At 43.0% G+C, this 141,051-nt stretch overlaps 7 protein-coding genes across 11 annotated transcripts; 5 read left to right on the top strand and 2 right to left on the bottom strand.

The window, feature by feature from the left end:
* The first annotated feature begins 11,052 nt into the window (after nt 1–11,052).
* FAM210B (family with sequence similarity 210 member B) lies at nt 11,053–19,492 on the top strand. Its single transcript, XM_059827249.1, has 3 exons — nt 11,053–11,235; nt 14,476–14,648; nt 17,368–19,492. Exons 1-3 carry the CDS (start codon nt 11,053–11,055, stop codon nt 17,582–17,584), a joined length of 573 nt encoding a protein of 190 aa, XP_059683232.1. The 3' UTR covers nt 17,585–19,492.
* A 606-nt stretch (nt 19,493–20,098) lies between these two features.
* AURKA (aurora kinase A) lies at nt 20,099–26,358 on the bottom strand. Its single transcript, XM_059827075.1, has 8 exons — nt 26,305–26,358; nt 24,906–25,188; nt 24,243–24,321; nt 23,353–23,544; nt 22,525–22,663; nt 21,997–22,145; nt 21,188–21,362; nt 20,099–20,547 (listed from the first exon to the last, which is right to left on the bottom strand). The coding sequence occupies exons 1-8, from the start codon at nt 26,356–26,358 to the stop codon at nt 20,362–20,364; spliced, it is 1,257 nt and encodes a 418-aa protein (XP_059683058.1). The 3' UTR covers nt 20,099–20,361.
* A 3,231-nt stretch (nt 26,359–29,589) lies between these two features.
* On the top strand, nt 29,590–35,499 carry CSTF1 (cleavage stimulation factor subunit 1). Its single transcript, XM_009818538.2, has 5 exons — nt 29,590–29,809; nt 31,231–31,508; nt 32,320–32,517; nt 33,101–33,491; nt 34,988–35,499. Exons 1-5 carry the CDS (start codon nt 29,641–29,643, stop codon nt 35,245–35,247), a joined length of 1,296 nt encoding a protein of 431 aa, XP_009816840.1. The 5' UTR covers nt 29,590–29,640; the 3' UTR covers nt 35,248–35,499.
* A 7,250-nt stretch (nt 35,500–42,749) lies between these two features.
* Nucleotides 42,750–62,003, top strand: CASS4 (Cas scaffold protein family member 4). The gene is made up of 7 exons (XM_059827312.1): nt 42,750–42,761; nt 51,894–52,322; nt 55,544–55,648; nt 56,680–56,829; nt 58,664–59,998; nt 60,813–60,872; nt 61,590–62,003. Exons 1-7 carry the CDS (start codon nt 42,750–42,752, stop codon nt 62,001–62,003), a joined length of 2,505 nt encoding a protein of 834 aa, XP_059683295.1.
* A 1,945-nt stretch (nt 62,004–63,948) lies between these two features.
* RTF2 (replication termination factor 2) lies at nt 63,949–94,334 on the top strand. Of its 2 annotated transcripts, XM_059827159.1 has the most exons (10): nt 63,949–64,037; nt 65,241–65,335; nt 65,439–65,532; nt 65,728–65,867; nt 67,184–67,262; nt 86,357–86,470; nt 89,604–89,658; nt 89,738–89,830; nt 90,822–90,827; nt 92,334–94,334. In XM_059827159.1, the coding sequence occupies exons 1-10, from the start codon at nt 63,969–63,971 to the stop codon at nt 92,513–92,515; spliced, it is 927 nt and encodes a 308-aa protein (XP_059683142.1). In that variant the 5' UTR covers nt 63,949–63,968; the 3' UTR covers nt 92,516–94,334. The 2 variants fall into 2 exon arrangements, with proteins under 2 accessions (XP_059683142.1, XP_059683141.1); XM_059827158.1 differs by lacking the exon at nt 90,822–90,827.
* Nucleotides 72,994–81,305, bottom strand: LOC104252387 (beta-1,3-galactosyl-O-glycosyl-glycoprotein beta-1,6-N-acetylglucosaminyltransferase 7). Of its 3 annotated transcripts, none has more exons than XM_059827166.1 (5): nt 80,925–81,305; nt 78,280–78,416; nt 75,869–76,900; nt 75,300–75,395; nt 72,994–74,522 (listed from the first exon to the last, which is right to left on the bottom strand). In XM_059827166.1, exons 3-5 carry the CDS (start codon nt 76,842–76,844, stop codon nt 74,296–74,298), a joined length of 1,299 nt encoding a protein of 432 aa, XP_059683149.1. In that variant the 5' UTR covers nt 76,845–76,900; nt 78,280–78,416; nt 80,925–81,305; the 3' UTR covers nt 72,994–74,295. The 3 variants fall into 3 exon arrangements, with proteins under 3 accessions (XP_059683149.1, XP_009805293.2, XP_059683150.1); XM_009806991.2 differs by having other exon boundaries at nt 78,289–78,416; XM_059827167.1 differs by lacking the exon at nt 78,280–78,416.
* A 22,678-nt stretch (nt 94,335–117,012) lies between the features above and the next one.
* On the top strand, nt 117,013–129,144 carry TFAP2C (transcription factor AP-2 gamma). Of its 2 annotated transcripts, none has more exons than XM_059827240.1 (7): nt 117,013–117,042; nt 122,079–122,555; nt 122,854–122,905; nt 124,461–124,683; nt 125,363–125,481; nt 126,869–127,010; nt 128,859–129,144. In XM_059827240.1, exons 1-7 carry the CDS (start codon nt 117,013–117,015, stop codon nt 129,142–129,144), a joined length of 1,329 nt encoding a protein of 442 aa, XP_059683223.1. The 2 variants fall into 2 exon arrangements, with proteins under 2 accessions (XP_059683223.1, XP_059683222.1); XM_059827239.1 differs by lacking the exon at nt 117,013–117,042 and adding an exon at nt 120,540–120,587.
* Nucleotides 129,145–141,051: the final 11,907 nt, after the last annotated feature.

The following is a 141,051-nucleotide window of genomic DNA, read 5'->3' as shown; positions in this document are numbered from 1 at the left end:
GGCAGCCCTGGACCTGCACCCTCTGATGCCTGGGGAGAACATCCTATTCCAAGGGAAATAGCTGTAAGAGAATGGGGTATCATAAACTCAAGACTATTTCCTTCCAGTCTCACATGTGTAAAGTTGCTTGTACACGGCTCAGAAAATGTATTAGATAAGTTATTGATATGGGGTCTATCAGCTCCTAAAAATTAGCGTCTGCCAATGGTGTGTGAGAAATTCTATTCAGGTATCACAGCTGGATGATGCTGTCACTAATAGTAAAAGATGGCTGACCTGGCTTATAATTATCATCCCTAGTTTTTATTAGTTTCATCATATCCAGCACTGATGACGATATTGCACTGGAGCAACAGTGACCCAATTCAAAATGACATTGACAGGGCATTTTTCAGATCTTGTTGAATTAATCAGTTACATTTTCTGTTAGCCACTATTCCCTGGCAGCCTGTAACAAGATTCTGCTTCTTGAATCAATTCTGCCCCCTGTTCCCACCCTCTTCTTTCCCTTCCTTGCACCCCACGGTTACTCACTGTAAAATCAGTTACTCAGAAGGACTGCATAGGCTGGTTTTCCCCCTTTTTATTCATCGTCAGTTTACATGCTGATTTATTATTCTAGGGCATCTGTGAGTGCTGAATGCCCTGGTTTGTTACTCCAATGCCATCTCCTCAACCTCAAAAAAGACCAAAGAGTTTATCTTTTCTTTTAATCCAAAATTCCTGACTTTATTCTGATAACAAAAAAGAAGGAAATAATCTGAACTAAGCCCAAGCTCTTTCTGTTCACTGAGAACTAAATACTAATATTAAATACTGGCTTAGGAAAGACTGCAGTGTTCATCAATACAGTTCATCTGCACATAAAGTGAATATAGAACAGAATTATAAATGTTCATATAACTTCTGTCTGCACAGTGTTCGCCTGTCACAAGTACTTATAAATACTTCACCCCTAACAAAAGCAGAATTAAACATCTCTGTGCACTGTTGCGTCAATGTGTGAACTGCTTCACACTAGCTTTTAGGATCAATTATTTTGGCATAAAAATCTACAAAAGATGTGTTCATTTTTCTTTCATTCTTTAAATAGCTTTTAATGCTATTCCCATGGAAACTGCTTACAACCACATGCCTAATGTTTGTGGGTTCAAGCATTATCGAGGAACAACTCCAACTCCCAAAGGCTGCATCAAAAAGCTGAATTCATATGGACCGTTACCAGCAATTGATAAACACTGATGTTTATTTACTTCATGAGTCAGTACAAAACAGAACTGCTTAACCTAGTGAAGTTTTTAGCAGACAATATGTATTGTTAGATCTTTTTCTCCAGTAGAGTTACTTTGCCTGCAGTCCTGTCAGAGGCAACTGAAGGCTTTTCTAATACGCAAAAATAGGTTTTGTAACCCCAAAGATGAGACATATACCTTATTTTCAGGCCAGCAAAATTCAGTTTCACTTTGGCAGCACAGCAGCTTCCCCAAAACCATAGTCTCTGTGGTGCATGTGGCATCCATTAAAAATCTGACACTTCACAAACAACTAAGAACAAAGCAGGTAGCACCATAGAATGCTGTTTCTGATTATTAGCAAAACCTTCAGATTTTCAAGGGTTCAATACATCTGACCCCCTATTAGAAGCAAAATGGTCTAGCAATTTATTATTTTTCTTAATTATCTTGAAAGTATTTCTAGAAGGCGAGTGACCTATTAGTATGTGGAGGATGATGTACCATGGAAACCACTCGGGGTTTCCATAGGACTGAATCTGCTGTTATGGCAGACTGGTAATTAAGGCACAGATCACTCTTTGATTTATGTCAGTTTTATACTATTGCAACACTATTCACTTCACTGAACCGCATCCAGCTAAACAAAGAGTGTTATCAGGTTGAGTTTCTTTAGGAGCTTTTGGAATCGGGTTATTTTTTAAAACTCACCCAGGTTTCTGGTATAAGAGGATCTGTTCATAGACAGCTCTTCTTCTAACCTTGCCCTTTCATTTTTTTCTATTTCTTCTTTTCTTTGAATGCTTAATAACCTTTGTACAACATCCAAGATCCTTATTGTATTCAATTTTTCAGCTCTCCTTTCTGATTCCCCATTTAAATCCACATTGCTATATCTCCTTGTTCTTCTCTCCCATTTTACAAACTCTGGGTTTACAACAGTGTAATTAAGAATTTGCCTCTGTGAGCTCAAGCAAGAAGTAGTCTATAATAAACAGATAAACTTGCTAAATCCATGAATAGTAAGTGAATTCTCATGTACTATCCCATAGGATAACAAATAATGAAGAATGTCTTATTCATTAGTAAGAAATAATGAATAATGGGAAGTAATACAGCAGAATGGCTTTCTTCCCTCTTTCCCTAGTGCTGAGGATACCTTCTGAGCCCTCCTTCCATCAGAGTTGATACTGTAGCAGATTTTATACAGTGGTTCTTGAAAGCATATTTTGGCAACTAGATGCACATCTGAAGAACAAGAACGTTCTGCAGCATTAAAATACATTCAGCAGTTTAGTCGATATCTGCCCATATTCCCAGCAGATGTGCTCGTACTTGGCCGCAGTTCCAAGTTTTATTAGAACTCAGGCAAACGCATTAGTATGGCATCGGGCCTGAAACAATACAGCTTTTTCTCAGCAGAGCTCATTAGCTCAGCACAGCACAAAACAGTTACATGACTTCTGCTTATCTCAGAGCCCAAGCAAGTTGAGCTCCTATCAGTAAAATGTGCTGTAGGCCTTCTCAATTAAAAAAATCCCACTCTGTTTTCTGGACCCACACAGGATGAGGCACACCAAGCTTTTTTCCTAATGAGAACTAGGAAGTGATCAATGAGGACTGCCTGGGGATTCAGTTACTTTTCCCTAACAGAGCTCCTTGACAGCCCGCAACATCTACTCTGTCTTTGTTCCAGGGCAGTTAGCTGCATGACTACTATTGAAGTAACCACTTTGCAATAGCATGTTTTCAGACATGGTTTAAACTGAGCAATGAGTCATAAATGCATTGCACAAGCCAGCTCCCAAAACTAGCCCAGCTGTGAAAAGTCAGCAGTGCCATCCATTGACTAAACTTTGTAAGGCATGTGCTTGGCAGGGGAGAAGTATCTATCAGTGAACAAGCAACATGCCTCCATTCTGCCTTCTTGCTATTGCAGATAATTTGCCAAAGAAAGTCTTTATACGTTGGACTCTGGTCGCACACAAGTTCCTACAATGCCTGCTCTCAAGCAACAGCTGCCAGACATGTTAAAATACTTCACTCATACAGAGTATCTGCGTTCACACTTGTTGACTTGTGATGGGTGGGTGCTTGTGCCAGCTAACTAGTGTCACAAGAAGAACATGACAAGCCGCAGGGTGATCACATGCCCAGAGCCAAAGAGCGGGGTCTTGTCTTTTCTCCTACTGAGATCACACAACAAGCACCACCATAATGCAAGATCAGAACCACGTACAGTAACGTGACAGTAACAATGCGGCTAACAACAGGGTGATCATATGCCCAGAGCCCAAGAAAAGGCTCTTTATTTTGTAAGATCTCAAAGCTGACAACCCAATACAGAATTACTCTATTTATAGTGGTCCTACTTTACCAAATCACACTTGAAAATATGGCATGAATCTTTTATAAGTAATAGGTTAGATGCTTTAAAAGAATATTCCCCGTTGTTAGGGATTGTCAGAAAGGTCAGCAGACCAAAAGGTTGTTTGTAACTGTGGTTTGTAATCTACAATGCTCTCTAGCTATGGGGTCATATTATAAGCTACTCACATCCATTAAATGCCTGTATCAATGCAAGTAATCTTATTATTATTTAAGGTTTGGTCATCCAAAGTAGTTACAATTTTGGGTGTATCTCAAATGCTGGCTGAAAAAAAGAGCAGAAGACACCAAATGAAGGCATGCTCTCCTCCTGCACCTGCTCCTCTTCTGGCCTCAGGAAACTTACTGATGCAATTCTTCTGATGCAAGAAAGGAGATCAGGTACAAGCATGGGAACTTGCCCTTCTGCAAAAGGCTCTCTTGTTGTGCTGGCTCTGTAGAGCAGGCAGGAGCTAAGGACCACCTTGGCCCCTTTAACCATGCTTCTAAGGAAGTTGACGGAAGAGTTTTTTCCTTATGGCCAGTCACATCAGAACCTCTTTGGCAAACTAAAGGTGTATATTCAAAAGCTGCAAGGTAAACTCACTTGCAAGTGTTAGTGTACAGAGCAGGTGCATCACTCACTTTGAAAGGATGTGTCCCAGTGCAGCAGTATAACCAGCTGAGAGATGTGGGAACAATTTCCGGTAACCTCATACAAATAGGAGCTAATGACTATGTTTAGTAATTCATATCAGCCTTCTCTGAGTACACTGCAGATTGAATACTGCATTGCACTGAGTTGTTTGACGAGAATCTCATTACAGCATTATGCAGTGAGAGGTAGAAAAGAGGGAATCTGGCCTTGACTGTTACTTGTTTCGTCTAAATAGGCTGACAATTTGCTTTATAGCAATATTGGTAAGGAGCAAAGGGCAGGCAAATCTGCACTTGAGAATCTGAGTCATGAGCCGCTACAACAGAATGTTATCAACTATTTACATACCTTTTAAGCCCGAAGGGGAAGAAGACAACTAGCTTTTTTATTTGTGAAAACAATTTGAAATTGCTGAACATTTAGAAAAACAAACACAAAATACATCTCTTGCCTAATTTTTCCTAAGTTCTCATGAAGCTAAGTTATGACCAGTACAGTAGTGAGACTAATCAAAAAATAAATCTAAAGGAGTCTGTGCAGATTTGAATGTCAATGGGAATCAGAGGAGGCGTAAAACAGATTAAGGAGGCAAAGCAGTTTAAACATTCAGCTTCCAAATTTGTCCCCATAATATTTCACTTCACAAAATACCACTTTACACATTTTTATAGCAGCAGACATTAAAAAGAATTCACTAAACAGCATCATTTTGCATCCCTCTCTGTGTCATATTCGTCAGCACAAGACAGTGCACTTTCACTGGGCTAGCTGACTTCATCTGTTTTTAAAGTTTGATAGCTCTTTTCCCGAGACACGGGTCTAAAGCAGACACCTTTCCTCAGAGTGGGTTACACTAATGGTAAATTAAATAGCCAGCTGAAATCTTATCCAAATGCCAAACCCCAGGTACTCAAATGAATTATTTGCACTTCACTGCAAAATAAGTATCAATCTAAGGGTAGAAGATGGTAACTTCTTCACAGACATGAGGAATGAAAACTTTGCTGGATACCAAAAAAGGTGACTTGAGTTAAATGTTAAAGCCTGCCTTCCAAACTGTGAATGGGTACGTGATAACATGTCTCAAGGAACTAGCAGTGGGTACAGCAATTATTGCTGCTTCAAATGTAAGCCAGGTTAATAGCTACCGAAAGGTGAGAACAGCCAGTGACTTCTAAGTCATTGTGTGTGTCTTCAGTGGCAGCATTATTACGCAGAGATAGGGCAAAAAGGCCAAGAGCTCTTTGGACATGGAGACTGAGTTACCCTCCACGTTAGGGTGAAACACATTAGTGGGTGCCAAGGAAGCCACTTCTGCTGACCTCCCTGTAGCTTATCTGTTCTGTGAACAAATAACCTTCTTGCTTTGCTGGGGCTATCAATCCCACACCTAGCAAGAGACATTGGATGTGATTTTCACTCACACATCCAAATGGCTCTACATCACACCATCCAAATGAAAAAACATCTCATCAGATTACCGAGAGGACTCCTGTGGAGAGTAGAATTAATGCTTCTGACTTGTTGTATCAACTACAGCACAAATACCCTGAAAGGACTATGCTTTCTCCATGAGAAAGAGAGGGACCTTCACTGCTCAACAGCAACACTCTGCTCACTCACATGCATGCCAAGGATGGGCACATGAAATCAGCAGCAGGGCACATAAATACAAGCAATATGGGTGTTTTCACTTCTATTTTCTTCTATTTCTACTTTACACCCCTTTTTGTTCAACAAGACTATGGGATCAAAGAGCAAGATCTGCTTAGTAGGTGAAATTCGCCTTTGTGCAGAGGGTCCCACAAGTCATCACATAAATTGACAGATTAGGTTTTAGAAGGATTTGGGTTGAAGCCATAGTTCCCCTTGCTTGGACAACCAGAGCTCTGCAATGGAAGGTCTGACACATCTCCAGGGCACTGGAATGAAACAGGATCACACAGCTCCATTCTTCAAGGATTTGCAGGTAAATAAAGCAAATCATTCCTTCTTTGCTGTCCTGTTTGGAGATTTTTCTCACCTTAAATTCCTCTCACAGACAAAAATACCTGGACTGGCTCCCTTTGGATTTAGCTATCCTAGCAGTGCAGTGTTCTCCCCTTGAATAGAAGATACCAAGTTTTAATGATTTTCCACTGGTTTTGCTAGAGAAGGAAGATGTCCCTGAAAGCTAACTGTATGTACTCAAGCACTCATGACACAGAAATTTCCTACTAAATATGTTTATAAACTGCATACAGATTCCTCAGATAATAAACAGGAACTGTGTTATTCTTTGCACAAATACAAATTTTAATTTCAAGGAAATAAAATTTCCTGATATTCCTTTCCTAATATCATTTTAATTCATGTTCATCTTATCAACTACCCACATTATCTCATCTTCGTAATTTAAGCAACCTTGGAACATGATGTGAAAAAGCCAATGTACGAAATAACTGGGCCACTTAAAACTCTAGTTCAGATGCCATGCCCTTAATTTACTATAATATAAAAAAATTTACCATAGCTTGTTTTCTGAATGAGGTTCATGATCAGTTCCCAACTTCTCTCATTATATTTATGTACATGACATTACTACATTCGTAATAATACTAAATGATACAGCTTCCATCACGCATAAGCAATTGCCTCCCACTCTCATACAGGAACCAGTTCCTACTTGTTCATTAGAAGGCATTATATTTTGGAACTATCACATTCACGATCCCCGAATTATTGTAGATTAAATTATTTGAAAAACGTGTAATGAATTTGCTTTCGTGCAATTTATAAAACTTAGAATACGTCTAAGATTTCTTCATCATCAAAACATCATTGTAGTTTGACTAAGACATGATTAAAAGTAAGCTGTTACTGAATTACTAATCACATTTATCCTTACAAATGAACTTAACTCCTGAACTAGCTCATTGCAGGGTCCCCCAGGCTTCAAGGGCAGTATTTAGCTTGCACTGTTGGCAAACCAGATTGAACAATTCTGCAACATGGATTTCTAGTTACAGAAATTGCATGTTATAGCATACTTCAGTTCTGTCACTGTTCCTACAGCACTATAAAACCAAGAGAGATTTTGACTTCAAAAAGTCAAATTATGGAAGGGAAATTGTTATGTAACGGGTTTATAATAGATTCCTTGATAAAGGGTATCCCCTATGCTACTTCATTATAAATGTTCTGATAAAAGCATGACAAGTATTTCTGACAAATTATACAAGTACGGTCATTATGGAAAAGTCTTTGCCTCACTGGAATCCAAATGCACCTTCTGGTGACATTTTACTTACTGTCTATTTGGCAATCTCTCATCTTAATTCCCAGCTTTACTCTTACTAATGATAAATGGTAACAATGCAATAATAACATGAATAACACAAAACAAGAGCAGCACTATGTGGCTGTTGGAAAATTACAAAAGGAAAATAATAGTAAATCTGCATACCAACAGGCTGAGAGATGAAGCAGTGGTTCAGATAGGACACAAATGCAGCAGATCAAGTGCATCATCAATCTAAGTCTATTTTTAAATAACAGATCTCTAAGCCATCTTGATTTGGGGTTCACATCTCTACACATCATGGCCTTGTTTCAGGACTGCTGAACACATTTTGGAGATCTGTGAATATTTTAGCATTTTGTAGCATCCATTTTTTTCAGTTTATCTTATTTATTATAGATACCAAAACATTTTGATACAAGAGTGCTTGTGGGAAAATGAATAACAGAGAAAGAAGTACATTTATATAAGATAAATTTTTAAGGTATTGCTTGAAAAAGCGACATATTATAAAGACTGATATTCTAATTATCAAACAGCAATAGGACAATTTGAGTTAATTTTAGAAAAATGAAAATTACTAGTCAGTCCTGCTCACTAACAATAGCAATCACCTCTATTTAAATGAAAGGTAACTGCACTGTATGAATGTAATAGAGAAATTCAGTAACCAAAAAGTGAATCTGTCCTTCACATTCCACTGATATTGCTCCCACTCTGGTGGATACAATGTCACGTCCTCCCATAGGATCTAGCATGTTAGCAGCTAGTAAATACAAGTTCAAGGCAGTTCTTTGTTAGGCCTAAAGTCTTGTTCTCCCAATGGTCACACAAATTGCAAGTGAATTCTCAGGCTTATCAGTGTTTTCTTTAACTTCTTACTTGTCAAGTTGCCTTTCGGCTGCACCGTCAGGATTACTTGTAGTTCCAGGTTTATAGATAGGATTCTAGGTGTCCTGGCAATGCCTGGAGATTTCACGCAGTAAATAACAACTTGGTGCAACTTGCAAATGGAAGATGGCCCCAAGTCCTACTACTGCAGGCAAAGAGAGGTAAATATAGTGACGTGCAAGGAGTAAATGTTTTTGTACATATTACAGAGGGACATGTACATCCAGGATAACACAAATGTGTGTCTGTGCAGAAGCATTTTCTTGAGCTGGCTTTGAAAGTTGTACCTTCTCCCCTTTGTCTTAGTTAGTTACAGTGGGCGGGATGGAGCTAATGTCTTTTTCCCTGCACTTGTAAACTATTTTCACATTAAGGTATCTTAAGCCCGGGTGTTTGCTTGTTTTTCAATAAGCATATATCATTTGATGTTTATGGTATTGTTCCTTGCTACTTCTAAGCGAAATCTCCCACTGAGATTGTGGAGACAGCAGACAGCCAGACTGTACATCTACAACTGCCAACCCTAATGCTTTTATGCCTCATTGACTGACCTCCTGCTCTTTTCTTCACTTGCCCAGGATTTCTACACATCTAGCAGCAGCATAACACATATGCCACAGGAGAGCACCTCTGTGCTCTCTACCATGCAATGGCTCTAATGGGTCTGCCAGACAAACGCAGGGAAGTGTCCAGCCTATAGGTGCAGAGCCCAGTGGTGGTCCATGCCAGTGGAATTTGACTGACATCTCCTTTAACAGAGTGAGACCAGAATTAACTCCTGGGATTTTTTTGTAATTCAGAAAAAAATGACAAAATTGTAGCATGCTGTGATTAGAGCATTGCCATGTTAACATCATCTGCCTACTCAGGCAGTGCTGGTGTATAAATAGTCGCAGAAAACACATTAGCAAATTGCTTTGGAACCATAATAAACATAATAAATACGTGAACATAATAAATATGTGAAATTGTGTTCCAAGAAACTATTCTTCTACAAAGCATTCAGAGAGAGACTAGATTTATGAAGCAAGAACTAAAGGAAATACAAAACCCTAGAACTGGTTGTGCTGTTTGTTATGCCCAGAACAGACTTTATTTTAGTGCATGCAAAGCTCTCTCTCTCTCTTCCTCTAAGATACTGCTTGAAATCCATCTGTTCTGTGGTACATTGCACTTAACAAGAGCCACCCACCATGCCGTTCCAGCATTGTACCATTCAGTGTTGTCCTGTGCAGTTCCAGCTTGTGCTTTTAAACTGCAAGCTCTTCCGGAGGGAAAACCTCCTATTTATCTGACACAGTTCTCCTATTGTACTCAGTCCTGTATGCTTACATCACTGTAAGAACAACTTGCCTGAAGAGGAAAGGCTTAGCAACTAGGAAAAGAGAAGTATTTTATTGCTGGAGCTTAGCATTCAGATGCATTGTTTCAGTACATTAATATAGTTAGGCAGTATTTACCCTCCCGCCCCAGTGACCAGCCTTGTCTGTGACGGCAAGGAGCCACCATTTCAGAAAACTGCAGCGACTGCTGTCATGAAAAGCCTTGGCATAGTGCAGGGTAGCGGTCAACTTGCAGATATCAAACCGTGTTCAGTAGCATTAACATTGAATGGTTGAAAGACCAGAAAAGGTCTGGAAATCACCACGGTTATGCATTGATCCTGAAAATTACCCTATGTGGACAGATCTTTCCCATCAACCAAAGCCCAACTGGTTGAAGTAGAGCTCCCCAGGGCACTGGGATTCACCTGCCAGGAATATCCACCCACCCACCCCAACATCTGCAATTCTCCCACTGTGATGTTATACTTCAATGGTATTTTTATTTCCTACTTTTCCTGTTGTGGTTTTAATATAGAAACAAGGCCAAAAATGCGAGACCTTCTCAGTGTTTGGTGGAAGGCTTCTTCTGGTCTCAGAGGTGCTATGAACCCTTTGGGACTGGAAAAGCTGTGTGTTTGCACTCTGCCCTGGACCCTGACGTCTTGGCAAATTACTAGAGCTCTTCAAGATAAAGTCAGTAACTAATTGAACTGCCTGCACTGTGAGCTCATGGGCCAGAACTGCAGCAGCGATGACACTTCAACCATCTCTCCACCTTAACGTATGCACTTAGGGAGCACTCTGAAAAGTGTCAGGCATCACCTCCCCTCCACGCTTACAGGCCTAGATACCGCCGAGGGGGCTGATAAGGCCATTCTCCCCCCTTAGGGAGCTACCTGGAAGGCCACACCGAAAAGCTGCTGTGGTCACGCTCCTACAGCTCCCTCCAGAGAGGCGGAGGGGGTTTAGCCAGCCAAGACAAGGCAGGGGACTGCTTCACACCGTCCCAAGAGGTAACACACGGCCCTTAAAGACTTTTTTCCCCTCAGACTAAAAGAGCGCAACGCTCGCTCCCCCTCAGCAGGCAGCGACACCCGTAACCGCCCTCCCTCAAATAACCGCCAGCCCGCCCGAGGGCGGGAGCCCTCCTCCTTAAAGGCGCAGCGCCCCCTAAGGGGGCGCTGCGCCTTTAAGGAGGAGGGCTCCCGCCGCCGGGCGGGGCGGGTGTTCGGCTTGTCAGGTCTGGTCGCCCGCCCCGCTCGGCGCGCAGAGTTGGGGCTGCGCTGTTGCGCCGTTGCTATGTACCGCCTGGTGCGCCTGGGCCCGCTGTGGCCGCCGGCGGTGCTGCGCAGCCCCCCGCGCCGCCTCCCGCTCGTCCCCGTCCCCCGCGTCTTGGGCTGCGGCCCCCGCCTCGCCTGGACTGGTCTGAGCCCGCCGCTGCCCCTTGTAACGTTGCGATCCGCCGCCGGCACCTCCGCTAAGGTAGGGGGCGGGGGGCGCGGTCTGGGAGCCCCCCGTGAGGTACTGCGCTGTGTGAGGGGGCAGCCCGGCCTCAGGGCCCGCCTCTGGAGGGAGATGCCTTGGTGGGGAGCGGATCGTAGCTTTGATTAAAGCACAAGTTGTCCTGGTCTGGAAGTGTTTTACAGCTTTTGGGGGTGTTCTCAAGATTAAGGGTTCAGCTGGCCTGCACCGCCTCGGGGGGGGGGGGGGGCGGTTTTCCCTGGGGGCTGCAGCCTTTGAGCGTCTCAGGTGAGTCATGAAGAAAGGGGATTTCAGTAATGCAGGCAGACACAGAGAAGCCCGGGTGTTCCTGGTGGCGGTGGCTGAAACGGTTTTCTAAAAGCACCGTGGGGTTCAGCCCCTGAAGATGACAGCGGGCGGCAGGCTGGCGGGATGCCTGCGGAGAGGGGTCCCCACCCTGGCTGCGCCTCTTCGTTAGCTGAGAGAGAAAACACGAACGTGCACCCGCTTAGCTACGTGTTTCACTGTGTTTCAACATCTGCTTCATTTTTTTGGAGATGGGAAGGAAAAATGTTTATAAATTTGTACCATTCATTGTTTTGGTTTTAAAGTTGAATTGTCTCAGGGAGAAAGGCAAATAAAGGACTTAGATGTAACTGTTTTCTACCCTGCAGTAGATGATTAAATCATGATTTGTGCTGGGTTTCTGTAAGAGACAGGGACCTGCTTGTGCCAAGATTGTGAATGTGAGCTTTCCATACAAAGCCTCATTTACAGTTTAATTTCTACAGCTTAATTTTCAGGTTAACTTCTGTAGCCTTGTTACAGAGCATAACATGATGTTTCAAATTTGTTTTCGTGCCTTAGTTTGTCCAGAACCTGTATCTTTGTCTAAATGTTGGAAATAAAGTTGACTTTCTAGCAGAAATATCGTACCAGAATTATATGGAAAATAGGTAGCTTTCTTTGCTAAGTTGTACATTATTCAGGGCATGATCGTACTGGGTAGTCCAAATAATATCTGCTGAAGTGGTACTTTTTTAACATCTTGCTTCGATACCATTCAGAAATTACCTGGCATGTGAGCCTGAGAGCATGAGTGAATTGAAATGTACTTGGGTGATGAGAACAAGCTATTTTTCAGTCCTTATGATCCACCTTGCAAGCGTGGCTGTAAGACCCAGAGTTCCTCTGAGGCTTATGTATCTCTGGAGATTGTCAACTCCTGTTTGCATGGCAGCTATCTGAAGAAAATCTTAATGTTTGGCTCCTTAAATAGATAATTATCATCTTTGTTTGGATGAAAAATTCACTATAAGCTATTAAATCTTAAAATACCATTCAAACCATGCTTGGCTTTTAAGAAAATCACACTGTTGAATAAATGTGTATTCTTGACTAAGCATGTGAAGTTGATTGAATTGTTAGGAGAGATTTTTGGCAGAAGGTATTATGAGATTATTTTGTTCAGTTTATTCAACCAGCTCTATTCAGTAACTCAGTATTTAAATTTTAGAGACTGGGAGTTAAAACAGCATTCTTCCCTCCTGTTCCCCCACCCCCCCTTTCCTCTAATAAAACTGAAGAGTGAGAGAATGAGTTCTGAAACATGCTGAAGTAGCAGCCATGTAGTACAGCCATGTATGGAATCTACTTACTTCCAGTGGCTGAAAGGAATTAGATTATCTAACTATGCATCCATTCTTTTGCTTAATGAGCTTGCTTAAAAACATATATATTTGAGCATTTTTTTCCTCATTTACCTTCTAGTGTTAAAACTGCTTGGTTTAAGCAATAAAGGTTTTCTTTTTCTACTGGACATTTTTGTTTCTTAGTCAAGTTTCAGTTTCTATTAAAATACTGTTTTATGTTTGAAAATTTTAAAAATACAAGAATCAGAATAAGTTGAGCTACACAATTCCCTAAATACATATTTATGGATCAGCGTGATCTTCTGTCAAAATGAAATACAAAGTAACAAAATTACAATTAAAAAGAGAAAACCAGCAGTAAACGTAAGTTTTCCTGGGGGGTGGTGTGGTTGCTATGGTTAAAATCACTGATTAAAGCGAGTTCATCCTACCGTGAGTATTGTAAGAGGAGCCTGTGTTGTATCCTAATTTACAATCTCGCTAAGTCCAAGAATTAATCAAAAGTATTTTTCTTCTAATTTGTGTGCCTTGAAACCAATCCACAGTAGGACAAAGTGGTGCCCAGCACTCGGTAGTTGTATCTGTCCTGTGGGCAGCAGTGGCCTTTAGTCTGGCTGTCATATAGTCATGACCGCTGCTGAATTCAGATGAAAAGAAAGGACTCCTGTAATCTTTCCTGACAACTGCTCACTAATTAGAGAGAAATCGGGAGGTCTTTGTGGAAATGTTTTCTTTTTTCACTTAGTATTTCATCTATGGCAAGTATGAGGAGATATCCAAGGGCTGTCTTAGTGCTAGCAGCCTATATGTCCTTCTTTGCCTGCATTGCACTATCAGATTGCTTTGGGGTGTATTTTAGTATGAAGTTCTGCACTTTAAATTTACCCAGATAAAAAGCTGTCAATAAATTTTACTATGACAAACATTTTCAGTGAAGTTAGGCTATTTACACCAGCACTGGCGTGTCTGTGTAGCTGTTGTCTACATCATGGCAACAGTATTGCTGCTTGTTGTCAACAGTAGCAGTTCCCTAGTTCTTCGTTTTTTCAGCTGATGTACAGAGGGTGATTTATAGGAACTTAAATGTTGGACCTCTTCTATCAGTAATTTGTTAGTAAGCCAGCATTAGCGTGGTATCATGTAGGCTTCCAGTGCCATCAGCTGCTCAGCCCTTGAACAAAAAGCTATGTTACAAGAATTCACTGTATAAAGCTGAGCAGTGGGTGTAAGCGAAGATCTCTTTGGCAACCTCAGTCTTATCTCTCAAGCAACTGTGTGGGGTGTGCCGTGGCACACATTTGGATCAAATGGAAGACTGGGACTATAATAACTCTTTTCAGTTATGAAACTTGCATTGTGTAAGAATTTGCACCAAGCTCACTGCATCCCTTTGATACGAATAGTTGCGAAAAGGGAGCTTGCATGGGCTCTGCCACAGGCATCTGCTACCCTGATGTGAAAGAGCGAAAGTGTGTTACTATCTTTCCCAAAGTATTCTGAACAGCACTATATACAAGCCACTTCTTTCATTATTTCAGATTGGTTCAACTGACTGGAATATCATATTGTGCTTAACGCTGATAAATACTTTTAATTGTTTTCTTTTTAGGATGCAAGTGTATCCCCCGAAAAGGCAGCCACGGATCCCAGTGGTGAAAACAAGAAACTCAACAAATCCCAGCAACTGAAACAAGTTTTTAAAGAATATGGTGCTGTAGGGGTTTCATTCCATGTTGGAATTTCATTAGTATCTCTAGGAATCTTCTACCTGGCTGTGTCAAGGTGAGGTTTGTACAGTTGTTTGTAGCCTCTAGGTGATGGTTTAGCCAAGAAAAATATCTTACCGTTGCATTTGTTCTGGAAGGAGACATGTACTCTATGCCTGTTTGATCTATACACAGTAATCTTCTGAATTTTGGGTACAGATGGATCCATAAATGGATCTAATCTCCCATTGGGCATGAGAGAAGATAGACGTAAATGGTCTTTTTGCTTAGGTTCATGGTACATGGTGGGCAGGTGAAAACAGCAGAGTAGAGTCTGAACCAGAGTAACTAGCCAGATGAGAGAATTTATTTTTGTTCTGAAGAGATATCTGTTGTTCTCAAACAGTAGTATGGTCTGTACAGATAGAGCCATACAAAAGTGCTGGAGCTTAGAGATAAATTTATTTTTCTGGGTGTTGAACTCAATTTCTGCAGTTGAAACTGCAGAAGGTAACAGCCACTAAAACAGGATTAGATTAAAAAAGAAAATACTAGATAACTGTGTAAGAGTCAGGTGGGAAATTGTGTATGTGGCTTCTGGTGGGAATGCATCAGTTATAGATATATCTGTTGAGCATGAGGTATTTCAACTGAGGAGATAGGGAAACACGTCGTTTCTCAAGGCATTCCCTGCCGCTTACTCTTGACGTCAGTGGGAACATGTGAATGCCTGATTTCTCTCGTTTACTATATCATCGTGGCACAGGGTGACAATGAAAGTTTTTTTTCTTAGGGTATGATTTAACTCCCGGTTACAAGATACTATACTGGCAAGTGAAGGGGGAAAAGTTACAGTAACAACTTCTTTTGGAAAATTACTCCAGACATAGGAACCTTGATGAAAGCTGCTATGTCTATAGAGAATTAAAATATTAATAGATTTGGTGGATAACGCTTATTTGAGATCCATAATAGTTCCTTCACTTGCTAGATTTTAGATAAGATACTTGTCATTTTAAGAGCTTTGTACTCTTCTGTTAGAACACTCTAAGCCTAACAACAGGTACCTTATTTGGTTTGAGTTGATCTATACTTATGTGATCAATTTCATCAAGACTGTCGCATTAAAGGGCAAGGCAATTTGGCAGAAAATAAACCCCCTTGCGTTCCAGCTTGTCCTCAGATATCAGAGGGGCTGGGGGCGGCTAGGCTTAGATTCTGAGTGATGCCCAATTTTTCTGTGTTACAAGTCCGGTCGCGTTCAATGTATTGAACTCTCACGATTACGGATACACTCGTAACACCATCAGGATGTTACAAGTCTGGTCGCGTTCAGTGTATTGAACTCTCACAATTACGGATACACTCGTAACACTGCACACTTTCAGTCTAGTCGCGTTCCATGAACTAGCACGGCCACACTTAAGGGATTTGGTGGCGTTCAATGAGAACTCTCACGGCTAGGTTAGTGAATAGTGCAGTTTATTGAAGCAACAGATACACAAGTTCTTTTGGATTGCCGGTGATAAAATTACTGCTTGCAAAGCATGTGCAGATACCAAGAATGTGAGTAATATAGCCTGGCTACAAACGCGTTAAGTTATAAAGCAACTCTATAGAGATTTCTAAGTTTCCCGGGGAAGCACTTGGTATAACCAAGTGTTCGAATCTTACCCAAAGGCGTCCCTGTGGGGGGGAAGAGAGGCTCAGCCTGTCGACTGATCCCAGGTGTCAAAGGTGGTCTGCGATGGTATCTTCCCTGGCATCCTTCCTCTCCTAAGCCATTTTTATATTATTTGTCCTTACAGGTGGAGCTTGAGTGACTCTAGTCATACATACCTCTATTGTAATTGGTGTAAAAGTTTCTCGTCTACTTTTAAAGGTATAGACTAAGAAAAATTCAGAGCGCAAGCTCAGTGAGGGGTGGTCGCACCTTGGAGGTGGGTAGCTTTGGGATGGAGGTGTGTTTTCTGGTATTATAATGAGATTATAATGAGCAAAGTTCACCCAAAGGATAGTATTTTGTCAAAAAATGACAGACTGTTGGCTCAGGGTGGTAAATATGCAGCTCAGGGTAGTAAATATGCAGCTTGTCAGTTCCATAGTACCTTCCAGTTCCCGTCTTATCACAGAGCCTGGCCGCAGTGTCTTCACTCCGCTCCACCCTCCGTGTAGTTTCTCTTAGAGTCAGCGCACCAAGCTCCCCTGGTGTTGCCAACATCTAAGGTTGCCTAGGGAACTTCTGTGGGATGGATTCCTTGCATATTCGCCACACTCCACCCCGAAGACCTCTTCAACGCTGCACCTCCGTTACAAATTTAATTCCTAAATTACCTCCAGCAATTATTCCACAAGACACAGAATAGACTTTATTGTAAATTTTGGGAAGATGAATTTCCAACACAAATTCACAAATTTCTAATGTTTTTAAAATTCAAAAGTAGAGGACTGGATTATGTTATCAGAAGGTTGAGCATGGGGCTGAGTATTCTCCATGCACATGCTGCAGCTATACAGTTGTAAAACTAAGAGCATATTTGACTTCATAGGGAACTTGTCAATTTAAGAAAAAAAGTGCGTCTGAAAATATTACGTGTGTTATTGCCACAGAACTTGAGCTGTTACTGCTGAAATAATTCATTGCTTTTATTTAACAACATCTAGATTTAAACATAAATTCTAGAGCTGGAAGTATGCCATGTTAAATTCCCTGGGAGAAATAGCACTTTTAATTTGTATTCTTTAGCGTGCAACCTTAAAATAAACTAAAAAAATCTTGTTTTCTTTTTCCCCAGTGGTGTGGATATGACTGCAGTCCTCTTCAAACTTGGTTTCAATGAATCATCGTTGCAATCTAAAATGGCTGCTGGTACAAGTACATTTGTGTTGGCATATGCTATTCACAAATTGTTTGCTCCAGTACGAATCAGCATTACTATAGTTTCTGTGCCATTTATTGTCCGATACTGCCGGAAGATTGGTTTCTTCAAACCTCCTACCCCAAATCCATGATGATTTCTTATTGGTTTTTACTCTGTTTTTTAAATGCTCTATATCCGTGTAGCTTTTCAGATTGCTAAATGTCTTTAAAAGACTTATTTGGATTCATGTTAATGCTGACCTCCTCTTGCATTTCCTACTTGTTCTTTCAGGTAAATGTTACACTGTGAAAAGTGCTGTCTTTATCTTCTTTCCCTTTTGCCGCCTCTTCTTGGGAAAAACACATTGAAATGGTATCTGGTTTCCACTGTAAGTGGTAATATAAATGCTTGACAATGAGCAGTCTCTTTAGAACACACAGCTCTGGGTCTTTATAATCTAGCTTTTTGAGCCTTAATTTTTTTTGTGTCAAAATAGAGTGGCAGCATTTGTTTATTACTGTGTAGTTGGGAAACAAAGTAAGATTCTCTTCCTAATAGTCTGTGGAATAAACAATATCCTACTATATGAATAGTTCTTTTGGTAAGTGTATGTATAGGAATCTAAGGTTGTAAGCAGGTGTTTCTTTTGTTATAAAAGGCATATATTTTGACCCCAGTCTTGCAATACAACACACATGCTTAATTATTACACGGTGATAATTGTTTTAGCCAGAATAGGTGATGCACTGTTCTGAAACTACAGCTCCTTTGTGGTGCTTCCATGTTTCAAGATTTTATTGTTTGAAGATGTGCTTTATTTATAGGCTAAGAACTGGCCTTACTGAAAGTCCTTTTTTATAATTTTTATGCCTATAGACTCAGACTGAATCCTGAGTCTACTGAAATCAGTATAACCAGAATTACCTCCTTTGTGAACATATTCCAAAGATCAAGTCAGAGGCAAGGTATCTGTGGGTGTGTAACATATTGACATCTGGCTTTGTACTGGAGACACATTTTTATCTGAAAACTAACCCTAGCAGCTTTCTGCTCCTGTGGGTGAAACTGAAGTCTGCACCTGAAGTCCAGACATCCCAGGAATTGCTCCTGAGAAGCTATGAACTGTACTTTTGTCTGACAGACTGTTGAATGTACCAGTGAGAGGTGCTTTTCCTTTCCTTATGTGGACACTGTTCTTATTAGAATGTAGTTGCACATACATATATTCACATACCACTTTTCAGTTAACCTAAAAGACTGGATCCCAAAACCATGTAGTCAATCTAATGTTCTGTGGTAAACCTGGGTTTCAGATTTAGGACAGTGCTTCTGTGAGAGAGCTGGTGGTCTTTTGGACCTGTTCCTCCTTCCAGGTCTGTTCTTTTTACATTGTCTTTCTCTGTCCTTGTGCTTACTAACTCCTTTCCCATTCAGAAAGTCCAACCCATAGGTTGGTTGAAAGGTCTGAGGATCCTCAGCCTCACAAGTGAGCAAGCAGCTTGTGCTCTGGGAGGATGAGTTGCAGCCACATATGTCTTTGTACCTCTGATTTACTCTTACAGTAAGTCTTACTTGGCTTGTCTTTTCTCCTGTTCAGAGAAGCTTTTCTGTGTTGTTTTTTTTTCCCCTACATGCCCTCTCTTTGTATCAGTTTAGGGCAATGTTCTGTTACTAAGGATAACAAAAGAATTCCAGATAATCACAAGGCATCCTTGTTTCCTTCATTTAATCAGTCATTTCTGATAAGTATGTTTGTCCTACAGTTGATAGAGGAATATTCAAGCTTTTTCTTTTTCAAAAAAAAAAGGTTTCTGTAAAGCAAGAATCATTTAAAGCAAATGCACCTAGAAGTTAAAGTCACCAGCACTAGAGATTTTCTTGCAGTAAAGAAACACAGCTTCATTTAAATTATGACCAGAATTCAGATTACCTATGAAGATAAATATGGTTGTATAAACTACTGGTAATTTGTTTGTTTAGATGAAGTTTTTTTGCAAAGTATATTTTAAATTAATATTTTGAATTCTAGAATCCTTGCTTGTAAAAGGATCATTTTTTAAAATGGCTTGTAAAATAGTGAATATGACCTTAAAGTCTTATAACAAAAATAAATTGCTTTCTGTTTGCTTGAAGTGTTTTACTGGAAAATAGTAAAATGTACCCTTGCTACATTTTAGGGAATAACACCATAAACACTAGATGTTAACTTTAGTTCCTGTTACGTATCCTGTTTGGTAACAATAGTTTCCAGGCCTATTAGAAGTGCTTCCAGAGCCTGTTGTCTTTGAATAACTGCATTAAAAAAAAGGAAGAAGCAGGTCTAGGTTTCAATGGTAGAGACAAGTGGTTATGAGACAGCCAGTCAAAGTGATAAATGCTATAAGGAACCTTGCCATGCTGGCAGCAGTATATAACAAATCTTTATTTAAAAATTTGAGTGCTCACATTTAAGACAAAAGAGACAAAAATAATGCACACATCATTTTTAGGACACTTTGAGAAATGCATTCACCTCACTCAGTTTCAGATTACACCACAGTTAGGATACCCTTAGCAGCCCAATAAGTTAGGAGGCAGGTATCTCTGGGATATTGCACTGTTCAATAAGCTAGAACCACAACTTCCTCTTGTTAAAACAATGAACCATTACCAGGACAGACCACATCATAAGAGCCTTGAACAGCTTAATACTTACATCAACAAACCTGGCCCACATGTAACTGGATTTCAAGTATATTAAGTATTCTGCAACCTCCAGCTAAAAGTCAAATAGTTTTACATTGCAATTAGAGTTTAAGATGGCCAACCCAAAGATCTGCATTCCAGTTGCCACTGGATTCCAAGACCTGCTTTTCCTATTGTAAGCATTACAGTAGTCACAGTACAAAGACTCCTCTTGTTGATCCCATGAGGTCACCTCTGCTAAGACTATGTTCTGGATGGGGCAGCAACATCACTCTTTCTGCTGTTGGGCACCTTTGTAGAGTTTGCAGTAATCCAGGGATGAAGAAGTACATCCTTCAGGGGCAGTCGATGGAATGGGTTATGCTTCAGAAGCTTTGAAATTAAATCCCTTGCACCTTCTGTTACAAATGGAGGAAACTTGAATTCCACCTAAGGAAAAGGAACAACACTAAAGATGATGCAAAAGTTCTTTAGCAATAACCAAACTAGAGAGACAAAGGGCTCTACCCTCCAAGGTAGATCTAGAAAGGAAAGTTGTGTCAGCCTTGTGGGCTATGCACCTTATGCCTATTGAGATAAGGTTAAGTAATTTCATCACAATCCTGAAGAAAACAAGGTTCTCTCTGCTTGTAGAAGTTAAGCTAGTGTATTTTTCAATGTATTTCAAAGATGACAAGTTTGCTGGAACCTTTCTAGGGTATGCAACAGGGAAAGTTAAGCTTATGCATTTTTAGTAACACCTTGAGTGTTAATTATTCATTTTATAAATCAGAAAAAGGGAAGATGTACAGAAAATTAGTTGCTTTATGAAAGAGGTAGAAGTTCAGATGCAGGCAGAAACAGGGTAGAACCAAGGAAGTAAGGCAAGGTATCTTAAGGTCTCTTATAGTCATTCAGTAGAATGACTGAAGACAGCTTTAGGGATCTAGTTTTATGCATATCATTATGTCTTACTACAGCTCCAGTTATAATAAATGCCCTTCAAGATGACCGTTTGTTAAGCTTCAATAAGACAATAGAACTGAAAGGCAGCACAATTCAGCTAGCACAAATAAGTTTTGGCACATACCCTGGAAATAGCTCTGTAGGTTTCCTGGTATGTTGCTGCTTCAAAAGGTGGTTTCCCTACAAGGAATTCATAGCACAGAACTCCCAGGCTCCATATATCCACCTTTTCATCATGTGTTCTTCCCTCAATCATCTCAGGAGGCAGGTAGTCAAGTGTCCCACAGAGAGTTGTTCGCCTGAAGAAAAGTTTAAGTTAATTATTTACTGATTATGACAATTATAAGATCCATTTCAAGAGCCAAGTAGAAGTTAATGCTGGCAATCATCTGTATCTCAGTGCAGGCTACCCTGCATAGACTCAGCACCACCAGAATACCTGGTAAAGAAGTTCCAGCAGTAAGTTTTCTACTTTTGCTTTAAAGCATCTCAGTCACTGCATTCAGTCTTATCCTTCCTTTTTTCATCCCACTTCCTAGATCAAATATAGTCTTCCTTTGTCAGGTGCAATTCAAACTAATTAAGGAAATGTCTTAAGTATACTGCTAGTGTGATGTTTGTACACAAGTGCTGGTCTGGTATCTCAGGGACCACTATAAACCTACAACAGTACACCAACCTTCTTCAATTGTTTCAGGTTCAGCAAGTTTTGAACTATATAAGTTGAAAAAAAACAGGATTAACACCCTCTCTGCTACTATAGCAGATGACCATAAGACATTTGCTGCAATGGCCCAGTTCTTAAAGGATTTTTTCCACAGTATTTTAAGAAGTTCACATTTACCTCCATTCCACAGCTGTAAGTGTGACAAGAAAGCTAACATTTTCACTAAAGTAGTATTTCACTGCATAAGATATATGTTACATTCTCACCTAGAAGATGGAGCATGCACAGACCATCCAAAGTCAGCAATTTTTAATTCTCCATTTGAGCCAAGCAGCAAGTTTTCTGGCTTGATGTCTCGGTGAATCACACTCTTCGAATGACAGTATGATAGGGCATCTGCTAGTTCTGTGATGTACTGTATTTAGAAAGAGAACAAATCTTTAAAGACATTGTCACTCTAGCTTATCTGGCTACAGTATAGCCTTTTCTAGGCATAATTAGTAGTTTAAGTTAGAGCAGTTATTCCTTAAACCCTTGAAATCTGGCAATACAGGCTCTGCCTGAAGTGACCAAGCACTTGCCATATTAGGTATGCTGAACATTGTTATATTAGTGCTGTGCAGTAATTTGTCTTCCCAACGTATTCCTTATTACAAGTGCACAAGCAAACTAGCATCTAAGGACTCTCGGTTTCACACAACAGAACACAGAACTTTATCTGAAGAGCTGGCTTTATGCTGCAGATATTCCAGATATGAAGACCAAGTAATGTATAAGAAGGTAGAACAACCTACAGTAGCAGTTCTTTGCTCATCAAACTTGGTAAGCTTCTGAAGCTCTTTGTAGACTTCTCCACGAGGTGCATACTCTAGAATAAGGTAGACTCTTGTAACATCATGGAAGTAGCCATATAATCTGAGAATGTTGGGGTGCCTGCAAAAAGATTTAAATATTCTTCTGAACAAGGTGTTTGTCCATATAACTTTAATTTCCCTTTCCTGCCTCCCCCCTTTCAAGGCAAGCATAGGAACTTCAACCTCTTGTAAGTGTTCCTTTAGCTCACAACATGTCCATTAAGAGAGCTTCATAACAGGTGGTATTTATCAAAGCAGCAGCTTAGACTCCCTACTAGCAAGCAGCTAGCCAAGAGTTTGGCTAATTCGTACCTTCTTGAACATATCTTTCTACAGCAGCTGGAAGAGTAGTTCACCATTGAAGGTAAAGAAGCTCATTGGCACTGAAGGTGCCAATTCCTATGGGGTTTCGAATTTAAGCTTGAACACCATGAAACAACTGATTTCTTCAGCAAGTTGGGCTTATTTTCCAGGAAACAATACCAGAAACAAGCTCAGACTTGAGAAATTGCAGTTACCCATGTAAATCCAAGCAGACAAAGGTGGGGTTTTTTATAATAGGAAGATTTGTTACCAGAGGTTACTTCATTGCAAGCTAGACAAAGGTAAATCTTGATGCAGAAAGGCAAGAATCCTAACTAGCAATTTCAAGGTGTCACATGTTTGAAAAGAAACTTCTCTTCAAGATGGTATGTTGTCATAAACAAGGTTACTTTGTTTATTTGAACACAAACGGAGCAAAGAGTGTAACTGGTCACTAAACTTTACCTAAGATGAGACTGTATTTCAACTTCTCTTCGTAGCTGATGTTCTACACCGGCTTCCTCAAGTTGTGTTTTAAAGAGCACTTTCAGTGCAAGAATAAATTTACTCTGCTTTTCACGTGCCAGGTACACATTTCCAAATTTTCCTTTCCCCAGAGGACGACCAATTTCAAAATCATCAAGGGACCATTGCCTTCTGCAAGAGAAAAGATAGTTAGAAAAGCTACATACTTGTGTGGGCTTTGACTCCTAGGTTTACAATCTATAATGTTCCTGTTCAATAGACAGTGATCTGAGCTAGATTTGGTTGTTGAGGGAACAACACCAAGAGGATAAAATACACATTGAGACTTTTCAAAAGAAAGTTCTGAAAGCTGGTCGCTTCCTTCCCAAAAAGCAGAGATACTAACATTGACCACACTACTACAAAGTCAAAACTGTGTGTAGCAAGCCAGGCTCATTTCAATACACATAATACAGACATATTACTAGTGCATGTCAGAACTGTTTAAAGTAGCCATGGTACAAATCTCACTTCATCCTTAGTTAGACTCCAGCCTCTCACACATATGAAGGAGGCTTTGTTTTCAAGTGTACATCTTGTGATTGAAGCAGTGGCTATCAGTGTTCTCCCATGGGAAGACCTATTACTCATTTTGCCAAAATTTTTCTTTAGGTTACAGGAAGTCCTTGTTCCTGAGAATTATCAAGTCAAAGTAAACATTCATAGTTTTCTATGTTATCTCTGAAGTGTAGGGCCACTGGTCTCCACAACCAAGGGGCTCAAGTAGCATTCAGCTTAGCTGCTCTTTAGTTGCAGCATGAAGTCCTAAAAGTTAAAAACAAGCCTAATCCAACAAGTCTCAGCTAGAACAATTTAGGCATGCAACTTACTTTTTAGTCTCTTCGTTTTTCTTTTTAGCAGTCTCTTCATTTTTCTGTTTAGAGGTGCTTTCTGCTTCAGAATTTTTTGCTATGTATAGAGAAGTAGATCAACTTTATGAACCAGACCCGTAAACACAATACAAAAATTTACCTGGGAGCAAATCTAACCTCTCTGCAGTATCTACAACAGTTCTTAGAATACACCCAATGACATTTTAAACAATGTAGCATAACTTACTATTGGCAAAGCAGCATAGCAGTTACTAGTGCTAACAAAATATAATTTTAAAAGCTTTGCTAAATTAAAAAAACATTAAGCTTCCCCCCAAAAAATACAGTATTCTTGTGTATAAGAGATTAACATGAATACTGGAAAAACTGTGATGTATGAGTGCCAGTTACATTAACTCACAGCCGACTAGCAAGCATCTGGAAATTTTTCAACACCCATATTTGCTCTAAACAGGTAATCCTGGCAACAAGGATAGTGCAGTAACATCTAAGCTGCAGTATGTGCTGCTATTCTGTTTCTGGGCACAACGAAGCACTTGTCTACAGGACTGTCTCGCATCATCAATATCAGCTTTAGGTTTTCTGCCCTGCACTTCATAGACTAGAAGCATACCAAGTGTCACAACTGTGTAAATACATGTACATCATCTTCAGAATTACCAGGTACTGGAGCCTGTAGAGGTTTTTCATTGCTCTTGCTTGGCACCTGAGGCCTAGCAGTCGGTTGGACCGGAAACTTCAGTCGGGGCTGCTGCGTTGTCTGGTTATTAGACAGTTTTTGGGTTGACAGTACAGATTTTTGTGATTGTACAGGAAGTCGCTGGGCAAAGTTTGAAGGACACAGAACACGTTGTGCTTGAACTCCACTGTTCAGTAACCGGCTCTGGGCAGAATGTTGAGACACAGGGACACGTTTTGGGCCATCCCCAATGGGATTAGCAATCTTCAAAAAGAAAATACGTTAGTTGTAGAATAGCATACTATAACCTTTATGGCCTAATTCAGTAGGGCAGAAAGAACACAAAGCACATTAACAGAAGATGTTATGGTATTCTGAGCTTATGTTTTAAGAATGAAAACGTTATTAAATTTCTACATTGTAGAAAACTGCTAACTTTCTTGTCAACAGCATGCTTATTTATAGCTAGCAGAACTTTCAACACACATCTGAAGAATTATCAGCTAAAGGTGGTAAGACAGCAGATCCTTACTATAAAAACATACACTGCTTTGAGTCATTGCTCCCTTTAATGCTCTTCATCTTGATATACCTTGCACTGCAACAGGAGTTCAGCAGAACAAAGCAATTTTATTTAGTAAGGTTCAGATATCTGCTTTTAATCTTTTGCTTCCAGTAAGGGAAGGTAGTTTAGGCTTGTATTTAAGAAATTGTTTTAGGATCCTTTGCCTACAATTAAGTTCAAATGCTAGTGATTAGCTTCTCACAGTTTTTTGCCCTCTAATGATACCTATACAACAACTTGTACTTCTTTCTTACCCTAGACATTTAGTCTTCTGGTTCAGTTCACTGAAAATAATGTACTGATCAGAAGGAAGTTTTGCTTATGCTATTCTGAAACCTTACCAAGATCTCTTTGGTTTTAAGTTAAAATAATGAGAAAGTGTCTGCATTTCTATATACAGAAGTATGCAATCAGGGTGATCCTGACTACTCCTGCACATGCATGAGAATAGTGACATTAACACGATGCTTGCTTTTGTAAGCCACATCCAGAATAAGCTGTCTACACACGTTTGCTCTCCCTTTAAATTATCTTAGATTATATACTTGAAATATTAGGAGGATTTTCCAGTTCAGGTATGAAATACCAATCTTAGCAATTAAAAGAAGTAAGCCTTGGGCACTGTTCTCTCCAAGAGAAAGCTACTGAAAGATAAAGTTGTCAGTTGTTTCCTGCACGTAGAAAACATTGTTTCAAGACAATTTTTCCCCTTTTTGTTACTTAGTACAGTTAACAAAATTACCACAGGCAGTTTGAAGCCTGTAGCTATTGTGCTATCAGGAGAAATACACCCCCCAACCTAGTAAGTCACTTACTTTCGTAGCACGACTGGGGTATCCGGAATGGTTCTCTTTTGTATTCTTGTCCATAGTGTCTGAGAAGAGCCGCATATAGCTTAGCCTATGGATAAGACGTAGAGAAGAGGGATCACTTCCACAGAAAACACTACATCTTGGAGCTCGTCAAGACGTGTCCCCCGCTTCGAACGCCGGGAGGCCCCAGGGCAGGGCAGGGCTGGGTCCGGCCTAGCCGGGCCTGCCGTCCCGCCGCAGCGCACCGCCTCACACCCCCGCCCCGCGACCACCAGCCCGCGCCCACAGTCTCCCACCGGCCGAGCCCGTCCCTGCCAGCACCTCCGGCAGGCAGGGTACCCCGTGCCACGGCCCTACCCGCGGGCCCACCACAGAGCCGAGCCGCCCGCTCACCCCCAGCCTCCGCTCCCTCCGGCCGCCGCGGCTGTTTGAATTCAAACCGCCCTCCCTTAAATACCCTTTAAACTACCGCCTCTCGCCATTGGCCCCTCTCCCGCCGTTCGCGCCCGCTGATTGGCTCCTTTTCAATCGGCCCGCCCGCCGATTGGCTCTCCGCACGCTCAGCTCGTTGCGAGGCCGAGCCTCGTCGCCGTGAGCCTCTGGGGCGCATGCGCAACGGCAGCCTGCTGCGTATCCCGAGTAGGTCCAACCCGCCCGCCCCGAGGGCGGTGTTTGCGCTACATGCGTATTTTACGTACCGTCTCTCCGCCGCTGGTTCCTTCCGTACTCCAACTGCGTGGATCGGCGCCCCGCTTACACACTTTTCTCCGCAAAGTCTCTGCCTGGCCGGGTCTTCCGTTACGCAAATCGCGTACGCCCAGACCACCCACCTGTGGCAGCGCTACAACTACCACCCCTTCCTCACAGCCACTGAGGCCTCGGAGCGTGCCGCCGGCGGCGGGGGGAAGGGCGTCAGGTTAGTCCCGCATCCTGCGAGGCACCAGCCTCTTCCCTCTCCTCCTCCACACGCGCACCCGCCGCCCCGGGCCGAGGGAGAGGCGGTGCTGCCACCTCGCGTGGAGCGGAGCGCGAGTGGGGCCAGGAGCCATTGTGTCCAGCCGGCTAGGTAGGTGCCCCGGGTGGCAGCTCGCAGCCCCGAGGAGCGGGAGGACGGGCGGAGGGGTGAAGCAGGCCTCAGCCTCGCGCTCACCCGGAGGTGCGGCCCAGGGCAGCGCTCCACGTGCCGTCAGCTCTTGAGGACAAGTGCGAAGCGGACGCCCGCCTCGGCACAGCGCAGCGCGCCGGGGGACGCCTGGCCTGAGGTCCCTTCGCCAGCCCGCGGACCCCTTGTGTCACACCAGCGGTGACCCGCAGCCTGTGGCAGCTTCCAAAACTGCACAGGTTCTCGAGGAGACGCCGAGCAGCAGTGGGACGACGCTGGCAGTGGACGATCAGTGAGTGTAGTTTGTGAGTAGCAGCGTAAAAGGAGCGTGAGGCTGCTGTGCGCGCTCAGTCGCCAGCTGCCTGAGTGGTCCTGCTCACGCCTGTGAGGGGGGCCTTGGCCGCTGAGTGACAAGCGGCAGCCGAAACTAGGTTCTGTACTTCGGGCCTCTGAAGAACCGTGATTGAAGGCAACTTTTAACTGTCTCTGCGGTGCTGAAAACAAGTGCGAAGGCGACCCTGGTGTGTGTGTTGGTGTTTACAAGTGATACAGGATAGGTAAAAAGAAGATGTCAGGTCGTCGTGTCGCTGCAGCATGTGATAGACGTCAGCTGCCACGGGGCATGGGTAGCATGGCATCCCCCCTCCTTGACCCACGTCCACTTCGACTACCGTTTCTTGAGGCTGACGTGAGTAGGACTTTGGGGAGGGTGGTGGTGTGCTCTCGGGACAGGCTCTTAGCCTGCTGGGAGACCGTGCAGTCGGCAGCGTGAGGTGCTTGCGACTGTGCTGCCTAAGTGGCTGAAATCGTCAGGGAGGCCTGCAGCGCTGAGCAGCAGTGCCAGCAACTTGTTATTTCACAGCCCGTTCACGTCCCCCTGTTTGGGATCCCGGTGTCTCAGCGGAAGCAGCGTTTCGGAGCTTTGCAGCTGGGACACAGAAGAACCCCGGCCCCCCCCCCGCCTCCCGCCATCAGCCACCCTCCTGTCAGGAGCGGGCCCCCCGCAGCTCCCCGGGCCGCTCAGCCAGCGGGGCCTGCCGCCCACATCCCACACCGAGCGCGGCTCTGCCGGCCTCGGCCTCGGCCCCGGCCCCGACCTCCCCGGAAGGGGGAAGGGGGAAGGGGGAGAGGGACCCCCGGTGGCCGCGGCGGTTCGCCGTGCCTCCCCGCGCCGCCCGGCCCGCCGCGCCCCCCCGCCCCTCCCCGCCGCTCGGGGGCTCCCTCGGCGCGTCATCCGTCACGTGACACAGTGGGACCTGCCAGTGCCCGGGCGCGCGCGCGAGGTGTCACGGTCATGTGATGCTGCAATTCTCTCCTTCAAGAGTCGCCTCCAATCGATTTGCGGGCGCTCGATGCAGCAGCCTTCGCGGAGGAGCATTCTTCGGTCCCGGCCGCCGCCGCCGCCTCCTCCCCTGCCGCCGCCGCCAATCGATGCGCTCAGGGCTCCGGTCGCCATTTTAGGGGGAGAGCGAGGGAGGCAGAAGGAAGGGTCGGTAGGTACTGGGGCCGCTCCGGGCTCTCCCTCGCTTGCGGCTCCGCTGCCTGGGCCGGGTCTCGCCCTCCGCAGCTCCCGCCCGAAGCTGCCTGTCCCCCCCTGGCGTTCGAAGCCCGCTTTCTGTGGCCGCCGTGCTCCGGCTAAGCACTCCCCGCCCTCATTCAGTCCCTTTCCCCCACGCCCCCTCCCTGCCCGGTTATTGGTCTTGCAGCCCGGCGCTGGGAGAGGGCGTGCGGCGGGTGGCCGGCATCTGCCGGGCGGGAGGAGGCGCGGGGAGGATGCGGTCTCCCGGGATGAAAGGGAGGGAGCGGGTTGGGGCTGTGTGAGGGTGGCGAGGCGTTTGACTTCCCTGCACGTTTTATGGTAATCGCCTCCCCAGTGCCCAGATCCGCCGGTGCTAGCGAGGCTGAGTGAAAGATACTGACAGAATCGTTTTGCTCACTAATGCCGCATTATTTCTGTCTTCTCTGTTGCTCCTTAATACAGTCCGTGTTCTGTTTATTGGCCAGATTTTCATTTCTACGGCAAACAAGTGCAACAGGTTTTTCCCTTTTCTTTTTTTTTTTTTTGGTCTTTCATTTCTATATCTCTGATTCTTACCTAAAATATGGTAGTATTTGGTATCTGCACTGAAATTCAGCAGGATGTGCTTTATTTAAAGGTTGTGGTTGTTTCATGCAACTCTCTTGTATGTGATTTTTCTTCTTTATTTCAGGCCCCTCCAAGGCATTCCTTGCTCACAATGTATAGAACAAAAGTCAGTTTGAAAGACCGTCAGCAACTTTATAAACTGATAATTAGTCAGCTGCTATATGATGGATACATAAATATTGCCAATGGCTTGATAAATGAGATAAAACCACAATCAGTCTGTGCACCATCTGAACAACTGCTGCACCTAATTAAGCTAGGTAAGCTGGGAAAAAAAGCTAACATAAAAGTCCAGTTTCTAAATCCCTAGCTTAAATCCTTGTGAATTAAGAGGTTTTATGCAAAAGTTATGTCTAGTGATAGCGTAACACTGTGTATTTAGATACAGCTTTTGCCTCGGTGCCTTTTTTTGAAAGGCATTCTAGCTGTGTGTTTCGTGCTTTAGTAGGCATTAAAAGCAAAACAGATCACTGAGCATTGTCAAAATCTGTGTTTGAACTTCTGTAACACATAAGAATACCTGCTCAGGGTCCTGGGTGACTGGCAACCTTCTAAAAATACGCTCCAGTAAATGGGATCACTGAGTCCGCAGACCTAATAGAAAATTGACCCACACAGTACTCTGCCAACTTTAGAAATATTTTCTATATGACTCTTCTTGACAGTGTTGGAAAGAGAGCAAGCCCTTCCATTGGCAGTCTTCACTAGCCTTTATATATCAGTCTCAAGAAAATAAGCTTCACAGTCTAGGGTCTTGGCAAAGGTATCGCCTGTTCTCTCTCTGTGTATCTTTCTCTCTGAAAGTACATCTGTGCTGCAGTATGTAGTCAAAATACCTGAGCTGCTGTTGAAACAAGCTGACTAAGTTACTGGAAGAGGTCTAGCCGTAACATCATGTCTTCTCTGTATTGTAACTGAACTGGTTCTGCTGCCTGAACTAGTTGAGTTCCAAGGGTATAAATATGTGAAGCCTTGTGGCTGTTTCAAATAAGAAGGCTAGACTTGCAATTTGTAGATGAAGCAACAAAAACTTTTCTACTGCATTTGATCGGTTGATGATCACAGTTGGGCACATAGCTGAAAATGCTTGTGTCTGCCCTGTTAACCACTGCTAGTGCTGAACTGTCTTTGTTCTGTAGATGCAACCTGGAAATAAAAAAAAAAAAAAAAAATCTGAAGAGTGGGTGTGAAGAGGAGTAAAAATTTTCATTTGCAATGCTGGGATAGTTGTTTGTGGGGTGGGTTTTTTTTCTTCAATGCAATAAAACAGAAATGAAAAGAATAGGTAAATGCTTCAGTTTTTACTTCAAATCTCATGTAATAACGTTGGGGCTTGGTTCTGTGAAAAGCTGACTAGAGGCCTGTTGATGGCTTCAGTAACTGATTGTCAGTGCATTTGTCAGTACTTGCCATCCTACAATATTTGCTGGTTCTACTTCCACAGTTAATTTTAAGAGCTGTGTTCTGCTGTAGCGTAGCCAAAGTACCTCTCATTTTTCACAGGAAGTACTGCTTTATAATTAAATCTGCTCTGCTAGCTTAGCTTTGTTCAACAGGGGCTGCCTCTCTTAAAACCTGACTCATAGCTGTTACAGAGGTCTGTAGCATAGATCTGGCCACAGCTTATCTGTCTAAGGAGATGGTTAACCTGGTTTAAGTGCATCAACTTCTCTCTTTTCAGGAATGGAGAACGATGACAGTGCTGTTCAATATGCAATTGGACGGTCAGATACAGTAGCTCCAGGCACAGGAATTGACTTGGAATTTGATGCAGATGTACAGACCATGTCTCCTGAGGCTTCTGAATACGAGACTTGTTATGTCACATCTCATAAAGGACCGTGTCGTGTAGCTACGTATAGCAGAGATGGACAGTTAATAGCTACAGGATCTGCTGATGCCTCAATAAAAATTCTTGATACAGAGAGAATGTTGGCCAAAAGTGCTATGCCTATTGAGGTAAAATATGACTTGAATCGTAACCACTTTGTGAATTCTTGAGGTGCTGTCTGTTTCATGCCATGTCTGTGCCTTGTGGCTGGCTCAGTGGGCTGGACTAAATATCTGTCTCGCCGTATTTCCTACTCCAACAGCGGCTCATAAAGTACCCTTGAAGAAAAGGAAGAAGAAATAGGGCAAGTATACCTGTATAAATTCTGGCAGCAGTCTAGAGAATTGAGCCAGAAAGTGTTTCTAATAGTTGCTGATAATTGCTGTATTGTATGAACAGAGTTCATTTTTGAACCCACTTATACTTTTGGCCTCTACAGCCTCCAGTGGTTGTGTGTTTCAGAACTGTTTCACAGAATACATATTTATTTGCCTTAATTTTTCTCTGATACAGTTATTAGGTAGAAATTTAAAAGGGGGGGAGGGGTTGCACAGACTGCACACCAAATTCTCAGCAGTATCCTGCGTGAGTAAAAGTTGCAGTTTTCCCAGTTGGTACAGCTTCCCTTAATTCTTATGGCAATACAGTCTGTTGATGTGGACTGTTTATGAAGGTGATACATTCTTTTGCATCAGTTCTCTGCTACTGAAACTAGTTTGTCCTTGAGCAAGTCAGTTGACCTTTGTAAAGATACAGGGATCTTATCTGATAACAATATATAATGGACCTTCAAATAATTAAGATAATAGTGATTATGTGCTTAGTCATGTGTCAGAAAGGTAGCTGTTGTTTCCCATTTGGCCAAGTATAAAATCTACATTTCCTGTTAAAAGTGTGTTCTGCTTGCTAGCACTCTAACTTGTTGACTGTTCTTTGTAGGTCATGATGAATGAGACAGCACAGCAAAACATGGAAAATCATCCCGTTATTCGGACTCTGTATGATCATGTGGATGAAGTTACGTGTTTAGCTTTTCATCCAACAGAACAGATCCTAGCATCTGGTTCAAGGGACTACACACTTAAATTGTTTGATTATTCAAAACCTTCTGCCAAAAGAGCCTTCAAATATATACAGGTTAGATACAATACCAGTTTAGAGCAACCAAAGCTTGAATGTATAAGTACTGAGGTATCAGTGAGCTGAATTGTGTCTGAGTTTATAAGTGATTAGGTATGTAGGAGTATGCAGCTGCAGAATTTACAGACATTATGGTAATTATATGTTAAGAGATTGTGCATAATGGGTACCTATAGTCTTTAAATCTAGTGCCTGTCTGCTTTTTGTTTATCTATACCAAATCTAGTATGGGTAACTTTGAAGTTGATTACATTATCTTTGTTTTGGAGGAGAGTTTAGGATTATGTGGTGGTGGGCTTTGGGGTGTGTGACTGGCTCACAAAGCCTCCTGTCACTTTTGTGCGATATCCCAAAAATGAGCAGGCACTGCAGGCTGCTGTGGGACAAAAACTACGATACATTTAAAGGTAGCCTGTCATTTCAATCCTGTAGAAAGCATTTTCTATTTTGCAAAAACAGAGCACATTGTGCTAACTGATAATTTAACTAGCTTTTTAGCACTTTAATGCCACCAGAACTGACACTTCCATTTCAGATTTTTTTTCTTTCTTACACCAATTATGTATTTTTGATCAAACAGGAAGCAGAGATGTTGCGCTCAATTTCTTTTCACCCTTCTGGAGATTTCATACTTGTTGGTACCCAGCACCCTACTTTACGACTGTATGATATCAATACTTTCCAGTGTTTTGTGTCTTGCAATCCTCAAGATCAGCACACTGATGCGATATGTTCAGTAAATTACAACGCAAGTGCAAACATGTATGTGACAGGAAGTAAGGATGGATGCATCAAACTGTGGGATGGTGTCTCAAATCGCTGTATCACTACTTTTGAGAAGGCCCATGATGGAGCTGAAGTCTGTTCTGCTATTTTTTCCAAAAATTCAAAGTATATCTTGTCAAGTGGAAAAGACTCTGTAGCTAAACTATGGGAGATATCCACTGGTCGAACTCTGGTCAAATACACAGGTATGTGGCAGGTGACCTTTCAAAGACCTTCTTTTTGGGGTACTGACCCACAGCAGGGGTGGTAATATTGTCAGAATAGTAATTCTCAAAAGCAATGGGAGACTGCTGCTTTGAGGATAAATTTCCCCAAATTTTTGAAAACAGTTAATGTAAACTAATGCCAGAAGAGAAGCTGTGATTCTCATATGTCAGTCAGTGTAAACGTATTTAGTCTGAGTAGATTTTGGAGACTTTTCTGACATCATTACTCCGTTGCTTGGGAGGGAAGTTATCACTAAATTAGGGAAGAGTAAAAAGGAATACTGCCCTAAGGACTAGGTCATTGGGCAGAGGGTTTTGTTCTCTAGTTTTTTCTTTAGTGTGTTTTAGAAACGTTATTAAAACAAAACAGCATCATCAGTTCTTGCTGGTGATCATTTTGATTTTGTAACTTTTCTGTTTACTGCTAGACTAGGGGCACAGTTTAAACTAGAAGGGTCAAAAGTAACACCTAATCTATTTCTGGCTAGAGTAGGCAGCTTCCCTGTGGAGTGCCCACTCGGACAAAGGAAGTTCAACCTACTTTAGGGCAGTTGTTTTAACCATTAGACTCTCGTGCAAAAGATGGCTCTAGTAAGCCGTGGCAATATTCTGAAAAATAGCTACAGCTGGTTTGTTTCTTTTTTTTACTTTCTTTTCAAAGATGCAATTGTGTGCAAGCTAGTCATACGCAGAGCATGCTGACAATACCATGCTTTGATCTCAGCAGGACTTAAGAAATGGTGAAGGCTGTAGAAGCTTTGCATATCATAGCAGCTATGTGACAGGGCAGGCTTTTGGATCAAGCAGTAATGTGCTTAAGCATTCAGAGTCATAGCACAAAATAGCGGCTTTTGGGATGTGTATGGTCCTTTTTTGTGCTCGAGCTCTATTTTGCTCTCAACCAGCAGGGTGCAGCACCGCCTTGATAAACTTTTGCAAAATATCGGGTAGGATGCAGGGGTGTGCACTGCAAAGTAAACGCCTATATGTGAAACACATTTTATTTGGAGGGTGTGGAGGGAAGACATGGCCAGGGTAGGTCATACTGTGTACCATATGACACATACATTAAAAACAAAAGTTGTCATTGATAAGGAGAATCTGTGTATTCTACTGTCTGTGGTCTTGCTCCTTAGTTACAGCTGTAAGCCTCATACAAAAAACGTAAGGCAAAAGTGCTCTTAAAGTTAAGTGATTGCACTCATACTGAGTGGTTGGACTTGATTGACATAGTTGGAGTAGTTAATCTCTGTGTCCTCTAAGACATTTTAGAATATACCATGTATATAACTACAAAAGAATATTCATTATTGAATTATTCCACCTGTTGTATGTGGAAGTGGTAGGCTGACTGAGAAAATAAGGCTCCTTTGTCGACTGCAGAAATTGATACTTATGCAAGGCTTATTCTTAGGTCTTTGGAATCTTCCTAAAAATGATCCTATTTGGGTTAATATTTTGCTGCATATATTTAGGAGCTGGTTTGAGTGGACGACAAGTACACAGGACACAAGCTGTCTTCAACCACACAGAAGATTATGTGCTGCTTCCAGATGAAAGGACCATAAGTCTCTGCTGCTGGGATTCAAGAACTGCTGAACGGAGAAATCTTCTTTCTCTTGGGCACAACAGCATTGTCCGTTGTATTGTCCATTCTCCTACCAATCCTGGCTTCATGACCTGCAGTGATGACTACAGAGCGAGATTTTGGTACAGAAGGTCAACGACAGACTAAGGACAGCTTTATAACAGTGATTATCCAGAGTCATTGTATCACCTTGTATTGATTGTACTGCCAACAGATGCCTAGATGAAAGCCGTGCTGTGTCTGTTTTTTAATTCTGTCAACTGTGGCAGAAAAATATCAAAATACTGAGACTAAGTTTTGCCCCACGCTAATTTTTTTATTAGTGTGTGTGTGGCATTAATTTTTGTAAGTCATCTCTAATTGTACTCAAGGAGTGGGGGGGAGGGAGAATAAAATGATCCTAGCAGGAAGGATTAAATTTGTTCTCCTGTCTCTCTAAATCCCGCAAAAGATAATGTGACTGTATCTTGCTCAAACTGGGCAGTATGAGCCAGTTTTGCTCTGCATTGTATCTGTGCAATCCCACTGAAGTCTGTTTAAAGAATGGATTACACAAGTAGCAGCAGAACGTGGCAGATATTTTAACGAAGCCTTAAGCTGCCTTCAGTTCTGATTCATTCTTTGTAAAGCTCTGTTTTGTATCTTTTAGTCTGAGTTTTTTTTGGTGGATTTTTTTTTTTTTAATTGGCCAAGTGGACCTTCAATTCTGAACCAGTCTTGTGCCATAAGAATTTGAAACAGGATTTTAAATTGTTTAGATGAATTCAAGAAATGGTGTTCTAGTTCTGGTATTAAAGCTCAGACCTGAAATCTCGTCGTCTTTTGAATTTATCTTAACAAGTGCGACTTCAAAGTAAATTCATAGTATTTTCAAGGAATATCCACATTGCAACTGTAAAATGTGACAGTGCTGCAGCATGTGACAATAAAAATAATTTTGCCAGAGACCTTTAGTATCCTCTCAAAGAAAATGTTGTGCATATTAATTTCTGTATATGTACCTCAGAAATGTCACTTTGCTTCATTTTATTGAGGAATTTCATCATGTAAGTCTGTTACACAGCACTTGAATTACATTTTTTTTATTATTATTCAAAAACCCAGGCTCATTGTTTCTTCTCCCTGTTATATCTAATAGTCCAAGTTTCCCAGACCTTATCGTATTCAACAGAAGTACAGGTCATCAAGAAACTCTGTGCTCAAACCTTCTGTAAGTTTGAAAATTCACTACTTACTTTTACAGGTAGTTTCCTGTGCAAAGTTTTCAATGTGTTCGCTCAAGCATCCTTGTACAGTGCTCTTGGGCTTCACATTGGGGAGGCTTCCTTTAGTCAAAAGCTCAGCACTTGCTTTCGTGAGGATTTTTAAATGTAAGATTGTTCTTACTGCTGGATTAACTTTCCATTTCCACTGATGAAGTGTCTTGTCAAGGGCTGATGAGGGTACAGGTTTTGTCTGTATTTAAATAAAGATACCTTTTAAAAAGTTATTTAATATATAAAGAAGAAAATGTATTCGTTTTCTATATAACAAAGGATAAATTAATTGAATATTGGAAGGCTGTGGTTTTGGGGACATGTTAAAGCTTGATGAATTAGTTTGTTGTGTTACATCTGAATTGGGCATAACGATAGATTTAACAGTATAGAATGTGGGGTGTTTTTTTTAAAAGAGGTAGAGAATGAAATTTAATTTTCCTCTTAAAAGCTACTGCTCTGCAAAACATTTCCTAGGCTTAGCAATCCTCTTCGCTCCTCCTCTGCCTCTCTTCAAGTTTTTTAAACTTTAGAAACATGGGAGACATGAGATAGCGGTTCTGGTGGCTTTTTTGATGGAGAAACAAGGAGAACCAGAGCTTGGTGGGAGGGAGAAGGGAAGTCCTGACGCACACTGAGTGAGGCACACTGTATTCACTCGGCCACAGCAGCCCTCTGCTATTACAGCCAGCCTGCTAAATTGATAGCAGCGGCAATTTTTTTCAGAGTGCTACGTTTGTTTCAATTCTGTTAAAGAAACTGTCCATAAGTAACACATTTGCTACTGGTTTTTGGACGCTTCTATTTTTAAAACATATTTTGGCGTTTTATGTATTAAACCACTGCTGTGGTTGATAAGTTAGCAGCATGCTAGCTTTCACCTCAAGCTTCCTTAATTCTGTCATCTTTTCATTTGCAATGCAGAAATAGAGTTTTATTCTGTTCATGCAAAAACATCCTGAAATTGGCACCTTTCTTTTTTTTCTTACTGTATATCATCTTGCTTGAGGCCAGAACTTTGGGGGTTTTATGTTTAAGACATAAGGGCTGGAAAAAACTCATCCTATTTAGGTAGAGAACGCAACCCCGAAGTGAAATCGTTTAGTACAACATCCCAGTGGTACTCTGGTGGTTGATGGGGGACGAGAATGAGAGAGGCCAAGGCTGCTCTACAGCATTCAGAGCGAGCGCACGTGGCACTACAGTGAAGAGGAGCCATAGCTGCATCTGGAAGAACAAGGTTGTGCACACACGTAGTCGTCCTGTTAGATCTGCATTTGATTGACGAGGAATACATCTTTTCACTGTGCAAGTCTGGAAGTATCTAAGTAAATATTATTCATCTGATCATGCTTCCTGCTACAGTCAGGGAGGCTTCACACCTAGAAGCTGTATTTGATCAGTTAAAATTCCAGTGCAGCCACTTAGCCCTTCCCGAGTTTTGCAGTCTGTACCTCTTGGTAGCTACATCCCAGCAAGCTGCTCTGCTCAGAGAAGCACAGTCATACTCAGGATTTATCACCTCCTCCAGAAAGTCTCCATCGCCTGTCTAAAGGTCCGTTGTATCCACCTGGCATGTTACCTCCTCTTGCCTCTCCTCAGAAGAAGCTATCATGGAAACGTGGTGAGGTGGTGCCACAGCTAATGCATTAGGCCAACGAGCCGTGCCAAGATGAAACCAAAGCAACTTTGGAGACAAATCATTATTACGGTTTTGTATCTTTTGGCCTTCAGCATTCCTTGGTGCACCGACGTGGCAGGCAGTAACTGGCACGCAACTCTAGGGAAAGTCTTTCCTAAAAGGCCACTTCTGGAATTAGGCTTGTTTGCCACCCACTGAAACAGATTTCAAACCTTCTACTTAAGAGGGGGTACTGGTCTGGGATCAATATTTCTCATTTCCTGGACACAGAGGCTGTCTTTCCCCCAGCGCTGCCCTGTGAGACTGTGTCCCAGGAAAAACTGAAGTGCAACAAAGGAAAAGTAGTTAAGATAATTGTAGTTTGGGTTAGGGAATTCTCCATCTGGCTGTGAGGGACCCTTCAAACACACTGCAGCAGAACTGCTCTACTCACTGAGCAGGATGTCGCAGGACAGGAGCCGAAGCCCACACATTTGCCTGTGTACGTCTTCAAGCTTCGGTGCAGCCAGGAGGAGTCTTTCACACAGCATTCACCCCCAGGTATGGATGGTAATACACAAGGTTTTCACAAAGCCCCTTTATAACAAAAAATTGTATGGGTGGCTTAAATGTTCAGACAGCTTTGGAAGGTGTGAAAAACGTTGGCTTTGAAATCCTGACTTGATACGACCGTGGCGGTCTCATCTCTGTCAAGCATTGTGCAGGCTCTTGTGGTGCGTATTCTTGTGCTCACTACATTTCTAAAAGAGGAAATACAGGAACATGCAGCAAAACAGAAGAGTGAGCCTTCTGACTGCGGTTAATTGCGACAAGTTGGTGACAGAGAGATCAAGGAAAATTCCACTTGCAGACAGATGTTTTTTCCCGCTGTTAGACGCTGACAGGGTTTTTCTGTTTTGCATTCTGTTCTTTTTAATCTTATCTGTTGTCACAGAAATTATCTTTCATGAGAATCTTCTCTACAAATTCCTAGATGCTTTTAGGGGTAGAGCTGTCAGATGTGCTTTCTTGAGACATAGTTCCTAACACACGGTGACTGTGCAAAGCTGAAGTCTCTTCATCCTGCCATAATTATCTATATTGCTCAAAGTGACGCTGCTGGTGAATAACAGCAATGGATAAAAACATAAGAATCAACAGAACTGCAAAGGTATGTCTGGTTTTTTAAGTACAGCATGTAAACAATTAAGAAAAGAGGGTCCTAGAGTAGGCTTTGGTGGTTGAATTCAGCATGGTGCTTGGTGATGTTGGAAATGTTTGGTATTCTCCTCTGGAGGTGGATGGAGGGCTCTTTGCGATGCCACTGCACCTACTGTCGCCCTGCTCTTTTTGTTGTGACAAAACCATTACCTGGAAGAAATGTCTTCTTGGGGAGGGCTGTGAATAAAGCAGGATTCCCAAATGGCAAATACCTGTGGATAGACACATTTGTGAAATAATAAATATATAACTTCAAGGTTCCACCTGTCTCACTGCTATCCTGTAGTAACATTTGAGACACAGTTACATGGTCAGAGACTTTCAGTGACAGCCCAGGTGACCTGTTGTGTGATAGATAATTTCCCTACGTTACATGCAAAACAGAAAAAATTTTGAAGTACTGTATTTGTTTCCTTTGAGAGACTGGAACTAGTTTATAAGGGTTTTTACATTTATTTGTGTATTCATATTGCATCTAGTATAATTTTATATATATACAGAGATAAAATAACCTGCTGCAGCTATGTATAAGGGTTAGAGAATGCCGAAGCCTTGATTCAAAGTCAGTGCCTTGATCGTCCTACTGACTGCAAGTCTAACAAGCAGCGTAATGGAATTATTACTTTCACCCTGGATTATGATCTCAGTGTTTACTGTAAATAAACTGCCTCCTGGAAATTTGATACAAAATATAGTGGAGGAAAAAAGCCTAGTACTAGCTCAATGAGTCATTCTTTTGCACTCAAAATTTTCCATTGAGGCATGTAAAGATAAGAGGACTATTTTTTACATTAAGTCATCAGAAATTGATGCAGGACATTTTTAATTTCTACACAGAGAAGAGAGTTTCTATTTCTAGGCATGATATTTTTAGTTTTCTTAAATGGATTGCCAATGGCTAAATAAATGTAATGGTAGCAAGCTGATTTCCCCTTCTGCTGTGAGATCTTTAGACACAGCCGTAGCACACCCAGTCAAATTCAGCTGAGTAACAACTGAAAGTCAAATTTATTTCTGCTATATAATTTATGAACTGTTTATAAGGTTCCTACTACCTTAGCAGTACTGTTTATTACACTATTTGAATGTTATACTTCATACAAAAATACTAAGGATGTGTTTCGTCTGCTATCTGGACTTCTTGAAGCAGCATGTGCCAACCATCAGTAGCTTTACTGTGACAGGTCATGCTCTGCATTCCTCACTGTGCCCCAACTATTCCACCTTCACAAGGGAAACTGTTTCTGAAAATGAATTCAGTACAGAAGCGCAGCCAGAGAAATGATGTTACTTCTTTCTTGTTGCACATACACCTGCGACACAGTCTGCACAGGAAACATTGCACCTCTTGGTGCAATTTAAAACACAGTTAGCATGACGGGCTGCGCTTGGGAAATAGTTCTCGTACTGTTTGACAACATTTTCTGTGCTGTTGCCAAAGGCAACACAGGAGTGTTTTTAAACACACATTAAGTTGATCTGAAGTTTGTCTCTCCTTCCAAAATGCCAAGTTCACATATTCCCATCTTGTCCACAAACGAGTGCGTGAAGAATGACATGAGATTTGTTTCTGGGAGCTGCTCTGCACCCGGGGATGTGTGCACCTACAGCCCCGAGGCTCTAGGGTGCTGCTGTCACCCCCCAGGCTCCATCTCAAACACCCGGGAGCAAATACGTGTTTCCAAATAGGATTTGCCAGAGCTAATATATGGAGCAAGGAGTTACTTAAACAGCCAAGAGGAAATACTGGAGAGAACTGGTGAAGTCTCCATTTTCTGGGCCTCAGACAATAAATTTGGGGCTACTCTCAGGGATGCAGGTGGGTGGAAGTGGAGTCAATGCCCAGCTTTCCTGGGGAACTCTTAAGAGGTAAAACTGGAGTTCTGCCATGGGCAAAACGGTCTCGACCCAGGGAATTTTCACCTCCTTTAATTTATTGCCAGTTAGCACAAACTTCCCATCACTGATTCGAGTGATTGAGAAAGAATAAACCATGAATAATTAAACAAGCACTTAAGTGAGCACCTTTCCTCCCCCTTCCGAGCCTCAACTTGCTAATTTCTGTGTGGGGTACGCTCAGTCGCCCCAGTTCCTTCAAGGAGGTGATGGTGGCACAGGAGGTTGGGGCCGGGCGAAGAGCGCTCTGGCTGCTGCTGCTGCTCCGTGACGACTGCCCATTTTCTTCCACTCCTCCGTGCCCCTGTCCCTGCCCCGGCGTGGGTCACCTGCGGCCACAGCCCCTTGGGGGGTCCCTGCCCCGGCGTGGCAGGGATCCTGTCTGGGATTAAATCAAGAGAATGTTTAATTGTATTTTAAAGTAGTTTTGTGGCCACAAGTTGTGGCTTTGTTACTTGTATTTCTGGATCGTTTCAAATACTGGTAACACCTGAAAAATTGCAGGGTAGTAAGTGACCGGCTGTTCCTTAGCTTCTGCGTGGAGTGTTCAAACTAGTAAAACTGCTGGTTGTAACATTAAAAAAAAAAAAAGAAAAGAAAAGAAAACCCCCGAAGGCACTGAATGAGCTGCTTTGTGCCAGGAATTCTTTCCCATTTGGACAACTGCCTGAGCAGCTTGTCTGCTCCTAGCCCCGGCCCAGAGGTGTAGATTTTGTTGAGAAAGCGTTTTCGATTCACCATTTTCTATTCAAGACGCATTGCTCTCCTAGTTAGGTCATTGTGGGTTTGGGAGCAAGTGTCTAATTTCATCTTGAAGCTACCGTGGAAAGAGGAAGGAAAAGACTTTTGCCAGAGAAAAGGCAGCATATACAAAGGCAAAACCAGTAAAAGTTTGCAAACCTCCTGGTACTCAAAAATACAAAGCTGTAAAACCTGTGCGTTTGCATAAGCATAACCTGGGCAGAGCCACTGCTGAGCAAAGAGCAACTACCGATAATTTTAAATAACACTATTATTTAATAATAGTAAAGATTTTTTTTTAATATTCAAAGAAACAAACCCCTCCAGCTGCAGTTAATGTCTAGCTTTTCTCCTCAGGTTTTCTGCCTCTGAAGAGTGAGATTATTTTGCAGGGATTTCTATAACTACAAAGGAGATTTCTAGAGACCTGAACATGAAAATTTCAAAGTATATCAAACCACTTTTAGTGTACAAAAAAAATCAGGCGTAAAAAAGGACGCTGTAAAGGCACAAAAATGTTTCCGTATCCAGTCCTCGCTTTCTGGTTCATCCCCGCTGCCCTGTGTTTTCCTGCTAAGAGGCAGCTGCAGAGCAGAAAAGGCATTTCCCCGGGGGTCTCTGCAGGAGGGACATCTGTGAGTCCTGCACCAGGCCCTCCTTCGCATCAGCAGCTGCGGGCCAATTGCACCCTGGCGATAATTTTGCTACGTAATTAGCTCCCTTCATTCCCCATAGCTGCTCTCCTCTGGGGCTCCCAGCGAAGGCAGCAGGAGGCGGAGGGAGGCTGGGCATTTGCTCCTCAGGCTTCCAGCCAGACCCTCCAGTGCTCCTGCCTGATCCACCGGACTGGGCGTGCGGGGGATCACATCCTCCTCCTCAGGTGATGGAGTAACAGGGAAATAGGAGACAGCAAAATGAAGGTCAATGTAAGTACTAGATTATTTTATTTCTGTTGCAGTTAATGGCTTTGCGTATTTCATTTGTAGTGGAAGTGTATATGGTGTAAAATCCACATCTAGCAGGATTGCTTTTCAAAGCACGCGGTTGATCTTATTTGCACATTACTAACAGAGCACATGGACTTAATTTTTAAAATACAATCCAAGTTAAGCTGAAAAGATGTTTTATCAAGAACAACAATATGGTTAAGAAGGTTAAGGTTTTGTCCCATGCATATTAGGCAATAATATGCCTTGTTAAAAAAGTTACCGTAAATGACCCTGGCTGGCCATTAGGATACCCCTGGCTTTCCATATTTTCTTGGAAATAATGAGCTTAAATGATTAACACTTGAGTTATACATTATCTCAAAAAACCAAAAAGTTTTTTCACACTGATTACTAGAAATTGGGTAATGGAAATGTTTTAACAACTTGAGTCACTCTTTGATGAAGAAAATGTCAAGTAATTTCAATATGAGTTACACGAGCCTGGGAAAGTCTGTGCACTCTAGGATAGTGATTGACCACGTCCTGCAGTTCTCTTTCCAGAGAGAACTGAAGGTCAAAAGAGGAAAGGAGTGGTGGTAGCGTTCATTTTCAGGAAATACTGCTCTGCTCGGGGCGGGGGGGGAATGAGTGCATGGCTCAAATCCATTTTACAGTCATAGGTTAATGGTTTTGCCCCAGCTTCCAGCACAGCGCCCACGCAGACACCTCGCATTAGCTTGCTTTGTGCTAAGCTGAATTTCTTTGGCTGCGAAACTAACTGGATCTTTCAGCCTGACGTTACAGCTGATCTCCGGCAGCTGCGACTCGGGGCAGGCTGTGCGCGGTCACCGCGTGCCCTCTGCTAATGACGGGGAAGGGGCAACATACAGCTGCTGCAGGGGAGCGGTGATGCACGTAGTGATTAGGGCAGGTGAGAAACCATCCACTTCTTTTCCCAGAGAAATATTAACATTTCAGATAAATGCAACTTTGGCCCCAAGGGTGGTCTTAACAAAGAATTAATGTTTTGGGGCAGATAACTGCAATGAGAGAGCTGGAGGAAGCGGCAGCCTTTGGGAGTTGTGGTGTTGCTGCCGATTCATTACGGATCGGAGAACACCCACCCCTGCGCCTCTGCCTCTTCCACCGCTGTCACTTCTGCCACATCCAGGGAATCAGAAGAAACTCCACCGCAGGTCAGATGGGATGCAGGGATGGCATCCTGTCATGCTTGTGCACCCTGGGGGAGAATATACAGCAGTCCCTGCAAATGAAAAATTTGCAATTTGCTCCTGACAACCCATCCTAGGAATTGTTTTGCCTGTTCCCTGGGCAGGCAGAGGAAGGAGAGTAAGGACCCTGCTCTGATGAGTCTCTGTGAAGCATCTATTGCTTAGGAGGCAGAAGGAGAAAACTTGTACTTAGCAGAATGTTCTGTATCTTTAAACCCATGTTTGGAAATAAATGTTGTAGTAAAATGTAATTAAGATACTAAGAGGTTTAGAAAAGTCAAAAAAAGGAGAGTAATTTGGTGCATACAGGCAAAAAACTTTGGATAGGAGGACCCAAAACCCAGAAATACATACGAATTCAGCTTTTTAAGTATCAGGAAATGGCAGTTTATTTTTCCTCGAACTTGGGCATAAGACCACGCATGCAAAACCGCTGTGAATGGGCATGAAATCCTGATCGCACTGAAAACAGTGGTGTTTTTCTGTTGGTTTTAACACAGCTAGGATTTGATTAACTACATTTGCAGAGAAAAGAGAGTTTGGGGAAAATTAACAGAACCAGCTTGTAATTCCCACCCCTGCAGCACTGACTAATGTGAAGCTGCACAGTTTCTGTCTAAGTGGTTCTGCCGGAATTTTTGAACTGGTTGTTCTTTGCTTTATCAAAAACTGATTTGACCATTCAGAATTTAAAACCTGCTGATAAGCACCTGGTCCCACCCTCCAAAAATCAGTTAACCGTTGAATAGGCAATAAAAGCAAGTGCTGACATTCATTCCTTGTTGAAGCTCATATAAAAAGATCTGAAACTTCCGTATGACCAGAACACTTATTTTCCAAAATATGCAAACAAACGAAAAAATACAGTAGAAGGAGCTTCTTCTGCAAGTCAGAAAATGCTGCGCATTAAGTGGGACGTGCAAGCCCCATGGCTAGAAGGAAGGCAGTGCATGTAGAGAAAGCTCTGAGTGTTTAAGGTAAATTCTTCTTTCTTCTGTGAATGTTAACCATGTGAACTCTGTCTACAATTAACTGAGTTGGGCAAAACTTAAATTGACTCAAGTTGGCCTACTATTTAAAAGGGACTTCTCTGGGAAGCGTGTTCCCAGCTAACGGGGCAATGGAGAATGTTTATTTCTTTGGCTTTGTTCAGAGGTGAAGAGATTAACTGGAAACAGTTCTGTAAACATGTCAGGGGCTGTCACTGATGTATGAACATAACTGTTTAGCAAACACAACCTGCTGCCTTTAGTTGTATCTTTTCCTTCTCCTCAAACCTTTAGAGTCCCACTTTTCTGCAGTAAAAGGGCTTACAGATTTTTTTTTTTTGATGTGCAAAATGCAGCTGAAAAATATTTATCTTCATCCACAAAAGAAACTCCTGTGATTAAAGCGATCTCTTTTTTTAGAGTATTTCAACTGTTTTTTTTAAGAAGCAAATTTAAGACAATAGATGAAAATTTTTTTTTTTTTATTTGAAATGCTGTGAGGTGCTACAGTACCTATGTATCACGTGAAATAGTAAATAGTACTGAATTGGAGTTTCCAAATACAAACTGAGTGGGAAGGGCGGGGTACAGAGATTATTTTGGCAGACCTGCAGGGAAGATGCTCAAATTAACATTTTATAATAATGAAGGAACTTTCTAGCAACATTTGCACATGTTTTATGAGGGTGGGTTTTTCTGTTGATTGTACTATAGGCTGAGGATAGGGATTGGGATAGGAGAGGGATCAGGAAATCTTAGTAATGTAGTTTTTTTTGTCTCTAGAACAGATATTTATCATGTACATAGCCTGACATCTGTGTTCTATGTGAGTACTCCCATTCTGAGGTTATAGAATTTTACATTATAGAACTGTGCAATTATCAGCTTTACTGACTCTTAATTAAAATTTTCCCTTTCTTCATTAATAAACATGAGTTAACTGCTTTCATTCTGAAGACTCCCAAGGGCCTTTAGGTTTTGTAGTGGGAGCGTTGCTGGATAAGGCCACACAAAAATGTAAAAATTCAGATTTGTAGGGAGAGTTACTATCTTAACATCTGATCTACAATCCAATAAAAGGCGGTACACTTCCAGCTACACAAGAACTTTTCTTCACACCTAAGTTAACTGAACCTCTGTTACCAGAGGGTCTTGTACTGTAAATCCATTCAGTATGGTTGGCTCAATGTATGTGAGTGATTAGCATGGCTCTAAGGAGGTCATGGACTCTGCATGGGGGAGAACAACGTCTCAGGAAGAGGTTGCAGAGGACGCAACCTCTGTTTGCTAGGACTGTGCTCTGTCATTGTCTAGTTAAAATCTGCTCAGTGAGAGAAAAGCACCAGCGCTGTCTGCTGAGGTGCTTTCTCATGGAGCGATGAACTGGCTTTTAAGATGTTCTTTGTCTTAGGAGATTTTTTTTTCAGGGCTGCTGACAGGGAAGAAGCAACAAATGTCAAAGAAGGAAAAACACTTTGATCTCATCTGTGTGGCTTTAGTACTTATTACATGTTGGTTATTGTAAGGACACATTAAAGAGATCGCATAAAATAATGAAGAACTATACACAGCTGGCCCTAGATGGCATTTTGTGGATGATAGTGTTAGACAGCCAGTTTCCGCTCCTCTGGTAATAAAGAAAAAATGCAGATGCCGTTGGCCCCAAAGCACAGCTTCCTCCTAGCTAAGCGTCCCATAAGGTCTCTGCGATCCTGGGAATGCAGGACTTGTTTATAGTTAATGGCAGGTCAGAGATGCTTCTGCTTACATGATAGAAAGGAGCTGCCACAGTGAATCTTTACATATGCCCTAGACAGCTGAAAGTGTAGATAGGGCCTGACTTCTGACAAATAGCCCCGCATTAAATGAGCCAGAGCCTGTTCTACAAATAACCTCGCTCCACATAACTGGAGATAGCCAAGGTCTACCAAGTCTTTCTGTGCTGTCAGATCAAGCACTCACCTGCCATAAACCTGTAACTTTTGTCTGTAAAATTGCTCCTTCTGTTGTTGGGATCACAAAATCAGTTGGCTGGGATGAGTTCTCTTAAAAGTATCCCAAAAAATGAGATTTCTTTAGAAAGCAAATTGGAACAGGTTTGGCTTCTCAGTAACTCTATTTCTTAACATGAGCAGGTGGAGCCCGTAGAACGCTGAGCTGCGGAGCCGGCGGTGGGCTGGATGTCAGTGAGGGACAGGGCACAGAAGGGAGAGTGGCGCTTCCTTACCTGACCTCGCAGTGCTTTGGTTTACTCAGTACAGCTGTAGCCTCTTCATGGGAGTATTGCTAGGGGTTTAATCTCAGTGGAACGTGGACATAACCAATCTAGCTTTCATAACTGACCCAGCTCAGTGGTTCCAGCAGGTTTTTCTAGCACCGTGGGGTTCAGTACCACCTCAAACTGTACTAGAAAATCTGCTAACCTACAGCAAGCTCTTTGCTGCCAGAACTACAGGGCTTTCTAGTACTGAAGCCAGCTAGTTCAATGCTTGCTTTTAAGTGTATCCTATAAAATAGCTAAACACATCAGCACCTGTGATGCTAGGCATTGCTGTAGGTTTGTTACAGTTTGTTTTACCAGTATTAGGTTGATCTTCAGCATCTGTTTCAGCATCCTGGGCTAATATTCGTTGAATCCACAGCTGGGACTCCTTAAAAACTAACGGCACTTGTAAGAACAGTATTGCCTACATTCCTTTGGCGATAACACTACATAAAAGAAATGCTTCATGGTTCTCTTCCACACTAGCCCTGGTGTGATCAGGTCCTGAGAGGTTAGGTGAGCAACCAGAATGCTTGGAAAGAAAACAAGAAATAAAGGGGACTTAATAGTCCTGTAAATAAATAGAGGAGCAGAGGAGGACACAGAGCAACAGATAAAGGCAGACCTGTTTGACCTGTTGTTTTTACACATTGTGAAAATGTTCCTTCTTCTGTGTTTCTGGGGAGATTAGAATTCAGCAGAAATGGAGTTACTTAAGCACTAAAGTAACTGGTATTGTTTTTTTCAACGTATTGCTGCAAATTTTTGCCAGGCTGTGGGCACTGAAAATACACAGAACAGTCTGATCAGGGAAGGTCGGGTCGGGGCGGGGCGGGGGGGGGGGGGTGGGGTGTCAATGGTTTGGTTGGTTGGTTGTGGTTTTGTTTTTTTTGTGGGTTTGTTTTTTTTTTTATTTTTGCATCCTCATATTGCACTGCAACACAAGGCTGTCTTTTGAAAGAGTTTTGCCTGGGACCTTCCTGTAGTTTGCTCGTTACAAATTGCTAATATATTCTGTGTTATACATGTTTCTACCTCTTATAAATTCCTTCAGAGACTAGTTCCAAGTCAAAAGGATAAGAAATCTTCATTAAAATACCTCCCTAAGTTTCTCTACCCTTTTGAAAATGCACTGAAAAATGTCACCAAGGGCTGCAAGCCAATTAGATCACTAATGCCTTTCACTGTCACCTGGAAACATATCTCTACCGGTGGCTGGCCTAGTACGCCAGTGATGGGCTGGTACTCCTGAAGGAAAATCATGAAGAATGGAATGATGTTGCTGTGCACTTATGCCATACTGAAACTGAGAGTGGATGGAAAAGATTTGCTCTCCAACTCTATAGTACTGACCATGTGTCCTGCAACTTGAAACTTAATTTAGCACTGCCTTAGGTGGAAGAACCTTTGATTTTCTTTTTGTTTTTCCTCTCTGCTGTTTGAGAGCTCCGCTGAGCTGCAGAGGTCTGACAATCTTCCAGTTCATTCATGTTCTATAGCCTGGAGGTTGGGGCCCGTCTCCATCACTTCTCTATGTAAGGTCTTAAATTTTTTGGTTCCAGCCCTACAGATGGGATATGAGGTGATCTATAAACAGATTTGTTGTTCTACCTAGGTCAGGTTTTCCAAAGTGTCCTGTAACTTTTTTGAATCCCCTGCTTGACTTGCAATTGAGATTATTTCAAAGGTTCCTGGGTATTCATGTTGCCTACAGATGTGAGCCCACATGCCCTAATTTGAGCTCCACAAATCGGAGATCACCTTTCAAAATATGAACTACTGTGTTCTGCTTTGAATTGGTATCTCACTGTGGGCTACTCGCCCTTGCATGTTTGCACAGCTTTATTGGCAAAACCAAAGGAATGTGCGCGGCACTTCAAGCAAAGAGACCCCTCTGTTGAAAAGTTTTTTGACTTAAACCATGAAAGTTAATTTTTAAACTTTTCATTCAGTGTGGGTGCCCATGAATATGTTCATCTGACTTTGCCAAACGAAATGTTGGTCAGTTGAGTTTTTGACAACCTTTCTGTGGAATACCCTCACTGCTGAATGGAGCTTAGACCTCCCCGTTGCTTTCACTGACCTGGCTGTTCTCTTGTTTCACTCATTTTGCAGCCAAGCAGACCTAGTGATGTCTAGGAAAAGAGATGAGACAACAGCTGGAATTATTTCTCTTGCTAATACCTGCTGCAGTCACATTTTATTGTTGCTGAAGTATCACCGATGGGAAGAGCCCCTCCCCACAACTTCGGTTGTAGTCTACAGTAATTATTCGCAGAAATTCTCACTGACATGTACGGGCCAAATTCTGACCTAGTGAAAATCTAAAACAAATGAGATTTGAAATTAGACTTGTGTAGTTTCATGCATTGATTAATTAAAGAATTAGGCCCAATAATGTGTTTAGTATACTGTTTCCACAGGAAAGGATTAGCTGGGGAAATGTTGACATTTAGATGCCTTTTAAAACCGTAGTGTGAACCAAATTTTCCTCTTATTTGTGTTGGTGCAACTAGGAAGGACGGTCTTGCTGTCTAATGCACTAGATGGGGGCTCAGTTCCTGAGTTCAGGCTTCCTGGCTCCGCCACCAATTTCCTGCATGCGCCTGGATAAGGCTTTTCACATTTCAGTTGCCTGTTTGCAAAAGGGGGAGAGTGTCCCTCTGCCCATCCTCTTCAGGTCTGAAGAAGATAGTCTGTCTTTCAAGCATGTCTGTACAGTGCGAAGCAAGAAGGGGTCAAACGTTAAGCCAGATTTAGAAGTGTTGCTGGGGAATAATAGGAAAAGTTGGTTGTTTTCCTTTTTTTACAATTGCAACAAGCTCATGTGAAGCCCACACCCACCCTGGCTGAACGCTGTGGTGGCATTCCTGAAGGCCTGGCTTCAACACAGGTGGTTCAGAGCATTTGGCATTGTCCAAATAGAAAGTAGGCTCCCATGTTCAAGGCAAGAAGGCTATTTTAACCAGGCTATGACATAAGGTAAATGGGACTGTTGTCCATCTCTGGCAGCTGCTGATGGACAAGCCCACGTATCATAAAAAGGTTATTGTTCGTGGCCACCCTGACAAAGAAATACGTGCTCCTAACAACAGGCCACTTCCATCAGCCTAGCTGACAAATTGGTTTTCTTCTGCTGCAACTTCAAACCAGCTGTTGCTTTACAGCAAATGCTCTGGACAAAAGTACAAGGCATCACGTTTCCTATTTGGGTGCTATCTCTTCGGACATTACTTGCACTTTCTGATAAGAAACTAATGCTGAAGCACAGCCAGTGTCCCGCTGGCTGGGAAGCAGTCAGTCTCGTTTTAAAGCTGAAAGCAAATGATATCTTGTACTGAAAAACAGTACATCCACAGCCCGCTCTACCCTTTGTACAAATGCCTCGGGTGAATAAAGCTGCCTGCTGCTACTACTTTTCATTCTTTTAACTGTCATCTTGTAATGAGTAAGCAAATGCCCAGAATAAATATGCTAAAAATAAAATGTGGTGACCTACACACTCATGACTGCCAGAAATTTATAGGCTTCTGCCAAAACAGGTAGGGCTGACTTGTGGTGAAGAAGCTAGGAAATATGAATGTTTGCTATCTAACAGATTTTCTGTGATCTTGGGAAAGTTGCTTGCTCTATTCTTCCTTGGTTTCCTGTCTAAAAAAAATTACAATAAGAGCACTCTATGAAGATGCTGAAAGATATACTGGAGACAGAAGTATTCAGGTACAGGTGATGTGTGTGATGGAGAGAAACACAGATGCTGGTCCAGATGTGCTTACCTGAAGATAAGCTCACAAACACACTGACCTGCTGTGAAGATTTACCAGCCAGCAGAGCTATTTGTTTGGTGTCATTGTGTGCATAGTTAGATTTTTTTCCTGAGCTAATGTGTCACATAAATCATTAGCCTGGGATGCTCTGAATCAATAGGATCCAGCTCTCTAATCTGGGGTGGACATGGACACAGCTAGCTGGAGTCTGGGTCTTCACAAGAACTGCAGCCCACCGCTGCTCTTCAACAGTATTTCTGCCGCTGATGTGACCACTGGGCACTTATTAACCCCCTTAGCATTGATGTTACTGAGAGGTCTGTCTTCATAAGGCTCTGAGAAAAGAAAAAGTTTAAAGGAAAATAAGTAAAGTAGGACTTTTTCTTTTTTTTTTTTTTTTAAGGTAAGAAATAATTAGCCTTTTTCATGTGCAGTTGAAGTCCTCAGATAAATTGGGTAGCAGGCAGGAAGGCATGAGTTTTATTTTTGGGTGGGTGATGCATTTTCTCTGCAGCTTCTGACTAAGCATTTGCAGAATGCTAGTGGGAAAGGCAACCTATTTTTCGTGTAGGGATGTTCATAAGTAATAAGTCTAAGTAATGAACGTTAGCAGTGCTCTTCAAGAGCCTCAGGGGAAAAAGGTGGTGAAGAAACATATTGCAGTATTATTATTATCTATTTCTTTACTGCACTGAACATAGCAGACACAGGCTGCAAACGTTTAACTCTCTGAAACCAATGCTCTGAGAAATGTTTAATGTGAAAATGGGTGGACTTGAATTAAATTGAAATTAAGGTGGAGATAAACACTGAACCGGAAACTAATTAACATTTTTGCTGGTGTAACAGCACAATGCCGGTGGTTTTTCTCTCTCCAGAATACCTTGGCAAAGGCACTATACGACAACAAAGCGGAGTGCTCAGATGAGCTGGCCTTCCGGAAAGGAGACATCCTGACGGTTCTGGACCAAAACGTCATTGGCAGTGAGGGCTGGTGGAAATGCTCCCTCCATGGCAGGCAGGGCCTGGCCCCTGCTAACCGCCTCCAGCTCCTCGCTGCCTCTCAGGCTGTCCTGCTGCCTCCTTCTACCCAGAGCGACTCCGCAGAGTTGCCAGCAGGCCAACAAAACATCTACCAGGTTCCCTCTGTCCCCAAGCCTACCGCACTGTCATCTACCTATGAGAAGATGGAGGGGTGGGTTAAATCTCCAGCTAGGGTCTCTACCCTGCCTGCCCAAGGAATATATCAAGTACCAGCCTTGGCTGCACAGCTGCTCAGTGAAAGGACCCAAAGCTCAACAAACCAGGTAAGAATATAAGCAGCTATAAAAGTAACAAATGCTGTTATTAAAACAATCATTGGGAGAGGGAAAAGAACAAAGGCTATTGGCCTGAGCATATCAGTGGAATTTGCAGCAAAGCCATTCAAATAAATGGTGTTTAGGAAACTCCCATCAATTCTACTACAGTTTGTAGCATTATGTGAGAAATGCTGCTCTGGGCAACAGATGAGAGTCTCTATATTCTGTAGTACCTCACTTTTTTTGACAGTTTAAAGCAGCTGTAAAATAGGGCAGGAAGTAAAGAATATACTGTTTGTTTGGAAGAATCTAGAAATGATTTACAAACCTACCCCAAAGTTAAAATAACAAGACACAGAACTTTCTCCTCTGATGGTCTACAGCATGCATCCATCCAGAGTCCTCTGGTCACACGTGGGGTCTTTGCATCCATCTGCACAGGAAGATGATTCATAATATAAAAAAAAAAAGCTCTTTGCTCTGTGATTGCTGCCTTTGGTCTAGTTTCTCTATTTCCAGCACCTCAGCAAGCCCAGAGTGCTGCTGCCTCTCTCTTCTGTTACTCAAGGTTGTTACTACGCTTGCACAAAGTAGCAGCACCTACTCTAGACATGTTGGAGGGCACAGGGTTTGGTCGTGTGGCCTGAATCGATTTCTCTCCCAGCCTGTTTTTGCTGCTGCTGAGACAGTGACCGGGGTGTATGGGATGAAAGCAGCCACCAGTCCCCCCCAGTTATGGACAGGAATTGCAAACCTAATTTTCCAGGGTTTCGTTACAGCTGCCTGGCCTCTTCTTTCTCCCTGCTCCTTGCATTGGGCAATCAAATTAAACATGTAAGTGGAAAATGTAATTTGACTAAATGTTAGATCAAGTGACTTAACAGAAAAAAATGGTGCCTTCTTCAGCATAAAATGAATGGGGAATCTTTTATAATAAAAGGTAAATAGAGCCGGGGGGGAGGGCAGGGAGGAGCTCAAGTACAAGTTTTTATTCAGTCCCATGAGCTCTTCTTCAGCTCTGGGTGGCTCTTTATTCTGCGTATGAAAATCATGTTAGAAATATTAATTGAGAAAGGAAAAGGAAAGAAATTCAGCCCTGAACTATACAGCCTTTTAGGCTGATTTAGTGATCATTTGATTTATGGGACTCAAGTCAGCCAGCTTTCATCCCACTGTGCAGAAAGGCAATTTATGGAAACCGAGGTGCTGGTTCCTTCTGTGTGGCAAATGGGTGCTGGAAAACAGACAAACTCAGTACATCTCTGGTGACTGAAACCTATGTTTTCAGTACCACAGCTACACACCCAGCCTTTGTGTACAGTTACCATAACTGCAAGCTCAGACTGAGTAATAGCTACAAAAGACCCTTTTGCATGTGGTGCGATCTGATTTCTCCACATTCCTAACCCTAGAGAAGGCATTGCAAATTGAATGCAAGATTGATACAAATTTTCCATGTTGTGCCAGCAAATCAGGCTGAAAACATCATCTATTATTCTTTATCTGAATGAATGGCCCAACAGAAGAGCTCCTTGGCTATTCCTGTCTCTGTCATTTCATGAGTTATATACCTAAGCCTTGTTTACTCTAATGGAGAAAGAAGAAAAAAACCCAAACAAACTCCTAGCCTGCTTTTATTATTTAGAAGTTCAGATTTGCCTGAGCTGCTTCTTGCACAACATCACAGCTGTTACTACACCAACTGTACTGTGGTGCCATACAGAGATGCACAGGGAGGCTCAGGGGTGAAGGGCCTATGCGAGTGCAGAACGAACCGCAGCGCTCCAGACTGCCCCGCATAGATCCTATGGGACAACTGGCAAAGCTCCTGGCATGCTCAGCTGTCCTCTGAGCAGCTGGGTAAAGCCACTGTAAGTCTTTGACGGAGCTGATTGAAAGCAATAAAACAAAATCCCTCCAAGCCTGTGTGCTTTCACTCCATAGAAAAGCCTTGTCACTTCTTTATTTGTTGCCTAATACACAGGGCACCTTCTTGCTTTACTGTGACTGAAAGTACTTTAAAAAATAGTAAGATGTGATATTCAGTGAGTTTCCTTTTTGCTAAATACTGAGTAAGACTTGTCCGTCTGAAAACAGTGGGCTAAGGATGGCTTTCTTGATACCACTTATCTTTTACCCTTTGAAGTCAGGAAAGTCTCCTCTTTTCTGCCTCTGTTTGCAAGCAAGATGGCTCACATTGCAGAGCGCTAAGGGGATTTGTGTTCACTCATCATTCCCTTTCTTCAGATGAGAGCTAAGAGCTTTCACAAAGACAAAGCAAGCAGTTGTAAAGCTGGAGTCTTGTTCCTCTACCATATTTCTCCTAAATTTAGTCACTATAACACTCACTGACGTGGACAACACTACCTTCAATTTTAAATAATTGATTGTAACTCAGCAGTGTTTCTGTGTGTCAGTAGTTTACAATAGTCCATTTATAAACCAACTGCAGAGAGTCAGGTTAAATCCATGCTAAATGAACAAAGCTCTGTGGTTTTGGGGTTGCTTTCATAAAAGTCCTTTCCCAACATTCATATTTAGGCGCCTTAACTAATTGTCCCACAGATCTGGTTATAGCTTTTGAAATTATGTTTTAAGCAAACAGGAGAATTAGTCTGTAATTGACCTAAATAATGTAATTCCCGTATCAGTCTTCTGTGTTTATGGAGCCATACAGGACATGAAGGTAACTGTGTTTACTCCTGCCAAATGAGTCAGTTTTTCATAACTACAGAATAATGCATCTCAGCCTGTACCTTTTTGCTGCTCATACTCCCACGAACTATGGCTTGACCTAATGGCTCTGTGAGACTGGAGAAGTAGAAATTCCCCCCCTTTCTTTTTTTAGTGGTTCTGCTTTTGGGTAGTCTAAAGATTTAAGTGATAACTGAAGCTGCATTTTCTGCAAATCTTTTCCCTCCCTTGGTTAGTAAGGCAGATTGTCCTTGATTTGTATGCGCCAACTCTTATCTTATCTGAAATAAAGCAGAAATGCTGTCAAAGGAGAATTACGGGGGAAAAAAATACCATGCCTGCTTGTAAGGTCACTTCCTGTGTATCACCATCAGTGAAAAAGTGGAAGGTTTTTAATCACTTAAGAGTGATTACTCTAATGGTGGCCTATTCAACTAATTGAGTTTTCAAAGATGTCCTGAGTTTACAAAGATGTCCTGAGTTTATTGCTCACTGTAGCTTTCTCATTATTGTTTTTTTCCTCCCCCTAAAAGCACCTGTTTACTCTCCCGAGAGCATGCCGGGCTTCAGTCCCAAATATCAGGAGTGAGGTGTACGATGTTCCATCCACACAGCGCCGGGAGTCCTTGCTCACGCAGGTGAGTCCTGCCATGGTTCACCCCCCTGCAGCTGGGACCCTGTGGGATCTCAGAATAGTTTTTAAGGTAAATTCTAGTGTTTTCCTGTTTCCCTTTTGTGAAATTTGGCAGAAATCCATATATTTTTAGGGAAGTTCAAAACCTAAAGCAGTTTTCTTTTGACTTTGTTAGACATTTAGAGAAATGTGTCTTAAATTTAGTCCGTTTTTAAGAGACACTTTCAGTTTTACCATTACTGAATTCCAGGGCACAGATGAATTCTCAGTATCAGTGTCAGCCTCTCTGCCTTGGTTTATCCATCAGGAAATGTGCTTTGTCTCTGTATCATTTGATCGTGAAGATTTCAAGATGTTTACAGAAGAGTCACTAGCGCATGTACAAAAAGAAACTAAATGTCACCCCCACCACCTGCCTCCTGGGCAACAAAATGCAAGGGATTAGATCATGTAACTATGATACACGCAGGGGAAGGGCACCACATCGACTGCAGCTGAAGCGTCTTGTTACATCATCTTGCTCTTGATACCATGCTTCCCTGGAGAGACTGAATGTCACTGTATTTCCTTTACATCTCACTGCAGCCTGTGCAGGTGACCAGGCTGGGACAGACGCCAGGCCCCATCCCATCACCTACCACGCAAAGGTGTGTGTGGGACTGAAGCATGACAGCGGAGCCTCCCTGCGCGTCATCGTACACTCCCTGGCAGCAGCCAGCAGTGCAGGGTTGAGCCGACTCTAATTCATTTATTACCAAGTTATCCACAAACTTCTTTGTGTTACCCACTTTGTGTGAGTGGGGTGACCCCTGCTCGGACCCAAAGCCAGGCGTGTTGGTGGTGGCTGCCTTGCACCACCGAGTGCCCACCGCCCCCCCCACCGCTCCAGCAGCTCTCCAGCAGGCTGAGTTTGACCCACGCTGTCCAAACTAGGAGCTACTCAGTGTAGGGCCCGAAAGCCTTTGATTCCACCAAAGTCTTCAGTGGGCTCTAAAAAGGATTGAAGCCAACCTGTTTTTTTTTCCCTTTGACCAGAGCGGTGCCACTCCGCCCACCGCACGAAAGGGCTCTGTGCTGGTCACATCCACCGAGTGTTTCCAGGAAGAGCAGAAGCAGCTTTACAACATCCCGTCCAGCCAAGAAAAGGCAGGAGCCGTTATCCAGAAAGACTCCCCGGTGGGCAATGTAAGTAAGACTCTTTGGACGTGAGAATAATCTCTTGTTGCTATGACGTTGGGCACATGTGCTGAACCTCCCTCAAGGTGATTGCAGGGATAAGACCAGCACATCTTCAGTGCAGTACTTTGTTCTTCATATTAAAGAAGCAAATACTACCTGGCCCCTGGGTAGTCAGGGGGCTAGGACTAGGACTAGGACTACCACTGCGTTTGCATTTGCTTTTTAGACTGCAGGCAACAAGAACTCTTGACTTAACTTCTTTTTATGACAGTGTGAAAAGTAAATTCAATACCCTACATTCTTGAATGTCTGCTTGTAATATTTAAGCAGCTAGAAACTAACTGTCCCCATTCCATGCAGCACTCCTGCCACCTTTTTTGGGAGTGGAGCACACCTGGCTTGGGGGAAGGGAGGGGGAATGTCAGGCTTCAATCTCTTCCCCACTGTTTGACAAGTACCATCCTTGAAGAAAGGGCTGATCTGAAATTTCAGAACAAATAAAATGCCTGGATGGAAGCTCTTTTTTTAGTTGAATGCCAAATGTTTCAGGTTTCCTGACCAGTTTAGGATCCAAGAGAATTTTGCCAGGCTCCTTAGCACATATCCCCAGGGCTGGGGTACGGGATCTCAGGGCAGACCATCCCAGCACAGGAAATCTGAGGCTTCCCAGTTACGTGGATTTAAAGAGAAATGCTGTAGGTTCACGGCTGCCCCATGACTGGAGAAGCCAGTCTTGCACAGAGTCTATTCAGCAGGGACAGTAGGACTGGTGCTATCCAGATCTGAGGCGCCAGCATAGGAGCAACTGCTCATTGAAGCTGGCATTTCTGGCATCTTCATGGCTGTTAGCAATTGTACCAACCAGCTGCAACAGCCTAGGAGCACATTTCCTTTCGGTGACACGGTTTATTGTTGCTTCCAAAATCAAATTTTCTTAGAATTCTTTGTTCATGGGAAATTTGGAAAATTCTGGCGTTGGTCTGAAACACCCTTGTTTGGGATCCCCTTTTTATGTACGCTTTCTGCAGATGGGAAGCCTGACCTGGCCAGCTCTTTCTAAAATTTTTATTACATAGTGGTACCTTCAATTGTTTCTTGTTGCTTCACGCTCCTATAGCTCCTTGCCCTCCCTCGTGCTTGTGCTTCACACTTTTAAGGCATCCAGGTACAATCTGTCCCAAAGTGCTTATTAGTATTAGTCTGGATTACCTTACACAAGAAGTGATCTTGCATTCACATTTTCTAGCTTATAGAATTCAGCTGTGCCCACACATATTTTTAAGGCATTGCACAAGATCTGTATCTGTCTTAGCAAACCTTTATCAAGTAGAAATTTAAACTCGTTGCAGTTATTTGAGAATGGTCAGTTGTGTCTGTTGGTGATTTATTTTTTGTCAGGGTATGCATACGAATGTGGATGGGGATACTAGAAAATCAAGTGGTTTTTTATGCAGAGGCTAATAAAATCTTGCCTCCTTCATTCCGTAAAACTGAGTGTTTGACATTACCTATGAATAAACTGGCATTTCACCTTTCTTGTAGCCATTTCAGAAAACTATGAAAGTTTCCCACCCCAAAGGAGCCAGCAAAGAGCCCACAGATTTCACTGGTTGGGGACGCTGCTGTATGATTTACTCACCTGTGCTCAAAATATTTTAACCTTCATATGTGCAGCTTGTGCATTTTAGAAAGAAAATAAAAATTATGGGCTAGCCTTTTTGTGGTGCAGTTCCATTGACGTTACTGGAGTTGCACACATTTGCACGCTCTGAGAATTCAGTTTTGTTTCTTATTTCTTGTTTAAAAACACTGTTTGTAAATCCTGTGTGCTCTATTGCAGTTATATGATGTCCCTCCCAAAAGAGAAACTGATGTTGCAGAAAATGAATCTCAGAAAAAGTTCTGGGGCCATTACAATACCTTGCCAAATCCTCGAAAGTCAGAATGGATTTATGATATTCCAGTATCACCTGAAAAACCAGGATTAAAACAAAACCCTCCTGGCCATTCCTTGGAGAACCAGGTGCTGTACGATACACCACCAACCAGGTACAAGGTGCTAACAACAAAGACTGAAGCCAAAATTGTAAATCCACAGTTATACGATATTCCACCAACACAACGGAAATTAACGTTTCCAGATATCCGTCTTTATGATGTTCCATCCGCACGGGATGTACTGCTTTTGCCACAAAACGGTAGCTGTGATGTACCCCCAGGTCTCCTGGCTCCAAAGGCTGAGAATCAGATCTCTGAAGAGAATGTTTATGATATTCCCAAAGGTTTGCCCACCACTTTGCAGTCCAAGAAGGAGATGGAAAAATCCAGCAACAGTTGTGGAGAACAAGCGTACAGTGCTCCTCCACAGTTCTCAAGAGATGCCAAACTAGAACAAGACAGATTATCTGTTTCTAGTGTGGATAGCAGAAGCAGCACACTGTCTACATCCTCAAACTCTTCTGCTGAGTCTTTTTCTATGTCATCTTCAGAAGAGCCTGCCAAAGAAGTTAAACTGGACCTTGAGGTAGCCATAGAGACACTGACTAGGCTGCAGCACAGTGTATCCAGCTCGGTTGCGAGTCTAATGATCTTTGTGAGTAGTAAATGGAGATTACAGGAGCACCTAGAGAAAAGCATTGAAGAAATCCATAGATCAGTCGATCACGTAAAAGTATCACTGGGAGAATTCTTGGCCTTTGCTCAAGTCATAAAGGTAAATGCCTCTTACCTCACTGATAACAATCTTCAGACCAGAATTAAAAAACAGCTAGAAATTCTTATGAACTCATTCAAAATCTTAACAGAAACAAGAGAAGCTCTAAACAACTGCAAATGGTCACTAGAGGCTTTGGTCCTCAGGAAACCTCAGAACAACCCAGATGATCTTGATCGCTTTGTTATGGTAGCCCGCACAATTCCAGATGATATCAAGAGGTTTGTATCCATCATCATTGCCAATGGAAAGCTTCTTTTCAGAAAGAATGAGAAGGAACAAGAAATGAAGCAATCAAAAGTGAACCCAGAATACAAAATGGCAAAACAAATCACAGTGCCAAGAAGAATAGAAATAGATTCACTTCAGAGACATACTCCTGATAAACCCAACCAAAGTCAGGTCTCTTCTGAGAAACCAAAAGAAAATGCCACGGAGGACTGTGATTATGTTCAGTTACAGGTTAGTATAACTGCATTTTGCTATCTATATTCCTGATTGTTTGCAGATGTTAAGCTATTAGCACTATTTTATCTTTGCACTACTGCCAAATTCAGTTTGCACTACTTCCTATTTTCCAGACTGAATTCAGGATTTTCTTAAGAGTGCTAGATGGCACATGTAGAATGATCAGTAATTTTAAGTAACAAAGAGAACTGGCATTTGAGAATTTACCCAGGCAGGCAGCCAGCCAGCACTAAGATTTTTAGCTTGCCCATTTAAATTAATTTGAGAGACAACTTTTAGCTGGGGATTAGCAATTTATTTCTTCTGACTAGTAGTTCTCTTCTAGCCAGTACATTTTATTTGTTTGACTCTGACATAACTATACAGAGATGTTAACCTTCTAACTTGAGTTGTATTGGAAAGCACGCTTTTGTAGACAATTTTGATTTAACAGATTAAACTCTTCCTGTGAATTATCAAGTTTATTTGTTAGAATATTTTTGGATGTTTGTTAGAATCATTCTCCTTAGAATTACTGAAACGTCTACTAAGAATATAACTCTCTTGGTTTCACAAAGAAATGCTGGCTTGTCCTTAGAATTTAGGAAATGTTATGTTGGTTTCAATCTTAGATCTTGCAGGATCAGACACTAAATTTTTAGTAGGAAAAAACCTACAGTTGCTTCTGATAAACATACCATTGTTGTCCATAACATGAAGGAAGCATAGCAAGTAGTTGTTTACCCCTGAAATAAGTGAAAAGCACATTTATATTTAAATATTTTTATGTAAACCACTTCAACTTTGCTTTCATTTTGATTTCTAACAGGCACAGAAAATCATTTCAGGTAAAGAAGTAGCAAAGAAGAGTACAGATTCAAAACCAAAGGTATTTCTGATTTTCAAAAGTATTACTTATGAGGACTTCTATTTCCTGATTTCTGTGCTTGCTAAAATTCAAAATAGTTTGCATTTGGACACACATATCTATACCTAGAGATCTATTTGTTATCTCATAGTTCATTTTCCCAGAACTAGTTCTTAGAATTACCGCTGAAAACCCATGCAAAACATTTATTTTCCTCAAATGTAAAGAACCACTCTACTTTAAAGTCATACTATTTATTTTCTTGCCTTTGTGTATCGTTTGGGATAAAGCTGTGAGAGTTAGTATTTAAAAATATCGTGTAATGCACTGGCATAAGGATTGATCCTCTTGATATTGTACAGTTTTAATCATTCATAACCCTCATAAAGTCAGCACCATTAAAGATCAAGTCTAAATGTTTTGTACTATCTGAAAGTTTGAAGTCCAGACTGTGTAAATGATTGATGTTTAGCTACAGCACTTTGTGTGCTATCCATTATTAAAATCATGTTCAGTGAAATTTGTTTGGGGAAAAAAGGCAACGGGGAGAAAACACCACTTTGAAGTCCAGTACTTTATGTAAAGAGAAATGATTGTAAGAGTCCTGGACTGGGGCAATTTGGAGACTATTAACTAAAAAAACCTCCCTGTAAGTGAAGAATACAGTGTAGAGCAAATAAGGAAACAATCAGTGTGCACCCAAGCTGAGTCTATTTTTTTTTTTTCACCCTTTTCCAGGTTTTGCCATTTGCAAAAAAGACTGTAATTCAAAGCAAGCAGGAGTCTGCGAAGAAAATCGCTCTCCCAGAACACTGTAAGCTGTGTTTCAGTGCCCTTCACAAGGCCATTGGCGTATTTACTAAGAGTCTGAGCAACAACCAGCCACCCGAAGTCTTTATATCCCACAGCAAATTGATCATTATGGTGGGACAAAAGCTAGTGGATTCTCTCTGCCAGGAAACTCAAGAAAGAGATGCTCGGAACGACATTCTCCACAGCAGCAGCCAGTTTTGCAGCCTCTTGAAGAATCTGGCTCTCGCCACCAAAAATGCTGCAATACAATATCCAAATGCAGATGCCATGAGGGAACTCCAGGATCAAACTGAGGAGCTGTCTAAGTACACACAGCAGTTTAGAGCAATGATGGAATGAAAGACACTTTGCTGGTTTTACAAATTCTCCATTGTTATGATTCTCTCTTCACTCCTTTGACATGTGGCAGCCAAGGGAGGTAAATGCAGCTCGGTGACACCAACGTTCAGTCACCTCTAAGAATTCCTGCCGGGTAGTTCCCTGGGTGCTGGTGCACTTTTAGCAGGTGAAGATCCACGCAACAGCAGATGCAGAAGAGGAGTTGTAGAATTACATCTGTACTTCTGCATTGTTCAGATCCTGTCTGCAAATGTCATCATCTTGGTGGCTGGGCAGGAATGTTTGCTGTGTATTAGAGCAAAAATATTTTATTATCTGGCTGATTTCTTATTTTTTTAATTTCTATATAGGTCAGGTAAATATATTTCCTTTTTTTTTTTCATTTGGGTTTGTAAAGTCTGTCTTTAAATTTTGCCACACAATATTCTGTAAGTTCTGATATCCCATTATCAATTGTTTCTTGAGGACTTTACTCAAAATTTGTAATTACAATTTTATTTTTTTTTAACAGCTGCAAAGCTAGCTTTTGTTCTTCATGTACAGATGCGATGAGTGTGTAACAGGACAAAATCTGGCAGGTACTACGCATAGCCTAGATGTTAATGGGAAATGCTCCAGCTGGTATCTGAGCTCAGAAGGAAAACTGACTTGGAGGAGTTCTGGCTCCCGGTAAATCTATGGGGAGCGTGCCTCAGCTGTCCTCCGTCACAGCCTGAAGCTGTTCAGAGCATTGCTCCAAGTGAAACAGAATTTATTTTAGTCACTAAATATGCAGAGGCTTTGGAGCAGCTCTTCTACAAACTGAAAAGGTGACGTTATTGCTTGCTGGGCACCGAGAGCACCCGCGCTGGCGAGGCTGCCCGGGGGTTCTCAGACCGGCCCTGACTGCGCTGGGCTGTGTAGCTCGTTAGCTTTATCCCCACATTTGCTGGATGTGAAATACAACAGTGAAGGCCTTGTAACCACCCAGGTAGCCTGTAGCATTATTTGTATTTTTCCTAATTAATTTATTTTAAAGTTTTTATCTGAACTTTCAGTCTGGCCTTTCTTGGCAGCATTACACCTGTGTCTTTGCCCTGAAATTGGACAATTAGTTTTGTGAGTAGTTACACCTGCTTTGTGGTGCAACAGTGCTCACACTCCCAGTGTGTCTGTGGAAAGAAGCAGCTCCGCCATCTTCCTCCGTTTTGTTTTCACTTGGCACTCGCCGTGTTTTATACTGCTCTTTAAACGTCAACATTTGTAAATATTACTGTTCGCACAGTTAAATGCGGTAACTGCATTTCACGTTGGCTTTGTACGTTTCGTATTAAACGCACTCCTGGAAGGACCGAGTGTTTCTCACCCGCCACCGCCCCCTCCTGCCTCCCCTGACGGCGCAGGGCGGGAAAGGGGAAAGGCGCGGGGCGCCCCCTCAGCGGGGGGCAGCTCGCGGCCCCGCCCCTGCCAGCCCGGCCCAACTCGGGAACCTGCTTTGGCCATAAATCCCCCAAAGTGGGTGTCCTGTGGGGGGGGTTCCTCACAAAAAAGGGGTAAACCTGCTCCGCCGTGGCAGGGGCAGGTAGGGGAGAGGAGGAGGCGGCGGCGGCTGCTGCGCCCCGCCTCGCCCCGCCTCGCCCCGCCTCGCCCCGCCTCGCCCCGCCTCGCCCCGCCTCGCCCCGCCTCGCCCCGCCTCGCCCCGCCTCGCCCCGCCTCGCCCCGCCTCGCCTCCGGGCGGGGGCGCTGCGAACCCTCCTGCGCGCTGTGGCACGTTCCGCGCCCCTCCGGCACCGGCCCGATGGACTGGCCCGCCCTGCCCCGCCCCTCCGCTATTGCGCTTGTAGCCCCGCCCCCAGCCTCCTGGTTGCTATGGAACAGCGATGACGCTCTCAGGGCACGCCGGAAGTACTTCACTCCCCCGGAAGTGTGTCGCCTGTGTGTGGGAGGGGGAAGTGGACCCGGAAGCGTAGCGCTGCGGGGAGCGAGATGGGATGCGATGGCGGCACCATCCCCAAGCGGCACGAGCTGGTCAAGGGGCCTCGCAAAGTCGAGAAGGTTGGAGGGCGCTGCGTGAGGGCGGCGGGGAGCGCGGCCGGGGGCTGTCGGACCGGCTTTGTGAGCCTAGGCCCTGACGCAGGCCCGCGGCCTGGGGGGAGAGAGGCCGCACGGAGACCCGGTCAGTCCTGCCTGTCCCGGCGTGCCTGTGAGCCGGGCCTGGCACTCCCGGTGCTGACAGCGTGGAGGAGAGCGCCCTTCTGCGCGGCGCTGGTCTGGTCTGCGGGTGCCGCCTCAGGGTGATTGTGTCTGTGGTGCTAGTGACAGACACAGTAGAGACCCCTTTATTTTCTTGGGGGGTTTTTGGACATAAGTCATTCTGCTGAACGCGTGGGATGTAGGGGCCTCATTCATCTAGGAGTGCGGTATCTGCTGGTAGCATTTTTGGTAGTTTGTCTAATAGCGTGACCAGACCATTGGTGGTGTTGAACATGGCCATTTTTACATTCTGTCTGCTTGCATTCTGAACATTGCTTGGGCTCCCCTTTTTAGGATGTGTTAGGGTATTGGATATATAGTGGTATCACCTGCGTGTGTAGGTCGATAAAGATTGGGAAAAATACCACAGCAAATAGCAGAAAACTTACGGAAATCACACTTGCTGATGTAGAATAAGTAAATCTATTTTCTCCCCACACCTGACTGTGGCTTTACAGCTACAGGTAACAGTCAAAGCACCTGTGAACCTCAGTCTTTCTTTTATGGCCTAATTTGTCATAAAACTGGGGGTTTTGGACTGAAGGTTCAGGTAGCATCCTGACATCCCCAGATTTGCTTTTATTGTTACCTTTGTTCCTTATGGGGAGTGGCACTTGTAGTTGACCCAAGCAGGGGTCAGATGTAGAACTAGAGAGAAGAAGAGGGTAGTGGAGAACATTTAAAGAGTAAAAAAGAATAAAGAGGGAAGGAGACAGATGGAAGTGGCAGAAAGTAAGAAAACTGAGTTAGAGTTAGGAAGATAGATCCCAAGTCCCAAGATGCAGAAATGTGTTCAGCAGATAGAGGCAGACCCTCAAAACTGGTCATGAATTATGCTAAAAAGTTTTGCTAAAGTTACTTTACAGAATAGCTTTGAATGCTGAAAGTAGGTTTGTTAAGATACCTGGGGATTTGATTAATGCTTCAAGTATTACTTGATTTTATGTTTAAATAATTTGCAATATAAAAAATATTTTAAAATCATGAGTAATTATTTTTCTTCAGGTTGACAAAAATGCTGAATTGGTGGCAAGATGGTACTACTGTGCTCTGAGTCAAGAGAAGTTGTGTCGGCCAATTGTAGCCTGTGAGCTAGGCAGGTATGCATGTTTCAATAAAGACCACTATATTAACATTCTTTTATTTATAAATTAGCACCTTTTATGAGAATCAAATATGATTACTAAAAATTTTATGTTACAGGTTGTATAATAAAGATGCCATCATTGAATTTTTGTTGGACAAGTCAGCTGATAAAACTCCTATGGAAGCTGCATCACATATCAAGAGCATTAAGGTAAACAGGTTGTGTCTCATGTTAAAGAGTGCCATGAAAGTTAAAACATACTGCAAAACCTCAATTTTCTTGTGTTCTCACCATATACTAGAAGTGTTAAAAATAGCAAGCCACAATGAAAGAAATCTTAGAGAATATTGTCATGGCTCAAAAATCATTAGTCAACAGCTTAAGGCTTGCATTTTTGTTTTTCAGAATGTAACAGAACTAAACCTTGCAGATAATCCAGCTTGGAGTGGTGATAAAGAGAGTATAAAAGGTGACAAATATGATGACATCCAGTCTGCACGCTTTATATGCCCTGTGGTGGGATTGGAAATGAATGGAAGACATAGGTCAGTAAGTTCCTGGGTTTTGTTTTTAGAAGCTAGTACTATGCTAAACTGAATATAGAGCAGGTAAAAATGTTTGAATTGATAACATTGCAACTCATGTACTTACTCAAGCCTTTGTGGGGAATATTTGTCTTCCTTTCAGAAGGAGGGAGTTCAGGAGACTACTAAGTGTCCTTTCATTTCATGTTCAAGAGGAAAGATAAAAAGTTAACTCTTTCCTAAATTAATTTAAATGTATAATAAAGGAGTAGAGGGCTATGTTTGCAGAGAAAAAGTGACTGAAAGTTGTTTGGGGGCTAAACCACGGGAGATCAGTATGGGCAAGCAGAGGGAGATCAGATGAGACCTCCCTTTTTTGTCACATTGAGCAATTCTACCTCTCCCTCTGTTAGGATCGGAATGGAGATGGATTATACGTCTATTCTAATCCTGCAATAGTATCTGGGTTTTATTGGGCTGAGGAAGGACATTTCCTTCCATCCTGGTTTGGGCAAATCAGCGATTTCTTTTTCTGTGCATGTTAACCCTGATGAGTGAGAAGAGTCCAGGTTCACAGCTTGATAGTTGTGAAGTATTTCTTCCTCCAGAGAGTGATTAGCCGGGAGATATTCAGGTGGAATTAAAGAGAGACCCTAAAAAGTAAACCCATTTTTACAAGAGCTACCTTAGTATTTTTTGATTCAGTTGAGGGTGACAGAGAGGCAAGGATTGACAGTAGCTCTCAGGATAGGGAGATCGCATGAACTGTGTGCATAATTGTTTCACACAGTCTTGCAAGAATCTTCCATGTGGACAGGAGAGACATGGGAGAGCAGACCCTGGCTAGGGTCACTTGTTACAGCTTTGCTGGAGAGCTTGAGTCCGAGTAAGTGAAACCAATAAGCTTGGTGGAAGGTGGAACCATTCAAACAGTATAACTTTGTAGTAAAACAGATTGTGGTGATGATGCCAGAGAAGCTTGTGTAGACCTATAGCAAATGTACAAAAACATCTCAAGAGCTTCTGTTTTGCTAAGATCCCCTTAAGAGTTTGTCATAAACCTATGCTGAATTATACGGAGAATGAAATAATAAAATATGTGTTGTGGTTTAATGTACCCAGTATTTGTCATTCTATTCTTACATTATGCATATTAATAAGTGCATACTTAAAGGTGCTGATACCTTGATTAGCTGCAAGAATTTGTAAAGAGAAAGTTAGCTGTGTCCAGCTAGCCCATTGGAATGTTGTTTCTGTGTTAAATCAGCACTGCACGTATATCTTTTTAGATAGAGGATTTCTTAAAAACAATTGTATGTCTTGTCCTTTCCTTGAAGGTTTTGCTTCTTGAGAAACTGTGGCTGTGTGTTCTCTGAACGCGCTCTCAAAGAAATTAAATCAGAAGTTTGTCACAAGGTGAGTTTTTCTTCAGCTTTAGTAGCAGTCAGGTCACAGATGACCTCCACAGATAGATATGTAGATATAGATACATACCTGTGTGTGTCTATATATATATACAATTGCATTCACAGCCACTATTATGAAGTGGTTTTTTAATCTGAATATGCAAATTGAAATGGAACTTGTAAAAGTTCTCTTTTATGATGGCTTGAAGTAATTCTATACGGCCTTTTTTAATAAAAATGTGTTTCTCAGTAGTTGTAAAAATGAATGTTTTTCTTCTCAGAGACAGTTTGATTTTGAAATAACTACTTTAGAAATTTCATTTTTTCGAATATTTGGTTATGATTTCAGTTTTAAAAAGGGTGATTGTTTTTGTTTTGGGGTTTTGGGTATTTGGTTTTGTTTGTTTGTGGGTGTTTTTTTTTCCTGAATGCATGTGGTTTGTGTTTTATCAGTGTCTGCTCTATGTGTTTAAACTGATTACATTTTCAGGTTGTGTTTTGATCCCTGTATTTTTAAAAGGACATTTGCTGTTGTCTTTTTTGGTTTTGGGCAACTCTTCATAGAATTTTCAGCAATTACATGAATTATTTTAGAAAATACTGACTGCATTTCATTTTACAGTGCTGGTTTGATCTAATTATATCAGTTTCTTTGTAGCTAGGGGCAATGATAAAAGTCGCAAATACTCCTTTTTTACCTATCACTACTTTTATTATCAGTGAGATTTGTGGTGATAGTTGCCACATTTAGGCAGAGTTACTTTTCAGCAAACACCCTGATATTTGATAAAACATATAGTATATTTGTATTAAACAAGACTGGGAAGGAAAAACTTGCTTGGTAAGTTGTTGCAGGTGATGTGGAATATTGTTAGTTAGGTTTAGCCTCTTATTGCTGCATTCAGTGCTAATTTTGTTCTATAGAATACCGGTTGAGTCCTAATGGCTCTGCTTTCCTGTTGGCAGATACTAATTTATTTTTAATGAGTTTTTTGTTTGCATCTAAATTTTTATTGATAGATGGATGCAACTTGATTATTAAATGCAGGAATGAGATGTTTTGTCCATGGTTTGCCCAGTCTGATAATCTTACAAAAACTAAATGAATCCCACCTGTTTTCTGGATTTTTTTTAGTAATTAGTTTTTATCATAGCCTCATATTTGCATGCAACTCTTTTCACATACATGTGAATTCTTCACAATATTCAGAAGGATGCTTCTAGAAGTAATGAAGTAGATATGATATAATATAATCTAGTCTGTCAGCTTTTCATTATTGGATTTTGGTGCACAAAGACAGTGGTAACCAGCTGGGAGAACGTATTTTAGTCCACATTACCTTTGATTAAGGTCGAAGAGTGATTTGATAGATTTTTGGATATATACAGATAATGTTCTCATTCTGTATTCAGAATCAAGAAGAGTACCAGAACTTTTCTAAATAGGATCATGGGGAACTGGTTGCCATGCTTTCTGGTAGCTAACAGTTTGTTTATATCCAAGGCGCTAATTAGCAGCATTCCCCCAGCACATTCTGTCTTTATGCAGCAATGGGGCATAGAGTAAAATGAACCAGAACTAATGAAGAAGGGAAAAAAATGAAGTGTTGTGTATTGTACATACACTGGGATTAGAAATTGTTTATTAACAAACAGAATCCTCTTCTGGTACATGTTCTTTCAAAATGCAGAAAATTTTCTGAAGTACAGAATGTTTGAATATGTTTCTACTGGTGCTAACTGCTGTATTTTAAGAATTACAGTATGTTTTTTGAACCAAAATCCAACCTATGGGATCCATGTGGGCCACAGCATGTTTTTTTTTTATGGCCTTGCCACCTTCCATCTGCCAGTATGTGCCCAGATGCCCAGCCCTATGTGCCCCTGCCATGTCTGTGTGCAGAGACATTATGAGACTTCACAGAGTGACATGATGAAAGTAGTTCGAAAAGAATAATCCTGTATTTGCTTGTTTACGTTATGTATTCAGTCTCTCTTTTCAGCTAGCAGAATCTGTGTTTTCAGTTCATCCCAGGGGACGAGGTTTATAGCATGGATGTAAACTGGACGAGTGTCAGTCTAGGAGCTGTGTGGCACTTCTATTCCCCGCTACTGTGAAATTCAAGAAAGCTCTTTCAAAACAAGCTATTCTTGTGCATTAATTTCACCTATGAGCCCACAGAGCAGTATTGATAGTCTGCTAAATTGTAAACAGCAATGGTTTCCCAAAGGACTTTGTCAAACAGATGCTGGAATGATGCAGTAAAAACATTCACCAGAGAATACAGATATCCAGCAGCCCAAACTACAATTCTGCAGTCCTCACCTTCATACTCGTATACTTTAAACTAGATCATCTGAACTAGGTAATGAACATATATTTACATGTTACAAGACGTGTATCATAAAACGTTGTGCTTCATGAAACTATAGGAAATTACTTTCCTGTGCTCAGAGCAAAGGGTTGCTTCCTTTCCAGGCCTTCTGGCTTGGCTCATGGGAACGCTTACCACTTTGTGGGAAGTCCCACAGACAGTTGTCTCACTGCTCAGTTTTCTTTTTTTTTTCTGTGGCAGCTCATACAAGAAATAGAGCAATCTGTTTGCCCAGTGATATGCAGGTCACAAAATAAGTGTTTAGGAAAAAAATGAATGCATATGCAGATTTTGCCTAATTCAAGGGAATGGAAAGCCCCAAGATGAACAATTCAGCATTCTTTGGTTTATCTCGACAGTATTTGCTGTAATACTAGATTTGAAAGGCTTTATGGAGTCTAGGTACAGGAAAGATGAAGCAGTCTTTCTGTCAGAGTTCTCTTTCAAAAAAACATATTTCGCTTCAATAGAAAGTTTACATGAAGAGCTGACAAGTACATATATTTATCTGTTTCTACTGGAATTGTTAAAAAGACTGTATTGGTACTAGGGAAAGGCACAAGAATGTGAGAGGGAACTGTCGTGGATGGAAGACTTTTAGTAAGGCAACTGTAATTAATGTGTGAGGACTTTTTCTAAGTGACTTACGTCCCTTGGAAGTAAACTTTTCTTTCTTGCTTCATGTCTTAAGTAGCAGGATACTGAAGGATTCAAGTTTAAAAAGACCATTAAAATGTGAAAACTCGTCAGACACTGTAGCAATGTTGAGAGAGATTGTCTTTTATTGCCTGAATGGTAAATGCTTTGAACCGTCTTGCCAAACTATAAAACTCCCTGGCCAAAGATTTTTTGAAAGAGCAATGAGAATTTTTTAGTGGTGGTTTATATTGGATAGCAAGCTTGTTAGATTAATTGCTTGGGACAAATTTTGAAGTTTCTAACTATTTAGACTGAAAAGAGTTGAAAAAGAGCTTTGTCTAAAATAGAGCAACTTACGAATACAAGTAAAACTTATAATACCTTTTTACACATAAGTGCATTTTGTTTGTGCCGTATTTTTGAGGTTTTGTACAGTAAGAAGAGAAAATTTAAACTATTGTTACTAAGTCACATGCCAAAATGTGCAGTATAGGACTTTCAGTCAGCAGGAAGAGAAACAACTTTGCTTCCAGATAATGGAGTTTGGTGATATGTATTCTGCAGCAGAAACTCTGAAGATCAGGAGTTTTCTGCTGCCTCCTGCTTCCTGTTCATCAGGAAGAATTGTATGTGTCATGGAAATTGTCAGTTTAGTATTTGCACTTTTGAATAGGATGTTCTCACCTATTGTTGTGTTTAATTCTCCAACAGACTACTAAAATTAAAAGAACAAGCAGGACTGTTTCTCGTCACTCTTTTTGTATTTGATGGGATCTTGTAGATTGTGAGTTAGTGCTCATCTGTGGTGGTCTGTAGATTTTGATGGGGCCCAAAGTGATTAAATGTTTTGGAATTTCTGTTCTAACTGGCTTCCTGATTCTTGCGTGGGCAATCTTTGGTGCCTGCTTGTTTGGAAGTTTGCTATATGACAAAAAATATGCTTTTAGAAATGATGGAATAAAAGAGTTACCTAGCAATGCATAACACCTATTTAACCTCACTTTTGGGGGGTTGAAAAAGGCACCATTACCAATTTTTTATGTTGATTCTCCTAAGAAGTTGTTATTGGTGTAATAGTGTGCTGAGGTAGTTTGGAGACAGGGTAGTCGTTATTGAATCTGTGGTGGAAGTCCTTCTGAGAGTTCAGGTAGTCACTCTGGAAGTTAAGGACGAGATTACATTTTAAAACATAATTTCTTGTGTCACTTTAAAATTTATTTTGGAACTGTTTTCAGAGTCAACATACTCTTAATACACACTTGAAATAATAACCTAACTATTAAAGTCTGTGCCATGTAAAACACTTAATCAAATGTTTAAATTAGATAGAGAGCTATTGAGCATATGCCTCAGGCTTTTTGAAACAGAAGTTATGCATATGTCTCTCAGATACAGAGTTAGTGTGTGCAGGATGGTAGAGAGCATAGTGTTTCCTTGAACAAGGTCACATTGACACTATTTGCTCTTAGATCAACAGTCATCAAAAGTTAGTAAACATTGGTTGCTGAGATCTAAGAGTTGTGATCGATCTACTTATAACATGATAACATATAGAACTTAATGAGCATTTTTTATGTATGTTTAAATGCTCTCAGCTTTCACAGTTCCATTACTCTTTTACTGTTGTTAGAAGTAAAAAAATCTTTCAAGAATATAATGTGGTTATGGTCACTCAGAATAATGAATAGAATATTGTTTCTTAACGATTGAGAATGGGCTGGTTTAATTATTATTTTCCTGGGGGTTTTATATATGTAAAATTTTGTTTAAAATACAGAATCCTTTAAGGAAGGAGGATCATGCTCCAATGATTTCTGAACTGACATGGGTAAAGTCATACCTAAATTATATTTTAAGAGGGTTATTTGTGCAGATTTTTTTTTTCCAGTTTGACTAGTTCAGCTTCTGCAAACCAAGCCCATGCTATGTAGCACCTTGCTATTGGATTTCTCCTTTTAACTCAGTTCAGAACTGAGACACAACAATTGTTCTGTGTGACGGTGACGAAAGGTGAAAGCTCGATACTGGATTTGCTGCAACGACGGTAAAAAGGAACGTTCCATTCACGTTTTAGAAGACAACATGGAGTGGGTAAATGCTGGCAGTGCCCTACAGTGGATTGGGTGTGGTTTGGAGAGAAATCAATTATGAATATTGCTATGATTAATACATGCTAGAGACCCATTAGCTTCAGTAATGGTTTTCAGATGGACTCTCAGCAAGCTCAGTGTGAACATGCTGCATGATGGGGTTTTTTTCTTTTTCTTTACTTTCCTACATAAAAAAGCATCTCCAACAAGTCCTGGGTTATACATGAAACTGAGTACAGGCCATGTACTGAGTACAGTACTTTGGGTTGAGTTTGTAAGTTCCTGTAAATAAATAGGGACCAGATGGTCTTTCTTCAGGTTAAAGTTCATTTGAAACAAATTATGTCTCCAAGAAACTCGTGTGGGAAAATGAGCAGTACAGTTCCAGGAACCTGGGAATAAGTTTTTAATAAGAAACTTCATGTTCTATTCTTGGGTCATTTGTTGATTCATTTGATTATTTTTTTTTAATAAAATGCTTAATCTGTAAGTCAGTTTTTGTGTAAAAACTGAGTGATATTTTGGGTGCATATTGAAGCTTACTTCTAAATTGCTCCTAGACATTTATTTATAATTTGTAGCTTCTGATCAAGTCAGCTTGTAAGTAACAGGATATATTTTATTAGTTCCCATCAGATTCATGCAAAAAAACTGGGAGTTTATTTGGATTTACTGGAATGAAACTTTAATCTGCATTCTTGCCAAAGTACTTTTAAAGGACAAACAGTTTGAAATGACTTCTCACAATTCAGGTTTCTCCTAGCCTCTTTCTGTCAGTACCACCTAACTAAAGACCTCTGGAGACAGTGTTTAATCCTGTGGAAGAGTTGTCATATTGTATGAAAGAACACCACCCATATCTTCTCTGTTTCCTCATATTCCCCCAGTCCTTTTGGTTGCACAAGTGAAAGGATTAATTTAAGAGTCCTGAAGAGGAAGGAGCAGCTCTTGCCTGGAAAAGGGCTGGATCCTTGTTCTTTTTTTATTACTGTTCCCTAGTTTTGCCTGTGTTGTATGTTGAAAGCCACTTCCTTACTGTAGACCAGCGAGTGCTGGATTGAGTCTGCAGAGGGTTTGGGAAATCAGATGCTTGTCCTGGTTGCTGCTAGGTGTTATCTCCAATTGCTGCGGACTGTTGCAATGTTCAGGGAAGTTTTGTTTCCTTCAGCTGGGTACACTGGGATTGAAAGATGGCTTTTCACTCAGTTTGCCTTTGTTCCCTGGCCTCAAATTTCCCATGTCTCCTTGCCCTAAACTCCTGCAGAGGCTCAGAAACAGGGACTTATAGGTAAACATGCATTGCAGGACCCCTACTACTGTTACTGGCACACACACCCTTTTTATTAGGAGCACAGCCTGAGTAGTGCAAGAGTGATATTGCCATGCTACACAATGAAATTAGAGATGCAGCTGGACACAAAAAAAAAAAAAAACAACCAGTGAAATGGACCGTGTCTGAAACTGGTGGTCACTTGCTTATCTACAAGCTCTGAAATTTTAGCGTGAACTTCATTATTCAAAATAATCTATTTCATAAGACATACAGTAGGCATGACTTTAACTTGTGCTCTTCGTATTTTATCTTTGTTCCTCGTTGCTTCCATTTTATTATTTTCATACCAGTTAGTCCTTTTCTTGGCTGCAGACATGAGGAATATGTATTTTTCCAGTTAAATAAGTCACTTAAAGGATTATGAACTTCCCCCTTGTCTTCAGTAAGTTATAGATTTAGACATGTTATTTTCTTTGAGAATTAACCCATTAGCAGTTGTTGCTCATTATCTTACTGTAAGAAATAAAGCCTGTTTATTTCACTGGCAGACTGGTAGTACAGTATTATGCTTACCCTCATGCTGTAATGCACAGAGTGAAGTCTATGGCTAAAGATATTAATGGCTTCTGTCAGTATTTTGAACACTTGTTTAGATGTTAGTTAAGCTCAAACATTCAGCTTCATGTTGAAGTAGTTCTCTTCCTGAAAACGCCAGTGATCTTCAATCGGGACTTCTGCCTGGTGCAGTACTTTAAGCCTGTAGTGTCTCTCTAGGCAGTCCATAACAAGTGGATATGTTGCAGGCTCAAATTTGTTGGCAAACAAATGAGGTGACTCAATAATCCACTGCAAATCCCCTAGTCCGTAGACACAAATGTCTCTGATGTAATGACCTGCAAAGACAGATTGAAGGTATCTGAAAGCAGCAGAAAGCTGAACAGAATCACTTAAAAAAATAGTTTAACTCTGTAGTGTTACTAACAAAAATTACCTTATTTCAAGAACACTCTATGTGAAATCAAATCTAGAGGATAATGCTGAATTTCAAACATAAAGGCAAGGGCTTGGTTTTGTATTTTACACAAAGGGATACATGTTACCTCCAACTGCTTTACTAACATGTTGCTCCGCTTAATATTGCGTCCTGTAGTTGGGCACGCTGAAGTTCTAATCTCCTACTTCTATTTGGATACCTGTTTAATCATGCAGTACTTTACTGTGCTGAGTTTATACAATTACATATTTTAAATTTTTTTTGCATCCTCTCCATGTGGTCAGCACTATTCTCCTTTTTTTATTATTGTTGAAATTGAAGAGATTTAACCCAATGTTGATGAAAGTATCTGACAAGCACGCTTGTCAAGTAAACCACCTACTCTTCACTGAAAACTGATCAATCAAGTTAATGCATTGGTAATTGGAGGTTGAAAGAACAGTTGTCAGTATATGGATACTGTGACGATCTTTGCAAGAATATATCAGAAGCTATTTATATTGGATACAGTGGAGTAATTTAGTAGGATGGCTTGCTGTTTTATTTGATACTTCCAAAATAAAATATGTATGACCACTGCGGCACACTTAATGGCTAGTTTAAAGCATGATATGTAACTTGCAATGAATGCTAGTCAGTGAATCAAATTTGAGTTCATGATCAAAATTCACATTACCTTTGCAGCCTTTGTGTATGGTTCCTTCTTGATCTTTCCATTTAATGGCTCGTATGTTTCCTTCCCAGTTTGCATTGGGTGTAGCCCCTGGAGCATCTTTAAAAACATAAGGTTCTGATTAAGATTTCTTTCTACTTATTACAGGGAAAATTTTCATTGCTGAAGACTTTTTAAATGCAGCTATGTTAAGTATTTATTTAGAGATATTTACATCATAAGAACAGACATAATTCTCAGTTTTATTGCTTTTTTTCATTCCTTGAGAGCATGAGCTTTTATGTAGCAAAAACATATACTTCTTTTAATTAGCGTTTTTCTAGCCTTGTAGCTAATGGTCTGCACCATAAGTAGTACTTTTCTGTAATCAAGCTTTGTTTCTCAGTCATCAGGAGTTGTGACTGTTTGAAAGGGCAGCATCAAGGCTGAAGAAATGACCATATTGATGCAATGTAACTCAATTAAGTGATGGTGATAAGCTCTGAATTGGAGCTTGCTAGCCCTCTGTGTCAGTGACCTTACAATGCTGTTGGTCCAGGGGTTATTCATAGTAGAAATAACATGTATCTTACCATTTAAACGATTCAGTGTGACCCAGTAGTGTTCATCCGGACTGTACGTGTCTCTTGACCATTCAAGCAAATCTTTTGCACGTGCATCAGTCAATGTAAACTCTACAAATTCTTTAGTGAGTATGTAATAGGCACTACCAAAATATATTGTCAAATTATATGGAGGTTTAGCTTTTATATTCTTTGTTGGATACACGTATGACATTCCAGAATGTACATATTCTCTGTAACTAACCTGTGTCCTGTGTTTCATATGAAGTGGTTGGACTACCCCAGGAGTCATATTTTTACCATTCCATTTACTTTTGATGTATTGTATAATGTCTTTGTTTGTTTTAATGGGATAATCTTGACCACATAGATTAATAACATAATTCCACTGAATTTTGGAATGAACTAGATCTCTCATGCAATTAATATCAGCTTGTAATCTTGAAAATCCTGCATAAACAACATTTTCTCTTTTTGAGGAAATAAAAATATTTTCAAAGCAATTAACGATGTTTTGTACAGCAGCTTTATAATCTTTTGGTGACTTTTCATCAACATGTATGCAGTAAATATTCTGAGGCATATAAATAGCTCTTAGCAGCTTTACAAACATTTCCAGCTCCTTGTGAATTGTGATAATGTATGCTAATGAGAAATTTCCTTCTTCATCTGACAGTGGTCTTGTGATAAAATGCAGAGTCTTCAAAACCATGGAGCAGTTGCATGAAGTCTGAATGCAGCTGAGTGGTTTAGGTTGGTAGGTATTCTGACAAAAGTTTCCAATTTTAAAGGCAGCGGTTTTCCCGACAAAAAGAGCTGAACAAAGTTCATCCGGGTAAAATCCACACTCTGCTATCTTTGCATTAATTTTTTGTTCATTTGGCTCTTCAGAAAGTGTATCCTTTAGGTAGATAAAAGTGTAGATGAACATACAGACAGCAATGCACACTAAAAATCCTGATTTTGTTGCATCAAGTGGGTTCATCTTCTATTTTCCAGATACTGTCTTCTCATCATAGTTTAATTAAGCATTCAGATTATCTGAAAGGAAAAGTGAGATAAAGAGAGGGAGAGAACCTTTTTGACTACTTTTTTTTTAATAGATGACGTGTTAGTGATGCATTTATAAATGTTGAGATTAGTCTCTTTCCAGTTACTAGGAGGAACTGCGTGTGTGCCCATGTGCATACTCACGTTGCAGTGAACTCACCCACTGGAAATGGTACTTGCAGAGGCATGAAGCAGTCTTTCTATGACAAACAAAATTATCCAAAGCACACAAAATGGCTTTTTACAGTATTACTTGAGCAAAGGGGGCCTAGCCTATCGGACAGAAGTTTCTTCTGCTTTCAGGCAATGTGTGTGCCAATAGGTGAGTCCAGTGCCGTAGGCTGGTCAAGGTCTAGCTTTGGAATAGGGAAGATGGGTGAGCACCGTGTGCTAAGGGACAGCTGCTGCTGAGATTTCTGTAAGGCCTGGGAAACCTTAAGTTCTGCCAGAGGACCAGAATTCAGTAAATTAAATCAGCAGAAAATTTATTAAATAAACAAAAGGAAGAGACAAAAACGTAATCCACAAAATACACTGGTTTTATCCTTATAAAGTCAGCAAATGTTTCTAACTCTTTGAGAGATTTTTTTTTTTCTCTGACATCTTTGTATTAGTGCTTTGGAAAACAGAACATGCAGGCAACACTTACTTCTTATTTTTAACATACGTGCATATCCTGAGATAAGTACACTACTGCCAGTATTAGCATTCAGTGATAACTGTATTTTACATCAGTATTGGCATAGGAGTTTTTCCATTGTGATTTTTTTCTTACGTATACCTTGTTGAAAAATAAGAATAATGAGAGTGCAGCTGTCCTGAATCCCACAGCAATTATATGAAGTCTTTATCATTGAAGCATTTGGTATAGAACTTCCTACAGAAAATTCCAGGTTTGGGGGAATGGTCCATCTACTGCTGTTAAGCTTAATAGTTAAATTTAACTAAAATCTTCCTTAAAGAGAATTAATTTTCTCTTATTTTATTCAATGAATTTATTTTTAACAAAATTTGTATTTCACCTGTAAATATTTCATGCTTTGCAGCTGTCAACATCACAACATATTTGTTATTACGTAGGAACAGAGAACAAGCATATTTTTATAAAGGTAGTTTCTTTATAGGAGTGCTATTGTGGTTAGAAGGCACTATGTTTTCATTAGAAAGAAGTAGAAAACACTTTAATGAAAACTCAGTATACATCTGTCTTAGAAGCTTGAAAATAAAGAGGGCATTGTAGTTAAAGTAGAAAAGAGGCATAGAATTTTAAAAGCATTAAAAATACATAATTTGAACCAAGAGAATGGATACTCTAATACCACAATTTAAAAATCTTATTAGGCTGTTGGGAAAGAATGTATTTATCTTACTGTCCTTACTGGTATGCACTGGATTTCATGCTGGAAGAATGCCTCTTTTCCACTTAGCATTCCAGAAAGTGGAGTTGTGTGTTAGGTGGAGGGTTCATCCATTTTTCTTCTACGTTCTGTCAGCAGTGCTCTTCAGTCTGCATTGAATGCACAGGCCAAAGAAAAACATTAGGAAATCAGGTCCCAGAAGAATATTTTTTCTTCACAGCTCCTAGGGGATATATTTACTGGGTAAACAAGCATGATATGAGTCTTTCAACCATTTGAACAAAAAACTTCAACAAATTAAATCACAGAATGATGTCAATCCATGTCAGCCTTTCAATATTGTGTGGAAAGGAGGAGAAAATGAACACCACTGAAAGGTGAAAGCCAGGATTTTCACAGTAAAAATTAAATACCCCAGTTCTGTAGCCTGCTACCAGCTGACTACTAGAGCTGAGAATAGATTTGCATAAAGGCCATTATGTACCCAACAGTAGAAGTTAGGGAGAGGGAGTGTCTGTTGGGGAAGCACTGATTTTTGTGGACCTGGAGTCACAAAAATGGGTTTATTCTGAGTGAATAATTACAGGAGGAGCATTGAGGTTACTCTGAATTAGTGAATGTGATGTGGTCTCCATAGTACATCACAGGGAGGGTTCATTCTGAACATAAGAATTACACTGAAGACACACAGAAGTATTTGGGACTTTATACCTGCATACAATATAGAACATCTGTACAGAATAAGTGTGCTCGTCAGGGGTTTTTTTCATTAAATACATCTTTGTCAACAGGTTTCAAAGGATAGTTCCCTAGGGAGCCAAGCTATAACCTGTTCATTTCATACAGTTAAATTTTTATTACCCTTCAAATAATAGCTTTCAGGGATGTTTCAGGTTGTTAAGTGTTTACTATGGATTTTTCCTATTGAACTGCATGGCATCTAGAAGCTATATTTTATATGGCAGCACAAAAGTACACAAACACCCCATTATCAGGTAAGAGGAAACAATTCCTTCTCTAGCATTAACGTGTTTCTGGGAAATGACTAAATGATGAAGCCTTGCCTACAAGAACAGAATTTTACATCTTTCAGCCTCAGGGTATATTACAGAATGAAAGCATTGGCTTTCTGCTAGTGTTTTGCCAGATTTAGAGCTAGAATTGCAGCTGTTAGTCCCATTGTGTATGAAATTTCTCACTTAGAAGAATTCTCTAGCCCCTATGCTATTGTCTGCTGTCAGGGACTATGCTACCATATTTCCTCCTGCCATTGAAAAGCAAGAATATCGTACTGTTGAGAAGATCCACTGTCCAGGCATAACCCAGTCTATGCCTGTCTTGCCTTTTAATTTTATTATACAAGAGTGCCATTATAGGCATTTATTGTTATCAGAATTTCTCTCTGAAACTTAACCTTTTCTGTGTTACGGATGGGTTTTCTAAATCTGGAGGATGAAGTTACCTTAATTTTCAAAAGTGTTGAAAGTAGTGTTTGGCATTCTTCAAAAAACAACCTGTTTGTAGGGATTTTCAAGCACTTTTGTGGCTGCTTTTATGGATATTACTTAACAGAAAATTGTTGTTGTAAGCCTGAGCTCCTCCATCTCAATTAAAAAGGTGAACTCTAGAGAAAAGTGGAATTATGTTTATGCCTGAAAATAAGCCTGTGAAATATCATCTCAGTTCATCAAGACCCCATTAGCTATGTACTTTGCTGTGCATTTTGTAGTTGCAAATCATGGTACAATTCACTGTTTCTTCCTACCATAGGATTTTGGACTGCATCATTGCACCTCTAAATATTCTGCCTGTACTCTTTGTATTTGCTTAATATTAACATTTAGATAAAGTTTAGTACGTATGACTTCATAATTCAGTGAAGTAAATGAACTTCTAATAAAATGGTTAAAAGGCATTAACTCCTCATTTCCAAATCTTTCTACGTCTGTTTTTGCCTGAAAGGTGTTTATGTAGGCATTACTGTAGACATTTTATAAGCAAGTGAATACTCAGTTGTCTAAAAACTTAATGTTAAAATCAGCACTTTTAACTGCCTTTTACTTTGCTTTGCTCTTTCTTTAAGCGTGGGTAAGTATGCAGAGTCTGATTCTGTGTTGTGACACGCATCAAGTAAAAGAAAAAATTTCTGCATCATACCCAATTAATACTGCCTTAGAAATTTTAAATCATTCTTACTTAAAAATACTGCATTAGTATGATAAGTATTAAACAGATTTATGGAGGTTTACCTGTTCATCCTTGCTATTTATTTCTGTTTTCCTGTTTGTTTTTTCTCTTGCATAGTGTTTTTGACCTCATAACAATTTAAAACAAACACTATGGAAGCTATTTAAACCATCAAGTTATAGGGCTGTAAAAAAAAATCAAGTTGCTTGCAATAGAGCATAACAAGTATTCATAAGTATTGTGGGGTTTAGGATACAAACAACACTAGTAGTAGTGACCTCCACCCTACTGTACATTTATGATAGACTAAAAAAAAATTATTAACCTTATTGCAAATTTGAGTATTTTTTAAAGTGAAATGGTCTTTCTGAACTGAAAATATTTGTCACTTTACAAAAATTGAAATGTTGTGTTTTAATAAAGGAAAAGCAAAAACCTGACATCCTACAATCTAATTTATTCAGCCTTACCTTGTACAAAATTAACCAGGAGACGGCAGCATAATGAAAATAAATAGAGTCCCATTGTCCTTCAGCAGAATTCAGACAGCATTTTTCATTCTGTTGCTTATGTAGAGATCTCGCTTAAGTGAAAGGGGTTAAACATTAACGTAAATGTTTTCATTTAAGACTTCATCTGGTTTCCCGCAATGCTTAGCATATTTATTCTGCAGTAATGCTGTTTAGCTTCAGAAATGTCCTTTGCTTCACAATAATGAGAGAAAACTTCAGCTTGTCCAAATTTCTGTTGCCGCTCTTTCCGAGACAGCCTTTAAAGGACTGAAATCAGACTTTCAAATATGTAGAGTACATTGCTGATGATTATAAATAGTATTGCTTTACCTCAGAGGCTTTAACCTCTGCACTGCTAACGGAGCATGCTGGATGATGAGAACTGGAAAGGAAACGAACCCTCTCCTCCTCCCCCCCCCCTCCCCTCCTCCTCCTCCCCCAGTTCTTAACTGTTTGCCTGCTGAAACTTTCCAATTTGCAGCAAATAAGTATAGCAAAGAATTGCCTCTGGTCATTTCTAGTAGCTGGAAGCTTAAAAGATAATAAATGAAATATCGCCTTCCAAAACTGAATGTTTACTCTGTTACTACTTTTATAAAGGTTCTTAAGGTTTTTAATAAGTGAAAAGCTAATAGCTGAAATTTACTGGAATTAGGAAGCTTTGGGGTTCTAGAAACGAATAAGAAGGCTGGTGTATTTTGGACGTGTTCAGATAAAAATAGCATGTTGGTCAGAAATAAACAGAAAACCTCAAGGTAAATTAAGGCACAGCTGCAGGTATGGCAGGTACAAAATTATCGTTGACTTTAAGGGAAGCTCTGTAAATAGAGGCTTCTGCTTGGACAGTATTTTCGTAGTGGGTGCTACAACTTCTGAGTGAAAGTTCACATTCTGTGAATTAGTATGTAGGAGACTTTCTACTCTTCCCAAGTTATCGTTTACTCTTTGCCCCGTTGCATGTCTGAGTAGGGTGGTAATGTCAAAAATCGTGTTCATCAAATCTTACGCTGTTGAACTTCTAATGAGTAAACCTCTGGAAGAGTATCTCTCTTGTAACAGTTAACTAAAAACATCTTTTAAGAGACAATAATCTTAAATACATGAGCTTGTGTGGCTGGTAAATGAACGGTGATATGAGATGTCTGTTCAATCCTCTTCCTAAATACTCCCCTGTTTAAAGATGGACCATAAGGTTGCCGTCATGTATGTTCCATAATCTTGTGGGAATTGTTTTGGAAAAGTATTCGTGTCTTTATGCGTTTCCTAGTAATGGTTCTATTTAGGAGGACTGCAGGAGTTAACTTGCTGTTTATAATTTGGGAAAGAGGTTTTGGGTTTCTCCTAAGACATTAAACTGTAACATTGATGTAAACATTTAGATATGCAAACAGATTTGCCTGTTGTTTCTTTGTATTATATTAAAAATGGAGTACTAATGGATGGAACTACATCTTAGATGCTGTACAAAAAACAATTACTCTGTCAAAAATAGTTTACATCAAGAAATATGGTACAACCATTGTCTTATGTAGCTGAAACTTAAGAAGAAACTGTAACGTTTAGAATTCAGGAAATCATCTTAAATTAAGATTTCATTATTACTAAAAAAACCTCTTGTATTTTATTCTCTAAGAAAGATAAGAAGCTATCCTACTATATTAAAATTACTTGAAATCTAAAAGGTCTTCATTATTTGAAAAAGTAATTTCACTGTTTCTTTTACTAGTTTAGGTTTAAAAGATTGTATTTATGCCTAAGCTAATATGTCTTTTACAGCTCATAATACCTTTATTGTTCTAATGATTTTAAGTCTTCGAGTTGGTTTTGGGTTTGGTTTTTTGTAAAGCTGATTTTCTTTTTTTTTTTTTTTTTTGCTGTATGTATGTACACATGAGATATGTAGGGTACATAAATTTATGAGCGTCAGACTTTGAAGACCTATGCAACAGTACAGGCTTGGGGATGAGTGGCTGGAAAGCTGCCCTGCGGAAAAAGACCTGGGGGTGTTGATCGACAGCCGGCTGAATATGAGCCAGCCGTGTGTGTGTGCCCAGGTGGCCAAGAAGGCCAACGGCATCCATGCCTGTATCAGAAACAGTGTGGCCAGCAGGTCTAGGGAAGCGATTGTCCCCCTGTGCTCGGCACTGATGAGGCCGCACCTCGAATGCTGTGTTCAGTTTTGGGCCCCTCACTACAAGAAAGACATTGAGGTGCTGGAGCGTGTCCAGAGAAGGGCAACGAAGCTGGTGAGGGGTCTGGAGCACAAGTCTGATGAGGAGCGGCTGAGGGAACTGGGGTTGTTCAGCCTGGAGAAGAGGAGGCTGAGGGGAGACCTCATCACTCTCTACAGCTACATGGAAGGAGGTTGCAGAGAGGTGGGTGCTGGCCTCTTCTCCCAAGTGACAAGTGATAGGACAAGAGGAAATGGCCTCAAGTTGCGCCAGGGGAGGTTTAGATTGAATATTAGGAAAAAAACTTCTTCACTGAAAGGGTTGTCAGACATTGGAACAGGCTGCCCAGGGAGCTGGTGGAGTCACCATCCCTGGAGGCATTTAAATACACATGGATGAGCCGCTTAGGGACATGGTTTAGTGGTAGACTTGGCAGGGTTAGGTTTACAGTTGGACTTGATGATCTTAAAGGTCTTTTCCAACCTAAATGATTCTATGATTCTATGAATAATTCCTTGATGCAACCATGTTAAGCCATTGAGATATAAACAGTTTTGACCACACTTTTATAACTGGACCCTGAAAGGGTCCAGACAAAAATCAAGCTGCTTGTCCAGCATCTCCTTCCGTTAACATCCCACTCTTCTTCAGTTACAGATTGAATCCTACATTCAGATCTCCAAGCTGCTGTTCTAATGCTTTTGTTTGTTTCAGAATAGTTTTCAAGTTCAATCTCATTTAGGAATGTCTTCTATTCAAGGTGCTGCAAAAACATCAAGGAACTACAGCAAATACCTTCATATGTATTTAAAGTCCCAATATAAACAAGGCACAGCAAGGGAGAGCCTGTGATAACTATAAAACAAAAATCTGCCCCAGAAGACCTTAATCTGAAGGAACAATCTTTCTGAATTTGCAAAACTGAAATGTCTTTCTGCTTTTTATCTCAGCATTTCAAAACACTGAGATAAAAATTGTTCCTCTTTTGCATGAAGGGATAGTGAGCTTTTTAAAAAAATCAGAATTAAAGCTTTGCATCCAACAGTATCGACAATTAAAAAATGTTTGCACATATATGCTGCAACAACAAATCACACCTGCTGGAGTTAGTGAAACCTGGGAAGGTGGAGTTGGTTCTATGCCTGTAAATTGCTGTACTTAGTATGTTTAGAAGGGTTTGGTCTCTCTAATATAATCTGGCTGTTGTCATGGCAAAAAAAGTATTTGTTTCAGTGAATGGAAAGAGGTCTTTATTTCCCCGTTTCTTGTAAATACTTTTCATTTTAGAACAGTTCCGCCGGTGTTTTCCAGATAGGAACCTGGATTTGCTTGCTTTTTCAAAATGCAACATTTATTGAAATTAGAGTCCTTTGACATAAACTTACTTGGAGGAAATTTCCACTTATTTTTGTATGCTTAACAGAATATGTTTTAAAAAATCATTGCAGTAATTAGTTTTTAAATCACTACCTGTAGGAGGGTGCTGGTCTTCCATGCTGTATTCAGAAAACACCCCACTAGAAATGAATGTGTAGGACTTCTTTAGAATCAAAACAGCTGCCAGTCGCTCCTGCCTCAGTATGAAGACTGATTCTGTCTTGATTTTCTAGACTTCTCACTCGCAAGTGTCTGAGATCGTACCAAGCTGGTATTTCTAACACTAGTTCATTGAGTAGCAGTGGAAAAATTTAGGCTACTCACCCATTTCTTGTGTGTGACTTATTATTCTGCCTGAATTACTTAATATGCATCTCTATAACCCTTGCTTCTCCTTCATAATCTCTCTGACCACTTGTGTTCAGATTCATTTTTTAAACTATGTTCATCACTTGAGCAGACTGTAGTCAAAGTACTGTCCATACATCCTTTCATTTGTTTAATTCTTACTGCAAATACATGAGTAACCTTTCTAAACCTTTGTTTAGACAACAGAAGAGTAATGACAAAGGCAGGATTATAAACTAATCTTGCAGATTAACAGAAAGCTTCTGGACTTAACGAAATAACAAAAAAAAAAAAAAAGGGGGAAATTGAGATCTTAGAAAAGAAAACATCGTAGTCAGTGTGCTGGCTTCACCAGAGACTGAAAATGTGTGTAGTGAAACATCTGTGTCTTCAACCAGAAAACAAATGTGGAATTACATGAAGCACATTACATGGATTATCCAGATTAATTTATAAATGTACTTTGAAATTTGGTAGTGTTAATAAATCAGATGAAGGACAATGAGAAGGCAAGGCTGGGTTAATGAATAATACTGCTTTTATGACCCCTTTTTATCCCCATAGTAATTTTAAAAAATAAAATAATAATAATATTAATAATTAAAAAAACCCAAACAAACAAAGCAGGTTTTCCTGTCTAGCTGTTGGGGAGAAAAATTCTCTGGTGCTGTCTGTTCTACACGCAGAGGAATAACACCTTTGATGTTGTGCCTAGTCAGTATAAAGGAACTGCTCCTATCAGTTATTGTTTCTTCTATTACTAAGTTGAAAGACACATTTTAGAGCAGAGTGGCATAACACTTAGATCTTAAGCAAATGCATTCATAACTAAAAAAAAAAAACAACCAAAAAACCAGAAAGTACCTTAGTGTTTTGGGTTTTACCTATGGGGTTCAGAAAATTGAGCAGATTATAGTTAGGACTACTGTGTTTAATCTAGTCGCTGTACATTTTTATGCTAGTAAAACAAGGAAGCCATGACCAGAAAATACGCAATGGGACCTTTTCTTTAAGAAAAAAAAGGAATAGTTAAGAGTGTTGTTTATAAGGGTCTGATAATGAAATAAATATGCAATTTCCATAACCCTGTTGCATGGAATAGGGCTTTGAAGAACAACAAAGTATTTTCATATTTCTGAAATTCTTTTATAATTTGCTGCGCAGATTGATATGTGAGCTGCTTTTAAATGCAGTTATCAAAAGTTCGCAATTCACTAGTAAGGTGAGTATTCTCTTTTTCGTGAAGAGGGATGCTGTCAATCAGTATTATTTCGCTCAGTGGTAAAAACAACTGAGATCTTCCCTTTGACATTTGAGGTGAGAAGATGTATTAGACTATTAAAAGAGAAAGAACTATTGGAAAAGACACAGCAGGAAGGGGAAGGATTAGAGAGCTCCTTGGAGAGCTTAAACACGGTATCGATACTAACAAAGATTCAACAACATAAAGATCTTGGAAAAAATACTAGTTTTGTCTTTTTTTTTTAATTGAAGTGTGGTGTTCCCTTTCAAGAGGAAGATGTGATTATTCTTAATGGTAATAAAGAAGATGTAGAAGTATTGAAGAAAAGAATGGAGGATAGAAGACTTAAAAGTAAATTAGAAAAGGTAATCTTTTTATACGTTGTTTAAAAGAAAACTGAAAGAGTTCTTGTCTGTAGTTCAATCTGCTCTTAGATCGTATAGCTTTTTCTGCTAATCTTATGAAGACTGGAGGATTTACTCAGTAAGTAGTGTGTACTTCAGTGCTACTTTTAAAAGTAATGAAATTGTGTGCATATTTTGCTAATAGCATATTGAAGTTGTATGTACTGAAACTTTCTTTTGACTAGCAGGCAGCATGTAGTGCTCTGAAAAATCACGGAATTCAGTGCTATGGGTGAAATGGACAGTGTGCCAGCTATACTTCAGGTTTTTCTTGAAGCAAAGAGCTTGTGTTAGTTAATTCTAGTAATGAGCAAAATCTTCCCCATATTTCATATGGCAGTTCCTGATGGCAGGTTATTAGGTTTTTTGATCTCTAAGTATCCTCTACTGGCTACTGTCAGAAACAGAATATTGGGATATGTGAATTCCTGGTCTGATTCTGTAAGACCACTGTTTGGAAATTTTGTCATGTTTTGAGGTTCTTATAGCCCTGAGTGATTACTGGCAATGCTAATTCCCACCGTACTGTTGAGGTCTTTGCATTTCTTTTTTTTTTTTTTTTTAATCTGACCAGGCAAAATGCCATTGAAATAAAGTCATTGCAGCTCTAGTGTATACTGTATACTACTACTCTGTGAAGTAGTAGTTGTTCTGTGGTACTGTAAGGTCAAATGACGGTTCTGCACACGGGACTTTTTTCAGCATTGCTATTTTTTTCTGAACTGGCATTGCTATTCTGGAGGATGACAAAGCAAGCAAAAACTTTTGTGTTGACTCAGTCCAGAGCGCAGACAGATTTAGCTGAATCTCAAGAGCATGAATCATCATTGTCTGACGCTTTCAGCAACTAAGACTTTAGATGGAGGTTGATCATCTCGCCCCTATTACTGCGCTTGATTTTTGTTTGCCTGTAGGATTATATGGCATACAAATGTTTTCCTAGGTTCTCTTGAAACAAATAACTTGTTTACTTACCAGCGAACGTATGATTCCTTCTCATCATAGGGTCTTTATTCATCTGCACCAGTACAGCATTATTGGGCCTAGGCAATACAACAAAAGGATGATTACCCATAGAAATCCTGCTGTTCTCTTTCTTCTGTGTTTGTAGCCTCTGTAGTTAATGTAGAATGCAGAGAACCAGAGTCCTTCTGCTGTAAGGACAGTACCATAAATCTTACAGTGTCTGTTCAGATGGTCGGTTTTTTCTTTTTTTTTTTTTTAGTGCTTTGTAATTAAATGTTTGAAAGAACTGTAAAGCTAATTTGAAAATAGAATATTGCAGATCCCAGTAGATGAGTAATCAGCCCCAAAAGTAGTGGTCATTTGCACTCTATTAGGAAGGTGGCCCTAACAAAGCACCTATAGCTTTGGTTCGAATAATCTGGAATATTCTGAAAGCTGGTGCTGTCCCCAACTTCCGTGCAACAAAGAAGTACCTAAGTGTGCTGAGCAATTCGGTCTCTTACAGTGTCAGCACAGTCACTCATGGTGGCAGACAAAAGGAAATCATGCTTTGGTCTTGGGGCTCTATATGCCTTAGGTGAATATGTAAATATTTTTTGTTTGTTTAGTGGAGACTTGCATTAAAGGCAGGTACAGTATTTGCAAATCTCTCAGCAGGCCTCTTGCATTTCGTCCTCAAGTTCTGATGTTTATTGCAATACTGCCTTGCCTTGCTGCACCAGCTTATCTTTTTGCAGCTAGAACTGGTCTTCTCTCTTGTCACTGGCACCATTTGCTCAAATCTGCGATCCATGAGCTCCGGTCCCAGCATCAGAAGACAGTTTCTAGGTTGGGGTTTGTTGGCATTGCTGTTCAGACCTCTTCCTCAGTTCCTTCTTTCAGCTAGGGGAGCACTCTAAGTGGACCCACTCTATTTGGAGCAGGAAGCACAAACTCCTTTTCTTTATACCCATGAGACAAAACATAAGCAAGATGCAGCTAGCACTACTATAAAAAAATTATTCAACTCAACTATGCCATACATGCCTATGATGAAATATGTATAATATATTTTCTTTATGTATAATGTATATGCATACATATATTTACAAACATCTCATAATTCAGATGCCAGTTACTGGGAGGTAACTTTTCTTTTTAAATCCACCCATAATAACAAAGGTGGAAGCACCCTGAAAAGAGGTTTTTCCTGTACGCTGAAGGACACCAGGAAAGCCAAATTTGCTTTTAGAATAGTAACCCTCTGCCACCACCTTCTGGCTAAGCTTTGCAGCAACATGTGGTATGGCATTTTTTTCTTCAAGCATTATTCATATGCTTGACAGCATGGGTTCTCCTAATTTTTATAATGCATTTAAATATATTTATTTTCCTTGAGTTTGTGCAGCTTTCTTGAAATGCATACACCGTTCTGAATGTATGCAGAGTCATCTTTTGTGATGTGACTAATGACTGTTTTAATACATCTTTCTTTTTCAGCTTGGCATTTATATAATTGATGCCAGTAATGGGATTCTTGTTGCTGCTGTTTGGTTTTTTTGTGTTTTTTAATCTGGACAAACATAAATTAACTTGGAAAATCTGGTCCACAGACGCTTTTAAAAAACTTAGATTGACTGTTTGCATCTTTTCTTCCCAAGGACTCCTCCAACGAAGGGCCCAGTTATTGAAATCCCAGGAGGGATGTTTTTATTAGCTAAATAAAATTAAGTGGATATGAGATGTGGGATTATTCTGAAATTTTTATTGAAAAATGTCTTTATTGATTACAGTTAACTGTGTCCTGCTTAATGTCATGCAATTTACTGTCCAGCCATGTGGGCTCAGAGTATCAGATTACCTTAATGATGATAATACACACCCTGCAAAGTATACAAATCAAAATACCATATCCAGACAGTTTAGTTTTGGCCTGCACAATTTTCTTTGAGGTACCTTTAAGGTTGCCAAGGTTATTATTTTTCCATATAGAAATAACATCAAAAGTGAGGAGCAATATTGTGAAAGGAAGAGTTCCACTGTGTGAAACATAAAAATGTACTAAATGGAATTGTGTGTCTATCAAATACAAGTTGGGAATTGTATATCCTTTCAGTACATTACGAGATTTCTCCTTGTGTTGTTTCAGAAATCAAAGAAATGTAAGTCGGCAGAATCAGCTTCTCAGCAAGATACCGCTGAAGGTAATGTCACAGCTACAAATTATGTGTAGCCTTCTGAGTTGTGAAGCAGATTCATGATTTCATTTTTTTTCTTTCATAGATTCTCCAGGTCCATCAAAGACTAAGAATGGAAAGGATTGTGTCAATTCCAGTTCTGGGGAAAAGAGGCAGATTATCTTCACCAAAAGTTCAGGTTGGTGTTTATTCTTTAATCTAAATGTGGAAAATGTGAACAAATAGTTCTGCTTTTAAAAAGATTGTAGGAGAGATCCTCTCAGGCTATTTTGTACCGTAGTTTTCAGAAGCTATCCTCACTTCCTTTTTTTTATCTTTCTCAGTAATAAAAGGTCAACTCCTGTCTTCAAGGGAACCATAATGTCATGGCTCACTTTTTCAAAGAACCCCCTCTTTGAAAAGTCTGTCCTAAAAGGCTGCCTTTCCAAGCTGGAGTAGGAAGCTGCCTCATGAATATGCACAAAGCTCCTTGTTCAATAGAAACTGTAGTCAATTTAACTTTTTCTTAAAACTGAGCTTTGTGTTACATTCTGCAGAATCTATGAAACTGACTCTGCAGAAAGTGTGCAAGGGCTTCTGTTGATCCGTTTTTCCTTGTTCTGCCCGGTTTGCCTTTGTCCTATCTGCTATCCGTCATCCCATACTTTGAGTAAATAGTCCATAGAGTAGGGACTGACTTGTTATACTTTCACAAAATACCTAAAACAATAGGTTCTCTGCTCACACTTGTGACTGGCAAGTGCTGTAGTGATGCAGATAACTAATAATAATAATAAACACTTTTCACCACATTGCATTTCTTTTTTCACTGTGAAACAAGACAGATTTGCTTGTTTGTCATTCCAATATTGCTGTGCTTTAAGCTGATGGGAACCAACTTGAATGAATGAGATTAGAGATTCTTACTCACATAATGATATAGCTGAGGGTTTGGTGTATCTGTTTTATTGGCTAGGAGATAGTGTGAGGAGAGTTAGTAGTTGTTTTCCTGAAGTACAAGTGGTCAAAAAATCTGTTACGGCAGTTTATTTCAGTGAAGTGTATTAAAATGTCCCAAGCTGATGACTTGACTTTTAGTCTTCCATTTTAGCTGATAATTTGCTGTGTGTCACTGCGAGCAGTGGAATATAACTTCAGGATGTACTGATGTACCTACGGTAGTCATGCAGCTATGAGTAAACTTGGCAGTCCTTTAGTCCAAAGGATGGTGCCCTTTCTTTATGTAAATACATATTATGTTATTAAATATCTCCAATTCTTACTGATGTTTTCATACATTTTCGAAGTCAGGCTGAGGTTTCTGTGTGAAGTATTCAATTGTGTACGTTACAGCCACAGAAAAAGTCAATATAACTTGTTTGACGAATTTTAGAATAGTTAAATGATGAACTGTAGATAAACTATGTGAGAAGCTGGGAGAATTTCCGTTAGAAATGCCTTACCTGCCCCTTACTGTCTGTTTTTATAAAGGATAGACTTTTAAAAATATTTTATTCCAGATAATTGCTCTTGGATGTTGAAGAACCTAGTAATTCTTATAATGTTTGATGTATTTTTTCTTTTCCAAGAGTGTAAAAGAAAAAATATGCCTTTTGAAATGTCAGGTCATTGGTTTATGTTTCTGGAAGCAGTTATATTGACCAGCAAGAGATTAAGAGGAGAGAGGGAAAATAAAGGAAAATCCATGGACTGAGGAATGCCAGTAGCGTAGGAATTAATTTGTGAACATGGCACCCTAAGGTTTCTGGACTTGCAGCATACATACTCATTCTTTCAAATCCAATGTTTGATAATTCATTCCAGACAACTGTTGGTGGCATTAAAAGCAGCATTCTCCAAATATAAAAAGGGTCTGATCTCTGATGATTTAGGATTGCACATATAATTCCTATGACTATATGCAGAAATCAGTTAAGTGCATTTTCAGACAGGCTCCCTACTAGCTATTTACATGCCATTGTGCCTAAGTTAAACTAAATATGTACAGTTTCTGTATGTATTAATTTCTTTGCAAAAGAGACTTAACACATGCTTTTTAAAATACTGTCCTTCAACTTTGGAGAAGATTAAGTAGTTGTTAAGAAAGAGAGGGTTTTTTTTATTTGTAGTAGTAAATATTATACACTGAGAGAGATGGTATCAGAGGGATGGGCATTTTCCTGTCCCAAATATAAAAAGATGTAAACCATTGTTATTGGTCATAAATGACTTTGCAAAGAATAAAGGGAGGAGATAGATTCCCTGGGGACAGTATGTCTCAAGTTTAGCTTTTGTCATTTGATAGCTAATTTCTAAACAATACTTCAGGGTGGTAGAATACTTTCATGTTTCTTTCTTAAGACTAGAGTTCAGAGCCATTTTTCACTTAGAGGAATAAATGTTGTCAATACTGAATTACAGTGCAAGGGGTTTACACAAGTAGGAAAGAATTCCTCTCTCTCCAAGATTTCTAAATGCATTTTGAGCATAAATTCTAAAAACTAGGAACACATTTGCTCTTAGGAACACGTTTGCTGTTGAGTGTAATTATGGGATATATTTGCAATAGCCCTTAAAACATGTATGTACTTCATCTCTGTACGCATTATTTTTTAAATACTTTTTTCTGTTTGTATTTAAATATACTTTTATCAATTGTAAGCTGATATGCATGCTTCATTCTATTCCTTTTTCTCTATCAGATAATGGAAATTCATCTGTACCAGGAAAAGTCAATAAGGCTTCTACTACTACGAAGAGATCCATTGCAGACAGTGAGGAGAAATCCGAGGCATACAAATCTATTTTTACATCACACAGCTCAGCAAAACGTTCAAAGGAAGAGTGTTCCAATTGGATTACTCACACAGCATACTATTTCTGAAACAATGATGAGCCTGATCGTAACATTCATTACTGCTTTCCTTCCCTAAGGCTTCTTCTGTACAGCTCTGTATCAGAACTTTTGTTGTAATCTGATGTTATCTGGAATTACTCAGTTTGTAACTTGTTTATAAACTTGTGAATAACTAATTAGCTTGTGTTAGTTGCAATTTCTGTTAAATAAGAAATAGGTCACCAGAATCCATGTTGTATCGGCAGACCTCGTTCTAAAACGATGGATTATTTGCACAAAATTTTTTTTTCTTCTCCCAGTTGGATGCTATCAATCACACTAGCTAGTGTCCCCAGTAGTAGCAGTGAGGGTAGAAGGATCTGCCTACTGTCGTCTTCTATTGATAGTTGCTGCAACTGTAATTATAGTTTTCAACATATTAGTACAGAAATTCAAACTTTTTTAAAGTTTCTGACAGTAAAAAGAGCAATAATGCTTTCTTTTCTACTAGCTGACTGAGCCCTCAGTAGAACTAGTATATGTTTCTTAAAGGTTCTGTAGGTATTTTCAAGTAATTTACCTTTTGATGGAATATATGAAAGCATAATCATGAAAAGGTTTGTAAAACATTCTTTTTGTACCTATTGTTGTAGCCTGTTTTTAATAACAGAGTATTCACTTGTAAATCATTATCTATAAAGATGAGCCTGTAATAGTAAGGCTGGGGTTTTTCCCAAAAAGGTTTTGGGGGTTTTCTTTGTGGGTGTTTCACAGTTAGAAGTATCAAGTCTGAGCTTTCTTTTGTAAGAGGATCAGAATACAGTGGAACAAAAGTGTGGGTTTCCTTACTTCTCTGCTGAAACAGTAAGGTTCTGTGTACATCTCTGAGGAGCGATTTGCTGTTCTGAATTCAGCAACTTATATGAAAATATGAGCATTTGCACAGGGTGAGAGAAAAACGGGTGGTGACAGAATAGGAGCAGGCAGATCTTAACTAGCTTTTTAGGGAGAAACGATTGGGCACCAGTGTCATGCAAGTCAGACCCATTGGTGGCTGATGGAGGGAACCCTGCAAGGCTGGAGTTAGCTTCTGAGAACAGTTCTCTTCCACTTTGCAGGCAACTGAAATGTGCTGCTTTCACAACATCTGTAGTGCACATTGTTTTCTGACATAAAATTCTTAACAGCAAACAACTATTTGACTGTTAATTGCTTGTTACAGAAAGATGCTACACATAGTATGTCACTCAGTTTTGCTTTTATATTTATGCTTTTTATCCCTGTGATGTTGATTTAAATGTAACTTGCTCTTGTCATATGACCATAACACTCCATGTTCAGTTGAAGTGCTTATTTTGTCAGTGTTAGAACAAAATAACTTTTTATGGGCTTTCCTTTGGCCCTTTTATTCTTAGCTTTTTTCCAAGCACAGGAATCCTTTTAAAATGTTAATCTTCCATAGAAATGATTTAGTGGCTGAATATTTGAATCCAGTAATATCTACATGAAATGACCAGAGGGAGGGATGGAAGCTTTTCACCTTCCTCTCTTCCTCTTTTAAAATTAAAATATGTTTTTATAATCTTGGCACAAACTAACCAGAATAGAAATGCAGTAAGTAGGAGGCTTTTAAAACCACTGCATGATGTTACCTTATTACCTTTGTGTGTGAAAATGATTAATTATCCTCATAATTTATTTTTAAAGGTGTCCCCATTTATAATTGGCAATAGTTAATTGGAGATTCAAATGTTGTGTTTATATTTGCGTAGGTGGTCTCCATGATTCAAGCACGTTGAATGAAACTGCTGGGGTTTTATTATTATTTTGATAGGTATAATTAAAAATTGGCTTGTTGTAGAACTTATATGGTGGTAAGCATTTTTGTTTTCCAAAGATGTGAATGCATATATACATCACATCAAACAGTTTGAGGTTTACTTGAGCTTCCAGGAAGCACTCTGCCACATTTTGTATGCATGTCTAGTAATCAGCTTTGTTCTCCCTGTTCTGTACACTTTTCCTCTTCATTATTATCCTTTATTATTTGTTAGTTACAGATAATGAAATTACTGCACTAAAAGATATACTATAGTAGGCCCTTTATTTGCAGTCTAATTCTGTTTTGACGATACGTGTTAAAGTCCTATTAGTGTTTTATTAAGAGTGCATTTTTCTTCCTTTTAAATCAGTTTTAAATCCTAAGGGGAATTAACTTAATGCTTTTGATTTAGCTATTACTTTGCTAAAGAATACAAGAAAACATAATATGCAGTTTTGCTTCCCTTTTCTTGATAATGTGGTAGACAAAGTCCAGCCTGCTGCCTTGGTAACAGGCTTTCCTGCTCATTGGGGCATAATAGTGACTTCTTTTTTTCAATCTGACCTGCTCATCTCTTAAAATAAGTTCATGACTACTGTGGTTTGGTTAATGTGCTGATTCTTCATATACACTTGGGTTTATTATCTGCAATTGATAGTTCGTGCTATGCCACTTTGTTAGGATTTTGTTTGGTAGTTTACCATCCTCACTTCGTGGATGGAGTTCTTAAAATGTTTATGGTTTATAGAAGTGTTGTCAGTGACTGATGAGGTCTTTTCCTTCCCTTTACAAAAAACAGCTGTGAAGGAATGTGATATATTGTTGGCATGTGATGCAATTCATCGCCACAATTGACTTTTGTTAATGTAAAATAGAGGAGCAAAAAACTGACACTTCTGTTGTTGGCAGCTGGGTTAGGCAGTTGAGACTGGAACGTTGACTTGGCAAGTTTTAATAGATTCAAGCAAATAGTTTGCTGGAGGATGTTTGCTTTATTGTGGTTTGCTTTTTGTGGGGGAGGGCAATTTAATTTTCTTTTAATGTAGGTGAATTTGAATGTTGGTGAAAGTTGAAGACTGCAGAAGTCTTAGAATCCGAAACCTTTATTTTTTGAGATGTCACATAAGTCTCCCACAGCATCGCATCCATGTGTCTCTGTTCTGGGGAGTTCACAGCACAGTTAGCTGTGTTTCCATGATGTTCAAGCCTTGGCCTCTCTTCTGAAGACCTTAAAAAGGATCCAGTTAGTGTCAGTTGTATAATAGGGGGATTTTTTTTCTGATGTGGAACCTGCCCACTGGGAACTGGACTGAAATTCAACAACTTCCTTCACATGGCCCAATAATCAAATGCTGGTCATGAAACCTGGCCCAGATATGCACTAGTGAAAAGGGACTGTGAAGCTATGTATCCTGATTTACAGCCCTGGGAACTGTCTGTCTTTCTGCACACTTACAGAGCATTCAGTCCTTTCGATATTGGTACCTCTAAAACTGAAAACCTAAGGGTGTGCACACATTCAGACTCAGCGGAGAGCAGCCTGGCATCGGTGTTCAATACTGCAGCTTTATTCCCTAGTCGCACCAGATCAGATGTGATATTTCATCCTATTTCACAGGATATCCAAAACCTACTTTTTCCCCTTGTCCCCAGTGATCCATAACAGCATCCTTGGCTTCAGGTGCTGTGGAGGAGCTGTAATGCCCTCCTGCAGCTGGTAAACCAACCAGTGCTCACCTGTGCCATGTGCTGACCTGCGAAGAGGACCAGGGGTGCTGACACTGTGGCTTTTTGTCTTCGTGGAGGACAGTGAACCTTGCACGCCTTGAACCTCGCACGCCTTAACATCCTGGAGCTGACAAAGGTGGGTTTGGGGTGAATTGCTCTTTCCTGGCTCCTGCACACTGCAGTAAAATGTGAGTTCCCCCCTTTACTCCCTAACGTCTAGTACCTCCATTCTTTGCGCATCTCCTGACCTCACCATACTGCTGGTACCATCGGCTCCTTCCCATGTGTTTTTACTAGCAGTTTGGCTGGAGGTATGTGCTGATCAGCCTGCCAGCAGGTAGCAGCCGAGCTCTGCAGCCTAGCCCTCCGTAAGGGCATTGCTGTTGGAGGTCTTGTCTCTCCAGCCATCTCTTTCCGCAAGACCTCTGAGAACAGCATGTCTTCAAGGCTTTCACATCTCCGTGAATCTTAGCTGAAATTAAACAATGTTCTGTAATGTTGCTGGTACAAGTGAGGGTGTAGCAGCCCTGAATCCCTAGAAAATTAGACTAAAATCCTTCAGACAAGAAGCAGTAGCCCCCAACAGCCATTGGGAAGGCAGAGTTGAAGAGGAGGAGCATGTAGTATCTTTCTGGAAAGACTGGAATTTAGTGACGTCCTGCTGATAAAACTCTGTAGTTAGTGAGTACTAAGCTTCAAGGGACAGAGTTCATTCTGTAAGGATATGTTAAATTTTCTTTCCCTTGACTGTTTTTTTTTAGAAGTAATCATAGAACTATCTTTAATGGGAATAAAAGTTGAGAGGCATACAGTGGGAAAATGTGTGCGGTTTGCTAAGAGGGTTGGGAGATTTTATTGGAATCTCGGAACCTCTCTGCTTCGGTCTCCAACTTCCATGCCATGAGATCATCACATGCCTGTCAAATTGACCAAAAAAAGCTTAAAGTTCCCTTTAAAACATGATGCTTGTTAGATTAAAATATTTCTTAGTAATGTCCTATTCTTAGCTAAACTGAACGAACACAATTGTCTTTAAGTGTCCTGTCTTGCTTGCTCTACAGCCTAGACGCCAGTTGCAGTTGGTATATTTTGCTCAAGATTCAGAATTGCGGTGGCCCTGCCAAATAGTTTCTTAGTTGCATTTAAAAATAAAAGGGCTGTTTATACATTACAATCCACAGAGGGTCTGAAATCAGTATGTCCTAAGATGAATACAAATCAGAGACAAAAAGTGTTTTGTTGGAAGGCTTCACGAATATGGAACCGATTACTGCTAGACAGTGCAGATTTCCTTCTGTAAGATGGAACTGATATAATTCCTTCCTGACAGCTAGAAATTGTAATTGAGTTGGGTTTTTTCTGCGTTTTAAACTTTACCAACCTTCAAAATGAGCAAGAGGGATGGAATCCTAATCCATCTGCAATTGATGGGAATTCTGCCTATAAGCCAGGATTTTAATCTAAATATCCATCCAATGGCCCAGTTACTGTGGAGGTACTGCTAACAATTTCATAGCTGTGGTTTTGTCAAGCATTTAACTTCATGTGGATTAAAATATCTCTTACAGGTCAGTGACAGAATTCAATTTGCAAATTGACCACAGATCTTTTTTGGGGAAGAACCAGTCTCACTATGACATTGAATAAAATGAAATTCTGTCTTTAAAATGTTGCCCTACCAGCTCTTGGTAACACATCCAGCAGAACTCAACCTTTGTGTAGTGTTTGCGATACCTCTGAGAGGTTTTCTCAAAAGTTAAGGGTGTGAGTTGGTGACAAACAACCCCTTCCCCTTGTAGAAGCATTCATCTGTCAGACTGCATCACTGTTTTTTTTTTTCACCCAGTTTTTCCTTTGTTCCTTCTCGTTTGCCTCCTTCATTTCTGCTGCCTACAGGAATTAGACAGTGCTTTGCTTGATGCTGATCAGGAGAGCAGGGAATGGGGAAGGATCAGGGTGATCCATGCTCTGGTTTTGCAGCCCTGTTTGCTCTTTAGGGCTGATTTGTGTTTGTTACGCAGCCAAGACGGGCTGCTGCACCCAGCTGAACTTTCTCCATCTTCCAGGCCACATCCTGAGTTTGATGGCAGTTTGAGTCAGGACAGGCTCGTAGCTTGTCACTGTGCAGATTACTTATTTTACTCCCTCTGTGGCAGTTTTTAAAGAGCAGAGTTGTATCCACAGTGGAGGACATCAAGATGTTCAACCTTTCCTTTCCATGTTACTGGAAGGAAGGTGCTTCCCTCTTCCTTCTGTGACCTTGGATGGATGGCCAGTCTTGCACTCCCTTCTCTCCCATGTAAGTTATTTCCCCACTGTATGAGGCTGTCTTAAGAATTATTACGTTTGGGGGATGGAAAATGTCCCTATCAGGGTACAGTATAATTTGTAAACAGAGGACAAGGAATGCTTTTCCATGGGCTGTGAAAGGCTGACTTGTCTCTGGAAAGAACTGTTATTAGCCTAAAATGGAAACAATTTGACAGTCCTAGCAGTCATGAATGTCACAATTTCATGCCATGAGTTTCCTCTTTTTTAATTAAAAGTAGCTCTGAGGAATCACTTAATATCCACTTCGCAGTGATAAGTGGGGTTTGCCGCATTAGCATTGAAAGGGCTGCGCTGGACGGGAGGGGTGCAGCTTTCTTCAGCTCGCCTACAAAGCTAAAGAAATGCAAAGCAGCTTATTGCTCAATTATGCTGACTTTAGCAACTAGGTAGGACAAATTAAAAAAAGAAAAAGGGAATATCTAGTCTCAACCTGGGTATTTAATGGGTCCCAAAATGTGCTGAACTCTTTAGTCTAAATGGGCTCTTTAGTGTGGTGTCAAATAAGTTAAAAAGCGAGGGAGCTTTACAAAGCTTCCTTCATTGTTTAAACTTGTTTAACTCATGTTAAGGCTAATGTACATTTATTCAGACTGACAAAGTGCTGAATTTACACAACAGGGATAGTAATAATTAGGTCAGATACTTTTTAAATGGCAAGGGGGGGGTGGGAATACTTGACTCTTTTATGCTTATGAATGGAAATGATGATTAGCACTGGCCGAGGCCAACCGCAATACCTGCATATGCTCTCCTCGCCCCCCAAAGACTCCCCTCCACGTCCAGCGCTGCCAGCGCCGGGTCCCAGCTCCCGTCCTGGCTGTCCCAGCCCTGCAGGAGCGGCTCCTGCCAGCCAGGCTTTCACTGCGAGTTACTTGTGAGAACGTGCTGCTCCTAGTGTGGTGGCATGTATTTTTAGTAAGCCCGTAACTGTCCCTTGGAGCTGGCTCTCCTCTCCCCTGCTGGGATCTGACTGAGACCGACAAATCACACCAACAAAGATGAAAACCCGGTCATTAAGACTGCATTGTCCGGTCAGGCTTATGAAGTTGAACCCTAATATTTCATGATGACCACTTATATATTTAAGAACCTAGCTAGTCTTACCGTAATTGTTTCCCGTAAGTATTACCATCCCTACGGTTTGGAGATGAGATGAGGTGTCTGCATCTTGCACCTTTCTCAGAGATATTTGATGGTGGTGACTCCTAGAACAGAATCCCGGGTTAGTTAGTCCATGGAGCTGATCCAGCACAGCAGGATTTGTTTCTCCAAGAACGTTTTTTCTTGGCTTTCCTAATATTTGAACAAGCACTCTTGTTTAATTCAGTGAAACAGAATCTGCTTGCATTTGAATTGTGGTCAGCAGCGGGCATGCTGGGCTGGTTGGATCTCTTAAGCTGTAGCCATTTACTTCCCCATTGAGATTTAAGCTCCTCATAGCTCATTTGGTTTGCATGTTTCCATTCTTTAAGGAATCATTAAACAGCCTCAAACATACCCGTCGGACTGGCTGCAGCGGCTGCCGCCAGCTGCGCAGGGCAAGGTCGATAGGCAGAACCATCCCAGCACTCCCCTGTTTAAAAACCGCAGGAAAGAGCCGGAATTTGACTGAATGGGTGAAGATTCAGTGGCACACACCCCCCCCCAAGTGCCTGAGATCAAGTACCTGCAAACGTACGCGAGGGTGTGCTCCCGGTGAGCGGGTCTCCAAAGCAGCGGGCGGACATAGGTGCCTCTGCAGCATCCCCGGCTGGGAGAGCTGCTGCTGTGAAACGCATCTCCTCGGAACAGGCGCTGCGGTTGCGGAGCTGAAACCGCAGCAGGTTGGGTCACTAAACTTGTATCTGTTCCTTAAGACTTTTTTCCTTCCCCCCACCTTTGGCTTTGGGCCAAAATACCGCAGCGACTAAACACGGGCTGCACTTGGTGATGTTTTCCATGCGGTGGCACCAAAAGTACAGCCCAGAGAAAGGCTGGGCTCCAACCCGCTGACTGCTGGGCTGCAGCGGGCGAGAAGCCCGGGGGGGCCGGGGCGAGAAGCCCGGGGGGGCCGGGGCAGCCCGGCCCGGGGGCAGCGCGGAGCGGAGCCCCGTGGGGCATCTCCGCAAAGCCCCAGCCCAACTGCTCCCCTTCCAGACGTTCTTGCTCGCTTCCTCTGCTGCCCAAAGTCTCTGAAACACCCCAACTGTGCTGTAAGTCATCTCCATTTCCCCAGCTTAATAAATGGCTATAGATAACACCAGCACCGCTGACGCTCTCCCTTCTGTCACCTCCAGAGTTGTGCGCTGATTTCCTGCAACTCCCTCTAAGGATAAGCAGATGATGTTATGGCATTGCATAGGGGTCCGGAGTGCAGAAAGCTGCTGGGTGCCATCTGGGTAGCACAGAGGTTTGCTGTAGTGACTGCCCTGAAGAATCTGCCATCACGGGACAAATCTACTGTCTCTATTGTCCTTTTCTTCCTTCTCAGTCGTTTTCGTCTGTATGTAGTTTGTATGCACTTAATATCAGGGAATGCGTCGTAATTGTGACTGGTTAAATACTAATAGTAACGAAAAGATGGGCTGCAAAAAGGGGGGAAACATCTCTAGAGGGCGAAGACTGGAGAAAGAGTGCCCATCTTTTAATAGGATGACTCTCAAGTGAAAACCACAGGATTTATTTGACTGTTTAATACACTGATTTTTCAAAGACAGTTGGTCAGAAAATAGAGGGTTTGTTCCACAGAAAATTCCAGTGCTTCAGAGCTTGTTTCCATTTCAGATCAGAATGAAAAGCACAAACTGCTCCCCGAAGTAATGTTCTGTAAAATGTTGATTTGGGGTAGTTGAACTGGGCCCATTGCTTGAGTTGTTCCAGCTATGTTCAAATATTTTCTCTCCTAAAAACAAGGTACTCACAGAATTAACATTGAGTGTATCTTAAATTTGAAATTAAATAAAATATTTTATTCCATCACCCCCTAAAACTCTGCAAATAGCTGTGTGTTTGGGATTTAAATCCTATTTTCTGGCATCTGTATTACATTGAAATGTTTTCAGCAGCTCTCCTTGCAATGTTAGTACTCCACATTTGAGTTGGAGACAACCCCAAGTCAAGTTGCCCGTAGTTGGAATTTTAAAACCAAAAGAGGGAAAGAAAAACTTGTCTTCTATTTTAGGGTCTTGCAGTACTGGAAATGCAAACACTGCAGAGTGAATATTTAACTAGTGCATGAGAATCTAAAAAAGTGTCAACCAAATGCAATGCAGCAGTCTATTTGCCTTGTTCAGCTAGAGCAGCATTAAGACATTAAAAATAGATTTACAGATTTCATAATGTGATTGCAACATTCACACAGGTTGGGATTTTTAATTTAACTTTGAACTGGATAATGTAGATTGCATGGAGACCAGAATGGACTATATTCTAATGGGAGAATTTGCCTTATGCAGGATTAACATATCAAAGGCAGAGAAGGATTTTTTTGAGAAGATGGCACAATGATCTGGCTCGCTTGCAAGGTTGACATCCTACTAAAGCTGTTGGCATCAGCGTGTGGTTTCAGACCATTTCAGGCAGTTGGGCACTAGGGAGGCACTTGCTCTGCTTTTACCATGTTCCTTCACATTGACCACATGTGATAACCACAGTTATGGTACGGTTTGGTAAATTTTGCTTCCATCTTCCCTTGGCCTTAGAGGTCTGAGCAAACAGCCTTCTGCTCAGCGGCAGCCCACCACAATCCTGGAAGGACAGTGTGCCCTACCAGCCTGCTGTCCTGGTGGAAGTCACGTTGCCACTGAAAGCAGATTGCATTTTTGCTGGGACTGCCCATACCCCTCACAGCCAGTGGTGATTATCTTCCCTTCCCATCCTTGTAGGTTGTTTTGTGTTCAAACTGAAGACATTTACATCTAGAACCAGTGCTTGATGTGAACCCTCTCCTATTTGAGTACATGTTATCAACCTGCTTTGGAAATGGGCTTTGGTTGAGTTGATTTAGCAGTAAAGTAGGAGTGTGTGTTTCTCTTGGAGATGAGGAGCACTGGCAGCTCTGGTAGAGGTGCTGCAGAGTCAGAGCAGTTCCAGGTCAAACTTTGGGAAGTCTGCAGGATTTGCTGTTACCAGGAGAAGCTGGGCTGTGTCTGTGAGAGATTCCAGCACTCAGCACTTGAATTGCTTTAAAAAAAAAATAAAAAAATAAGGAAAGACAGTGGTTTAGCACTGTTGGCTGGGTGAATGAGTGAATGTCATCCTCCCATTTCTTCCCTAACAGCTGCCATCGTGCTCTGATTCAGATGTAGTTGATAACGTTGGTTTGAATGCTAGTCTAAATAATGTTGCTAGAAAAGCAATTCAAGGCAGGTAGGTATTCAAAGAATTTGTATCACTGAGAAGGGTAGACAGCTGCAGTACAGATTTTGGAAGTACAGTGGAAAAGGTGAACAGCAGAAAGGACACAGGCAGGTCCTTAGGAGCAACTGCCAGTGTGATCGAGGGACAGCCCATGTTGCTGTCAGGTTACCTCTGCACTGGATACTTCTCTTGGGGAAACACTTGTCAGTGCAGCTGTGCCAGAGATGGACTATTTCTCCACTGCCAAACAACCAGAATAATGAAAACCTTTGCTGTTTCACTCCAGAAGGACCAGACAGTCTACCGCTACCTGTACTTAGAAAGGCAGAACACAACTCTGAGCCCCTGCACATGCAAATGTGTAATTTTGAAGGTACTGTGTCTGTCACACACTATTTTGCACCCCAACACAAGGACATCAGATAGGATTATACCACTTGCTACCTCCTGAGGAAGTATATTCATTGGCCCAGTCCCTATCCACGTGGTAGCAGTGTGTCTTATTGGGAAAATCCCCCTCTGAGATTTATATCTTTGATGAAAAGTTCTCCTTGACTGTTGAACGCTCAGAACCACATTAGTTAGTTTTTTCCTAGTAGAAGCGGAAGCAGGGTTATTTGCAAGTATCAATAACCCTATATCCCTCTGCACAAAGACACTGCAACCCTCCACTGGTGTGGTAAGCTCTGTGTCCTTTTCTGGATGGTGGCATTTCATGATCACAAGGATTATCCTTGTTCTTCAACAATGTCAGAAATTGGTCCATATGAAAACAACTGAGTGATGGGATGAACAAAAGGAATTATGAAAACTATATAATTCCATCTGAGAACTCTGACGCCTTCTGGAAAGTATCATATAATACCCAGCATGAAATATCCCATCAAACACGGACAGCACAGACATGGAGCAATGTTGAGCAAGAAGTTTGACCAGAGCACCGATTATTGATTTCAAAACATCCCAGTGCTATGTGGCCACAACAATCCGAGGCAAAATTGGAGTAGTCAGAGAGAATCAAAGTGGTGCAGACACGCTGCTCGCACGACTGTTGAAGATCACTTAATGCAGATATGCAACAGCTGCAACAAGTTTCATGCAGAGACATGCCTTTATATTTAATTTAAGTATAGGCATCAGCACTCGCAGGGGAAGGAATGCTGTCTGAAAGTAATAGTGAGCCTTCTGCAGCTGGAACAAGAATTCATATTGAATCACATCAAAAGTGAAGGAGTGGTGAGCAGTTTCAGTGCAGTGACTTGGGTAGTAACAGTAGAAGTTGAGGACTGACTATGAATTGGGCTATCTCCTTACATCTTCAGAAATGAAAAAATGAGCTTGTTTGTAAGCTTGTGTTGTTGCTGCTGGCGCGATAGTTGTCCTGAGGATAAGGATGCTGCAATTTGCCAAAGCATAAATGAAGCCATTCCTTTTACACTTGGCCTTTTTTTAATTTACGCTGGTGCTTTCCAGCCAGCTACAGCAGCCTCTGGGGATTCCTGGGCTATTTCCAAGTGACCTGTGCATGATAACAAAGAAAAATAAACTTTTATTCACTATACAGTGATCCCTAGCATCTGCTGGAAAGTGTCTGGAGATCACCAAAATTAAACATGCTGAGAACTGGCCTCCATTAGTAGTTAGCTGGATACACCAAGACCAGCAAATATCTGTTTGTGTATTCTAGATGGAGTTTGAATGGTTATTGTCTGAAGGGCACAGACAATTCTCCAGTGTAGTCATTTTTAACACCAAAACGTTGGATTTTGATGGCACAGCAAAACGGTCAAGAAACAGATTGTGCCACAGAATACATCCAAAATGTCACTCGGAAAGTCACTGTGGTTTTATGTGATCTCTTTACTTTGTTTCTTCTAAACCAGAAGCTGTCTGGCTGAGGAATCTGGTCTGTCTTCCTGTGATACTGACTGGGGCTGAGGTCCACCAGTATGTTAGGTAAGATTCATGATAGCATTTACGACTAAAACTTGCTGATTTTATCTGCTCATCTTTTAAAGTTACACTGTATTTAATGACAGGTCTTTCTTCTGAAATTAAGTTTCAAATTTATCTGAAACAAAGCAGCAAGTGCTTGTGAAATAGGTTCATTCCTCTCTGTTAGCTCTGGGTTCAAGGTTTGGAGATTATCGAAACTATTTTCACTAATTCAGCTTGGAGCATTCCTGTAGGTTTTTTTAACCTCTGAGGATGTTTCATCAGCAGGTATTGCAATAGTCTGCAATGACTTTTTCTCCTTTTGGGCAAAACTAAATATGAATTTATAACATGATTGCATTAAGATTTCAGAACTGCTCTGCAAAAATTAATCGATGTTGCTGTGATCTTACTTGCCTTGAGATTGCAGGCAAATAACACCCCATTGATAAGGTTAAAACTTCCCATAGCAAGAAGCCTGGATGATATACTGAGCTCCAGCGTATTTTTATTAAGCTTCTCTGAAATTATTTTCAAAGGTTAAAAACACAGGCTTAGCTAGCTGCAGAGTTTAATGGAGCCAAACTGTTACGAATAGTCTTTAAAGAACATGCTGTAACCTTTTTGCTAAACAATCTGCTCTGCTGTTACCAAGTTTTACCCAATATTCAAATGAAACTTACTCCTTTTCAACCTTTGCCAAGCTGAGGTTATTAAGAAAGAGATACAAATTAAAAGGATTAAAAATGCAGCTCTAATTAAACATATATGAGCAGTTAAGAGTCGGCTCTGCCCTGGTTATCTGCGCACATAGAAATATCACACAGAACTTAAAACAGCCATAGTCTCCATTAAGTGCTTGCTAAAGGCACCACCAAACACTGTAATAATATTTCAGAGCCTTTTCTATGTAGGTCCTAAAATGTTTTTAAAAATTAGATGAGCCATTGCTACCCCCGCTTGCAAAGGAGAAGATGAGGCAGGGAGCGAGGAGAGGAGCATTTCTCTGCTTGCATCTTCAACAAACTTGAAGGATGTGGCCTCCTCCATGGAGAAGAGCTCCTGGTTGTCCCCAAAAGCTGTGGCGGTGGCGTGAGAGAGGATGGCGATGGCTTGCCTTTCCAAGGAGACCTGATGTTTCTTTTCAGAAGAATGTAAAGTGCAACCAAAACATATCAAACAATTTTGGCTTTCTATGACAAAAGTGAGTTGGTATCTCTTAATAAGTATCTAAACAAGCCCTTGAAGACACATAATCACAAAACAGCATGTGCGATCACAGCTTGGCATTTTAAAGGATTAGAGGGGGATTAGGACGTTTGTAAAATCCTCACCAACCTTTTGTAGAGACAGGATGGAATATTTTTTTAAAGAATTCACAAGCAGCAGCTGTCTGTTAAAAGCCTTTATTCCCCTGATTTGTGCTGGGTGTGGATCGCTTTGTGATTTTTTTAAAAGGTAACATAACATAGCTCATCAATCTAGGCTGCATATAAATCCTGCTTTGTATGATTCCTCATAAGTTTCAAGGGCTTTATGCTCCTCATGAAGAATGGGAAAACCTCCTTGCACCAGGGTATAACAGGTCCTTTCATTCTCCTGCTGGTGTTGCTGGTTTAACACACCCACCCAACGGAATAATATCACCCGGGGAAAAAAAACGAGTGAATTTTGATCCCCAAGAAGTGATCCAGAAAAGCCACTCATATTCTAGTACTTCTGGGGCCAACATATCATGATTGGCTTGAAAAATCACAGTAAATAATCAGGGTTCACCAGACAGGATAACAGGACTTACCTGCTTTTTCTGGGAATGGGAGATGAAGCTGGACAGGAAAAGAGAGGAACACCCAGACTCGCGCCCGCATCCAGGTGAGGTGATCTGACAGATCATTTGGATACGGTGCATATTAAACAGGGCTGTTCAGAGCATCCCTCGGGCAAAAAGGAATAGGAAACACAATGTTAAAAAAAATAAAAATCTTTTTGCTTGAATGGGTTAGCTTTTCAATATTATATCTGGCGACTGGTTGATGGGAAACGTTCCAGGGAGAGTGTTCCAACTGGCCACAGGTAGAGAGCACCTGCGGTACCCAGTGCTAACCCGCTTGTTTTGTAATGGAGGTGAGACTTTCTCTGTGTTCATACCTCCTTTTTTGCCCAAGATCGTAGCTTGGTTTGGGAGCATGGGTAGAGTTCAGGAACGTTGTAGGTAAGGCTGCAGAACAAAGCTGACGGTGCCGAAGGATCCGTGGGTTGTCATCTTCTCCCCAAGGCTGCTGAGGATGGAGTTTCTGTGCTGCCCCACTCTACCTGCTTCTAGCAGGGTGCAGTAATCCTTGTCTATCTGCAGATCTGCCAAGGATAGGTCAACAAAAAAAGACTGCGCAAACTTTCGGCCAAGCTTTTAGGTAATTTTATTTTTTTCCCCAAAAGCCTGAACGTTCAAAGCTCTGAACCTGACAATTTCCTCTGTACCATTATCCTTCCACTGTTTCCTTAGCCAAAAGCTAATCTTGACCACAGAAGCTACTTTGGGTTAAGGATGTGAATTTAAAGCATCCTATCTAGTCCTTAATCGTCTGTGTATGACCACTTACTACTACTACTAGTCTGAAGATGTCTCAGAGCAGTCACCCATGGAGGTCCTCAGGAATGGGCAAATCTTTCTAGACAACTTCATACGTGAGCAAACAGCTGCAGCAGCTCTGCCTTTAACAATTACACACATGCTCATATGCTGTTTTTTTTCTTTTGGTTTTTTATTGCCTGTGTTTACCAAGGTACCATCGTAAGGGCGTTCGCCTAGAAAAGTTTGAAAAACGTGCAGGATTTGGATGAGGGAGGGAGAGTCCCCCAGCCGTAGTGTCAGGCTTCTGGCCCTTTGCTGTTGTCTGAGCCGGTGACTTGGGTATCAACACAAGTGACTGGGCCACCACCCAGGCAGCAATAGCATCCTCCCTGCGAGGAAAAGAGGGGGGTGTTTGGTTCTTTGCTCTCTTTTGGCTCTTCGTTCACTTTCAAGTACATTTGGAGTGCAGTTTATTTGCCAGATTCTGTGTGGATAAGTAGGGCATGGGGATGTTAATTTTTGTTGCTACTTGTCCTTCAGACGCGGCCCAGGGCCAGGCAGAAGAGGTTAATGCATTGCTGGCAACCCTCTACCCAGAGGTAGCTGCTCTGTAGAAATAAAAACACAGTATTTCATATGGTCACCCCTTAGGAAATACAGTAATTCACATTAGTTTAATTAACCCGGGGAAGCCATTGGACTGAAATGCAGCCACCTGTAAGGGAGAGCAGGGCGAGCACCAGGGTTAAATGGGAGAAAGGTCCCAATTTTAAAGCAGAAGAGTAGGTGTACATCTTCCCTTTAGAAGTGGGGAGGGATTAGTACATACAGGCCCAGCAGGAGCCCAGTCATTGCTAATTGCATCTTCACATTTTAGCAGCATAAAAAAAAAAAAGATAATCTTTGAATATTTAACGTCCCATTTCTTCATGACCACAGAGACTAACTGGGAAATGAAAGTCAACTGGAAGAGAGGGGCAGAGACCAGAACACCCCAGGGAGCTGCAGCCTGAGCTCGGGCACAGGTTCCTGCCCTTCCCCGCTGGCTTGTGCAATGGAGGGGCACTCGCCACCCTACAAGGTGAGGGGTTTTGCTCTCCTTGGCTTGCTTTCCTCCTCCTCCTCCACGTTTTAATAATTCCTGGGTGATTGATACTGACCTCGAGGTCAGGAGTCTCCAGTTAACAGCCAGGAAATGCCCTTCCCATTGGTCATTATTGCCTAATTAACGACTTGAAATATTTCACAATCAATGTCAATGACACAAGATGGCCGTTTGGAGGGGTGGGGGCTGCCGAGCACTTGGCAGCATTTGCATGTGAAAGGCCGGCAGTGAGATGCAGAGGCCCAGTGTCTGCCCCTGGGCTCGGGAATGGGGCCTCCAGCCCCACACACCGAGAGGAAAGTTTTTCACAAATACAATGGCTAGAAATGGCTGGGTTTAAGGACAGGTGTCTCCAAGCAATGCCACCGCGTCAGGAAGAGCTTATAAAAGCTGGGAATGATGGAAAGGGCTTGAACAGCCCATTCCCTCCCTGTGACTCTTCCTGGTCTCAGACAATGAACCCTTGGCTTGAATCAACACCAGCCTTGGGCTGAGCCAAGGTGTCTTCTTGGCCTGGCAGGGGCTGTGGGAGAGCAGGAGCAGTTCCCAGTCCTTCACCCAACCTCATCTGCCGGCCAGGACAGCCTGGCACCAATGCTGTGGCCTATAGATATAAAAATATATACATATCTTTCATGAGGGACACTCCCTATCCAAGGCGTTTTACAATGGTTGTGGCATGTTGAAAGGTTTGTTAAAAAAGCTGAGTTTTAGAAACAGCCTCCCTCTCTGCCTGATGAGGAACGTAACGGAGAGGGAAGTGCATTTTAATGTGCTGGGTGGCTGGCATGGGAAAGCAATGCAGAAACCGCGGTAGAGCAGGAGGGTTTGAGGGCTGGAGCTAGCTACTGGGTGTCTGGTCTCCGTGGGAGTCCTCCGTGGGCCACGTTAAGTCACTGATCTGGCAGAAAATTCACACAACAAAAGCGTTGCATTGGAGGGGTCCAAGAAGTGCCAAGAGCTGGATCCCGCTGCTGGGAGCCCAAAACAGGGAGCAGAAAGCGATGAAAGAGAAAGCCCCCCCCGCCTTTTCGCACTGGTGAGCTGCGTTGGTGCAGCTGCCCACAGAAGAGCAGCCTGAGGCCGCATTTGCTATAAGTGGATCCGGGCACTGCCGAGTGTCCAGCGTCATGCATCCGATGAGCATCAGCAGTGCAAGGACACGTTTATCTCTGCCGAGATGGAGCACATTGTGTAGCGTGTACACCAGCATGACGTTTTGTCCTGCTCTAGTATGTACTTTGCCAGTACTCCAGCCAATTCACCCCTTAAAAAATATAATAAAATTGAACCAACAGAGGGAATTTGCTTCAATGTGGACATGGACAAGCACAGCCTCACACAGAGAATTAATACAGAGCAGCTAACTTCATACCATTGTGATGTAACATTAACTTCCATCTGCAGGTACTGAGAGTGTGTGGTGATGTATCGATAGCAGTATAAACGTATCTCATGTGCCTCTACAATGAACACAGCTTATACAGCTGCTCCTGGTGAAGCTATCGTGGAGGGACCAGAGCAGATGAGCCTGGTCTGAGCTCCGTAACTGGCCTGTTCCTTCGGGGCAGGGTCATGAGGTGTGTAAATGTTCTCCCATGTTACACCACCAAATTAAAGAGGTCAAGCCAAACACAAATACACCAGAAAAAGTATTTACTGCTATAAATGATGCTGCAAATGAATATGGATTAAATACAGCTGAACCCTTTTTTAATGCATTTTGCTGTTTACATTTGTTCTTTGGGAATGCTTGGGCAGCAGTCAACATCACTGTTTCCTGTGGAGAACCAGAGTCCTTTATCTGTGTTAATCATCCACCTGCAATAAGAGGAAGAAATAATAGAAATAAAAGTAGCCTGTCATTGTAGCACAGCTAAGGACAGGAAGAACAGTGCAAAGTAACTGAAGTTTTTCTATACAAAGTGTGCTTTTAAAAAGGGCCACAGAGCTGATTAGCGAGGAGCGTAACTCGGGCATCCTGACAGCCCCATTCCTGCTCCGTTCGTCACAGTGATACCTAAACCCTGAATAAATCCCTGGGTATTCCTGGGTCATGTTTGCTTTTTCTCAGACTAGTTTCCCAGCTAATGCTTTCAGAAACAGGTTTGAAATTAAGATTTCCATATTTATGTTCCTATTAACATAGATACATTAAAAAAACTTAATGAGCTTATGTAACAAATTGCTACACGACATTGTTAACAATTCAAGCGAGGATCTGTACTTAGGTAGATAAGAATGGCATTTGCAATGGCACCAGCTCTGGTAAAATTACAAGGAGCATCAATTGCACGCTTCAGGTAGACTGTCCTGAGACTGGAGCCTGAAGGCCTCTGGCATGGTCCAGTCCCGCCGGCGAGGTGTGTGCATGGGGAGCCATGTGCCACAATCCACTTGCAGAGCTTAAACAGGGCGATAGGGCCCGCAGCCTCCGCCCAGGGACTTCCCATGTCCGAGGGATGAGATGAGGCTGTGGTTGCAGCCCAGGTCTCGGCAGAGCTGGCATCACCTCTTTGCCATCACAACCTTCCTCTGTTGAGCAAGACCCTTTGGGCATGCCTGCAGAGAGCAGAGCTTTCTCCTTGCCTGCTCTGAACTGGCGCGATGTGTCAGTGGGTTTGGGAGGCCGCCAGCCATTGCTCTGACGGAGCCAGTGTGCCTGCTCCGGGAGGGAATTGGTGTCCCAGGTGCTGCAAGGGCTCCTGGAGCTCCCAGATCACATCTGGCCAGCTTGGGGCGGGGGCAGGGCAAGCTGGAGGTGTTTGTAGCTTGTAGATATGCTTTACATTTCCGTGTTTCCTGCTTCCCCACTATAAACAAGGAAATACCGCGTCCCTAGACTTTGGGACAGGGAGACGGCTTGCTGCGTACGTGCAGAGGTAGTGCAGAGCTGGAGAAGACCAGCAGAGCGTGGCAGATGTTCAGCTGGTCTGAAACTGCTGAAGATGTAAATTGTCCCCTGCTTGTGTGCAGATAATGGTCCTCGCTACTGACCAGGCTCATGGGGACAACACGCTCTCCAAAGGAGCTGAGGCATTTCTTTTAGGAAGGGAGGGCTCAGGATTTAAAAGAGCAAGTACTTGGACCCTTCCCTCCCCAGTTAGTGCAGAGTTTTATATAGGCAAGTCAATGGGCTGGGGGTCATTTGCCCAGTCTCCCAGGAAGCCACCACTGGCCAACAGCTGTGGCTGCAGAAGCATGAACTCATCCCTCCCTCCCATTCATTGCAAAGCCTCCCTGTGACTATTTACACACCACCATTATTAAGCAGAGCCAGGTTTGGGCTCCAGAAGGCACTGCGGGCTTGACGAGGTTTGGCTGGCTTTGCTGGAAGAAGCCATGGGCGTAAGTGGCAACTGGTGCCCTGGGCATGGACAGGAGCCTGGGTGCTCCCAGGACACTGGGGGCTCTGGAGGACCCTGGCCTCATGGCCATGTTTCACTGGCCACCGTGGTGGCTGTGGTGGCTTTATATGCTGGCTGGGAAAGAGCAGACAATACCTGCCCCAGCAGAGAACAACACAGTGCCTGGGAAACCTGGGAACAAACTTGAACTGGTAAAGAGATCTGTGCTCTTTGCAGTGATGTTGCTCTGAGCGGCTCCTAACCACGCTACAACAGATTTACAGTCTCGCTGAAACGCAAGCGAGGATTCCTTTGGCGAAACTATGCTGGGATAAGCTATGCTGACAGAAGAGCACTTTAGCTGGTGTATTCTGTGTTTACACAAGAGGAGTGCTTTATCGGTCTAGCTATACTGGCAAATCTCCCCTCGGGCTAGTTAGTCTTCTCTCTGCAGCTTTGCTGCATAGCTGTATGGGCAGAGTCTCCAAGGAGAGATGCACTTGGCACTCGGTGAGGGGACTTGCGGGAGAGCCTCACGGTGCCTGCATGGGGCAGTTTGCCAGGCTCCCCCCCGGGGCAAGCATTGCCCCACAGCCTGGACCCAGGCTGGAGTTCAGGTCATTCTGGCAGCACACCAGCACACACCCTCGGTGTGGACACGGCGCGCTCTGGGGTAACCCATAATTTGCATGGGTGCAGCTTGACCTGGTTTGAGCCCGTGTCTGCCACTGGATTTGCATCTGTTCAGCTGAGCTGGTTTTGTTTCACTGCTGTGATTGTTTTCAATTCTAATGCAGCCCAGCACGAGGAAGTGGTGGCCTCGTTCCTCTCCTCTCAGCATCAGGGCGGGCTTTCAAAGGCCCCCATTTGTCTTACACCAATACAACTCTCACTCGTAAAATCTGCCTTCCCTGCCTTCCAAGTTCCCTCTCATTCCTCGACAGACCCTTGCCCCACGGCTCCCCAAAGCAAGATTTCCCTGTGCCCCAGGGGGAGGGAGCAGCTCTTCTCACATCCCCTCCCAGGCTTCCCTCAGCTGCTGTCCAAGGCCATGCTCCCGGAGTCATTAATCTCAGCTCTCCAGACCACCAAGTCATCTAACAGTACAAATTTGCTCTGGATCAGGTGTGGACCCAGGGCTGCTTTTCTGCTGAGTCAGTCAAAGCACGTGGTTAGGGGCAGCTTTGGAGTTTTCCTGAATTTGTCTTGGCGACAGGATCATGGACCAGGTCCGGCTGCAATGGTGGGGGCAAAGGACACCATATGCAGCATAAAACTGCTGCTACCAGGTTAATGTCAGCCTCTTTTCTAATACATTTTCATTGGTAAAGTGAACTTACACAGACTTTGTGCTTTCCAGTGACAGATTGTTGTACTAGTAGTAGGAGATTTAAAGCTGCTTGCACTGTGTTTCCCGGTGGTGTCTGGACTGTGGCTCCTAAATCCCATGGGATGGGAACTTTTGGCTCTTTCCTGAAACAGCTATGTCAGAGATTGGAAATCCAGCAAATACGTTTGTTGCGGCACTTAAACTTCTCTGGACTGATACGTACTGGGCACTTTTCACTACTCTAGCTAGAAATGTAGCACAGGCAAAGAAAGATCTAGGGATCGGGCATGGAGAGCCACAGCTGCCTGATCACAGCAGTGTTCCTGTGCAAAACTCTCTTAATAATAGCAATGACGGGAAATCTTGGAGCAGGGGTGCATGTCTGCAGGCAGAGGGGAAAAGGGATGACAGAGAAAAAGTTGGAAGCCCAAAAATGAAGATGCCTGAAATGCTGCCTGAATTCGGATTTGAACTGAAGCACCCTGAATCATATGGCCTCCATTTGATTACTGAATAGCAAAGAGTGCAGGGTTTTAATACAAGAAAAATCATCTGGACATCCCAAGTCTGCATCCTTCTGCAATCATACCTGCAGGCAATTAGCCAAACACAGGTAAGAGGTTTCTAAGTAGTGTGAATCCTTTCACCTTGGAGTATCTCCTTTGTGCTTTTGCAGCAGTAGTGCTGCAAGAAGTTTTGCAAATAATTTTGCATGGAAAAAATAGATCTATTTAAAAAACCCCAGACCCTGCATTTATTTGCTACAGTAACCATACAACATCATCCTGGACTCCTGTCTCTGCAGATACACCTGCAAAATCAAGTCCTTGAGAACGCAGCTGGGAGCAGGGTTGGAAGAATTTGGACTTATTTGCTGCCCTGATATTTTATAATGCTGACAGCCCTTCACTGGTGCCTTATTAGCATGATTATAAATGACAGAGTGCATTAGGTGTAGAGTTTTGACTGATGTAATTTTTGCCAGCAGTTCAGGTTTTTTTCCCACACAGCTCTGCTTCATCTTGCCATGTGGTAAGAGTTGCAGGTCACCAGCGTATCAGCAACGGAGAAACACCACAAAGGAGGGAACGTGGTGCCATCAAACCTTCTGTATTTTCCAATGCATCGCAATTAAGAAAACACCTGTGGTAATCTGTTAACAGGGACATGGCATGGAAGAGAGTGTCCTTGTGTTCTGCTTTGCTGCTAAGCGATAAAAAGGCCAAAGAGTTTGAGAGTTTTGTGTTTGCCTCTAAATTTTTTGTCCTGCTGAGCTTTTCCCCCATACGTGATACATTTTAGCTTTTGTCCAGCTGAGCTTTGAGGGAGGACTCCGGTGAAGGCTGGCTATTTAGAGGGATTAAGAGTTTTCAAGAAACTGGACTATGGAAGTAAAAGAGTAACTGAATTTGTTTTCTTTACTTACTTAAATTGCCTACAGGGGAAATCCTCAGCTTCAACTCACATGACCCATCTCCCTGACATTGAGGTCAGTTTACTAATTTCATCACCACTTTAAGATGACTGAAGAGTGAAGGGTAACTAGAAATAAGGCATCTGACTGTTCTGTAAATTCCTTTCCTACTGTACAGGTACTGTCTGCATCTCTGCTGAACTCCTTTACATTGTGCTCAAAATCGTCTTTGAAAGTGTTCAGATTATTTATCTATTAGGATTTTAAACTTGCGCATGTCTGTGTGTGTGTATGTATGTATGTACATGGAGAAGTGGATATTTTAAAAAACACACTTAACACACTTGATTGATTCCCTGAAGGTGCACAGGCTGCAGGACCCCTCAAAGCTGGGGATGGGAAAGACCTTTTGTACTTGGTGCCCATCTCTGTCAGTGGAGGAACCTTCCCCAAAGCATCACCATTGTGCCCCAGCAGCTGTTTTCTTAAAAGATGGTGCATCATTTAAGGTATCATGTAGACTGCATATACCCTGGAAGCAGAGGAAAGGATAAATAGAGCATCTCATGGCAGATGTTTTTACAGTGCAAGTATAGCTCAGTGACAGTGCCTGCTCCTTTTTCTAAAAGGGCAGAAGGAATGGGAGGCTCATGTTGAAGGATTTGTATTAGCTACAGCCTGAATTGGACTGAGCAATGTTTTTTCAGCTCATTTCTGTGTCTGTATTTGAAACACTTGCTTTTCTGCTGTTTTAGCCTATGGGATTCTTTCTTTTTGTGGTACTGGGGCTTTTTTTTCTTATTGTAGTATAAGTAATTAGCTGTAGGAATGTATGATCCACCAAGGCTTTATTTTTTAAAGTATGAATTATGTATATTGTGCCAAGAGCCTGTTTATCTTTTTGCTTTCAGAAAAAAGCCTAGCTAAATATACGAATCCTAATTTCACATTTAGCATTGTGGTGTTTTGACTGTTCTTGTTTTTTGATCTTGTTTTTTTTTTTGATGTGGAGTCTGCTTCCTGCACTAACGAACGGAGTTCAGTTATACACAGTCCAGCAATGACATCCTTTGGAGCAACACTCTGGCTAACAGCAATGAAGTTCGTGCCACTGTGGCTCCTGATGGACATAAAAATGGAGGGGGTAAAAAAAATCAGAGCATCTCTCCAGAATAGAGTGATCACACCACTGCAGGCAAAATGTCAGAGCCCTGAGGAGGTACCTCAGGATCATTGGGCAGAGATGCAAGGGTCTTGGGGACCATGGCTCCCACTTCTCCCTTGGTCCCACTCACTAAGAATCCAGCTCTTGCCAGCACTGGGATTATTACCCTTGTTTTATGAATGAGGAGACCGAGGTAAATGCAGCTGCAGTCACATTTGTGGTCATCCCCTGCCACAAGGACAGGGACAGGCTGGGAATTTGGGCCTTCCTCTCCCCCGTCCCATGTTGTAGCTGCAGGCAGGCTCATGTAAGCTCCTTCCCTCTCAGGTATCCATCTCCTGCTGTGAACCGTCCAGCTCAACAAAATTTCTTGTGTACAAAAGCCAGAGAGGCTCCTTGCAGGAGCCCGAGGCAGCTGTGCATCGCTGCTGAACCTCTGCCACATGCCATGCAGCATCTAACCTAGGGGCCGAAAGCACCTAGTGCCAAAGTCTGTCACTTCTGCCCGTGAATTGCTCAACACATCCTCTCCACTGCAGGCTCAGGGCACGCTATGGCCAAGGGACTCTGCTCCTCCAGCTCCATCGGGAAGGAGCAGGAAGAAAACATAGCTGGAATCGTGTTTATTAGGCAAATTAATAGGTTGGGAAAAAACTAGCTGCGGTGTGGGCATGCTTTTTTCTCGCCTCCTGCAGAAGCGAGGGCTGGAAGCTGAGGCAGGGAGCTGGGCAGGTGACGAGTGCTCGACGGCGTGTCCTCCCTCCGCTCCCCATCGCCTTCTCTGCCGGGGGGCAGGCTGCGGGGGGGGCGAGGGCCGGGGCCGGCACACTCACAGCCCCCGACGGGGCTCCGCCTCTCCCGCTGCACCTCAGATGCTGGTGTAATACTGGTGTGGGTGCCCCGAGCCCCGCTTGAGTCCGGCGCTGCCAGCCCCCCGGGGGGCGGGAGCCTCGGGGGAGGTGGAGGCAGCCCGGGCCGCCGCCGGGGCGGTGCAGTTGAGCCGTCGCCTCCCGAGCGGCCGCTGCCCTCCCCGGGGAGGGGACAGGGGGCGAGGAAGAGGCTCCCGTCGGTCAGGGATGCTCCCGGTGCGAGCAGCCACGGGGAAACACACCCACATCCCCCCATTCCCCGGGGCGCCGTGGAGGGAGGAGAAACGGCGGATCGGCGGCGACATCCTCCTTAAAATGTCCCGGCTGGGCCGCGGCCCGGTGGGATCCGTCCAGCAGCGGGGAGCGACCGTGCGAGGCAGTCGCCGAGAATAATAACCCCGGCGGGGGGAGCCCCGCGGCGGCGGGACCGCCTCTTCGTACCCTCCCCGGGGCGGGGGGCTGCGGGGGCCGGGGTTTGGGAAGGGGGAGGACAGGCGGGGGGGGCGCGGATGGGGCGCGCAGGCGCGCTGCTCCGCGCCCAGGTGTCCGCGGCTCCGCCACGGAGGCAGCTGCCGGCGCCGCCCGCCCCATGGCTCTGCTGGGGAGGATCGACTGGCAAGTACGTACCTCTGCACTTGTCCCGGCCCCCCCGGGGACCCCCCCCCCGGGAGCCGTCCCGCCTGAGCAGGAGCCCCCCCCCCGCCCAAGCCCAGACGGGGCGGGGGGCGGCTCTGCCCCCCCCCGGCTTTGGGCTGGCGGAGGGGGGGTTGTCCTGCCGCCCCGGGCGGGCTCCGCTGCGTGGGGCGAGGGTGGGGGGACACACCCCGCTTTCCGCCCCTCCCCGCGGACTCGGTGTGGAAGTTACACGGAAAGTCTCCCGGGGCCGCGGGGCAGCAGCTGCCTTTGTAAAGCTCTGCAGGAGCCGAGGCGACAATCCGGACAGGTTGCTGCAGTCTCATTAATGATACAGATACGTGTGTGCGTTTAAATAATTTTTAGAGGAAGAGGGATGTAACTAATTAGCATCCCCACGCTCTCTTTTAATTGCTGCCAAATAGGAAAACTACTGAATGTGACAGAGGCTCAGCAGTGGGCTCCGGCTCCCCTCCCGAGAGCGTGTTCACACCTGGGGGTGCGTTATGGCCCCCCGTGGGAAACTGCGTCCTCGTAAAGAGAGAGGTGTGCGGGGAGCTAAGCCCCCAGGAAGCAAGAAACCACTGCTCCTTGGAAATACGGGATGGCCCCAAAGTAAGGGCACTTACTTATTTTTCATAAGTAAATAAAGCTGCCACCTGCCAGGAGCCACCTCCCCGGCTGCTCCTCGGTTCCCGCACCGCTCCGGCCCGTGTCTCAGAGGGAGTGTCCAGGGAGGCACCGTGTCCTTGCCCAGCCCCGGCTGCCTGCGCCTGTCCTGTGCCCGGGAGTTCCCTGGAAAGGGAGACTTTCGCCGGGCGTGGGAGGGCACGGCCGGGCGGCGGACGGGCGCTGCCGCGGGTGTGCTTTGCCCCCGGCCCGCCCGCTGCTCCGTCGGTTTGCGTATGAACGGAGAGGACTGCGGAAAGCCACGCTTCGGAGGGGGCGGCTCAAAAAGCGTTATGCCCCCCCCCCCCCCGTGCCCCCCAAAAAGGCCCCAGCCGCTGGGCTGCCCGGCCGTTTATTTAACCATAGCATCCCTCGACAGAAGCACCCGGGGCAGGAGCCTCGCTCGGTGCCGGGGGAGGCATCACCTGCGCGGCGGCGGCCGGGGCGCGGGGGGGGCCACCCCGCGGGGTGCGCCCGCCCTTGCCCTGCCCTGCCCGGCTGTTCGCTGCCCGGCCCCCCGCGCCGGCCCGGGGCAGCTGCCGCCGCTGCTGCCAGCAGAGCCCGAGGAGCAAGTGGATGGAGGGGAAAGTTTGTCTGAAACTTCCCCGTATTTAGCCTCTTCTCTGCTTTCTCGGTTTGTTTTCTAGGAAGCCAAGTGCTTATTTTGGTCGCCTTGTGTACATAATTTCTTATAAATCCCTCATCCTCTTCCACGTCTCTATTTGTAACTACTACTTATATATTATATACATATATATTTATAAATACATATATATTTATATGTACACAACACACACATTTTTGAATATATACAATATACACAATTCATCTTCGTGATTTTGGCCACCAAAAGAAACAAAACGAAGGTGTTCAGACCTTGACATTTCTAAAGAATGAGAAAATCATGGTCGCCTCTCAGTGTGACATTTCCGAGCAGCAAGAAAATCTGGCTTCTGAGGTTATGATAAAAACGACCGACGTTGCTACAGTGCGGGGGCTCTTCGGAAGGAAAAAGGGCTGATCCCAAACCTGGGAAGCTCGACGGTTCCCTTCCTCGTTTCTTTCTAAATCCATCTTGTCCCTTTAATACAAATGAACTTTAAGCTCCCCCTGTCTTTTATTATTTAGATTCCTAGTCTTAATGACGCCAGGAGCAGCGCAAGCACACTCGCTAATAATCGTCGCGAACTGCATTTCAAAGAAACATCCCTGGAAGAAAAACACCGTCGTTTAAAAAAAATAAATAGAGACTCCACCAAAAATGATAATGCGGAGTCCCTGCTGATGATGGGCTTAATGCAACTGCTGCAAATCAGCACCTGCGTGCTAGATAAGGCAGATAACACCTCCAACAGTTACTTCCAGCACCCCCGTCCTCCTCGGGTGTATTTTTAGATCATTCATTTAGTCAGGTGGAGTTGTGCGGGTTTTTTTTTTTTTTAATTCTTATTTTTGTTATTTTTCCTCCCTGATCCTTAGGAAAAAAAAAGCGAGGGAAGTGTGAACTGGTTTAAATCTCGAGACGTGGGTCTATCTGGGGCCTTTAATAGCAGCTCTCGGGCGGCTCGTCCCCGGGCACTGAGATAGCCGAGATCTCCGCAGCCAGCACTGTCCAGGGTCATCTTTTGTCCCTGCCACAATAAACAAACACTTGCTCCTCTCATGTAAATGAGCAGCGATCCGGATGCACCTTAAAACACTGGGACAAGTCGTTGCTTTTGAAAGCGATGTTCATTTTGTCTGACACACATAACTGCGTAGATCAAATGGCTGCAGAAAGGTAGCAATTTGGCAGGGAAGTATTTTCTAAGCTTAGATGAAAGTGTGCTCACGGCGTCCGAAAATGCCTGTCTCACCTCCCACCTGCTTCTCCAGACCCAAGTTTGCGCGAAAAGATTAGACAGGCGGGATTTTCGTTAAAAAAAAAAATAAAAATAATAATGATGCGAGGAACCAGTGGCACAATTCACACAGCCCCGAATCGGGGACGCTGAATCAGTGCTGCTTTACCTACCAGGGATTCAACACAACTGCAATAATCTTGTCGGATAATTAAGTAAATTATACCTTAAACATTGGTAGCTTACAAGTTGTAATCAGTAATTCAAACTCTTGACAATTATGCAAATTGAGCTCCGGCTGGAGCTCGGACTTTCTCGCTTTTGCAGCGAGGACTTTTCCCCAGTTTATTTCGCCCAGAAGCCGCCGGACCAGCGCGTGGGGGGGCACCGGCGCTGCGCCTCCCCACGCGGATTCCAGCAAAGTCCTTCCACGCGTGGGGGGAACACCCGACACTACACCCCCCCCCCCCAAAAAAAAAAAAAAATCCAACACGTGGGGGGGCTTTTGGGGCTAGCCTCGTTGCGGTGTGGGTGCGGGGGAATGTCCACGCATGACCCCCTCCCCGCGGGCAGGACTGCCCCCCGCGCCCTGAGCGCTCCGGGGGCGCTGAGGGGGGGGGTCCGGCTCTGCGCTGCCTCCCCACCCCTCCGCGGGCGCGGAGCGCAGCGCGGAAGGAGGGGCTTGAGGCTGCGCGCTCCCTCCTGAGTGGCTGGCGGCCGCGGCTCCCAAGCCATCCCTGGGGAGGAGTTATGATAATCCTATTGCCATTAAGGGCGTCTGGGCAGGGAAAAAAACCCGAGTGACCATTAGCGCGGAGGTTTAGTCCGTCATCTGCCTTCATGCCTGCCAACTGAGCTCCGTCCGGGGGGCAGCTCCTCTTCCCCAGCGCCGACGTGGATTTACCGCCCGTGGGGGGGGGCTGAGCTCTCGTCTGTTTTCGGCACCACACACCTGGTTTGGACGCTGGACGCCATGTTGTGGAAACTAGCAGATAATGTCAAGTACGAAGAGGACTGCGAGGTGAGAAGCGCGGGGAGAGGTCGGGAGTAGGGAAGGGGGTCCGGCGTGGGGCAGCGCGGAGCTCCGCCGCCCCCCGAGCCGCGCTGCCCTCCCTCCCCGCTCGCTTCCAGCCGGCGCCTGGCTCTCCTGCCTCCGCGCCGGGCAGGATTTGTCCCTTCCCGAAGACCCCCTGGGTTGCGCTTTTTTTTTTTTTTTCGTTGGAGGTACGAATTTTAATTTTTTTTCCCGGAGTTTTTTGAACTCCTGAATAAACCGCGGGCGAAAGCCCCCGCTGGGAAAAACGATCCCGCGGCCCCCGCCCGCCCGCCCGGTGGGGCAGCGCCCTACGGGAGCGGGCAGTCCCCCGCGAGCGGGGAGGAGAGGCCACAGCCGGCCCGGAGGCAGAAGCGCGCAGCCCCCCGCCCGCCGGCGGAGCGCGCTGCCGAGCGCCCCGGCCTGTCGGACCGGTCCGGGCTGCGAGGCGCCGAGCGGCGCCGGCGCCGCTCCGGGTGGGAGAGGGCCGGGAGGAGCGGAGGAGCCGGCCGGCAGGTAGCAGCTGCTGCGGGGATGAGCCGGGCAGTGCTCAGGCGCCCGAGCGGCCCTTCCTTCCCACGTTCCCCTCCTCCGCGGGAGCGGCTCCCACCCCTCCGTGAGCTGCTCCCGGATTTTGATCTCTCCGAAAGCGGCTGCGTCCCCCCGTCGCCCCCCCCCCCCCCCCCCCCCGTCGCCCCCGTCTCCATTGGTCGCGGTCCGCCTGCTTGGCTCCTACAGATTAGCTGCAGTCCCCGCTTCACGCTCCATTGGGACCCCATTCACCTCTTATTAACTAGCCCTGTTATTTTAATGACCGTGAAGCCAGAAGCTGCTAAATCCCTGGATCAGCTCAATGTAGACATTTAAGCTTTGACTGCTGAGACTTGAAATCGGGGGAGAAGCGGAGATGGGACGGCTGGAGGGAGAAACGCCGTCCTTCCCCGTCGGGCCAGAGCTGTGCGTCCCGGACGGCTCCCGGGGCCTCGGGAGGGTGGGAGGGAGGGGGGGCCGGGGGCCTCCGGCCTGCTCTGCCCGGGGCCCTTCTCTCCAAGGGCAGCGCGTCCGCAGCCCCCCGGTCTCGGAGCCGCCTCCCCAGCCGGGGCCGCGCGGCGGAAATCGGGCGGCGTGGCTGATGTGCGGTTTTTCTTATTTTAATGATTCTGCCAATGACTTGCACGAGCGCGGGGGTCAGTCTGTTGTACTCGTGATGAGGAGAGCAGTGAGAACTGGTTTGTAGTCCCTTCCCTGGGAGCGGGGCTGATTTCCTACGCGAAGTGCCTTCAAAAGAGACGACTCCCCGGGCAGGAGCAGGACGGCTCTCTCCTCTCCTCCCCTCTCCTCTCCTCCGCAAGTGCCACCGCCCGCAGCCCCCAGCGGCGGCCGCCCGGCGTGTCCCCCCGAGTCTGGGCTGCTCCCGCTGCCCGACAGCCCCCCGCTGACGGCCGCCTCCCCTCTCCCCCACCCCTCTGTGCTTTCCAGGACCGGCACGATGGGAGCAGCAACGGGAACCCGCGGCTCCCCCACCTCTCGGCGGTCAGCCAGCACCTGTACAGCCCGGCCCCGCCGCTCTCCCACTCGGGCGCCTCCGACTTCCAGCCCCCCTACTTCCCCCCCCCGTACCAGCCGCTGCCTTACTCCCAGTCCGGCGACCCCTACTCCCACCTCGGGGACCCCTTCTCCATCAACCCGCTGCACCAGCCGCCGCCGCCGCCCCCCAGCCAGCAGCAGAGCGCCTGGCCCAACCGGCAGAGCCAGGACCCGGCCGGCCTCGCCCCCCACAGCCGCCCCGGCCTCGTCCCCCACCTCTCGGCGCTGGAGAGCGGCTCCGCCGCCGGCCGCAGGGAAACGTACCGACGCTCCGAGCTCCTCCTGCCCCACGGGCACGGGCTGGACGCCTCCGCGCTGGCCGATAACCTGGGCCTGCACGACATGGCCCACCAGATGGAGGAGGTGCAGGTAAGGCCCCCCCCGGACCCCCACCGCCCCCCCGCGCGTCCTGGGGGCGGGACGGGACGGCACGGGCGCTCCCCAGCTGGCAGAGATAGAGATGCCCCAGCGCGGAGCCAGGCGCCGTCCCCTCCTGCACGCCCCGGCTTCGCTTGCCCCGTCCCCGTCCTGGGAGCGAAACCCGCCTTTCTCCCCTCCTGCCCTTGGAATGGGGGCGCGCGGGACGGGGGTGGGTTTCCCGAAAGCCCCCGGCTCGTTCCCTCTCGGCTTTTCAAGGTGCGAAACTTTCTCCCCTTTCTCTTTCCAGAATGTGGAGGATCAACACTTATTAATGCATGACCAGACAGTCATTAGAAAAGGTCAGTAAGGTGGCACTGCAGTTTACTTTCCCTTGTCAATAGTTAAAGTTTAATGACGCGCCGGTGAATTGACGCCTTTTTATCTTTTAAAAAAGGCAGATCCTTTCGGATCGGGCGGGCGGAGGGGGGTTTACTCCCCTCTCTCCGCCGCTGGATCTCTCTAACGCCCGCCGAGGGAAGGCGGGGACTGCCCCGTCCCCGGCTGCCGCGGGGACAAACCCCGGGGCTGCCCCGGTGCGGCGGCGAGCGCGGGTGGCGGGGCTCCGCCGGGGGACCCCGGCCGTCCCCGCGCGGACGAGTCCCCGCTCCCGTGCGCGGCTTCAGTGGAACCCGGGACCTCGGGCGGGATGCGGTGCTGCCCTGGAATACCGGCGTGTAAAGCGACGCGGGGCGCGCGTTGCTGTTGCTGGGGTTTTGGGTTTTTCTTTCTTGTTGCTGCTGCTAGCACTCGAAGGCGCTTTGGGGTTTTTTGGGGGGTGGCTCCCCCCCCCCCAACTTCTTTATTACAAGACTCGAGAAGGGAATGAGCTCACTGGCATAAGCCTGCTCGGCTTTATCTTAATCGAAATGGTTTTGTAGCTGAGGTTTTAAGGACGGAGAAAGACGTATTGACTCAATTTACAGTCATTTAGGGTTTTTTTTTCCTTGCTTTTGTTTTTAAACAAATTTGTGCTTAAAAAAAAAATCAGTGCAAGTTTCCTCTGAAGACTTCAAACAAATACCTAACTGAGGAAAAGCAGAAGTGTTTGTCAGAGCGCTGATTGCTGCGTTTAGCTCATGGGAGAATAATTTCGCTGTCAGATGCACCACTGAAAAATCTTTCCCCCCTCCGGGGAGCGGGGCCGACCTCGGCTCTTTAACCCTTTCCCCTCGGTGCTGTGAGCCCGCAGCACACCACTGGGGGTTAACTGGGTGGGTTCGCAAGGGGATGGAAAAGCTGGATCTGTGGTTTGCTCCTTGCAAAGCCTTTGTTGTCCCTATTCACCTAAAGGCTGAAGCCATTAACGAGCAGTGCTTTGCTTTCAGTTCTCTTCTGGGCTGCATCCCTCTCTGTCGTACGGTCTGTTACGAATTTGTTGGGATTAAATTCCAAAGGCGGCTTCTTAAATCCGCGTGTGCGAGGTGGAAGATGAACCCCAGCAGGAGCTGGGAGGCTTCTCCCTGCCCCAGCTCGGAAAGCGTTTTTGGCAGTGGCTGAAGGATGCTGATTTGGAGTCTGTAGTTGTATTGGGCTTTTTACAAGTACGGATTTGCTGACTTGCAGCATGCTGCTTCAGAGATGTGTTCTTTGTGCGTTTTTAAAAAGTATTCTTAGTTGTGTTCGGCAGCTCCTTGAAATTTAGTGTGGCAAAATATAGCTGCTCAGGAATAGTTGTGGGGACCTTTCGCTTGCAGCCGAGCCCCGTGCTGCAGAAACGGGGGTCAGTGGCGTGAGCATTTAATGTAAAACGAAATCCTGTCTCCTGGTCTCTTTTTGTAGAAAGGAAATTCACTTGCCACTTCCTATTTATTTTTCCCTTTTATAAAATACCTGCTTTCCCTCCTCCTCTCGCAGGTCCCATTTCCTTAACGAAAAACAGTGCTCTGAGTCTCCCCTGCCAAAAGGATGGATTAATTGGGGTCGTCATAAACCCCAATGAAGTATTTTGTTCGGTTCCCGGGAGACTTTCCCTCCTGAGCTCCACGTCGAAATACAAAGTGACAGTAGCAGAGGTGCAGAGGCGGCTCTCGCCCCCCGAGTGTCTCAATGCCTCTTTGCTAGGAGGAGTACTCAGAAGGTAGGCTGCGACTCCCCTACCACCATCCCCATCATGTCTATGGTTTGTGATTTTTCTTCTTTTTTTTCCTGTGCTTGTGTGTGTGTGAGCAGCCAGATTAGCACGACAAGGAGCTAAGAAAGCCTTTTAGCAAATTTCTGGTTTTTAAGAAGCCCAGCAACACTGAATCCTAATAGGCTTTGGAAATAAAACTTCTTTGCACTTCTGCTACTTCTCGAGAAGTGCTATTAACAGCTCTGACAGCAATTCTCATTCCTTGTTTAAAGTTGGACTTTTGTCTCAAAAATGGTTCATGGAACTTTCTTATTCCTGTGACAAACTGTCTCCCCATGGAACGGTTTTCGGATTACATCTCGTCGTCTTGATTGATTATTACAAGGACACTTTCTCTGTCCTTTTTTGCATACCCTTAATTCGGCTTGTGATCGTTCTACAGCTGTTGGTTTTGATGGTGCAGTTTGAAACATTTTGATTTTGCCCTCTGCTGTGGTTCGTCCTGGCTGGTTTGTAGCAGAGCATTTAAAAAGTAGGTCACTTGAAAAGAGCCTGGTGGGTTTTTTTATCTTCCCCCCAGTAAACCCCTATTGAATTGAATGTCAGTAACTGGAATTTCTCATCTTTTAAAAAAGTGCTCCCTGAAGATAAATAAGGCCATTTTTTTTTTCCTCTTTAATTACAGAGCCAAATCTAAAAATGGTGGCAGATCATTAAGGGAAAAACTGGACAAAATTGGCTTGAATCTCCCCGCTGGTAGAAGGAAAGCTGCAAATGTGACACTATTGACATCTTTGGTGGAAGGTCAGTCTTGAACGTGTCTTAAAAATAAACTTTTTTTTTTTTCCCTTGTGTACAGCTTTTATCCTCCGGGCAAAGCATGGAAAGGCTGGAAAGCCAATGAACGTAATAGAGAGTTTTTTGTTTATTTTAAAGCGAGCATGATGGGAACAGTGCAGCGACTAACAGCTGTGTTGCCTTTGGGAGGCTCCTCTCCCCTTCTCCTTTCAAATCTGGTCTCCAAGCCCTTGGCCTCAGAGCCCTACCTGGATAAACCCGGCTAATGCTCCTCTTCCTCACGGCTGCATCGCAGGGATGCAGTAACTCCTACATGCCAAGCTCTTCAAAATGCACGTTCGTCCAGCCTGTGTTTCTTGAGGGGGCTGGGCTGTTTCGGTTGTGTAAGGGTGTGTGCAGGGACAGCAAAAGGGGTGAAACTCATTACATTAGTGGGTTTGGTTCCCTATTGGGAAACTTAAAAAGTCCAGGGCAGCTGACTCCAATGCCTGGCCCTACCTACCTCAGCGGTACCCTCAGAAGCTTTTCTAATAAACAAACGTATAAAGTGAGATTTATAGCTTTTGACTTCCTGATAGGAAACTGGAGCCCCTTTAATCTGTAACATGTTATGTGGACCCTCTATCAGTTAAGCTGACTCGAAGGGTGTATATACATGTATGTGTGTGGTTATGTTTTGTGTTTCTGTTCAAAGCAGCTCCTGGTAGTGGTGCAATTTGATAGGAATAGAAGCGGCAATTGAAAAGTGAAAAATGATCTAACAATACCTTACTGTTATTTCACTTCTATATCAGCTCAAATAATACAGCAACTTCCACTTAAAACCTTTCTTTGGAAGTTGGGTTTAAGAGAGCTTATGCGTGTGCACACACACACATGTACACTACAGGTGACAACGCACTGATCATGCCAATTCATTTTTTTTTAAGTCTGGTCAGCTTGCCTTAATGGAAAAAAAAGCAGCCTAGTTATACACCTTACAATTATATTTTCTAATGAAAATGCTTATTGGAAAGTATTTAGAAAATATACTAAACTGATAACCCCTTTATTATAGAAGTGGAATTTAGTTGGCAGGTTTTTTAAATATCAGTGGACATTTTGATCTAGATTGAATTCTAGTCTGTGCTGCACAGTTAATCTGGATAGAGATAGGAGTTTTTCTTTTCAGTGTACAGGCAACAGAATTTTTTCTTGATGCAAACTTACAAAGAAACACTGATCTGTTAATTAGAAAATGGTAATGAGTGGTATGGTTGTAAAATAGCAGTGGTCCCTTTCTAAAATAGGATTACACTTCAAAAATTCACAGTACTTTGCTTGATTTCCCTGAACTCGTTTTGATAAATAGCTGTAACTGCATTTAATAAGTGTTGCCTTTTACCCACACCAGGTGAAGCTGTACATCTTGCTCGTGACTTTGGTTACGTTTGTGAGACAGAGTTTCCTTCCAAAGCAGTGGCCGAATATTTAACTAGACCACACATGGGCCGCAATGAAATGGCAAACAGGAAGAATATGCTTCTTGCTGCAAAGTAAGTTTAAGGCTTGGATGTTTTTTTTTTTTTTTTTGTTCTTTTTAAAGATGCTTTTGTCTGACCACGAGTATCTGTGACTGTGGACAGTTTGGTACATTTTCATGTGCAATTTTAATCCGAGAGATGAAGCAATATTTCTTTTATTTGGTTTTGGTTTGAATTCAACTATGGCAGCAGTTATTTTAGTCTGAACCAACAATAATAATAATGATGACCCTGTATGATAACTCTAAAGCAGTTTGGACCAGTCAGTTCTGTTATTTTTTTTTTTCTTCTTTTAATTGTAGTAAAAACTTTAAAAAAAATTCCTATCCTGGGACAGCTATCTCTCTAAGAAAAAGATGTCCCTAGATCTGACAGGGTTGAGGACCTGGAGGGCAGGTGTGGTCTGGGAATGTGAACCAGGACAGGGAGCAGGAGATGGTTCACCCACCTTTGTGTCCACGCAGCCCAGAGGGGCATCTCCAAGGAGAGTTAGTGGTGGGGGTGCTGGGTGCAAGGGAAGCTCTGCTGCCGTGTCCTCCTACCGCTTTTGGCAACAGCAGCACACAAGTTTCTCCCACGGGACACTAGGAGTCAAGAACTCTGTGGATAGTCCCTTTTCACTATTATAGCTGAGGATGGGTGAAAGCCAACCTTTGGCAGATGTGAGAAGTCCCTGTACAATTCCTATTGCAAAGCTTGATGAACAGGGAGGGAAGGGTGAAGGAGAGAGGCTTTGTTATGGCTGTTCTGCAGGCACTTGTACCTGTAAATAAACCGCGTACTGAACAGGTTTCTGGTAGGAAATACCTGTGCCTGAGTGACACTTATCTTAAACCGGTGGCTGGAGAGCTCGCTGTCCCCTTCCCTCCCCAGCCTTCCAGGCTGAGGTTTAACAAAGCCTTTAGTTCATGATCCCTTCTGGTCCGCGATGTTTCCTGGTTTGGGGTTGGGGCAGTTCCTTGCTTTTGAAGGCACCCTTGCTCTGCAGAGGATCTGAGAAAACACTGCTTAAACCGCTGAGATGACTTGCCCTGACTTTGGGCTCAGATCAGGCACGCAAAACACTCCTGTTGCCGAGTGAATACATCTTCCCCTGAAAAAGAGGACTCTCTTTTACAAAAATATTTCCTAGGAAAGAGAGAGTGTATTTCTAGGGCTCGAACATGATGCTTTTTGCTGAGCACTGCCTCTTCTGCTCTTCAGTGTTATCATTACTGGTATTGTTATTAGCACTAATAACAGTCATCTTCGGGAAGATGTTTGTGATTGAGAAATTCTGATAAAGTGACGATTCTGTTAAGATTGCTCAGCTCCTGTGAAATCCCATCAAGGGGACAGATTTACAAGCAGCAAACAACATATGCTTGAGCATTATTAACCATTCATGTTTTGCCAGGCACATGTGTTAGTGTTTGCAGGATCAGGGCCTAGGTCTCTCTTAAAGAGGGGGTATAACTATAATATGCACAACTAAATTGAATCTGATTCAGCTGCTTTAGTCTTTCTAAATGACTTAACTGCAGCTGTGGAAGTTCTCACAGAAACTAGCCCTAAATTCCCACTCCCCCCTCCCTTAAAATCTAGAGCAAATGATGTGGGGACACCAGAGGTGGAGAGATGATTTTGCAGTCTGTATGTGGTTTTGTGACATAGATATAACAGAAGGTTCATCAGAAACTGGTGCTCATAAATAGGCTTTAATTTTAGACACTGCTGCTGATGGCGTAATGAATTTCTGAAAACTCCAATTCCCACATAACTGCCAAATATTTGATACGCGCTTTCTCTGTTATTTTTATTTATTTGCTTTTGCATAAATTCCCACCATGGTGTAAAGTGTGATGGCTTTGTGTCTTGTAGGCAGATTTGTAAGGAATTCACAGACCTCCTCACTCAGGACAGAACTCCTCTTGGAAACACGAGACCCAGTCCCATCTTGGACCCTGGCATCCAGGGCTGTTTGACTCATTTTAGCCTGATCACACATGGCTTTGGGAGTGCTGCCATCTGCGCCGCCATGACATCCGTCCAGAACTACCTAAATGAAGCATTAAAAATAGCAGACAAAACATACATGAACGCTGGCGACCAGAGCCCTGCAGAAACCAACAAAACCATTGATAAAATGGATAAGCACAGGAAGTAAAAGGAGAGAAACCAGACTTTAAACTCTTCCTCCTAAACACAGACTGGGATCTTCTTGCCGGGGGGAACATAGAGATTTGGGTCTTTTTCTTTTTTTTTTTTTTTTAAAGAAAGGCGGGGAAAAAAGGAAAAAAAAATCATCTTATTCAGGATCTTCACTCCCCCTGGATCCATGAGACAAGTCTTTCTAAAAGCTGCAGTATCCCTTATCTGTGGAAGTAATTACCGGAAGATAAGTACTTTGGTATAAGTGTATTGAAATCCTTTGCTGTAAAAGTGGTGCTATAAAGGGGTTTTGATGGAAATATGCAAAGAGATATATTTAGTTTTCTTTTCCACATCTAAGTATCTAGTGGTGACCAGCTTCGTGTATAGTTTTTAAGATACAGATTTTAGATGGAAGCCTATTTGTTATCTGATACAATTTCAGGGTTTTATTCTCTAAATGCAACAGTAACAATAAAGCAGTATTAAACAACGGTATATAGATTTATGTACATTAAAATTTTTTATAAACACCCAAAAATAATAAGATTATTCTGTGGGTTGGTTTTTTGTTTTGTTTTATTTTGTTGGGTTTTTTCTTTATTTTCAGATCACCATAGGAGAGTACTAAAATCCTGCTAGACTTAAAAGTTATCTGATGGCATTTGACGTGCTTATTTTTATGGAAATATTCGGGCTTTTAAGAACTGCAGTAATGTTGGCTGCAGTGGATATTATCTTGATATTTTTTTAACAAGGAATAGTTCAAAATGAAAATGCTTTTAGAAAATTCACTTTCTGTGTCTAAGGATATTGCAGCTTTATTCACATATTTATACTGTCTTGTTTTCAAATTGGGGGGGGAAACTTGAAAGAATAGGCACATAACTTTTTTTTTTTTGCCTATTAAGGCCAAAAAAATATTTCCAGGGAGGCTTTATGTGTATTAAGGGAAGCAGTGTGTTGAATGTAAATATTTATTTATGTGTAATTTAATCGGATTTGTAAATAATGGTGAACTTTTTAATACCTTTTTTTTTATAAATGGGTTTCAAATTTTAATTTTGGTAAGTATTTCAAAGGTAATGGGTAAGCTAAACATATCTTTAGGTTTATGCACAGGTATGTTATACAGGGTATTTAAGACTTGGGTTTTTTTAAATATCTCAATTCTTGCCACTGAAGATTAAATCTAATCTGAGGTGTATGTTCACAAAGCAATAATTTTGTGCATCATTCACCTGATGATAACTGACTAGACATGCAAAATGAGTGTGTGAGTTAGTGTGTATGTGAATAATGGCGGTTCTGAACTATCTTTACATATTTGTAAATGTTCCCAATATAATTCTGATGTATATGATAACCATATAATAAAAGTATTCTGGATAGAAGCACGGAATGTTTTGTTAACTGAAAACAGTTTTGTTTTCTTTCTATATTTCGGGACTGTGGGGCGAGTAGCACTAGAGGACATTATGTATTGAGTCATAATTGCAGCACTTTGTTCGGATTAACAGAACAGAAATATGAAGCTGTTTGCCAGTAAAACTAATGGTTTCAATTAAACACGTTATGTATCTCCAAGAATCTTTTTTTTTTCTTCCTCAGATGTCATTATCATGCTAGCTGCCTATTTAAATAAGCAGCTTAAACACAAACTGCAAGGCTTCCTCTAAATAAAAATCAGTCCTACCAGCTTTGTCTTCTAGTGAGTCTGACTTTATTAGAATAATCTGTCTCTAATGACAAATATTTGTGAAATCCCCGCATGTGAAATTTGATAGGTCTCCAATCTGGTTTCAGCCCAATTTTGCTGATTGGAGGAAGTTTACAGCATTTTGCAGAAAGTCCCCAAAGTTCTCGGTGGTAGTGGTGAGGCAGGGTCTGAGGCTCTCGGTGGCATTCAGTGTCTCGGATGCAAAATAGCCAAACCAACCTTCCTGAAGAGAACCTTTTTTTTTTCCAGTGCTTTCTGAAGGAACAACATGAACCTGGGCTTTAGTCTGTCCTGGGCATTTCAACACCTGATCAATCCGTCAGGCGTGTGGCTAGGGCAAACATGAGCGGTGACACCGGACAATAACTGCAAGTAAGAAATTGGTTCACATCATGGCAGTGTGTTTCTTCCATAGATGTGGAGAAGAGGCAATATGTACAATTTCTGAATACTTTGTTTATAAATCCTTTTTATGTTCTCATTTTTCCCTTAAAGGATAAAGGCAAACTACTGAAGGTGTGCAGGGAGAAGAAAGGAAAGGGAAGCTCAAAAGAAATGAATGTGTCGGTGGTGAGCTGGCAGAAAGCTGTTTTTTGAGTTGCAATCTAGTCCCCTTCTCCTGAAGAGGTGTGAAATTCCAGCCTTTGCATTTGTTAGACTTAGCATTTGAGAAATAAGCATTTTGGACCATCTATAGACACAAGCACAGCCAGGACATGTGATGACTAACAGAACTTCTAAAATACACAAACAATATACCATTCTGATAAAAATATTTTTATTGATTATATATATACACAGAAATATGCTAGGTATGGTAAGAGCTTGTTTAGAGACTGCAATGCTAGAGTTCTGGGGTTTTTTCCTGTTTCTGCTGCTGGACTGCTTATACAGCACATACAGTAAGATATTTTAGCTACCAGACAATGGAATCTTCCTTTTTATTAATGCACAAAACCAGGCTCTGAAATAATTGCCCCTTGGGATAGGAAATAAGGATGTTTCCATTTATTCCTGCGTGCATTCAAGCAAAGCCAGTCAATTGTCTAATGTACTGACTCGGGTTCTATTTATATGTTTGGAACATTAGAAATGTTGAGTTTCCATTACCTTAATGCTTTTCCTCTACTGTACATTTTAGATGGTACATTATTTTGAGGCTCAACTACCTTATAAGCTGTGCCAGTAATACGAGACAAGAACAATGTCATCTGCTCCATTCACTGAAGAGAACAGTTAAACTCTGACCTGAACTTGTCTGTCATCTGAAATTATTAATCTTAAGGAAAATGTAATAGGTTAGTAACTTCTTGGGAAACCTAAAAAGCACAGTTATCTGAACACAGAGGAAGGTATTTGTTTGCTTTTTTCCGACCCTCAAAATTTCATGCTTTTTACTGCTTTTATATAGGCTATTCCCAGGCTGGCTAAAAAAAAAAAAAAAAAAAAAAAATTAAATTCTAATGTAAGACTCCTCTGAAGTTCCACTTTTCATTTCCTTTGAAAATGGAATATTCAGATGACTCTGTCCAATCTTGTCCCTTGCCCTTCTCCCAGAAAAATGTGTTTGGCCTTTTATATAAGGGGAAATTATTTTATACTATTAGGATTTAAAAGTAAAAATTCTGAAGTTTGAAATGGACCATTTTAAGTGTTACCCTTCTGCAAAAATGTTATTTGATGCACACCCACAAAACAGTTGAATTCATGTCACTAGGTATAAAAACAGCTCGTGGAAAAAGAAGCTATTGCAACCTTCTCTTGCTTGGCCACCAGCAGCAGCTGGGCGTCGGGGGATGTCGGGGTCTTCCCGGCAGTGCTGGAGCCCTGGCAGCAGCAATGCTGCTTCCTTCTACCTGCGGCAGCTCAGGGCATGGCCTTGGCCACCCCACCACCTGACAGGCAACCTGATGGTTACAGGTTATTATTGCAAGCCTGATTATTCCAGACCCCGGCTCATGAAAGCATCTGACTTCACGGCAGTGTTGCTTTCTGTTTGAAAAGAATTATTTTCTAGTGTTCACAGCTTCAGAGAGAAATAATGGTGCAAAACTAGTAATATACAAGAAAACAAGGAAAAAGAATGAATTTAGTTACTAATTTCAGTTAACTTCATTTTTTACTCTCAGTTTTTGCTTTACCCTCTGCTTGTTTCATTGTTACTTACAAACGGTTCGTCTCACCCTGCCTCTTTCGGCTGCAGCCCTACTGCTGTTCCTCTGCTCCCTCAGACTTTTGCAATATGAATAAACCCAGCAATGCATCTTGAAATGGGTCTAACTTGCTGTGACAGCCTGCTGTGCTTATTTGTTGTAGCCCTTTCTTCTCTATTTTTTCCCGCATGTGATGTTTATGTACCTCCTTCTAGTTATTTTGGCTTAATGGTGTGCAGCCTCGGTCCTGGCAGTGGGCTTGGGCTGCCTTCTGGAATACAGTCTGCAATAAGAGCTTGATATTTTTTTTTTTTAAGATGTATTTTATTTTTTTTTTTAAAGGAAAAAAATAGGGTGCTGTTAAGATTTTGTCCTAAAACTGTTATTTCACTAAAAGAACATTCTGAGGTTAGGGACAAAGATGCTTCCCTCTCGCTCAAAGAAATCTCCAAAGTATAACATGTTTCCATTCATTGACATTTGCAGGTTTTTGTACGGGGAACCTGGAGCTGGTTTTGCCGAGTGCTCCGGGGTCCCTTGGGATTGTGACCCAAGGCCTGGTGGTGAGCCACAGGAAATGCATCTGGAACCATGCAAATGAGAATTTGTTCCTAAACCCTGGCTGCAGCCAGATACACCGTGTCTTTGCAAAATCTGTGCGTTATCCAAACCAGTTGTGGTCTGTCATAACAATTCTGTGGTGCCTGGTTATCTCTGCTGCCTATTGCCTAACGTCACATTATCCACGTAGCTGCGTGGATGACCATCTCTGTTGAAATTACACGGGGCCTACGCTGGAACCATATTTTTAAAAAATTTTTAAATCCTGTTCTGTATCATTTGCTGCCTTCTCCCTCTTTCATTTTCACTTTCATAGGGTTATATAAATAAGCTTTCTCCCAGTTTCAAATGCCATTTTGCATTCACTGGATGTTGTTGCATGTCTTATAAGGATGTTCCAGCTGGTTTCCATGGGCCATTGTTGTGTAAGGGCTGGCCACAAATATTCCATTTTTCCTCTCTTTTGGCTAAACAGCCCTTTTTAACTGGTTCTTGGGAAGGCCTTGCACACAGGCTACTGCTATTCCATGGCACATTCTCTGAATATTCCATTTGATCTACAGTTTTACCCACAATTTAAAATTAAAAACGTGTAAATATACAGACACTTGCTCTCTCTGCTGCGGAACTCAAAACACTTGTTTGTGAATCTAGCAGAAAGTTCAGACATCTACAATGAACAAAATAACAGAAGTCATCTTTCAGGTGAGCTTTAGAGCTTATATTTCTAGGTCATTTGGCATAAAACTCAGGGAAAAGTAGCAGTTTAAATGAAGAGAATCTGAAAAGTAGTGTTCTTCAGCTGATCACTGCAATAAAAAAAGAATCCTTTCTAGTTGATTGAAAGAGTTCTTCAGTAACAACAGAAAGTGGTCTAAAATGACGCTGGCTCCCTTGTAGACACGGATGCTAAAGCAGCGAGAAGGGAAAATGTTCTATTGCAGCCCTCTGGTAGGACAGTGTCTGTCTGGGAGCAGAAACCACTTCTGCCAGGTCCTCATCCTGTCCTTCCTCCTTTGCATCACATCAACTCCAAAGAGAAAGAAAAACCCAAACAAACCACATGAACAGTAGAGGTTTTGAGGCATATTGAGTGAAATGCATTATTTTGCCTTCGTAAGGTAACGAGATGTCCTTTACGTTGTGTCAGGCTGCTGCACCTCTGCTTGTTGCTGGAAGACCACAGACCTGAAAAAGCCACAAATGGCAAAGGAAAAGACCCGCAGCCACGAGCCCTGCTGCCGCGGCTGCGGGTGCGGGGTCGTCCTCCGCCAGGGCTGCTGGCAGAGGCAGAGTCTGGACCATGCTGGAGCTGAGCTGGGTGCTGGACTGTGAGCTGGAGCGGTTGGGATGGAGGCACGCATGTTTTTGGCTGTGCAAGAGAAACAGTAATTAACCTCCAGCAGAGGGGTAGGGCAGGTACCTGGGACCAGTAATTTTCTCCAGCTCTTGCAGCAAAATTTACCTGAGCTCATTTGTCAAGCTTTGAATCCTTAAATCTATAACTCTAATTAATTAAGAATCTCTAATTACCCCAAAACGGTGCTCTATATTTAAGGCTAAGGTGTGGTGAAATCCAGAGAAAACATGAGAGAAGCTGGAGGATGTTCAGAGCCGGAGATGCCAGGAAACCGTGTGTTTTCAGAGACGAAGGTGCACGTAGGTACAAAGGAAGCTGGACGGCTCAATGTGTCAGTGAGATCTAGGGCAGGTCCTAAACTGCCAGATGCCACTGTCCAGTATTTGGACATCTATCCTTGGGTGTCCTAAGAAAGCAATGACCACCCAACCTCTCAGCAGGGGGTTCTTATATTGGAGACCCAAAGTCAAGTAACCTTTGGGATTTAAGCCCAGCTCTGGGTATTTTCTATACCAGAAGCACGTTGGACGAGGCTCTGGTTTCTTACAACCTTGAACAAGAAACCCCAGTGGGGATATTATTGAAAACATCAGTGCAGACGGGTTCTGGCCCTGCGCTCGTGAGAGGAAAAAGCCCTTTCACAGCTGAGGTCTTATTATATTAAGTTAAAAATTTATAGCTTTTAACTAGGCTGTAACCGGTTAATGTGACTCAGGCGAAGATGTAATGTGGACAGAGGCATTACTTAGAGCTACCATTTTTGCCTTGCTGCAGAGGTTACTGTTTTCCAGACCTCACACCCAAGTTCCTAGAGGCCCAGGCTAAAGCACGGTTAGGAATGAGGCTAGGAGGTCATCTGATGAAGTGAGGGGGATCAGCTGGGTTTGGGGCTGATTGACTTCAGCAGTGCAGCAGCCACGAGCCTGAAACCCTTCTTCATGAGCACGGCGGGGCTGAGCCCCTTCCCGGGGCTCGTCAGCACCATCGCTCCGGCAAAGGTGAGGCTTCTCCCTGCCTGGTACCGCGTGTGCCGCGGCTGCAGACGGGGCACATCTGCATGTGTATGAGGGCGTTGTGAAGACCCTAAAGGAGGAGGAAAACTATGCATGCTTCCAGGTAAACGGTGAGGTCTCCCCTTCAGAGCCTCAAGTGCTGTTTTCTAGTTCCAATAGTAGGAAATCTTTGTATTGTCCTCGCAAATAAACGCCTGTACTTAGTGGCTTTGTCTGGTGGAAGATAAAAGTTGATAAGATGCTGTTGGGAGGCACTCCTGTTGACTTCCCTGCGGAGAGCGTTTCCAGGGATTCACTCCAGAAAAACTGCTAGACTGGGGGAAGGATTCAGAGCCATCAGTGATCTTTGTTAACGTTTGAAGTAAAAATGATCTCCGCCTGCTTTTTTTCAGGACTTGTGTGATTGTGGTGTTAAAGAGCAACATAAGTGTAGGTAAAATACCCCCCTCCCCCTTTTTTTTTCTTTCTTTTTTGTATTTGCGGGCAAGGTACGGTGTAGCAAATTGCATCAGAAAGGTCAAGATGAGAATGAGTCGTTGGGCGCTAGCTAAAAAGGTGAGAGAAACGTGTTAAGTCAATTACGGGATTTCCTTTCCATTCGTTTTTCCTCATGTAGCTCAAGACATGAGGGGGGAAAAAAGAGCACGCTCAGTGTCTGGGCCGCCCCACACAGCCCCGTGTGCGCGGGGGGCTCAGCAGACACCAAACTTCCCCCCTCGCCGCTCTCCTGAAACCCTGCAGGTTTCCCCCTCGGCAGCCGCGGGCGCGGGGAGCTGAGCGCCGGGCGCTGCCCCGGCCCCTGCGCGCGCCGCCGCGGGTGGGTGGCGCTGGGGCCGCCCGTGGGTGCTGACTCACAGCGGCGGGGGCCACCTACCGAAGCGCCGCCCGGCAGCACCTGGCTCGCTCCGGAGGTGCCGCAGCCAGCGCCGAGCACGCCCCGGCCTGTTGGGGCTGGGAGATCTAACGAGATCACAGCCGGGGCCAGGGGTGATATGGCCGCAGGCCATCATCTTACATAAAACCCGTACATTTGCATAATGTGTTTTACAAGATTAAAACTGAGGAAACTTTTTTTTTTCTTTTTGCATAAAAGGGAAGAAAATAGGTGAAAGGGCTTTATGAAAATGGGGTATCGGAAACCTGTGGTTTCCAAAATGATGGTGTCAGTAATTGGGTTTGAACCGATTTCAAGGGTGACTGTCTAACTTGGAAATCTGTCATCGTGTACAGGGGGAAAACAACAACCTAGAGGTAGGGCCACAGACAGAAAGCGAATATTGGACCAGTGATGGGGAAACGCGTCCCTTTTGAAGGAGCTGTTTCTCCAAACCTGTTGGATGCCGCACGTAGGAGAAAACCCTCCTTCCGCAGCAGGGCTGTGGCGTGGAGAGGGTTGCCAAAGCTTGTCGAGTCACAAAACCCAGGCGTTCTTACTTTGCTTAATTACAGTGGGTGACTCGGATGGTAATGCAGAGGTCAGTAAATGGCCTGTGATCTCCAGAAATGCACCTTACTGGCCGGCTTGGCCAGTGCTGGCCCGCTGGGAGCGAGGGGATTTCGTGCAAAGGCTACCGCATGGATCAGTCTGCTGATGACTTCTTGCTCAGCTGTCTGTGCCTCCTGCGCTGGGCTTACTGCTTCCCGTAGGGGCTAATGCTGCACAAGTTCTTCAGTGGAAAAATATGTGGAGGTGAAGGGAAAAAATTCCAGGAATTTGCAAAGCTTGGACATTGTCTCTGCTGCGATGCATTAGGAAATGCTGGCTGGTGCTTGTGAAAGTGGGGTAAATATCCCAGAGTGTAGCTATGGCCGTGGACCTCATTAGCTACAGCTGCTACATCCAAAAAAAAAAAAAACAACAGAGAAATTGGCCACTTTGGGGAGGGCAGAAGGCAAAAAATGTACCTGCCGGCTGGATGCTAGTGTGGGCTTGGAAATTCAGTCATCTGCCCCTCTAAAAGTGTGAAACTTGGGGGCACATGGGGCTCCTGGGCAGCGGCAGGGCAGGTGCCCGGCTCCCTCTCTGGGAATGGGGTGGCCAGGCCGGGCAGCAGAGCTGCCTGGAAGTTATTTTCAGCTGTTGCTTAAGGAACTGGCTACGATTTTAATAGCTGGTTTAACTGAACCAACCAAACTGCTTCCAGCACAGCCCTGTACTTGTAGGTGATGAAGAGACTTGAATGAGAGGCAGTATTGGATTTCCTGAGAGGCTTTGTTTTAGCAGGGTTTGGCTTACTAATCCCTCGCTCAACCACTCCCCGCAGGACTCCCAAAGTTGTGGTCTTCAGCTTTTCCCCAGGACTTGGCAATGGTGTCCATGGCTATGCCCGTATTCATCCGTTTGTGCAGAGGGAAAGGCAGTGGCAGCTGCTTGCTCTGGATGCAGGAGATGTAAATTTGTGTCTTGTTACAGTGAGCTATGTCTGAAGTATCTATGGCCAGATCAGGCCCATATTTAGGGCCGCTAGCTGCTTGCCATAGGAGAGTTGTGGGGGGTGTGAATGGGCCTGCACTGTGGTCCTGGGGGGAACAGTGCCACGGACAGGAAATCTATACCGTCAGCGTGGCCAATATAAAGTGGTTGTACAAGGAACGGGGCTTGTGTCTGGTGAAAAATTCTAACTTTAAAACCAAAATTTATTATGTGTCTTCTCCTTCCCTTTCACATCTCTTATTTCATAAGCCTCATAAAAGTACTAGTCGGGGGGGGACGATGAACCTCATGCCTTGTACCAGGGTGCAAACTTAAAAACAGGTTAAAAAAGGAAATACGGAAACATGTTGAGAGAGAAGATTGCGTGGAGGAAGAGCTCCATGTCTGTGCTAATATGGCTCATTTAACTTGCAACACTCTGTATCTCTATATGTTTTTCTGCTTCTTTCCTCCTTTTCTTCCCTTTTTCCCTGGGGTTTATATCCCTGCCTTTTAAAGTGTGTCCCTGCACAGTTCCAGGATGGGCTGTGTGATCGTACTGCGGTTATCCGTATGGCACAAGAAAAACTGACTCTTCTTGTGGTTCCCACACGCAGTTCCCTGAACCCTAAATATGGCCTGGATCAGCGTGTGTTTAGGGGTGTCAACATACCTTCCGCTCAGAAAGGTGGAAATGGTTATTACGTGATGCGCTGGAGCAGGGATGTTGTGGAATATTCTCTCTTGGAAGTTTAATGAACCACATTACAATAACGAGTCAAGCAAACCAGTCTGTGCTGCTGGGTGTGAGAGCTGATTCCTGGAGCTGGTGATTTGATGTCTGGCTGCTGAAAATCTCTTTAGCTGACTCTTGTGTCCTGTACTTATTTCTGAGGCTTGAAAGACCATCATGTGCAGGCAACTTTGGGGCTGCATCCCAAGTACTTTGTAAACAGCAAAAGTTGTGGTTCACGATTTATCCGAAAGAGCAGTTTGAAGGAAAGAAGGTTCTTGTGTCTGAGGAAGAAACTTGAAAACTTATGAAGCCTGAACTGGGCAAATAATGGAAAGAACTAAACTTCTTTCTCTCCTTTTTTTTTTTTTTTTAATCACTGCGAAAGGAGAGCGTTCCCTCTGACATGCGTTAGCTGACCTTTACAATACAAGGGAAAGGTGTCAAAGAATGTACACCCTTCTCAAAAATACATACCTAAAAAAAAAACCCCCGAGGCCCAAACTTTCTTCCACCAGGGTTAAAATCCCGAGTCACCAGGGTTAAAATCCCGAGTCACCAGGGCAGGTAGGAAATTGCATCCTTGGGAAGGGAAGAAGCTGAGGGTAAAATGCACAAGTGCTCTTCCAGGCTGTGCCGACTGCAGCCTGGCTGCAGCAGGGCTTTTGCAGGACTTGCCGAGGGGAGACTTCCACAGTGTTTTCCAGCACGTGAGGAGCATGTGAGCGTTTACGATGAGTCACTGCTGGGCTAAAACACTGCCCAGCGATGCCGCTGGGTTGAACCTTTTTGTAAGCCTCTGTAGTGTAGAGGTTATTCTTCCTGTTACTTCTCTTGGCAGCACTAACTTGTTGTGACAGTGATGTTGCTGGCTGCTGCTATTAATCCAGCCTTCTTGGAGATGCAAAAATCATGCTGTATCTGGGGCGAGATGTGCAGTCAGATTAATCCCTGTTCTGTAGTTAGCTATTCTGAGTCATGTCAAAATATGATAGCCCTTGTGTGCCGGGGTTTCAAACTGGGGAGGGATGTGACTGGGACCCCCTTTTCCATCGCGTTCCAGTGCCAGACCACATCACCTTATTATACAAGAGGGTCACTGTCTCAGTACACCTCCGACTTTTCCATGCAGTCATGCATTTCTGATCCATGCTTCAACTTCCTGCCTCATCAATGCAGCCCTTATCCATCCCTTAGCATCTCTGCAGATTTACCAAAGCACAGCTCCTCACCCTCAGAGATGCGTGCTGGGTAAAATGCTGGCTTTTTTGGGGTGCTTTGTGTTAAGGGGCGGAAGGAACCATCCGGAAGCTTGCGCCTTATTCCTGCTCTCCCAGTAATGGTGGAACTGGGGCACTGTGCTCTTTGAACCACGCCGTTCCACGTTCTGTCCTCGGCTGAATTTCATTCCCTGTCTTTGTTGGGAGAAAGTGGCCATATGTGCAGCAGGCAGGTGTCCTGCCTCCTCTCCCCGAAACACCGGTGGAGTTTCTCATGTGCCACAACCGGGAGCTCATTAACGACGGCCCTGCATGAGGTCTGTGGACGAGGGGTGCGGGCTGCCTGGCGCAGATTGCTCTGCATATGATTATTTCCACACGCTCCCCATCAGAACAGCCGTTCTTTCCGCATCAGCTCCTCTTCCAGCTCTTGGCACCACGGGTGCTCAGGGTGGGTGCAGGGGGACTCTCCTGTTGCAAGCCTACGCATATATACAGCCGTGTAGGTGCAGTCTGGCCCTCGCACAGCAGAGCGGGGAGGAAGTTTTGGTAGGTTTCAGCCATAATTTCCCTTCCAGTTTGAGAGATTCTCTCACTGGAGGGACCCAGGCTTCCTTTACGGCTTCTCAAAGTCTGTATTTCACTTGCTGTATGGGATGTCTGTGCCCAGGTGCTGGCAGTGGGCCGCGGGGGCCTCTGTGAGGAGAGGTGGGGGGGGCTGGTGCCTCAACAGCCCCGCAGCAGCCGCGG

Source organism: Gavia stellata, chromosome 20 (assembly GCF_030936135.1).
Source record: "Gavia stellata isolate bGavSte3 chromosome 20, bGavSte3.hap2, whole genome shotgun sequence".
Classification (NCBI taxonomy): Eukaryota; Metazoa; Chordata; class Aves; order Gaviiformes; family Gaviidae; genus Gavia; species Gavia stellata.
This window is presented reverse-complemented; position numbering and strand designations above follow the sequence as displayed.

Excerpts from the sequence above, each read along its gene's own strand:
- LOC104252387 (XM_059827166.1), bottom strand. The coding sequence starts at position 76,844 with ATGAACCCACTTGATGCAACAAAATCAGGATTTTTAGTGTGCATTGCT. Across the intron at positions 75,396-75,868 it reads CACACTGAATCGTTTAAATG|ATGCTCCAGGGGCTACACCC; the intron begins GTAAGATACATG and ends ATGTTTTTAAAG. Across the intron at positions 74,523-75,299 it reads CATACACAAAGGCTGCAAAG|GTCATTACATCAGAGACATT; the intron begins GTAATGTGAATT and ends CTGTCTTTGCAG.
- FAM210B (XM_059827249.1), top strand. The coding sequence starts at position 11,053 with ATGTACCGCCTGGTGCGCCTGGGCCCGCTGTGGCCGCCGGCGGTGCTG. Across the intron at positions 11,236-14,475 it reads CCGCCGGCACCTCCGCTAAG|GATGCAAGTGTATCCCCCGA; the intron begins GTAGGGGGCGGG and ends TTTTCTTTTTAG. Across the intron at positions 14,649-17,367 it reads TTCTACCTGGCTGTGTCAAG|TGGTGTGGATATGACTGCAG; the intron begins GTGAGGTTTGTA and ends CTTTTTCCCCAG.
- CSTF1 (XM_009818538.2), top strand. The coding sequence starts at position 29,641 with ATGTATAGAACAAAAGTCAGTTTGAAAGACCGTCAGCAACTTTATAAA. Across the intron at positions 32,518-33,100 it reads GAGCCTTCAAATATATACAG|GAAGCAGAGATGTTGCGCTC; the intron begins GTTAGATACAAT and ends TTGATCAAACAG. Across the intron at positions 33,492-34,987 it reads AACTCTGGTCAAATACACAG|GAGCTGGTTTGAGTGGACGA; the intron begins GTATGTGGCAGG and ends GCATATATTTAG.
- CASS4 (XM_059827312.1), top strand. Across the intron at positions 56,830-58,663 it reads AAGACTCCCCGGTGGGCAAT|TTATATGATGTCCCTCCCAA; the intron begins GTAAGTAAGACT and ends GCTCTATTGCAG. Across the intron at positions 60,873-61,589 it reads GTACAGATTCAAAACCAAAG|GTTTTGCCATTTGCAAAAAA; the intron begins GTATTTCTGATT and ends ACCCTTTTCCAG.
- RTF2 (XM_059827159.1), top strand. The coding sequence starts at position 63,969 with ATGGGATGCGATGGCGGCACCATCCCCAAGCGGCACGAGCTGGTCAAG. Across the intron at positions 65,868-67,183 it reads GAAATGAATGGAAGACATAG|GTTTTGCTTCTTGAGAAACT; the intron begins GTCAGTAAGTTC and ends CTTTCCTTGAAG. Across the intron at positions 86,471-89,603 it reads TTAAAAGTAAATTAGAAAAG|AAATCAAAGAAATGTAAGTC; the intron begins GTAATCTTTTTA and ends GTGTTGTTTCAG.
- TFAP2C (XM_059827239.1), top strand. The coding sequence starts at position 120,540 with ATGTTGTGGAAACTAGCAGATAATGTCAAGTACGAAGAGGACTGCGAG. Across the intron at positions 122,556-122,853 it reads ACCAGATGGAGGAGGTGCAG|AATGTGGAGGATCAACACTT; the intron begins GTAAGGCCCCCC and ends TTCTCTTTCCAG. Across the intron at positions 124,684-125,362 it reads CTAGGAGGAGTACTCAGAAG|AGCCAAATCTAAAAATGGTG; the intron begins GTAGGCTGCGAC and ends CTTTAATTACAG.
- AURKA (XM_059827075.1), bottom strand. The coding sequence starts at position 26,358 with ATGGACAAGAATACAAAAGAGAACCATTCCGGATACCCCAGTCGTGCT. Across the intron at positions 25,189-26,304 it reads ACCCCAGTCGTGCTACGAAA|ATTGCTAATCCCATTGGGGA; the intron begins GTAAGTGACTTA and ends TTCTTTTTGAAG. Across the intron at positions 23,545-24,242 it reads AAAAACGAAGAGACTAAAAA|AAGGCAATGGTCCCTTGATG; the intron begins GTAAGTTGCATG and ends TTTCTCTTGCAG.